The 101,865-nt window shown below is 37.7% G+C and overlaps 11 protein-coding genes and 1 pseudogene across 15 annotated transcripts in view; 7 read left to right on the top strand and 5 right to left on the bottom strand.

The window, feature by feature from the left end:
• LOC121784929 (subtilisin-like protease SBT2.6) overlaps positions 1 to 2,706 on the top strand; it is a 5,292-nt gene extending 2,586 nt beyond the window's left edge. For both annotated transcript variants that reach the window (XM_042183203.1, XM_042183204.1), the window contains 7 exons: positions 1 to 93; positions 200 to 272; positions 511 to 796; positions 886 to 1,211; positions 1,310 to 1,577; positions 1,665 to 1,946; positions 2,020 to 2,706. The exon at positions 1 to 93 is cut by the window's left edge and continues 3 nt beyond it. In XM_042183203.1, the coding sequence (XP_042039137.1) occupies positions 1 to 93; positions 200 to 272; positions 511 to 796; positions 886 to 1,211; positions 1,310 to 1,577; positions 1,665 to 1,946; positions 2,020 to 2,426 (1,735 nt within the window). In that variant the 3' untranslated portion in view covers positions 2,427 to 2,706. The remainder of the gene's footprint in view (positions 94 to 199; positions 273 to 510; positions 797 to 885; positions 1,212 to 1,309; positions 1,578 to 1,664; positions 1,947 to 2,019) is intronic.
• Positions 2,707 to 5,152: 2,446 nt separating this feature from the next.
• LOC121784912 (oxysterol-binding protein-related protein 4B-like) lies at positions 5,153 to 9,993 on the top strand. 2 transcript variants are annotated; one of them, XM_042183185.1, is made up of 7 exons: positions 5,153 to 5,267; positions 7,980 to 8,144; positions 8,230 to 8,475; positions 8,647 to 8,743; positions 8,949 to 9,240; positions 9,343 to 9,445; positions 9,674 to 9,993. In XM_042183185.1, exons 1-7 carry the CDS (start codon positions 5,265 to 5,267, stop codon positions 9,959 to 9,961), a joined length of 1,194 nt encoding a protein of 397 aa, XP_042039119.1. In that variant the 5' UTR covers positions 5,153 to 5,264; the 3' UTR covers positions 9,962 to 9,993. The 2 variants fall into 2 exon arrangements, with proteins under 2 accessions (XP_042039119.1, XP_042039118.1); XM_042183184.1 differs by lacking the exon at positions 5,153 to 5,267 and having other exon boundaries at positions 7,772 to 8,144.
• Positions 9,994 to 10,345: 352 nt separating this feature from the next.
• On the bottom strand, positions 10,346 to 16,246 carry LOC121784913 (glycosyltransferase BC10-like). Of its 2 annotated transcripts, none has more exons than XM_042183186.1 (11): positions 15,938 to 16,246; positions 14,530 to 15,060; positions 13,981 to 14,079; positions 13,333 to 13,433; positions 13,180 to 13,251; positions 12,213 to 12,303; positions 11,874 to 11,954; positions 11,420 to 11,482; positions 11,214 to 11,336; positions 10,998 to 11,036; positions 10,346 to 10,900 (listed from the first exon to the last, which is right to left on the bottom strand). In XM_042183186.1, the coding sequence occupies exons 2-11, from the start codon at positions 14,911 to 14,913 to the stop codon at positions 10,772 to 10,774; spliced, it is 1,182 nt and encodes a 393-aa protein (XP_042039120.1). In that variant the 5' UTR covers positions 14,914 to 15,060; positions 15,938 to 16,246; the 3' UTR covers positions 10,346 to 10,771. The 2 variants fall into 2 exon arrangements, with proteins under 2 accessions (XP_042039120.1, XP_042039121.1); XM_042183187.1 differs by lacking the exon at positions 15,938 to 16,246 and adding an exon at positions 15,653 to 15,675.
• A 10,922-nt stretch (positions 16,247 to 27,168) lies between these two features.
• Positions 27,169 to 27,905, bottom strand: LOC121785262. Its single transcript, XM_042183650.1, has 2 exons — positions 27,843 to 27,905; positions 27,169 to 27,696 (listed from the first exon to the last, which is right to left on the bottom strand). Exons 1-2 carry the CDS (start codon positions 27,903 to 27,905, stop codon positions 27,169 to 27,171), a joined length of 591 nt encoding a protein of 196 aa, XP_042039584.1.
• A 1,848-nt stretch (positions 27,906 to 29,753) lies between these two features.
• On the top strand, positions 29,754 to 30,987 carry LOC121785393 (ribosomal RNA-processing protein 14-like). The gene has a single exon (XM_042183807.1). It carries the CDS (start codon positions 29,834 to 29,836, stop codon positions 30,812 to 30,814), a length of 981 nt encoding a protein of 326 aa, XP_042039741.1. The 5' UTR covers positions 29,754 to 29,833; the 3' UTR covers positions 30,815 to 30,987.
• Positions 30,988 to 32,421: 1,434 nt separating this feature from the next.
• Positions 32,422 to 37,245, top strand: LOC121784733 (receptor-like protein kinase FERONIA). Its single transcript, XM_042182950.1, has 6 exons — positions 32,422 to 35,106; positions 35,349 to 35,635; positions 35,961 to 36,096; positions 36,180 to 36,316; positions 36,418 to 36,541; positions 36,641 to 37,245. The coding sequence occupies exons 1-6, from the start codon at positions 32,601 to 32,603 to the stop codon at positions 37,003 to 37,005; spliced, it is 3,555 nt and encodes a 1,184-aa protein (XP_042038884.1). The 5' UTR covers positions 32,422 to 32,600; the 3' UTR covers positions 37,006 to 37,245.
• An 878-nt stretch (positions 37,246 to 38,123) lies between these two features.
• Positions 38,124 to 40,821, bottom strand: LOC121784735 (receptor-like protein kinase FERONIA). The gene is made up of 2 exons (XM_042182953.1): positions 38,574 to 40,821; positions 38,124 to 38,428 (listed from the first exon to the last, which is right to left on the bottom strand). Exons 1-2 carry the CDS (start codon positions 40,819 to 40,821, stop codon positions 38,382 to 38,384), a joined length of 2,295 nt encoding a protein of 764 aa, XP_042038887.1. The 3' UTR covers positions 38,124 to 38,381.
• A 389-nt stretch (positions 40,822 to 41,210) lies between these two features.
• On the top strand, positions 41,211 to 45,816 carry LOC121784734 (probable receptor-like protein kinase At5g38990). The gene is made up of 7 exons (XM_042182951.1): positions 41,211 to 43,308; positions 43,405 to 43,746; positions 44,067 to 44,202; positions 44,303 to 44,439; positions 44,535 to 44,658; positions 44,728 to 44,990; positions 45,251 to 45,816. The coding sequence occupies exons 1-7, from the start codon at positions 41,338 to 41,340 to the stop codon at positions 45,548 to 45,550; spliced, it is 3,273 nt and encodes a 1,090-aa protein (XP_042038885.1). The 5' UTR covers positions 41,211 to 41,337; the 3' UTR covers positions 45,551 to 45,816.
• Positions 45,817 to 55,635: 9,819 nt separating this feature from the next.
• Positions 55,636 to 60,690, top strand: LOC121784589 (annotated as a pseudogene).
• A 938-nt stretch (positions 60,691 to 61,628) lies between these two features.
• On the bottom strand, positions 61,629 to 64,311 carry LOC121784850 (receptor-like protein kinase FERONIA). The gene is made up of 2 exons (XM_042183102.1): positions 62,034 to 64,311; positions 61,629 to 61,915 (listed from the first exon to the last, which is right to left on the bottom strand). Exons 1-2 carry the CDS (start codon positions 64,309 to 64,311, stop codon positions 61,869 to 61,871), a joined length of 2,325 nt encoding a protein of 774 aa, XP_042039036.1. The 3' UTR covers positions 61,629 to 61,868.
• Positions 64,312 to 64,460: 149 nt separating this feature from the next.
• Positions 64,461 to 68,539, top strand: LOC121784849 (receptor-like protein kinase FERONIA). 2 transcript variants are annotated; one of them, XM_042183099.1, is made up of 7 exons: positions 64,461 to 64,590; positions 64,674 to 66,722; positions 66,824 to 67,007; positions 67,108 to 67,244; positions 67,340 to 67,463; positions 67,565 to 67,827; positions 68,051 to 68,539. In XM_042183099.1, the coding sequence occupies exons 2-7, from the start codon at positions 64,689 to 64,691 to the stop codon at positions 68,282 to 68,284; spliced, it is 2,976 nt and encodes a 991-aa protein (XP_042039033.1). In that variant the 5' UTR covers positions 64,461 to 64,590; positions 64,674 to 64,688; the 3' UTR covers positions 68,285 to 68,539. The 2 variants fall into 2 exon arrangements, with proteins under 2 accessions (XP_042039033.1, XP_042039034.1); XM_042183100.1 differs by lacking the exon at positions 64,461 to 64,590 and having other exon boundaries at positions 64,685 to 66,722; positions 68,037 to 68,539.
• A 10,178-nt stretch (positions 68,540 to 78,717) lies between these two features.
• LOC121785132 (putative inactive cadmium/zinc-transporting ATPase HMA3) lies at positions 78,718 to 83,616 on the bottom strand. The gene is made up of 8 exons (XM_042183502.1): positions 83,171 to 83,616; positions 82,126 to 82,383; positions 81,878 to 81,975; positions 81,534 to 81,789; positions 81,332 to 81,469; positions 80,934 to 81,261; positions 80,645 to 80,847; positions 78,718 to 80,353 (listed from the first exon to the last, which is right to left on the bottom strand). Exons 1-8 carry the CDS (start codon positions 83,379 to 83,381, stop codon positions 78,891 to 78,893), a joined length of 2,955 nt encoding a protein of 984 aa, XP_042039436.1. The 5' UTR covers positions 83,382 to 83,616; the 3' UTR covers positions 78,718 to 78,890.
• Between the last annotated feature and the right edge of the window lie 18,249 nt (positions 83,617 to 101,865).

Raw genomic sequence — 101,865 nt, forward strand, 5'->3', positions numbered from 1 at the left:
CACAGCATCTATTGCTGCTGGTAATAATGGGATTCCGGTTCGGCTGCATGGATTTGAATTTGGAAGAGCAAGTGGGATGGCACCCCGAGCTAGGTAAGGTTCTTTACTATTGAGTTTTTGTGTGAGTCATGACACAAACCTTTCGCAGAATGTTCTCAGTTTCCAAATTCTTTTTAATAATATACTACATTTTGTGTAGAATTGCCGTTTACAAAGCCCTATATAGATTATTCGGTGGATTTGTTGCCGACGTTGTTGCTGCCATCGACCAGGTACACTCTGTCATCTGTTAATTCTGTCTGTATAGCAAGAACGAATCCGAGTCTGGTTTTCAAGTAGATATCTTTCTCAATATTACCATAAATTTGCTCAACTCTGAAATTTTAATATCAAACCAGCGAAATATAGGCTCAATAATTGAAATTTTATATCACTAGTTTCTTTTATTGAATTTCAATGACTCTTTTTGCTGTGAGTAAGCCATTGACTATTAGCTTTACGTTTTAACAGGCTGTTCACGATGGTGTGGATATCTTGAACCTCTCGGTGGGCCCCAACAGTCCTCCAGCTGCTACGAAAACCACATATTTAAACCCTTTCGACGCCACCCTTCTTTCAGCCGTCAAAGCTGGAGTTTTTGTTGTACAAGCAGCCGGAAATGGAGGTCCGTTCCCCAAAACCTTACTATCCTACAGCCCCTGGATAGCAACTGTAGCTGCTGCAGTCGATGATCGAAGATACAAGAATCATTTCACCATGGGAAACGGGAAGATTTTAGCCGGGCTTGGTTTATCTCGTAAGTCATATAAACATTCCACTATAGATTCTTTTGTACCTTTTTTTTTCAAATTGATGTGGATTTTACTGTGCCGTCTCTTTCTGCAGCTGCTACGCATGCAAATAGAACATTCACCTTGGTTGCCGCTAACGACGTTCTGCTAGATTCCTCCGTGGCCAAATATAGCCCTTCCGACTGCCAGCATCCCGAAGTCTTGAACAAGAACTTGGTGAAGGGGAACATTCTTCTTTGTGGTTATTCTTTCAATTTCGTTCTTGGCACTGCTTCAATAAAGAAAGTCTCGGAGACTGCTAAGAGCCTCGGTGCAGTTGGCTTTGTCCTAGCAGTTGAAAATGCTTCTCCAGGGACAAAATTTGATCCCGTTCCCGTTTCCATTCCTGGGATCCTCATAACAGATGTTACCAAGTCAGCGGTAACAATACTCCCCCTTTCTGCTCAATTCTTCATGTTAATAGTCGAAGAATTAGCTCATTTATTTGCATATCGTCATTGGGTGGTCTCGTCTTGCAGGATCTCATTGACTACTATAATGTGTCTACATCTAGAGACTGGACGGGGCGAGTAAAGAGCTTTAAGGCAGTAGGAAGCATCGGGGATGGTCTGAGGCCCATACTCCACAATTCAGCTCCGCAAGTAGCTCTGTTCTCTGCTCGAGGACCTAACATCAAAGATTACAGTTTTCAAGATGCCGATCTCTTGAAACCGGACATTCTAGCCCCCGGCTCTCTGATCTGGGCTGCTTGGGCCCAAAACGGAACCGATGAGTCAAATTACATAGGTGAAGTTCTCTCCCCATAGCAATACCACTTTATAGTGTTTCTTAATTAGGTGACAAATCGTAAAAGTAGCTCGTTTCTTGAAGCAGGCGAAGGCTTCGCGATGATATCTGGAACTAGCATGGCTGCCCCTCATATAGCAGGAATAGCTGCTCTTTTGAAGCAGAAGTACCCTCACTGGAGCCCTGCTGCTATCAAGTCGGCCTTAATGACCACATCGACAACCCTTGACCGGGCAGACAGGCCTCTTCAAGCCCAACAGTATTCCGGATCTGAGACCATGTCGCTCGTTCCTGCAACACCTTTCGACTATGGAAGTGGACATGTCAATCCCCGAGCAGCTCTAGATCCCGGTCTCATTTTCAATGCAGGTACGAGGCACTAACGAATTTCCTCTCCCGATGCCCATATTTGGACGATCGCGTGACTTCTCTTTGCTTGCAGGATATGAAGACTACTTGGGATTCATGTGCACGACCCCAGGGATCAATGCTCACGAGATCATGAACTACACGCACACGCCCTGCAACTACACGCTCGGCCATCCATCAAACCTGAACACACCCTCAATCGCGATCTCACACCTTGTGGGAACCCAAACAGTGACGAGAACCGTGACAAACGTGGCGGAGCAGGAGACGTACGTCATATCAGCAAGGATGTCCCCGGCCGTGGCAATCGAGACCAGCCCTCCAGCGATGACCCTAAGAACCAGTGCATCAAGAAAGATATCCATCACGCTCTCAGTCCGGTCAGTCACGGGGGGCTACAGCTTCGGCCAGGTCTTGCTCAAGGGAAGCCGGGGGCACAAGGTGAGGATCCCCGTCGTGGCCATGGGCTATAACCGATAGGGCGCGTGATGTTGGGGTGTTTTTCGTCTCCGAAAATATATAGATGGGCCATGTATAGATAAGTAGTACAAAGGGGGTAGAGACTTGTAGTCTTTGCCCTTTAGTATAAGTTTTGACATTAGTGGTATATTAAGGTGGAATGCCCATCTTCTTCTTCTTCTTCTTCACCATGTAAGAATGTGGCCTTGCTTTGGACAAAGGCTTTTGTAGGCTTGACATCCTTTTTTATGCTGTATTTTTGAGTGGATGTGTTGTAATAATACAACTATTAATTTTTGGACTTGGCAAGATGATACATATGTTGAGACCACAACTATGTTTCATAATAATTGAAAATGGATTTGTCAATGAAAATAATATAAGTCGGCAAGGCATTACATTTCACCCAAATGGATCAAAGAGAAGCATTCTAACCTTTATCTTATCAATGTGAGACGGCAAATTGAAAAAAATATTAGTAGTATTTAAATTTAAACTTTTTTATTATTTTATCCCATTTCATTATTTTTATATGAATTAATCAAATTTTTACTAGTATAATTTTTAATTATCCCATAAAACTAACTTTTAGCAATTACATGTCAACATATTTAATTACTAATTGTATAAAGTCACTATAAATTCATAGGTTTGAAATTTAAGTAAAAATGATCAGAAATCAACCAAAAATTATAGTACTCCTTCAAAACTAGTTTAATTGTACTAGTTGTACTAGTTTAATTCGTAGGTTTGGAAAAAATATTAGTACTAGTTTAAGAGCATCCACAACCGTGCTCTTGCCAGCGGCACGGTTGTGGGCCCGGGCGGTACTATTCATGCCTGCTCTCTGGCAAGAGCACAACACCCACAACTGTGCTCTTCCGCAAGGACGAGCACAATTAATATAAAATTCAATTACACAAAAATATTTCCATAATATTAAAATTCATTTAAAACCCACAATAAATATTACAAATGACAAATAAAATTAAACATTGCATAATTAAAATCCTAAAAATTAAAAATTACATAATTAAAATCCTAAAAATTAAAAATTACATAATTAAAATCCTAAAAATTAAAAATTACATAATTAAAATCCTAAAAATTAAAAATGACACTACTCGTTGCCGAATTTCGCCCACATGTGGTTGATTAGGTCTTCTTGTAGTTGATTGTGGATTCGAGTATCGCGCATTGTGTGTCTTGTCTCGATCCTCTGGCCAACCGTCGTATGCTCGCCTCGGCGTAGGGGAGACCTCGCTGTTGAGCTTCCGGCTTCGTCCTCGTCGTAGAAGCTAGCCGCCCTCGGCCCTTCGTCGGCTATAATCATGTTGTGTAATATAATACACGTGAACATGATGTCGGCGATATTATTCACGTACCACAGCCGAGCCGGGGCCTTCACAATGTTGAATCGAGGATAAGCGTTGGGCCGCCGCCTTTGTGACCGCTCAAGTGTTGCCCCCTCCAAGCAGTCGGACAATTCTTCCACCTCCAATGCATGCAGTCAATGCTGCCAAGCATTCCGGGAAAGCCATGGACTGATTCATGAAGACGAAGCAACCGTTGGCAATCATCAGTGGTGGGTGCTCGAAGGAATTCATCCCCAAAAGCAGAACGAACGACCGTCGATTTGATCTGGTTCGTTGAGGAGGAGGAGCAGGGGTATTCGCCGCGACATATGCTTCGTAAGCGGCACGATGTTGTTCGTAGTATTCTTGTTCTTCGCGTTCCGCTTCCGCCATAATATGGGTGAAATCCATTTGAGATTTTGAGTGGGTGATGAATGTGTTGATAGTTTGTATGAGAATTATGAATGAGAGATGAATGAGAGATGATTTGATGTGATAAATGGATGATGAATGTGTGTATTTATAGATGATTTTGGGGAAAAAAAATAAAAAAAAATCAAAAAAATTCAGAAAAAACGGGAAAAAAACGGCCATATTTTTGGGATTTGGAAAATATTTTTTTTTTATTTTTTAGCATTATTTATAATTAAATACCGATTTTTAAAAAAAAAATAAAAAAAAGTTTAAACACAACGGCTATGCCGTTGACGAATGAGAGCGCGCCACGTGTGCGTCCGCTGGCACGGACGTGCTCGATACATCGAGCAGCGCCGTGCCAGCGGCGCGGCTGCAGCGGCGGCGGTCCTGCGCCTTGCCAACGGCGCGGACGGCGGTGGCGTCTTTCGCCACCGCTGCGGATGCTCTAATTGATAATTTATCATGCAAAATTAAAGCCTAGCTACCTCCTTCAAAGCTAATACACTAAACTTTTTGGCTAAGATAATCAGTTTAATACTAGTCCGTCCCTTAATACTAAAAACTATTTTCATTTTGAGGCGTCCCTTAAATATAAATTTTCTTAATTTTCTACCATCCACTGACACTACTCTACTTTCACTACTTTTTTCTCTTTCTCTCTCTTAGTTTATTCTCTTTCTCTTTCTCTTTCTCTCTCTTACTTCATCAATTCTTTTATCTTACTTTACCAATTGTGCATTAAAAATCATGTCGTTTTTCTAATCTTCAAGGACGGATATAGTATTCGATACTCATATTTGCTCACATAATATTAAATTTATTCTCAACAATATAATAGAGTAATTTTTAATATTAAATTAAAAGTTCTTTTATTAATCAGTTGTTTTGGTGTATTCTATGGGCAGCTCACTAAAACTTATACGAAATGTTTTACTTTCCAATGTATCGAAAGCATCAAACAATGGTTTTAAAAAGGCACAATCCTATATTTTTCTCTTTACCATCACTCTTTACAACACAAACCTCAAATCTCTCTCTCTTTCTCTCTCTGTCCAAGTTTCATTTGCATATATCTCCTCAAGCTCAAATGGTACACATTTCTCTCTCCTCTCCTCTCCTCTCCTCTCTCTGATTTTCATGTGTTAAAATTTTACTATAATTTTAGAATCATGCAAAGAAAAAATTGACCGATATTTAGTTTCTGAATCCCATTAATATCGTAATTCTAATGTTTAGCGGTTTTCATTGAATTGCAAATAATTTACGCTAGATTTAATGCAATGGTCTAATATTTTCATAAATTTTCATGATATCTCAAATGATTTTGAGTATTTAATGAAGGAATATATATTGTATGTTTATTTATCTGTACTGGCAATATTCTTACAGATAATAAGAATTTGAATATACCTCTGTCATATCTTAAGAATAAAGTAGGTTCAACTTTGTGTATTTTCCAATCAAGAATATATTCAATTACTAATTTACTTTATAGTTTCTTGGACACTAGTACTATATAAAAACTAAATTCAACATCGAAAACTTCTACTTTAAAAAAAAAAAAAACTTCAACTGTAGCTTCTTCCACGCGTCATTATATTTAATTATTTATATTAAATAACATTTATTATATAGGTAATTTGTCAGATCATAATTTAATATATTCGTATGCATAGAATAGTCAACTTCAATACTTCATCATTAATTTATACAGATAGATATTTACATATTATGTTTACTATTATTAGTTAATTTTTTTCCATTTCCTCATAAGTCATATCAGTATAGCCCATCTATTAATTAAATATTGACTATATAAGTTTCAATTGTACAAACAATCTGATAGAAACATAAAACTGGAAACTACTTTTTAAAATATATACAATTAACTCTTAGATAGTTAATGTTGTTGCTGTGTCTATACATATATACAGTGATGGACACAGTAAGAGGGGGTGAGGGGCTTAAGCCCTCTCCAACAAGTTTTTTTTATGTTTTTTTTCTAATTTTCAAAATTTTCGAAAACTATCATAAGCCCCTGCCAAATCAATGTTGCTGAGGTCTAAATCTACAAAAATTAAATAATAGGATGGGTTGAATTGAATCTGAAACAAAAAGTTTTAGAGGAAATAAGTAATAGCTGTCGTGCAGTGTGAGAAGAAGACTCAATTTTATAAATTTAATATATTATTACTGTATTGAAACAAGAGATGAGCTGTTAAGAGATGCAACTTCCCACTTATTATTGCTTTAAATATGTGTATTTTGTGTGAAAGTTTCTTTTTAATCATAATTCATTTTCTTGATTACTTAGTTTTAGAAAATGGTTAATAAATTTTAAATTAAATAATGGTTCCTTCTTGACTAAAAATTTCTTTTTAATCATAATTCATTTTCTTCCCATATAATCGACGCAAATTTAATAACGGTTTACGAGTTTAATCTATAATTTCAATTGTTCTCTTTTATTCTTCTTTTAATTTGTCATATTTAATTAATACGTCACTATTATATTGGAAGTATGACAAAAGACATGCTATGCAATAAATTTGTAATTTAATTTGATTCAAGTACTCTCATTATTTTATAGATAATATACGAAACCATTTTGATTATGCATTAGACTAGTTTTATTTATACATATTAATGCATATCTTACACTATTTGTTATGGATGTTATTTTTCAGATAACACGGAGGTTTAAAATTTATACCGTTTAGGTTCATATGAGGGGTAATACACTATCATTTATGATTATAAACTAAAACGATCGAAAAAGTCCTCAGTATTTGGTTGTCTGATTACGCATTAATTTTTTTTATTTTTTTTGTCTCAACTCTCTATCTCTATGCATATAGTTCAACACCTACTAACAAAATTTTCTGCGTCCGCCACTGTATATATATCATAATATTTTATGTTCTTCATGATAATAGTGAATTATATAAAGATCAATAACTCACATTAGTTTCTAGTTCTCATTCTGTAGTATTTTTATACCATAAAAGTGTAAAACTATGATGAATTACTAAATATACTTATTGTTGTGAAGAGAAAAAATATAATCACAGCTAGTTATGGCTATTTGACTAAGTTTATTTAATGTTCAAAAAGCATATAAATTGTAAATTGTTTGAATAATGAAATTTATATGATATTAATGCTTTTAAAGTAAATAGGAAATGTAATAAGTAGTACTATATATAATAAATAAATGGATTTTGTAAAGCAAGACTAATTTATATTTGATACATATAGGTGAAGACATGGAAAACACAAAGCAATGGAAAACGAACAAAAATGATTCTCGTTTATATCGTATTAAAATTTTCATAAAAAACGGCCTTTTCCACTCAAATACCCTTTTTTTACGCTTAATTAATAAATTATCCTTCTTAGCTGTCATATTCATAATTAGTTATAATATATTGTCATGCTTTAAATTTATTGACAACGACAATAGTGCGCATAATTAGATCGTTTTATACAAGAAAAAATATGTGTTCCTTAATCATATTATTTATTCCATAAACAACAATTAATTACACTCATGGTCCCACTTCAACAAATACACGAAAATAACAAAGGTTTTTATAATTTCTATGCACAACCCCAACAAACTTTCTCCCTTTCCTTTTGTTCTTTTTTTACTATGATTACAAATTTATTAAACAATTTACCAAAAATAATTAATCTAGCCATTTCAATGATTTGAGTTACAGTTAATGAATTCAATATATATACATTAGTAGTATATGATATTCCTACATATTTAAAAAATAATTCATATGCTATGAAGCAGGTAAAAGAGGAGAGCTTGGAAAGAGGAGATGGAGTAGTGCTAACGGCGCCGTTATCTCTTGACGGCAACGACTCCGATTCCGACTACAAAACGCCTAACATCATCAGACGGATCCTCAGCCTTCTTTCCGCCGTTAGGCCCGGCTCTGACCTCACGCGCCTCCAGGCAACTTTTTTCTCTCCTGACTTGTTGGTTATAGAAAAAACGGACTATTATCAACTAAGTTGTGTTTCATTAAATAATACTGCAGCTGCCGCCGCAGTTCAACATTCCAAAGTCGCAGCTGCAGTTGTACGGGGAGGCGGTGTACTGCGTGAGATCCGACATGTTGAGCAAGTGCGCTGAGGAGGAGACGCCCCTCGGCAGACTTGTGGCAGTCGCAGCATGGAGCATCTCCACGCTGCGCCCGCTGCCCTTTGGCGTCGGGCCGTATAACCCGCTGCTCGGAGAGACGCACCACGTCTCGGTAGGATCGCTCAACGTGCTCGTGGAGCAGGTACGTTGAGCAAAATCAACCTTAAAATCCAATTTATAAATTCTCCATATATTAGAATTTTTTTTATATAATCTATTTAGGAAATGTTCTTAAATTTTTTTATAAAAAATCATACTAGTACATATTTTTACCCTTTAACATAATTTCTTGGCTCCGTCCCTGATCATGAAGGTGTCACATCACCCACCGGTATCTGCGCTCTGCGCTACGGATGCGAAGCACAACATAGAAATCGTATGGTGTCAATCTCCTATACCGAAATTTTGTGGTAAAGATATCAAACCTCCTAAGTACATACTACACCCTTCGTCTCAATTTACTATTTTAATTTGTCCGAATTTAGAAGGCGTAATCTGCTTTGACTATTTCGCGTAAGTAGTTTTACATTTCACCAACTTTTTCCACTCACGTAGTGGAACGTTATTCCACTGCTAAAACATTGAATTATTTCAAAAATGTGACACCTCGTGTAGGCAGTTACATTGAGACAGAAGTTGTCGGGAAACGGCAGATAAAGCTGGTCGACAAAAGCGAAACATACGTTGCCAACTCTCCAAAACTCATAATAAGATTCTTGCCCTTTTCGAGCGTAGAATGGATAGGAAATGTGACAATCCGATGCCAAGAAACTGACCTTGAAGCGCAACTTAGTTACAAAGGCAACTCATTTTGGCCACGACCCTCGGTGCATAGGTCGATTAAGGGGAAGATCGTTAGATCATCGACTTCAGAGACCATTTACGACATTGATGGTCACTGGGATAGGTAATTTCATTGAATTTACATCGCAACGATATCTGTAAATTACCGAACTTTGGTCAAATTCTTAATCTTCACACTAACTAAATATCTGTTTCAATTGTTTAGAAGCGTAATGGTGAAAGATGTTGCAAATGGGAAGCAAACAACTATCTACAATGCCAAAGAAACAATTTCAGGATTAAAAACTCCTATTGTCAAGGATCCAAAGGTAAAGTAGTTACAAGTTTAAAAAAAATCAATAATAGTTTCTCACTTACGGCCGTAAGTCTAATCTCAACTTATTAGTTGAAAGAGAAAAATAATTAGAAAGAACACTTTGTTGTATTTAAAAAAAATTTACATGCTAAAATATTCTACGGATCTTGACCTTTCAGACAGTCGGATACGATCTATAATGAAATGTTGTATTATATATAATGAAATGTTGGCTGTGTAGGCGGTTTCGACTAGTGAGTCGAGCTTAGTATGGAGTGAAGTGAGCCGAGCCATACTCGAGAAGAGATGGGACAAAGCAAGGGAATGCAAGAGTGAGATTGAGGAGAGACAAAGAGAGATTGCAAAGGAGAGAAAGTTGAAAGATGAAAAATGGATTCCAAAGCATTTTACTGTGTTCCAAAGCAAGGAATGTGGATGGGATTGTGTACCAAACAACAATGTTGTTGCCCCTGCTCCAATTGTTGTTAATGACTATAATCACTTTGTAAATAAAAAAATATATGATTAGTTAAGCAATATTTATAAAGTGTACTTTTGTTATAATTTGCCTTGACAAAAAGAATATGGTAATGAGTCAACTGTGCACTAGAATGTTAAACTTTAAAGACCAATATGTTTGTATAAATTTACTATTTCGCGATCCAGTATCGCCTCTAAAGATGAAACAACTTTGTCTCGTTGCATTGTTATGTGCAACCCCATCTAGCTCGTGCTAGCAACTTTACCTTTGCGCATACATATTAAATATGACTCGATGCTACTTAAAGGTTCGAGGACGATCAGAAGTAGTTGTGGAAATAAAATGTAAATACAAATACTAACCTAAGTTATGAATAAATATATAATTAATTATACACTACTTAAAAACATCAAACGAATTAACTCAACAATATTAATAGTTAAAATCTCTTCATTCTATATAGAAAACCTGACAAAATTTTAACAAAACAATCTATGAGATAGAGAGAGTATCTGCCAAGGCTATATTTGCAACTTGATAACCAACTTATACAAAAGGTCAGCTGGAAAGATAGTGATAGTGCCCTAAATCCCCAGAGTTTTTCAATGTATAACATAAAAATAGCCCAAATGGAGGGAAAAATTAAACAACAAATGGTTGTCCCCAGAGGCAACACCGGCCTTGTCTTCGCCTTCAGTTTCTTTTCAACGACTTCCCATCACTTTCTGCCACCTTACCCGCGCTTGCAATCCGAAAGAAGCCAGTGCTTTACCAGAGCAGAAAGTTAAAACTGAAACGGGGACGAAGGGTGTGATGCGCTTGAATCCACAAAGAATCGATACTCAAGTCATCTCTCTTTCATATAGATGTATAATTGGGGAAGAGTTGGATTAAGTTGTCAAGGGTTTCGGGCAAAAATTTCCTTGCAAACAAATAGCACGGACGCGGATTCCCGTTCCACAGGCATGGTGTGATCTGGACTTGCTTCTGCATTGTACAAGCCAATTAGTTGGACTTGATTCGATTATTTTCATAAAAAGTTGAACGTAGCATTAGCAAATTACAGTAGAATATTAAAACTAACCTTTTCTTCACTTGTAACGTGCACACTGTCTGAAATGGACTGCAACAGAAGTCAGAAATGAAGGGCATCAGTATATATACTACTTAGCTACTCATAACTTGACTGCAAAAAATATCTAAAAGAATGCTAGAGGAAAAGGCTGGAAAATCTAATTAATTGTGGACATAAAGACGAATACTTAAAATGGGAGTAAAATCTCAGAATAACATGACATACTGTTATATTTCTCATCAGGTCATACGTCACATCCAGTGCCCTGTACGACTTCGGATGCCACTTTCCTTCAGACCAGTCAACATGTGTTACTGACCAGTTGGCTATTCCGACAGGATCAAGCATCTGAAATGAGGCAGGAACTTGCTCAAACACTAAACGTAGAGGTAAAAGCAAAAGGATGGAGAAAAAAGGGCAATGGTTCTCACATAGAAAAAAGTGGGCAAATAGTGCTCATCAGAGTAGCAGTTGCGTCCCTTTTCCATGCCTGGCTGTTCAATCAAAGAAATGAACAGCAAAAGTCACTCAGTAAAATGAGCTTATATTCAAACAGTGAGACAGCTAGTAATTAATGCAAGGGATATCCCGAAGGCCAATTGCAGCTATCTATCTACGTTTAGTGAAAACAAAATGGAAATACTTTCTTCAGGAATACTTTCTTATCTCCTGAAGTTGCTCATATTAACAAATTTACAGATTTTAGAACAAACATTAATTCACAAAAGAATTTCAGATTCCGTCCATTTTGAGCATATACACAGCATGTCTAAGCCACTTATATCAGGAAATTTACATTTAAGTGTTCATCGATATCTATGGAAGTATGGAACATATAACATATTGATCAAACTTCAATGTAAACAAAGTATTAGCTTTTGTTACCCTGCAATAGTCCCTGAACTTGGAATAATATAGATTATCAGCCATAACTATAACAGCATGTTGCCGCTTCATTGTGAACCACTGCAAAGTTCGAAACAATAAATATATCAAGCATAGGCAAATCATGGATGCAATAAAACAAGCTCTCGAAAAGATAAATATGAAGCCAGATTACATAATGGACATGGGAATTTAATTATTAACAATCAGTTTCTGTTCAATTACTTTATCGTGAACATTAGGCATTTATCGAAGTTAATTTATTGGACCTATTCAGCCAGAGAACCTGATTTTGTTTTTATTAGGACTGTATTCTCTAAATTCAAAGCAGAAATTCACCTGGGCACCCTTACGGAAGTCTTGCTTCTCAACTTCAGGTAACATATTTTCACTGTATCTACCACTTCCATGTGGACCAGGATCCTCGAAGCTGCACAAAAGAAGGGTTAATAATTCTCCTTCCTCTCATATCTACTTTCATCAATGATACCATTCATTGCAACGATGGCAGTTCGATAATAAACTTTAGTCAAAAGCTTCAAGTTTAATCAATAAGGATATCAAAAGTATAAACAATACCCTCATGGTTGGTGTAAACAGCAACCTTCATATTTTTTACCGTTATTGAAGTATTGAACAAACTAACTTAATCATCTGGATTCTTTTACTGAAAGGTAACATTCTTGTAAATTTAATGATAATAATGCTTTCCAAGAAAATATAAAATATAATAAAAACATTCACTAGTCATCATGAGTATATATCCCAGATTTCGTATAAGTTCAAAAGGACAGCCTACTGTTTATAAGATTGCATCCACCTTCCAAAGTCTTGACATCTTAAAAATGATGTAATTCCTGAAATCTACACGGTCTGCCTTCTATGCCAAATTTATGAGAAGTCTTCTACAATTAAAATGTTTCTGAGAGTAATTTAGAAACCTTATCAACTCTATCTTATGTGATTGTAGAGATAATGTCAATATTGAGAAGGGGTGTCAGGAGCTTTCTAACTATCTCAAATACGTGTTGGTCATAATCATCAATCCATTGCCTCATTTCCATCTCAACAATTTTTGGTGTGTTTATATTCTTTCAAATGCACATCAATGTTTAAAAATTGTCAAAGTTCTCAAAGCTAGAAATGCATAAAACGGAACATCTAATCAGGTCATTGAACTCTAGTACCTAGCACATGATAGTTAGATCTAACAATGTAAGTAACTTATAAAACCACTAGAGAAGCTGGCCAATTAAAGAGACTAGCACAAAAAAGATGTTGGGCGAACCCAAAATAGTTAACTTACCAATCTACAAAGCTCACATTCGTGTACATGAGATAGTTGTACACAAAATCAAAATCACGAAGTGGTATGCAGCTGCATTTGAGGGAAAATATTAATCAGTAAATGAATTCCTTGAATAAGAAAAACGATTTCACAAAGTTATTTTGTGCCAACCTGTCAGAAAGCAGTACAAAATGTTGGTTCCCAGGATCTTTCAGCGCATGTCCTAAAAGCCTCCTTTCTGCATCAACCATTGATATTTTCCCCCATACTACCTACAAAAGATAGGCATAATAAGACTCTATAATGACATCTTAATATCTACAGAGTTTTAAACTTTTATCTAGACCTGAAGATTTAAGGTGACGGCTTAGCAAATATTGATTTAGTTAGTACAGCAATATAAATCTTTCAGATTGCCAGATCTTACAAAGTGCCAAAAATTCCTTTTAAGTAACCAAAGAAAATAAATAATTAGGTAGAGAGAGTATCAATTGGTATCTGGTACACATATTACTGAGAAATTAACAGTAATTCTTGATTCCACATAGTAGATCAAGCACAATGCACAGCTGGAACCATGTCCAAGAAATATACACTATTGATTACTTAGGGAATTAAAAAAATTTAAAAATATTTCACATATGAAATGGAGGTGAGAACAAGATTGACATAAAAATCTCTTAAGCCTAACCAGTACACTTCCCACCCTCATGTGTGGATAGTTGTTCTGTCCATTACAGCCTTTTTATAAAACAGAAGCCACATTTGTTAATGACCCAACAGATATGAACAAGAATCAATGAGAAACGAGGAACATACCGAGCTGCTACGAATTTCCCGGTTGATAAAGTAACGGCTAAAATGTAGAGGTTTATCCTTGGATGCATGCACATAGACAGAGAATCTACCTTCATGACCCTGAAAGGTTGGAAAAAACTTTGTTAGCATACTCAATGTCAGCTATTTGAAATTTGCTGTCGCTGAGAAAACAAAGTATAGCAGTATAATGGGTAACGATGTTCTTAAATACAAAGTAAAGCACTACAATTAGCAAAACATATTGGAGAATGTTCTTTCGTGCCCTTCACCTAAGAAGGCTAACTAGTATTGCTACAGTTCTATATAGGCAAAGACCCTTGTGAGATAACAGTAATAAAAGATCACGCTGCCATAGTATCCAACCCTCAGGTTTCCACAGATAACAACAACATAAACTCATTCATATTTTAAGTGCTCTAGCCATACAACATTTCTACAAGTGGCACTCAGAATGCAACAAGAGGTCAACAAGTGGACAATGCAAAAGCGGTGAATTATCATGGCCGAAATTCAAAATTACCATTTCAGTACAAAGCAATAATTAAATACCTGGAAGAATTTATCCCATAGCTTCTCAAATGGCAATGCACCTGGTGTGAGAAATAGGAAAGCAATTTTTGGAGTTGTTGGTATAGCAGAAGGCATGTTCAAAATATCTGTAATTACGACACGGGCAGCTATTTCCTCATCGGTAAGTTCTCTAACAGGCGAAGGCGGAAGCCAACGAGGCATTCCCTTACAACCACGAGACGAGAAAACATAGCACGCTGCTGAATTTTGAGGTGGATAGACGTATGCAAAAACCAGGAACAAACTAACTAAAGACACCAATACAATAATCCATGTCGGCTTTCTCAATGGACCACGCTGGCGAGACCCTGGCATTATTTGCATGTCTTTAATGCCTAGCCGCCATGCCGGAGACGACTTCATCTAGAAATTATGCATCGCGGGTCCACTCCCACAGATAGTTTGTGTATTCCTTCCCCTCTCTCCTCAAGGTGCAAAATGAACAGAAGTATCCTTGTCCTATCCGCCTAAAGCAGACCGCAGAACAATGGATCTGCTATCAAACTGAAGCTGCAGAGAAGACATATTAACAAATCATTTGCAGCTGCGCGGAAATCGAGAATCACTATAACTTGAAGCCTGAAGGTAAATTTAAAGTATATCTCTAGTTTCCAGTGAACTTTTATGTGGAACACTAGCTGACAGTCAACCAAAATATGTACCAAATTCAGATCATCTTAGTTGTAGATTACAGAATTTAGATCAGCTAATGCTTAATTTACATATGAAACATACCATTACCATTAAAATATGCTGCAACATATACCCCAGCTCAAGATCAGGAAACGAGAAAATAAAAAAACGGAAACCTTATCATAAAGTTCAAATCACTGAGAGTACATGTAAGAGGAATAACTCAACAATGAAAAGAAAGAGATCTACTCATTGAAGACAAGGCCAATAAAGGAAAAATCAAACAGTACTTCACATCAGTACCCACACATTGATCCCATCGTCAAAAAACTGCTAACAAGGAAATAACACCAAGTAAAGGAAGAAATCTCGTCAGATTCAAAATTCCCAAGCCGCCCAAACTTCAGATTCTATTGCCAGAACAGGGGAAGAAAAGGAGAAACTTTGCAACCAAAAAGTCAACACCAACCTAATTCGACACAAAATCGGGAATCCCCAAACATCAAAAAGGCTACCATTCCAATCCCACTCCCCCACCGACACGCGCACGCCAGCTCCTCGGATATCAAAACAATCATTGGGAAAAAAAAGGAAGCATTTATAGGCACGGGCAAGCTCAACCAACCTATCCCCTCTCCCACATTAAATGAACCCCTTCGCCTCCACTCCAATTCCACAAAAATCACAAAAACATTTCTCTAAAAACACGATTCACAAACTAGTTCCATTGCCGTGAGAAATCAACAGACAATACCTGATTGAAAGAAGCAGCTACGAGCTCGGGGAAAGGAGATCGGAGGAGTAGAGCGGGAAGATCTGTATGTACGTGTATAAATTATTGTGTGTGGGGATCTAGGGCACGTTGAATAATTGAGCCAATCAGAGAGACTGAGCGTATACTGAGACGATGAATCTAGGTATATATATATATATATATACATTAATATATGTATATAAATCCGATGAATTCAGATTGGTTCCAATTCACAATTGATGATTCTTGTGTGTGGATTTTGCAGACGGATTTGGAGTATTCGGAATTCTGGTGTGTGTAGTGTGTGTTTGTGCGCTTTTTATATATCCATTAGCCGGCTATTTTTACAATGTTAATTTTGGGTTGAATTTTCTTTTTCTTTTTTTTTTTAAATGTTTTTTATTTTGTTTTGGCAGAGGGTTGGTGGTGGGACAGATATTTACATGTTTGTTTAATTTCTTTATTTGAAAAAGCTTCAATATTTTAATTTACATAGAATGTTTCATTTTTATTAAATTGGGATATGATATTGAACATGCATGTACATTCAATTCTTCATCCTCCTTCCATAAATAAATTAGTATCTAACTTTAATTTAACATAGATTAAATAAATGTAAAACAAAATAAATGAAAAAGGTCAATAGTGAATTATGAGAGAATGCATGTCATGTGTAAACTATTCGTTTTTTATTCTAATATATAAAATTTATTATTGGCGTTGATAATAGTACAAATTACTAAAAAATCATTTATTTATAGTTAATAACAATAATGATTTTAAAGTTACTTGATGCCCATATATTAAAATACTCATGTTGCTATTTTTTTATACAATTTCAATTGTGGCAAATTTTAATTGCCATATACCAAATTTATAGTATTAAATTCGAATTAAGGAGAATGTGAATAGCGAATCGGTACGAAGATTCAAATTTTGTAGAAAATGAATTTCAATTTGTTATAAAATATTTTAATTTTTTTAAACTAAATTCTAAAAAAACCCAAGAATTTAAATTAAAGACATAATCAATGGTGTTGTTTCGGGTCGTAAATTAGTCTCATTTTTTTTGTTAAATATTTTCTTTTAATAAGTAAATTATGCTTTCACTAACAACATTTTTAGATATTTTTTATCATTCTAATACTTTATCAATTTTAGATTAAAACTCATATTATGTATTACGAACACTATAGGCGGAAATAACACATGTTAGTGTACTTGATTACTTAAATAAAATTGTAAACTAAATAATTTCGATTTATTTGAATATCGAATCGAAATTCAAATCTGAAGAAAAAAAACAATCAAATCCGAATAATCCAAATCGAAAATTTTTGTGTCGCAAAATGCAATACTAAACTATCGTTGGCGTCGTATTGTACATATCTTAAACCGCACAGTACAAACATGTTTTTCTAAGATTGGTCTTTGTTTTCTCCGTAAGTAGAATTGATTAAAATCATTAAATATTATGGCCAATCTCCGTAAATTAAATAATCAAGGATTATTATAAGACAGAATTCAATAAAAAATTTGAGTTGATTGATGTTTGAATTATGGATAGCTGCCAATAATGGCATTGAATGTTGCATATGTAGATAAGATATTGGACTAAGACATATTTGAATTTCTGTGAATTGAACAGTTCAAACTTCAAACTCTTTCCAAGATGTAATTGGTTAAACTTAGAATATTAATAATTATTTTCTGGTTTTTATATTATGGAGTAATAGTTTTCCATTGGATTTAGAATCCTGACCACAGTATATTCTTTTAAAGCAAGTACAACATTGAGTGATGCTAAATGGCCATATTATGGCCAGCCATAAAATTAAAGTAATAATAAAATTTTGATGTATTTAATGCTGATTCAATGTAATCAATTCACCTAAAAAGCATCTAATATTTTCGGTCCATTGTACCATTTATTATTAAATCTATTTTTACTTAATATACTCCATAAAATAACTGAAGATATTTATAAAAGATGTGGAAATTGGAAAGTGTGGTTTTCTTAAAGTTGTAAATTTTTTTTGTACTTTGTAATTTGTTTATAATTTTATTTATATTACACATATTATAGTTAAATGCAGTGATGACTTAAAAACTATGATAGCATATTATAACTATATGATATTATTACTATTGAATCGGGAAATAATTTGATAATAATTATTACGATGTAGAGGTATACATATATCCTAAATTCCTAATATCTATTGATAATTTAAAATTACATAAGATATCATCATTTAGATATTGAATTGCTTTTTATTACTCTTTATGTCTCAGAATATGTAATCTTTCCTTTTTAATCTGTCCTAACTAGATTAAAATTATACAATGAAATACCTATTTTTACTATTATTCAAGTAAACTTGAGTACTATAACCTTGTAATAGACGAGTAAATTTATAAATTACAGTGACATTTTGATTTATATGGCCTTTTCATTTCTTTTATTTCTATTTCTATTTTTACGTATTGTTATTTAAATTATTTAATATGTACGATTATTTTAAATTAATGTATCAATATATTTTGTGATATTTGATTCATGTTGTTAATAATAATTTGTGTTTAGTTTTACTTATTTAAAATTACTTACATTATATAACTAATTCAATTGTACTACATTTTATTGCTTGTACTAAATTTTTTTGTAGAAATAAAATATAGATCTAATACAGTGTCAGTAATCAATACTTGTCTTCTAGTTAAGAAGGAATAATATTTTAGTATTAAATTATATAAAATATATATTATTTGTAAGTGAAATATAAAATTGACAGTAAAATTTACACCATCAATTATTGGATTATATTTGATAACAAGTATAGGTAAAATCAATGACAATTCATAAATCTAAGTTGAGAAATAATATGTTACATATCTTATGTGAGCATCTTATATATATGAGCACTATCATCCTTTGTTACACATTTATCATCATTGATTTTATATATATAATTTATTTTGATTTTAACTATTAAAAAAATAATCAAAAGTAAATAAAAATTGAATCTAAATGTAAAACTAAATTAATAAATAAAAATATATTGTACTAATCTTAAAACTAAAATAGAAAAAACACCTCTTCTTAATCTAACAACGACTTCCATCTCTTATCCAAGAAAATCATCTAACACACATTATCATATTATTATAAATAATAATTTATGTTAACAGAAGTATAATTCTAATAGGTGTTCTAAAGGGGAGTTCATGTTTGAGAGGAGCTCTCAGTTGGGCTTCATCCTTAGCTGTTTTATGATGAATTATGTGTTTATTACATTCGTTAGACTTTATTGTAATCGGATATACCAAAAATCTTTTTCTACTAAAAAAATAAAAAAAAAAATCTTTTTTCATAAAATGGTCCAACTGAAAATAATGTAGTCATATTTTTTTTATTTATCTATGTTATAGTTAGTAAATACATTGACATATGAAAATAATATTACAGAAAATAAATAAATTAGTAATAAAATTTATTTATTATTCTCATATGTAATACATATTGTGATTTTTATTATAAGATCAGTTGTAACCAAGTGTTCAACTAAAACCCAAATATATCTAATCCTCCATCGTTCGATTAATAGAAAATTAATTGAATGTCAAACTGAATCTCTATGTAATTCTAGGTTCAACTAAAAAGTATAATTATTCAATTTAATCTAGAATCAATTAAAATCTGTTGTCGTTCAATTAATAACCTAATATAATTTAATACTATCAATTAAGATTCATAATAACAAAATTTGTATAGTGATAATTTTATTTTCAAATAAAAATAAATCCAAGTGAAATCTCCAAATTTTAATTGAAATGATGACCAATTGAAACTCTTAATCATTATATTAATTTCAAATTCAATTAAGACTCATAATAAGTAGTGAAAGTGAAAAATTAGTTAAATAAAAAACAAATCAGAATAATTAGTGAAAGAGAAAAGGACGTATGACTCTTGTAATTAATTAAAAGACTTAATAATGTAAAAACCAAAAACATAATATCACTAAAATAAATGATTAAGGGTAACAGAGTAAAAACATTCGAGTATTGAATGACACAATTAAATTATTAATGTTTATTTTATATATATTTACAAAAATATCCTTTTATGGCCAGCCATATTATGGCTGCATAGCTTTATCCTACAACATTAACCTACACATTTTAGACCTCAAGTACGCTTTTGAATGCGGTAAATATCGCATTCTGTTATAATGTACTATGTCACCGACAATTAATAATATCCTTCCCATAATTGCAAAAAAAGTGCTTAGAGCATCTCCAGTGGGCGGATGTCCCACTAGGACTTCCCAAAAACACCTCATGCCACGTCACTAGGACTTCTCATCCCACTGCCACGTCACTAGGACATCCCCTTCACAATCCGTCCTTCCCATTGCCCTTCCCACTAGGACTTCCCGCAATAAAAAAAAAATCACAATAATGTAATTACGTAAAAACGGAATTATAATTTTGACACGGAATACGGGAAAATTGCAAATGCTTCATTAAAAAAAATTACATAAAAAAAGAAAAAAATTACATAATAAAAAAGAAAAACTACATAATAAAATTTTTGACTCGGCTCACTCCTCGTCGTCCGTGCCGCCCTCGCCGTCGCCCGTGCCGCCCCCGTCGTCCCCGCCGCTAATCTCGGCGCCATCATCTCCAATGGGTGGCATGCCCAAATCGCGCCGACATCCATCGATGACATCCTTCAACATCCTTTTGTACACAGGATCTGTCGTGCTATGCCACCTATGCATGGTCCGGACCAAGCTAGTCGTTATCTGCGCGCGGGCGAGACGGTCGTACTCTTCTGGGGGAGCAGGGGCATCCGATTGGACCTCGAACGACCCGCTGCTGCTTCCCCTAGCATTCCGCTGCGCAGCCTTTTGCCCAATCGAGCGACGACGCCGGTGGGAGTCTGATTGAGGTAGCGGGGACACTTCCTCGGCTTCTAGGAGCTCGTGCGAACCAGCACTGCTGCTGTATTCACCGGAAGCGTTGATCTTCGTCCGCTTCTGCCAGCCCGATTCAAACCCCCACAAAACTTTTGGGAATCCTTCACCACGAGATAGGACTCCCACTGGTCGAAATCTTTGAACTTCAAAGATCTGTCGGGGTACTGCGCCAGGGCACGGTTCTTCACATCCTCCTCGGACATACTGTTGGTTGCCTGGCGGAGATTGTTTTGGTAGAGGCCGGCAAATCGACTAAGCTTAGGCCTCAACCGCTCCCACTGTTTCCGGCATTGTTCGGGAACGCGACTCTTCGCCCCAGCCGGTTTGTGTGTGAGGTAGGCTTCAGCGGCGCGATGCCACAGTCTGTCAATATGCTGGTTAGCACCCACATAGGGATCCTCGACTATTGAAACCCAAGCTTTCGAAAGCGCGACGTTTTCCCACACGCTCCAGACCGTCCTCTTTCCCGTCTCCTCATCATCCTCCTCCTCAGCCACCGTTCGCGAGGAAAAGCCCGTGGCTTTCCCCTTGCCCTTGCCCCTGCCCCTTGCCGCTGTCCCCACATCATCGGGAGTCTCCCTGATTGGAGATAGCCCCAACTCCTCAAAAGAGAAAGTTTCCACGCCGATGAACTGAGTCTCCGGAACAAAACTGGAGGGGGTATCAGTAGACAGCATATCGATAACCGGGCGATAGACATCGTCCGCTAGTGGTTCAGGGCCGCTGCCACCCCCTCCACCAGGCATGGTCTGCATCATCCCCGGCATCATCCCCGGCATCATCCCACCCATCCCATCATATTTGGGGTCATGCCCCCCATCCCCATCCCCATCCCCATCATATTTGGGGTCATGCCCCCCATCACCGCTGCCCTGGGCATCATACCACCCATCCCACCCATCCAATTGTACATACCGAAGTAAGGGGACATCATACCACCCATCCCACCCATACCACCATTGCCGGAACCATTGGCACATTTCCGCTAGGGTTTCCCTCCAGTTCGGCAGGAAACGTCGGAGTCAGCGACTCGCTCGTGCCGGGGGAGGTTCTGTCGTTCTCCATTAAGTAGAAATGAAATTTGTAGTAAAAGAAGAGAGAAACTTGTTAACACAAGTGGTGTGAATGAAATGACGGGCAACGAGCCGTATATATAGAGTTTTTTTTTAAAAAAAAATTAATACCAGACGTCCGACCCGGACGTCCGACCCACACCACAATGGCGGACGTCCGCCCGCCCGTCGCCCGCACGTCCGAGAACATCCGACTTCCTTACGGGACGTCCGTATCCTACCTTCCACGCCACAATGGCGGACATCCCGGTCGCCCGTCGCGGATGTCCGACCGGACGTCCGCCATTGGAGATGCTCTTAGCGTTTTAAAAAAATAATTGTATGCAAAAAATAACTTCCGACTCTCGAAAGATGACATGTCTCGTCGGATCACGCATGTCACGTACCAGACAAGACCTTGATGTTGAATACTCCCTCCGTCCGCCATTAGGAGTCCAATTTCTTAGCGGCACGAGTTTTAAGAAATGTTAAGAAAAGTGAGTGGAAAAAAAGTTAATGGAATATGAGTCACACTTGTATATATTAATTTTAAATGAAATGTGAGTGGAATGAGTTAGTGAAGTATGTGACCCTATTACTATTTATGGTAAAAGTGAGTCGGGACTCCTATTCGCTGATGGGCTAAAATGGTAAAATGGGACTCCTATTCGCAGACGGAGGGAGTATGATGTGAATTCTATGAATATCGGACAAGACCAAAATCACGCTTGCATTTTGAAATAGTTTTCGAGCATGGAAGATGTCATATTTCGACTGAATATGCACATACTTATTTACTACTCCACCGAGCATTTACTTTGATCATTTGTAAAGAGTTTAGTAGTTTACATATATACACTAGTTGATTTGAGAATTAGGGGATGTCAGCCAACAAAATTAAAAGCCCTCATCATCAAAGCAAATCATAAGGGCATCTCCAGTGACTTTCACCTAGCAATAGCCCAGCCACAAACTCCTCCTGCCACATCATCAGTACTAAAAATCATCTTGCCACATCATCAGGATAAGCAAATAGCCCAGCAATAGTCTAGCCACATCACCCCTAATTATATAAAACAAATAACTGATAATCACACAAAATACGAAATTAAATTTACGACACAGATACGAGAAAATCCAATTATTTTATTTAAATTTTAAAAAAAGTACATTTAAAAAAATTATATAATTAAAAAAACCCTCTTCTACACACGAATTACGGAATTACAAAATAAAAAATTACAATCACGCAAATACGGAATTAAATTTACGACACAGATACGGGAAAATGCAATAATTTTATTTAAATTAAAAAAAAGTAAATTATAAAAATATTACATAATTAAAAAAAATCTCTCTTCCACACACGAATTACGGAATTACAAAATTTAAAATTACAATCACGCAAATACAGAATTAAATTTACGACACAGATACGGAAAAATCCAATAATTTTATTTAAATTAAAAAAAGTAAATTATAAAAAATTTACATAATTAAAAAAAAATAGGCTAGCCGATTCTGGGCCTACAATGACGGCTAGCGGATCGGCTAGAGTCTGCGAATCGGCTAGAGCTCGCCGATCGGCTAGCCGGTTTGCCGCTCGCCGCCTACAATGGTTCGGCTAGCGACCGGCCAGCGCCGGGAATCGGCTAGCCGGTCCGCTACGACCATTGGAGATGCTCTAAGAACATTCTCTTTGTAATATTTTAAATACGAAATGGAGAAAATAAAATTTGTTAAAAACAAATTATGTGTGCACCTTGCAACCTTGGTCATGTTAGTGCTACATTATTCAAATCTAATTTTATCCATTAAATCTCACTTTCAAGGGTCCATTAATTTCAACAACAATATAAAAAACAAAAAAACCCTCCAAGAAATATGGAAAATAGGCATACATAGTCCAACAGCATTGTCGTATGTGATTTTGTCTACTAACAGCTTTTCAATGTGTGCATCACAGAAAGTCGAATATGCTTCCAATTAAGTTCCAACCACCAAAAAATTTCAACATAATTCTAGAATCACCTATGAGATTAGTGGTCTTTTAATTTCATGAATGTTAGACATTTTTTATTTAAAACTTGATGTTTGTCATGTGATTTCCATATGATTACTGTGATTATATTTTTCAAATTTGGTTGTCCAAAATGGGGAGGAGCTTTGGGTACAATTTAGTAATCATAGTGGAGTATTAAAATCGCAAGTACTAAATAATTAACAACCAAACAGTCTCTCTTTGGAGAATATATTCTTGGTCTCTAAAATTGGATAATTAAGCAGAATTCAATTATTAAGACATTTTTCTCTGATAAAAAATTGGGAGTTTTAGTCATTTCAAGTACGCTTTATAAATTTTTTTTTAGAATTAGAGTTGCATTTAGAGCATTAGCAGTGGCGCGGATGTCCCGGTGGACATCCCCGCGGACATCTCAAAAACACCTCCTGCCACGTCATACGGACATCCCACTCAGGATGCCACGTCATACGGACAACCCACTGCACAGTGGCGGACATCCCCAAGGACATCCCGACGGACTTCCCACAATAAAAATTCACAAATTAAACAATTTACGTAATTAAAATTTCGACACAAATACGGGGAAAATGAAACCACTTTACTTAAAAAAAACATACATAATTAAAAAAATACATAATTATTAAAAAAAACTACATTGTTAAAAAAACTGTCTTCTCACTCCTCGGATTCCCCGCCGCCAGTCCCCTCGTCATCCCCGCCGCCGCCACCCCCCTCGTCGTCACTCCCCAAAGACATGTCTCCGAACCCCAAATCGTGCCGCATACTGTTGATGATATCCTTAAGTGCCCGCTTGTAATGACGGTCGGTCGATTGGTGCCATTTGAGTTTGGGGCATCATCCCCAGCATTTGGGGCTTCGCGGCGGACATCGGCGTACTACCGCCGACGGAAAAATAAGGCGCCTGTGACTCGCTCGTGGCGGGGGAATCGCTATCGTGGTGCTCCATTGTTCTTCGAAAGAAAAGTATTTTAGAGAGAGAGACATACTCGTTAATACAAGTGGTGTGAATGAAATGAAGTTCAACGATACGTATTATAGAATTATTAAAAAAATAAATTAATGCAATAATCGGGACGTCCGTGCGGACGTCCGCACAGACGTCGCGACGGATATCCGCAGAACGCCGCAGAGCTCCGGTGTCCGCAGTGGATGTCCGTATCCGTGCCTCCCTTGCACAATGGCGGACGTCCCGCGCGGACTTCCGACACGCCGGTCGGAATTCCGCCGGGACGGGCGTCATTGCTAATGCTCTTGGATTGCTCACGGATGTACTAATTGTGATTGTATCTATGAATTTTGCTTGCCCAAAATTTTGGTGGAGTATTTATTTCATAAAACTAAAGGATTGGGTCCTATAAAAATGGGAAAAGTCGATTTTTTTTGAAGAATATATATGTGATTTTTCGCTAAAATTAGATGATAAAATATATTTTAATTAGTAAAACTATTACCCTCCAATAAAAATTTGAAAGTTCGAATATGTTAGAATTACCATTTCAAGGTAATGTTTACTTAAAACTATTAGAATTTTAAGCTTTTTTTGCCAATAAAAAATAGGACTAGTTTTATTACTCTTGTAATAAGATTTTTAATTTACTTTTTATCGCTAAATTTTATTCTTCGTACTCCCTCCGTTCCTCTATAGTTGAGTCGTTTTTTCATTTCGGGAAGTTCCTCCATAGTTGAGTCGTTTCTAAAAATGGAAAAAATCAGCATATTTAATGGTGATTTAGCTGGTTTAATTAACACCCCTTATCACAATTAATTAAGTTAATTGCACACTTTAAAAAACTATCCCCAACCCTAATTCTCCCTATCACACGCCGCATTCCCTATCTCTCTCTAAAACAAAAAAACGCTCCCCCTTCTCTTTTCTTCATCTCCTTCATCCTTAAAACCCTAGATCTAAAATCCGTCGCTGCCTCTGAAATTCGAACACCAAATCAAGGTTCCGCCCTCCTATTCTCACTCACAACGTCGATTGTACTATTCTCTCTCAACTCACGCGTCATCTATTCTCTCATTTCGCCGACCCCAAACAATGCACCGGTCGCACATCGCCAACGCAGACGATCGGAGACAGCCACGCAGGCCCCTCGCCGATGGTGACGGCTGGATTAACCCTCGCATCATTCGTATTCCAGCAACGTCGCGTGGTAAAGGGCGTATTTCGGCCGCTTCTCGGGGAAGAGGTCGTATTTCGGCCGGTTCCCGCCGTAGATCTCGAGAATCAGCCCGAGATGATGAATGGTTAATTCACCATCTATGATCGAACATCTGTCGTTCCTCCATAGGCGAGCCCGCCGGCAGCGTTGGCGACTCTCCCCCGACTGAAGGCGTAATTGGCGGTGAAGGGGGCGCCACCCCAACCAGATACATTGTTGGCGGTGAAGGCGGCGCCTCCCCGACTGGAGGCCTAGCTGGTGGTGAAGGCATTGCCACCTTAATGTCGGATGAAGAATTTAAACGGAGATATGTCGTCACCGAGGCTGGCAAGGCGTTGTGGGAGAAATGCAAGGCTAGCGATGAAGGCGATGCAACCTTAATGTCAGATGAAGAGTTTGTAAGGAGATATGTCGTCACCGAGGCTGGAAAGGCGTTGTGGGAGAAATGCATAAATCCGTAATATGGGTGAGATCTTTCTATATGCTTCATTTAACAGAATTGATTTCCAATTGTGATCTGTGATCTGTTATTACTGTAGTATGGGCTGTTAGTGTGTGTAATTGTTGATGGTGGATGTTTTGAATTTGGTTGGTGATGTTGTGCCTTTGGTTGGTGATGTTGTGAATTTGGTTGGTGATGTTGTGAATTTGGTTGGTGATGTTGTGACTTTGGTTGGTGATGTTGTGAATTTGGTGGGTGATGTTGTGAATTTCTATTTGTCAACTGTCATTGTTGCATCATTCACAACCTTAACACAAAATGCATCATTGTTGCACATTTACATCCTTTTACAAAACACAAATTGCATCATAGTTTCACATTTACATCCTTTTAAAAACACAAAATGCATCATTGTTGCATAGTGACAGTCAATTCAAAACACAAAAAACTAGCATGATATGTGCATTCATGTTCCTTCAATAAATGCATCATTCATGCACATTGACAGTCTATCCAAAAAACACAAAAGCTTCTTCTATACCTTCATAATCCTAAGGCTTGGGAAATTGTCTCCAATCCTTGGTTGCTCCCCTGGTCTCGCAGATAAGCAATTGCTTGCATAGCTAGCTCCACTGGAACTTCTAGATTCAGTGGAAGTTGATTTGTCCTCCTTAAATGTGCTTTCCCCACGTGGGGCAGCTTGTATCTGTTCTGACCCTGGACTTTCATAAATTCCATGTAACAGCCTTGAAGACTTAGGAAAACATTATCCAAAGTCTCTGGTTGTAATTCATGGAATGATTTCTCAACTGCATTGATTAAATCATCCACATTATTGCATGCAGTCTGAGTTTGTAGTGACTGTATTGCTCTGAACCAACCCAAATCATTCACATTGGTGTCAGGTGAGTTAGGTGGTTGTTGCACAATTGATATTGAGAAACCACTTTGTTGTGCAGCTTCTCTGAAAACTGGGTCATTGTCTTTGATGTGTGGTCTCGCGTTATCTTGTTGTATCTTGAGAACTTTAGTTGCCCCATCTAGCCACTTGGCTATGATGGCAGGCAATATCTGTTCTCAATAATGTGGCATGCATGAAATCATCATTTGCACAACATTACATCATTTATTAACAGTGTGTCATGAGAATGTAGGCTCACTAGTATGTAATGGCTGATGTGCATAAATTAAATGCATTAAAGAGATGCAAACATTACCTTATTGATCAAGCAATCCCTCACCACATCTGTTGTGATACTCTCTATGGGTTTTGTCTCCATAGTGCCTGCCTGTTTTTACTTGACCTCTTGGCTGCAACTTGTTTGGTAAAAGAAAAAATTCCAATTTTTCCATCAAACAACACTTCACCATGAACACCAAACAATGGCCTACAAACTGCACACATGAACATTATTTTTGATATGAACTTCTTTTTTACATGTTCTATGAGGTTCTTGCTCTCCTGGAGCAAGATAGAATCTCTGAGCTCCTTTAGTCATGTAGAACCACTTTTCATCAATATGTATAGTGTTGTGCATATTCAGGTTTTCATCAATATGTATAGTGTTGTGCATATTCCTGAACCTGATTTTGTTCAGGATTCTGTCAAGTTCTAATGATTCAACTGTGAATCTCAGTCGCAACAACTTGTTTGCCGCTGTTAGATTGGACTTAATGGCTGATGTGTGTGGTATAATCAGGCCATCCTTAACCCACATCCATACTGTTGTTTTTGAACAACCTAAACCCACTGCCACACTCAAGAGGTTGCACCTTTTGGAGAAATGCATACTGTTTAATAGATCAACATCCAGATTAGGGGTGGCAAATCGTGCGTGTCGGGTCGTTATCGTGTCGACACGATAACGACACGAACACGATAACAGCAAACACGAACACGACCCGTTAAGAAAACCTCAAACACGAACACGAACACGACACGAAATCCTCAAACACGAACACGACACGAACCCATTAACGACACGAACCAATTCGGGTCAACACGACACGATAACAACACGTACACGAGATGACACGATAACGACTCGATAACAACACGACCTGATAACGGTTAAACCTATTAAAAATGAAAATAATAAGAATTAATAATATTAAAATATTATTTGTTAACGGATAACACGAACACGTATTGTTAACGGATAACACGAACACGACACGAACACGACACGAAATTTTCGTGTCCTTAACGGGTCGACCCGATAAGGACACGAACCCAATAAGCTCTGACCCAAACCCATTATTTTCGTGCCGGTTCGTGTCGTGTTATCGTGTCGTGTCAAAAATTGCCAGCCCTAATCCAGATGCAGCCTTTTGGGGTAAGGCCTCACTTTTTTTACACTTACCAATTGAACTGATGTTCCTCGTTGTTGCTGTTTCTTTGCAGCATTCCACCACCTTGTATAGGTTTGCCGGGAGATTGTAAACTTCAGTTATGCTTCCTTAAGTGTGCCACGAGGAGGTACACCGCCCACACACCTTCCGATGATGAATTGGACCACTTGGTTCTTGAATTATGAGGAATACTCTTGGCGCCCCATTTATGAGCATTTAAAAGACTTCAACAGCCAAGGAAAGCATTTACTCCATTTGTTGGTTGAGATTTTTAATGTTTGAAGTTGGTGGATGAGTATTTATAGCAATGACTAGAATATGACGCCAGATTTCCCCCTATCAATTTTTTTTTTCAATTTCATGTACTGTTACAGCTCCTTTAGTGCAATTAATGTGAAGGGGCGCCAGTTTCAATTTAATTCCCCCTTTGTAAATTTAATGTACTGTTACAACACCAATGGATCAATAAAAAAAATTTCCTTTCTACTCTACTCTCTAGCATATGTGTACTATGCTCTCTCTTAAATTCAAAATTTAATTTTGAAGTTTTTGTTAATTAACAAAAGAATAAACAATTTATAAAATTGAATTTGTAACACAAATGATGTTTACTTTAAATAAAAATTTCAAATTAAAAATGAAATTCAAATTCAAAAAGTCCAACTACTTTTTTTACTTTATTACCTAACTACTTAATCCACTAAACATCATTTTCTTAGACTCCGTGCCCAAAAGTTCTGCCTCAACTGTACAGAACGGAGGGAGTAGCATAAAAACGCCTCTCCAAACCCTAATTTCATCATCACCACCGCAATTCGATCCAGTCTACTCAAAACCCTAATTCCACCACCGCCGGATGAAGAAGAAGAAGCAAATTTCCGCCGGCGGGCTCGACAGCGACCTCGCCTCGACGATTCATTCTCAGAGTGAGTTCTTCGATCATTTGATCGAGCTTATTCCGTCCAGATTCTACATTTCCACCGACGACGATTCGAAGCCATGGTACCAGGGACTATCCAAGGCGGCGAAGGCCTCTCTGAGGCTGAAGACGAAGGAGAATCTCAAGCTCGCGCGGCGCAACCGCTTTGACCCAGACGCGGAGCCCTCCTCAGCCGCCAAACTCCTCCAGCAGCTGGAGGACGGCGATTCTCCGTCCAAGGAGATCGATTTGGGAGATAGCGAGAAGAAATCGGTTACTTATGAAGAGCTGAGAGAAAAGCTGCGGCGGAAGATCGAGGCGCTGAAGGGGAACCGCGGAGAGAAGAGATTCGATGAGAAGAAGATGAGGAACGAGTGGAATAAGAGGAGTAGGGAGGGGGAGGGTAGTGAGAGAGAGAAGATAGATAATGTTGGTGATGGTGAGGATAATGATAATGATAATGATGATGATGGAGAGGAGATTATTGAGTATGGGAAGCTGAAATTGGGGGACGAAGGCGAGGGAAGGAATTCCAACAAGAAGAAGAAGTTGTCGAAGGCGCAGGAGCTGGAGAAGGCGAAGAAGAAGGAGGTGATGAGGGAGAATCCGAGCGTTGCGGAGAAGGAGATGTGGAAGGCTGCGGTGAGCAGGGCGATGGGGGTGAAGGTGCACGATGACGCCAGGCTAATCAAGGGGAGCATGAAGAGGGAGAAGAAGAGGAAGGAGAAGAATGCGGAGAAGTGGAAGGAGAGGGTGGGGACTGTGGAGAAGATGAAGGAGGAGAGGCAGAAGAAGAGGAGAGACAATATTGCGGGGAGGATCAATGATAAGAAGGCGAGGAAGATCGCCAAGAGGGAGAAGAAGTTGATGAGACCCGGCTTCGAGGGCAGGAAGGAGGGATTCATTACTAAGGAGTGAGATTTGTTGACTGTTTTTTATCTTTGGAACTCTGTCTTTTGATATGAAGTATCCATAGTGTTGGTTTTGAGTTTTTGAGATATTTTGCTCATTATCTTGCATTCATAGCTATGATTTTTCACATTTTAATATGAATGCATCGATTGGTTGAGAATCGATATATTATGTTCACTTGCTTCATCCTTCCCCTGTTTAAGCACTATTATATTCTAGCATTGCTGCATTTGATATTGGAGGTTTGTGTTTTTGTGGAAGTGGTGTAGGGTTCTTGATTTATCATATGCTTCCTTTAGAACTTGAATTTTTCCATATGAAGTATTCAGCATTTTAAATTTGAGCTGAGATATTTGAACTTGAATTGGCCTTGATGTTTCAAATTTGATTCTAATGACTGATAGGTCGAGTATGGATAGTGTTGGATTATTTTCAATATTTAGCTGGAAAGCTTGTGCTTGAATTTATTGGAGTGAGAGTCAGTAAGGTGCCATTTGCTTTATGTGATGCTCATTTCCTTCATCCTCCCCCTAGTTAAGCAGTGTATTTGAAGTTGTGTAGGGTTCTTCGAGGCCCGTTTAAGAGGTCTTTGTTACTAAAAACTGAAGCTTTATCATTTTAATTTTTAGTATGGTTGCAGTTGGATTAGTGTCATGGTTTAGTCAGAAAGCTTACAATTGAATAGAACTGCTTTGGCTATACTTGGTCTTTTTTGTGTGGACTGGGACTAATTGAAGTGCATTGCGTTGTGTAATGTTCGTTCCTTTCACCCTCCCTCGTACGTGAACAGTTCTTTCATATGCTTTCATTTGATATTGCTGGTCTGTGTTCATGGAACTGGGTGGGGGTTCTTGTTCTGATCAGGCCCTTAGAGATAGCCGGAGTTTCGTAGGGCCTGTTCAAAACTGCACTGATGCGAAAGAACACCGAACACTTTCTTTCTCGTCTCAGCACCAGATGTTATTGATGCAATTTGTCTTCTCATTCAGCTTATGTAGATTATCTCACTCAATTAACACATCTGAGTTTTGTGTGGGACGTGGAAGTTGATTTTGTTGGGATGAGGAAAATTGAAAATCTCGCAACCACCAAAATAGTTTGCGATTTATACAAATACTAATACTCCCTCCATCCACCATTAAGAGTCTCATTTTTTGGCGGCACGAATTTTAAAAAATATGAAGAAAAATGTGAGTGGGAAAAAATTTAGTGAAATATGAGTCTCACTTGCATATATTAACTTTAAATGAAATGTGAGTGGAATGAGTTAATGGAATATGAGTCCCTACTATCATTTATAGTAAAAGTGAATCGAGTATCCTATATATCGATGGACTAAAATAAAACAGCGAGACTCCTATTCATGGACGGGGTAACTTACAAAATTCACTCGGCTTGCACAAATAAGATTTTTTTTCAAACATTACTGTGTCGGTGCAAGATATTTTAAGGGAGTACTACACAATAATCACATAAAAAAATCAATAAAAACAAAAATTGAAACTTTTTTAAAGACATTTCAAATTACTCCAAATTCCAGTTCAACTGATAAGCTGACGTGGCTGTACAAGTGATAGAATAATTAATGCTACACTAGAAGATTCATTACGTGTTGTTACTGATGAAGCTACCATGAATATTCACATTGGTTAGGTGGTCAAAGACTCAAAAGTTATGAATGTGAGGCTGAAATCTGTTGAATTTTATTTTCACTTCGATCATTTCCACCAAAAAAAAAGATCAATCTCATCTCCGATCACATGTTTGATTCAAACTACTATTACAATTCTGAATGAGAATCGCGATTCTCTGCTTCCTCTTCACTCTCACCGGCGCCGCACACCATCCCGATCGCATTTCCATCAACTGCGGCGGCGGAGCCGCCGTCGTCAGCGGCAGAAAATGGAGCGGAGACGCTGCATCCAAAGGCTCCTCATCTGTCAAGCGAGAGCTGATCACAGCCGCCGATCCAGTTCCCTACAGCTCCGCGCGAATTTCTCGCTCCCAATTTTCCTACTCCTTTCACCTCACACCAGGTCAGAAATTCCTCCGCCTTCACTTCAATCCTATGCCGTACTTCCAAAGCTCCGACGATCTCTTCACCGTGGAAGCTGGTGCTTTCACGCTGCTAGCTAATTTCAGTGCTTCGATTACTGCTCGCGCTCTATCTCTCAGTGTTTTCTCTAAGGAATTCTGCATAATTGTACATGATAATCAGCCCTTAAGCTTAGTCTTCTCTCCCGAAACTGAGTATAACTACGCTTTCATTAATGGAATTGAGATTATATCAGTACCTCCCACTGTTGCTTACTGTCATGGTGGGGATTCCGGAGTTAATGTGCTTGGGCAAAAGTCTGTGATCTATGTCGACAACACTACTGCGCTTGAGAGGGTTTATCACCAGAATTTGAATTGGGGATGGGGCGATGTTGGCGGAATGTTTGGGGTTTGGGCATCGGATGTTGGGAAGAAGGGTGGTAATTTTAGGTGGAGAGTGAGGGTTGATGTTGGATTTAGGTATTTGATTAGGTTACATTTGTGTGAGGCTGTGATGAAGATGGATTTCACCCTTGTTATTGATGACATGGTTGCTTTGAGTGGCGCTGATTTGCTCCGGGAAGGGGGGAATCAGAGCTTGCTTTGGTATAACTATGTGGTGATGGTGGAAGGGCACAAACGTGAGGGTACGCGTGATATCTCTGTTTCTCTCGTCTCTCAACACACGCCGCTTCAAGGATTTGAAGTGTTCAAGCTAAGCAACCATGACCGAAGTCTTGCTAGCCCGAATCCTCTGCTTCCTAACCCTACAAGAGATTCGCCATCACAGATTATCCCAACTCTGGTAAATTCTCTTCTCGGTCGCACGAATGCTATTGCGACTGTTGTGTTTACTGCGATTTGCCTGCTGAATATCGTTGTCCATTTGCTGCTTAAAATGCGGGAACCTGACATGACTGAGATTGAGGAGGAAAGCAAGCCATTTTCCAGAGCAAAGCGTCTCTGCCGTACGTTTTCCCTAGCTGAGATCCAATCTGCCACGAACAACTTTAAGAGCGGATCTATCGCTGGAAAGGGTGGATTTGGTATTGTCTATAAAGGGTTTATGGATAATGGGAGAGAGATTGTGGCCATAAAGCGAGCAAAACCAGATTCCAAGCAAGGGGAGCTTCAGTTTTGGACCGAGGTGGAAACTCTTTCTGAGCTTCGACATGTGAATCTTGTTTCTCTTATCGGATACTGCAGTGAGCAAAAGGAAATGATACTTGTTTATGAGTATATGCCCAATGGGACATTGGCTGACCATCTGTACAAACTAGCCAGGAAAAACCTTGATTTTTATCCTCTGTCTTGGAAGGAACGACTTAAGATCTGCATTGGAGCCATTCGGGCGCTAGACTACCTTCACACTGGCCAGGGGATCATACATCGTGATGTGAAGGCTTCGAATATCCTGCTCGATGAGAAGTTTGTGGCTAAAGTTTCAGATTTCGGCTTAGCTAAAGCAGGAGGTTTGAGCGAGTCACAGAGCCAAGATAGCACGAATCTTAAAGGCACATTTGGATATATTGACCCGAACTTTTTTACAACTCGTAAACTAACAAAAGAAAGTGACATCTATTCTTTTGGTGTGGTGTTGCTGGAGGTATTGTGTGGAAAACCTGCAGTGGAGCCATTGAATGATGAAGATAAGCGTAGTCTAACTACGTGGGGCATAGATAACATTAGGAAGGGACGAGTTGATGATATTGTAGCTCCAAGTCTGAGAGGAGAAATATCACCGGATAGCCTGGCGACATTTTTGAAGGTTACAGAAAGATGTTTGGACGATGAACCAAAGAAACGACCAACAGCAGCGCTACTAGTGATAAAACTTGTTCGTGCACTTCAGCAGCAGGAGAAGGCAGAATCTTTAGTACAGGTAGAGAGGACTAGTGTCGAGGACGTTGTTTCGTCTGCAGATGAATCTCAGAATGAGAACATGAATTACTTGAGTCCAAAAGAGCAAGTAGATAAGGAGAATGATGAAATAAGAAGTGTTAGTGATGCATTGCCATGTATTGATAAGGATAGAACTAGCTTATCAATTGGCTCAAGACCAATGGCGCCTTCCTTTAGTGCGCAAACTTTTACATCACTCCAAAGAGAACAGAGTAACAACACAATGATGATTCGGGAAGAAAAAAATGGGAAAAAATCCATGATATCTAAGATATCACGAAAACTTTGGCCGTGGGATGCATTTCGGAAAACCAGGAAATCCTCAAACAAAGCGGACAGGGTTCACGCCTGGCAGTCAGGTATTTATATGGCTTTCATACTAAGTTATCATGGCACATGCGAAATTTCCTGCTAAAACATAAATTAAACGATGCAAACTGCATCTTACATACTTCAACAGATCAGGGTTCTATACCGAGTTGTATTCTAGTTATGGTCATTACTATGTATCTTTCATTTTATGTATCAATTATGTAATCAACTAGCTACCATTTTTCCTCACACTATTTCTTGCAATGTCTTGACGGGTATTACTTTGCAGCACCATTGTCACGTAGGACCATCAATACACCATCTGGAGGCAACACTATTACTAATAAGAAAATAGGTGGAATGAGTTCTACTCCAGCTGTAAGGATTTTCTCTTTTAAGGAACTGAAGGCTGCCACAAGAAATTTCCATGGTGATTCAGTTGTTGGAGATGGAGGTTTTGGAACAGTTTATAAAGGACGGATACATGAGAAGTCTAGTGCCAAAGAGGGAAGTGGATCCCTAGTTGCTGTCAAGAAGTTGAATCATCAAAGTATGCAGGGGTTTCAAGAGTGGCAGGTAATTTATCCACCATTCTGTTCAAGTAGTTCCAGAATTGGAAGACTTCTCTTTTGGCTTTGCATTAACATTGGAGATCTTGATAATTTTTACTACTTTCCAATGCATGAAAATTGAAATTAGGGTTGATGCCTAGGTGATATCTTTCCCCTCATATTGCTCAGAAAAATTAAATGTTTTTTGAGCCCATCAGAGACTAGTTGGTTCACACACACTCCATTTAAAGTAGCTCGTACTTCCTTTCGCTTGCCTATGAATTCCTCTTAGGTCTGAAAATAATGTTGTTTGTAATGGTATCTTTAGTTGTGTCAATTTATATTTGCAGGCTGAGGTGCAATTTCTTGGAAAACTATCTCATCCTAATCTGGTGAAGTTATTGGGATACGGATGGGATGATAACGAGCTTTTTATTGTCTATGAATTCATGGAGAAGGGAAGCTTAGATACCCATCTTTTTCAAAGTAAGAGATTACCTACTTTAAACTTATGAATTGTGTGCTAGACCTTGAGCTAGATAGCTAATTTCTTTTGTTTGCTTGGTTAGGTTCTCGTCCGCCACTTCCATGGGATATTAGGGTTAATATATTGATTGGAGCAGCTCGCGGACTGGCATTCTTGCATTCTTCGGACATCAAAATTATCTACAGGGACTTCAAGTCCTCAAATATATTGCTTGGCAATGTAACTATTCAAATTCCATTATGAAAGTTCTTTCTTAAACTGATTTTATAGCTGAAGGGACGTTCTGACGTTCCGTACTTTGTTCTGCTTCTTACTCTCAGTCGTACCATGCCAAGATATCTGACTTCGGCCTTGCAAAAACGGGTCCAGTCGCTGATAATACTCACGTGTCAACTCAGGTTATGGGAACACATGGTTATGCCGCACCTGAGTATGTGATGACAGGTATATATGCATATAGCAATTCTATGCAACTCTTTAATTGAATAAGGAAACAAAACTGTGGTTCACATTGATATCTGATGAGGCATTGATTTTGATCAGGCCACTTAACGGAAAAGAGTGACGTGTATGGATTTGGCGTGGTGTTACTAGAAGTGATGGCAGGTTTGCGAGTAATTGACAGGAGACGCAGCAGTGAGCAACAAAACTTGGTTGTCTGGATGATGCCGCGTTTGTCTGACCAGAGGAAGTTGAAGCAGATAATTGATCCGCGTATGGAGGGAAGATACGCCTCCAAGTCTGCAGCGAAAGTAGCCGAGCTCGCCCTCAGCTGTCTTGATATGAATCCTAAACGCAGACCCACAATGCAGCAAGTGGTAGAGACGCTGGAAGGTGCCGCCGAGACACCAAGTCCAAGACAGCCTAGAGTTCACTTCAGTCCTCAGCCTAGGTATTTGTCCAAATGATAGCTTCAGATGAGGATGTTTTAGCAAAGTGTAGTAAAAAGGAGGAAGAAGTATCGAGAAGATTCGAGGATGAAGGTTGAACGAAGACGACGCTTGTTAATCAGTTGGGAAGTTATAGCTGTTAGGCGGTTATGCTGACGTGGCAAACCGAATTAGTTGAAAGTCGCTACTATAGAAGAAAACGTTAGTACTACTACACGTTTTTGTGAAATAAAATTACTAAGTTGTTCTTCTCATAAACTCATTACTCACTTTTTATTAATTTTTTTTTAGTTTATGAGATGCATTATTTAAATCCTATATACTGTGTCAAAATCTAAAATCTCAACTGGGCCTGGAATTAGTGGACCACCCCAACAAATATTCAAATTTATAAATTACTTAAAAAATTGTTAGTACATTTACACTGATTAAACATATTGTATTCAATCTCAAAGTTAGTTAAATTGAAATTATGAAATAACCAAACTAGGTGAAAAGGGTGCACACCAGAACATCCAAAAATCCAAGACCAAGATTTAGTTTATTTAACTCCTTTTAATTTTTGGTGGGATAAAATTTGTTATATAAGAATATATAAACTACTATATATTTCAACTAAACTGGCACCAATCTTAAATGTGTCCATGCCACTGGATACGATCAAACGTGAACACGATCCGTTAAAAATTCACTAGACACGAACTTGAACACGAAAAAAAACATGTGATTTTGGAGCACTACCGACTATTTCTAACTTGACAAAAAAAAACCATTATGGTCGACCATTGTGAAAAGTTACTCTTCGATTGCATAAAATAAATTCCATGGTCTTTGGCTGTCGCTTCGTCGATCCTTTACATTCGACCATGATTTTAGATTGAGCTAGAGCTCTCTAACCTAAATGCTTATCGATTAACGGATTAGGACAACTTGCAAAAGGGGTTAGCCATAGGTGTGACCACCAGAGAAGTTGCCACTAAAGATGTAGGCCTAAGAGGTAGCAAATGGATGGTGGCCGTGGATGTCCGATTCAGACGACATGCGGAAAAGGGGCTAGCCGAAGATGTAACCACCGGAGATGTTGCCTTCTAACATATAGGCTCTAGAGGCAACAAATGATGGCTGCCATGGATAATAAACATCTCAAGAAACCGCAAACCACCCATTTCTTTACAACACAAACATATATGTACATAAAATTTTATACGTGGGTTTTGTGCCTTCACCAAAAAGTATCCAGCTATAACATTACAACATTAGTGATAATAGAGAAAATGTCAATATGATAACATGTATCAACTACAACACCCAATCTCCAAATTTAGCAACCACTTATTGTGTATATATATATATATATGTTGCTCTTTATTTGAGAGACTTACATTGGGCAGCAATCAAATCTGTATACCATCCCTCTCCATGCAATGCAAACTTGATGATGCTGTAGTAAATTTCAAATGAGATATGTAACGACGGTCAAACAAAAATAGAAAAGTGGGGACATTTAATGGCGGACACAAAACAATGGCAACATAAAAATTGAATCTTTGATTTAGTAAAATGTACATAGCAAAAAATTGTTATACCTGAGATGCCAACCAAGTGTGTTTTGCAGGAAGATGGCTTCCTAATCTTCCAAAAACTCTTCCAAACTGTCGAGCAAACTTTATATGGCTTTTTTCTTGAATTCATCATTATTATCTCATTACTAGCTGACAAAAACTGATCAACTCCAACACTAATCTCCTGAGTTAATGAAGACACACCATGTCCCTGCTGCTGCACAAGTGCAAGCTCAAGCTGTATGATAATCTCCGTCATCTCTGGTCGTTCCTTTGGTTCATTAGCCACACATCTCTCCGCAACTCCCACAAATGTATCCAAACTATCTGCTGATATCTCCCCTCTCAAACTCGGAGCCACAATCTCATCAACTTCCCCTTTTCCGATCCTCTCTTTAGCCCACGTCGCCACCCCATCCGCTGCAGCTCTCTCGCTCAGTACTTCCAGCAACACCACACCAAAAGAGTAGGTGTCGCTCTTCTGTGTCACTCTACGAGTACCATCATAGTTCGGGTCCAAATACCCCCGCGTCCCTTTCACTTGCGTGCTCTGCCCCTCGTTCCCACCAGTTGAAGGCTTAGCTAGCCCGAAATCTGATACTTTAGCCACGAGCATTTCATCCAAGAGGATGTTTGAGGACTTCACATCACGGTGGATGATGCCACGCCCAGTGTGGAGATAGTCTATCGCCCGGCCAACTCCAATGCATATCTTAAGGCGCTGCTCCCACGAGAGGGGATGGAACTGATTGTTCCTCTTGTAGAGATGGTCAGCCAGAGTGCCATTTGGCATGAACTCGTAAACAAGAATCATTTCACTCTTCTCCTTGCAGTATCCAATCAGGGAAACTAGATTCCCATGTCGAAGTTTATCAAGTGTCTCGATCTCTGTCAAGAACTCGCGCTCCCCTTGTTTGGAACCGGGCTTCAATCTCTTTATGGCTACCATCTCTCTCCCATTATCCACGAACCCTTTGTACACTTTCCCAAATCCACCTTTTCCCACCATATTCCCTTCGTGGAAGCTCTTTGTTGCTACTTTGATCTCAGCTAGTGAGAAGCGACGACAGAGGTGATTCGCCCTGTCAGGTGGTTTGCCGCGCTGCCGCAGATGGAAGACGACGTTTGAGAGACAAAGTAAGGCAATGGCAACAACTGTCTTAGTAACAGTGGATGGTTCACTAGCAACAACATGGTGAGGTTTTGAAGGCAGAGGAGGATTGGGACTAGCAAGACTCATGTCATGGTTGCTTAACTTAAAGACTTCAAATCCGTCAAAGGGGCTATGCTTATCCAAGAATTCATGGCGAGATTGGAGAGAAACAGAGATGTTTCTCTTCCCCTCGCGTTTCTGGCCTTCCACCTTAACCATGTAGTTGTAGGTTTTCCGGAGCAAAACCAAATCATCAGGGCTAGTGAAAGCAACCATGCCATCGATACGAAGGATGAAATCGTCGTGCATTTGGAGGCCGAGCTCGCATAAATGAAGCCTCACCATGTACCTAAACCCCACATCAACACTCACTCTCCATATCCTTGATGAGTTTTGTTGAATAGGTGATTCCCATATCCGGAACATGGTGTGATCGCATCGCCATTTTACGTTCTGGCGATGAACGATTTCAAGGGCAGTGCTGCTGTCGAGATGGACAACGTAGTTGTGCCCCACGATGCGGATTCCAGTATCCCCGGAGTGGCAGTAGGAAATGGCGGAGGGGACTGCTATGATCTCAATCCCGTTTATGAAAGCATAGGTGTATTTGGATTGGCTAGTTTCGGGGGAGAATATTATGTTGAGGAGTTGGTGTGGTTCGAGGATGACGCAGAACTCCTTAGTGAGGGTTTTGAGAGAGAGTGCACGAGCAGTTATGGAAGCGCTGAAATTGGAGAGGAGAGTGTAGGGACCTGCTTCGACAGTGAAAAAGTCGTTGAAGCTCTCGAAACCGTGGTAGGCGACGGGATTGAAATGAAGTCGAATGACTTTTTGGCCTGGAGCTAGGTCAAATGAGTAGGAAAATCGGGAGCGGGAGAGGCGCGCGCTCTTGTAAGGAACTGGATCGACGCCTGCTACCACCTCTCTCGTCGTGGCGGACGATCCATCTGCTGCTGCAGCATCTCCGAGCCATTCTCTGCCGCCGAGTGCTGTAGCCGCCGCTGCACCTCCGCCGCAGTTTATCGATGTGTGATCAGGATCCGCGGCATCGGTTATAAAACTGAAAATGAAACAGCAGATAATGATCAGACGGTGCGGTTTCATGTTCCAAAATCTCATGTGAAAATCATCGGATATGAGATTAGGTGATGATAATGCCGGAAAATTGAGGGTCAGAATCCTCTTGCTGCATTCAATTTCGACGAAATTAATCACAACGAAGCGAATGCTTCATTCAATTCCAACGAAGGTTTCATTCAATTTCATGGAAATTAACCATTCCCCCTTCCGAAGTCAAAAAGATTTGGGAAAACCAAGCATTCAATTCCAACAAAGGTTTCATTCAATTTCATGGAAATTAACCATTCCCTCCTTCCGAAGTCAAAAAGATTTGGGAAAACCAAGCATTCAATTCCAACGAAGGTTTCATTCAATTTCATGGAAATTAACCATTCCCCCTTTCCGAAGTAAAAAAGATTTGTGAAAACCGTGCTCTCTCTCTCTCAAATGTCAAAAGTTGCGGCCAAACAGTATTGCTTTTTGGAGTCTCTGAGTTGACGCTCAATTTTTCACCACTACCGGCTCTGTATTCATCTCATTTTGAGAAATTTGTACCTCGATTTGTTGCACGATCACATGATTATCTTCTTCCTTGTTATTTTCGCCGGCCACCTCGCCGCCGCAGATCCTTATCACATTTCGATCAACTGCGGCGGAGATGCACACGGCGGCAGAAACTGGCTCCGAGAAGGCTCATCAACCGTCTCAACCGGTCTCATCACAGCTCGGATTTCTCGCTCCGAGTTCTCTTATTCCCTGAAGCTGAGTTCGGGCCCGAAAATCATCCGCCTCCACTTCCAACCACCGTCCTACACTGGTTTCGAAAGATCCAACGACTTGTTCTCAGTCGTAGCTGGTAATTCATCGCTACTAGCTAATTTCAGTGCTTCCGTAGCTGGTCGTGCTCTTGCTGTCAATGTTGTTGTTAAACAATTCTGTGTAACTGTGGAAGAGAACGAAACTCTTAACCTAGTTTTCTCCCCTGATTGGGGCAATAGCTATGCTTTTGTCAATGAGATTGAGATTATCTCAATGCCTTCCACCACTCCTCCTTACTGTGGTGGTGTGGTTGCCCCAAAGCCTATCATACATGTTGACAACAGCACCGCTCTTGAAAGGGTTCATTACCAGCACGTAAAATGGGGGCCTGTTTCATCTGGGGACGACATCGCTTCCATGTTCGGGATGTGGTCTAAACAACCTAGTGTTGGAGAAGACTCAAAAATGGGTACTAATAAGACATGGAGAGTGTCTATTGACGCAAGATTCAAGTATTTGGTGAGGCTTCACTTGTGTGAGGCAGGACTCCATATGGATTTCGTGCTTCTCATTAATGGCAGGGTAGCCTTAACCAGTGCTGACATGCACCAACAGAGGAGGGGAAATAGAGAACTCTTTTGGTATAACAACTATATGGTGGTGGACGAAGAGCTCAAGCAAGGTGATATCTCTATTTCTCTGCACTCTCGCCATAAATTCTTGGATAGACACGGCCCACTTGAAGGATTTGAAGTGTTCAAGATTATCAGCCATCAAAGTGTCAGTTTTCTGACACCGCTGCGCTCTCTAGCATACAGTATATTATTCTATATATGTATAGTCTATTTGGAGCACAAAGTATCCCAATATAAGTTTACCAGGGAGGATAACAAACCATTGGCCAGGGCAAAGCAACTCAGTCATCGCTTTTCACTAGCTCGGATCCTCAGAATATGTGGATATGGTGGAGACGGAAAAGGGTTCGTGGATCATGGAAGAGAGATTGTTGTCATAAAGCCATTAAAGATGGATTCCAACCAAAGGGAGAACAAGTTCCGGAATGTGATTGAGGCACTATGGGGTCTTCGACATGTTTCCCTCATTGGTCACTGCAGGGAGCATCAGGGCGTGGCTGACCACTTCTACAAACTAGCAAGGAAAAGCAATAACTTTTTTCCTCACCCGTGGAAGCAACGACTCCAGATCTGCGGTGACGTCGCTCAGGCACTAGAATACCTTCACACTGACCCCATGGTCATACATCATGATCTGAAGCCTGCAAATATTCTGACTGACAACAAGTTTGAGGCTAGGCTTGCAGATTTTGGCGTTACTAAAACTGTGAGTTTCAGTGAGTCACAGAACCAAGATAGCACAAATCTTATAGGAACACTTGGATACATTGCCCCAGACTTTATTACTAGTGGTGAAGGAACAAAGCATAGCGACACCTATTCTTTTGGTGCACTGGTGTTGGAAGTATCGTGTGGAAGAGCTGGTAGAGAGTCACGGACTAAAGTTGAAGATGTTGATTATGATAAAATAGATTTTGGCAATCATGAAGAGGTTGAATTGGAAGTTCTCATGGACTCCTCGACCGACTCACAGAAGCAGCAGCTGCCTCCAGGCTTCGAGTTCTACCCCACAGATGCAGAGCTGGTGGTCTATGACTTGAAGAGAGCCACCAGGAATTTCAGAAGTGATTTAGTGCTGGGAGAAGGTGGTTTTGGCAGCATTTACAAGAGGTTTATGAATTGTGAAAGTGAACAATGCTTTCGTGAATGGCAGGTACCGACACTAGAACTGTTTTCACTTCTATGCTTAGCTTAGCTTGAGAATGTATGTATGAAACTGAGAGTGGATGTTGTGCGCCTTAATTTGCAGTCAGAAGTGAACTTCGTTAGAAGAGTGGTGAAACTGTTGGGCCACTGCCATGAGAAACAGCTGCTACTCCTTGGAAGGCTTTCTCATTTGAATCTGCTGAAGTTATTGGGATACGGAGGGGATGATAATGAGCTGCTTCTTTTCTACAAATGGATGCCAAATGTATACTTCGAGAACCATCTTTTTCAGAGTAGGAGAGTAGCTTGCTATGCAGATACCAAAGCGCGCTGGAGGATTCGTAATTCCTGTGGTCATTCAGTTCTTGGAGGAGGAGGATTTGGAATACCTGTCGGCGTCAAGAAATCTAATCATCAAAACGCGCAGGGGTTCCGAGAGTGGAAGGTAATTGTCCACCATTCTGTTCAATTAGTTCCGGAGTTGGAAGTCTTCTTCTCTTTTAGCTCTGCATGAACATCGATCTAATAACTTTACTTTCCCTTCATATTGCTCAGAAAAACTAAATATGTTTTGAGCCCATCACAGAATAGTTGCTTTACACGTGGTTAAAATTGTAGGTCATATTACACATTAGTTCACCCTAGATAGATAGAACATACACACACTCCATAGAAACTAACTCTTACTTTCTTTTACTTGTTTAAGTATTCTTTTATCAAGTTGTTTGTAATTGTATCTTTAGTTGAGTCAATTTGTATTTGCAGTCAGAGGTGCAATTCCTGAGAAGACTCTCTCATCCTAATCTGGTCAAGTTATTTGGATACGGATTGGATGATAACGAGCTGTTTCTTGTATATGAATACATGCCCAAAGGAAGCCTCGAGAACCATCTTTTTCAAAGTAAGAGATTAACTTGCTACGCGGATACCAGCTTTAAACTTATGAATTGTGGTACTAGTGCTAGACATAGATAGCTAATTTCTTGAATTTGCTTGGTTAGGTTATGGTCAGCCACTGCCATGGGATACAAGGATTAAAATATTGATCGGAGCATCTCGGGGGCTTCCAAACTTACACTGTTCAGACATAAATGTTATCTACAGAGACTTCAAATCTTCAAAAATACTGCTTGACAAAGTAGGCTTGACTTGCATGTTGTATCGTTTTTTTTTCTTGAACTGATTTTATGGCTGAAACGACGTTCCATACTTTGTTCTGCTTCTTATTCTCAGTCGTACAATGCCAAGATATCTGATTTTGGCCTTGCAACAATGGGTCCATTCGCTGATAAAACCCGTGTGTCAGCACGGATTATGGGAACATTTGGATACACAGCACCAGAATATATCATGACAGGTAAGTATAGCAGTCCTATAAAATTCTTCAACTGTAAACAAAATCATACTGATGAGAAGTTTTTATCAGGTCATGTAAACGTGAAGAGCGATGTGTATGGATTTGGCGTGTTGTTACTAGAAGTGCTAACAGGTTTGCAAGCAATTGACCAGAGACGTAGCGGTGATCAACAAAACTTGGTTGTTTGGATGAAGCTGCGCATATCTGACCAGAGTAATCTGATCCATACAAACAGCAGATCCACGATGATTGGAACAACTCGTGGCATGCACGCAGTTCAAGTACCAGTTATCTATAGAGATTTCAAGGCTTCAAACATTCTTCTAGATGAAGTAAGTTGTTCAATTATAGGCTTCCACTTTTAAGTCAATAATTTTTTCTTAATTACATGTATATATGTTTAAGTTTGATGATTTATCTGCAGTTGAAAGGTCTTAAAAATGACAGGTAATTCAGTTGTGAAATGGCTTTTGAGTGCTTTTGCTTGGCTTTTCATCTATTCTTCTCTTTACAAAATGTTCTATTACTCATTCAGGTCTTCAATTCTACCTTTACAATGTTTTGATTTATCTTACAAAAAAATCGTTGATAGGTTAAACTGGGAGTGCTCATGGACTCCTTGACCGGCTCACATCAGTGGCAGATTGATAGGCGCTCAATGGTTAACGAGCAACCACCCATCACAGCCGTGCCAACTCCAGCAAAGAAGCAAGTGCATCAGAGCAAGCATAACAAGGCCCACGTTCCAGCCCGAGCTCCAGCTCACAGTGATTGGTCGAAGCACAAGATGGATTTCGAATATCCTCCGACTACATTGCCTCTCCAAAAACAGGCTTGCAACCCACAGACTGGAGTGGAGGTCATCAACAGTATACTCTTATCTATCCTGTGATTGTGATTTCTAGTAATCTCTATATTCTATTGACACCAATCACTTATTGTAAAATACTTAGAAAATAAGAGTGGAAAATAAAAAAAGAGTATAGCTTTAGTTGAACCATAAACTGAAGTACATATGCCCAATGTGCGTGTGTTTGATATTATCCCTATTTCTTGATGAGAGTTCATCCTCCTCAAGAAAATCCATATGTAATTTGATATAAGAGTACATTATTGTATCATATCTTTTCTTTCTATGGAGTTTCTGTTTTATTTGTATCCACTTTCTTGTTAATAGAGACTAGTAGTTTATAAGTTTGCTCATATGATTAAAAGTCCAAAATATATGTAAAATGTTTGTATAAATGTATGATGAAATATGTTTAAGCAAAAATGGTCAAATACAAGGGTGCAGTTGAATTGAATCAAGCCGAATGTATTTGTGCTTATATATACTCCTATTTCAAATATCAATATTTTGTTTTCAAGTTAGCTAGATTATTAAAGTCACAATAACACAATACACTCATTGATTTCTTAAAACAATAAAAACATATATAGATTTATATACTTACTACAAAGTTCATTGAGCTTGCCCACAATGAGATTTTATTCTTGCATTATTGTGTCAGTGCAAGATATTTTTAGGGAATAATAAACAACACTAGAGAATTGTTGACTCAAGATGTCTAACAATTCTTGAGAGATTCCATGCTAAAGTTTTCCATTATAAAGGAAACAACTGTGAAATAGAAATCAAACTTTGATATGATGATATCAACTAAAGTAGTTTCAAACTTCACACTCATTAAACAAATACTACATAGCATTCGATCTCAAAATTAGTCTGAAATGAAACTTGAATGAACAAATAACAAGTGGAGAAACACATACATAGAATTCGATCTCAAAATTAGTCAAGTTGAAATGAAACTTGAATGATCATATAACAAGTGGAGAAGAGAAAGTGCACACGCCAATTATTAGTGGAAAAAAGTAGTGAATTCGGCTACTCACCTCCTCAAGAGCCAAATCATCACTTTTCTTTTCAAAATTTTCATCTTATCACCAAGTCTATACTATTCCCACTATCCAAATTCCCCAGTCTCTTTTTAATCATACTAGTATTAACACCCGAGCTATGCACGGGACATAAGAGTTTCAAATAATGAATATTAAATATAATAAATATATAGAAAATAAGAATTGAAAGCAATATGGAGATTTAAAAAAACAGAAATGTACTTATCTTGTCTCACTCAAAATGAAGAATTTACTACCCCCAGTGAATGAAACATTTATGCAATTTTAATTTATAATCTAAGTAAAGTAAAAATAATAAAATTAATGACAAAAATAAGATGTGTGACTAATGATCAAAAAGTATGAATTAATTAGAATAAGATATACAAATAAAGAAAATATGAGTGAGTAAAGATGTTTATTGAAAGTGTCATGCAAGTCATTAATCCAAATATAAGGTAAATTAATATATAAATTTAATAGCTTAATTTATAAAAAATTAATTTGAAAAAATATATGGAATATTAAGCATATCCACATTAAATATATGAATAATTTAAATCATATAAATTTAAAACTTCTAGAAGTCAAGTTAGAAAATTTGTATTATCTAATAATCACATTTTAGTTGACTGTTTATTTCTTTTAATTTCAGACCATAGCATAACTTGATATACATTTCCAACGGCTAAATGAATTTTTTATATTAGAAAGAATAAATTTCTTACTTCCCGCCACATATACGTATAAAAAGTAAATTACTAATGTCACTTAAAATAACGATAATATTTTATGCATCTTGTTTGTTTTGAATAATGTGAGAATTTACACTACTCTTTATATTAAGAAGTTATACTAAGTTAGATTTAATTTTAAATATATATAATGTCATCTTATTCCTTAGTTTAATCTATAAACTTAGTAGTATTGTTTAATTAGAGGCGAATTAAAATATAAGAACTAAAAACTTTAATTGAGTAAATATAGGATGGAAATTGTAAGCATTACATATATGTGTTGTCGTTTAGCTTGTGAATTAATTAGGAGAAAATGTATTGCAATAAATTATTAAATCTCAATTTTAACCTAAATAAATGGAAGGCAAACTAAACTATCTAGCACAATTCCAATTTAACTCAAATATAAGGCTAATTAATATATAAATTTAATAACTTAATTATAAAAAAAATTTAATGGTAGTGCACTATTTAAATGTGTTTTAACACTTCTTCAAGAAGTTAGCATTTTATTGGGCTATTATTTGTCCAATTGTTTTTGCCTTAAAAATTTATTTTTGAGTAGAAGACACCTCATCCTTCCATATTCCCTCCAAAAAGGGCATTAATGACTTTTAATCAAACTTGCACTTTAGATTAGTATAGATTCATATTAATATTAATATTCTTACAATAAAAGTATTTTTAAGTACATGCTCATGAATATGAGGTTGCATAGACTATTTAATATTCTCTCTGTTTTACTTTATCAGTTTTTGTATTAAAACACATGTCATCTACCGTGAAGACTATTTTTTTATGGACGGATGTAGTATGAAAAATAATAAAAGTTGGGCAAAATTTGTTTCTTTCACCAATCTAGAAAAAAATTGACGAAAAATCATGATTTTCTTTATCTAATCGTAACTGTATTACGGCTAAAAATTCAATCGTCTGTGTATAGTACACCATATTGTTTATGATGTTTTTCAAGTAATCAAACACATTGTTCTCTTTGTGAATAGATGGCGTCAGTTGATTCACTAGCACTGACGTCAACATATGATTTTTCGGCTATATTAGATACTCCCCCGTCCCATAAAAATAGGCTATATTTCCTTTTTTGTCCGTCCTATAGAAATAGTCCGTATCCATATATGGAAACCTTTTTCTCCTTTTTCCTCTATCATCTATGAGTCTCACAATCCACCCCACAATTTCAACTACTTTTTCTCCTTCTCTCTTACTTTACCAATCACACATTTAACCCGCGCCGATCCTAAATGGCCTATTTCTATGGGACGAAGAGAGTACGATTTTATCAAAATTTTTTGCCACGTGTGAGTAATTATGAAAAAAATCCAATACTTTATGGTTTTTTTCGACTGACTTTTAAAATTGTATGACGAACCACAATTTGGCCCAATTTCATGAGTTTTCCAACGATTTTAATTGACAAAACAGATTTAGGGATCTTTATACTAATAATACATTTTTTATAAGGTTACTCTACAAATTTTTGTTTCATTACATCTTTGTACGGTTGTACCAACACATTTTATGTCATTAATTTCTTTTATAATTTTTTTATTTTATTAAATTCTTATACTAATGCCTTTTCTATAATTGAATTTGCAATGACGACATCACTTTCAAAGATACAGTTGTTGCAAGTGGTCGCAATTGGGACATAATACGTGTTTCAATTACGCTCGCAATTTCAGTTGACGTTGTTATTGCTTCATCAAAATGAGTAGCAATCATATGTCACAAAAGAATTACAATTAATTAATTAGTGTTAATAAAATAAGATAACAAAAGATAAAAAGTAAGGGGGAAGTTGAAATGTTTCTAATGTATTTTGATGGATCCGCGAATTTTTGATGTTAGCAAATGCTGGTAGAGAATGAAAATACAGACACAAAGAATTTACGTGGTTCGATTTACTGAAGTAAATCTACGTCCACGGGAAAAAGGGAGGGCAAGATTGTATTGCTTGATCTGTTTTCTACAGCTTACAAATACAAACTTGCTATTTGCTATATGGTGTTTTATCTCTAGAGAGCTTAACCCCCTCATATCAGATCTAAGTTCCATTTATATCTTGGACTAAGATCGTGGCTTGCATCACCACCCTAAGTCGTGGATGTCGTGTAGGTCATGGCCTAAGATCGTGGATGTAGCGTAGGTCATGGCCTACGATCGTGGCCTGAGTTGACACCACGTGGTAGTGGGTGTGTTGGACATCCTGTATGGGTCCACTAACTCCTTGTTCGGTCGAATACTGAGACCGAACTGCTTTGGTTGCCGATCTGAGAGTAGAGCTTGATGCCGACCTGAGAGCAGAGCTTGATTGGTTGGCTTTTACCGAGCTGTAGGCTGAGGCCGAACTCTTTGGTAATGCCGAACTCATACTCCTGCTTTGGTTGCCGATCTGAGAGTAGAGCTTGATGCCGACCTGAGAGCAGAGCTTGATAGGTTGGCTTTTACCGAGCTGTAGGCTGAGGCCGAACTCTTTGGTAATGCCGAACTCATACTCTTCCTTGGGCTTTGGGCTGATGGGCCGTCATTGCTGTTGGGCTTGTTTAGTACGCACCCCATCACTACCCCCCCGAAAAGCGAAGTGAATCACTTCGGCGAAGCGAGTCACTTCGGCATTCTGGAATACGGGGGGAGGCTGAAGTCGGGGGACGTGCCCTGCGCGTGACTGCATTAAATGCGGCATTAAATGCGACAGTAAAATCTGGCCGTCGAATCCTGAAAAGGTGGGATATGAAACGGTGCGATGATTTGAAATCTTTTCCAAATCTGATAAATACCGCCTTTCTTCATCATTTGAACACCTTTGCTATTGGCTTCTTCTGCACTCTCTATCTTTTGCGTGAAAAATTTCCTTCCGCTTTCAAAAATTTCCTCAGGATTTCTTCAAACTTTCAAAGAGTAAGAACCATGTCTGCTTCTTCTTCGTCTGAGTCTGGTAGCGGTAGAAAAGGGGGTAAGGGGTCTTCTAGCCGGAAAGAATCCGGGGAGAAGACCGTAGAGTATTTTCACAGTATCTTGAGTAAGGATACTGTGATATCCCTTTACGAAAAATACTCTTTTCCTGGGGGGAAGGCGGTGGTTCCCGACGATGATCATAGGGCTAACGATCCGCCGGAGGGTTATGCCACCGTTTACGAAGCCTGCTTAGAATGCGGGCTTCGTTTCCCTCTTCCCCCACCTTTTGTAGAGTTTCTTGATTTTTTTCAACTCCCTTTAGGTCAGGTGACTCCGAATTCTTGGAGGCACTTGTCGGCTTTTGCTGCCGAACTCCGTAGGTTAGATAAGGATCTGTCTCTGCGGGCAATCCTTAATTTTTTCCAATTTAAAAGGAAGGGATCTTGGTTTTACTTGATCCCCTTACAGCCTTTTAGGGCATTCTGCAAAACCAAGTGGCCGAAATGGCAAAAACGCTTCTTTTTTTATAATAGGACAGCGGCTCCGGGCTTCCCCTGGAGAGGGCCGAAGTCCGTGATTCCTCACCCTCGGTTAGAACCATTGGCCGAGCTCGATGACGAGCTCAACAAGATTCCCATAGTTAGGAAACAATACACGGAGTCTGAGAGTGCAGACGGCGCCAGTGATGGATCCGCGAATTTTTGATGTTAGCAAATGCTGGTAGAGAATGAAAATACAGACACAAAGAATTTACGTGGTTCGATTTACTGAAGTAAATCTACGTCCACGGGAAAAAGGGAGGGCAAGATTGTATTGCTTGATCTGTTTTCTACAGCTTACAAATACAAACTTGCTATTTGCTATATGGTGTTTTATCTCTAGAGAGCTTAACCCCCTCATATCAGATCTAAGTTCCATTTATATCTTGGACTAAGATCGTGGCTTGCATCACCACCCTAAGTCGTGGATGTCGTGTAGGTCATGGCCTAAGATCGTGGATGTAGCGTAGGTCATGGCCTACGATCGTGGCCTGAGTTGACACCACGTGGTAGTGGGTGTGTTGGACATCCTGTATGGGTCCACTAACTCCTTGTTCGGTCGAATACTGAGACCGAACTGCTTTGGTTGCCGATCTGAGAGTAGAGCTTGATGCCGACCTGAGAGCAGAGCTTGATTGGTTGGCTTTTACCGAGCTGTAGGCTGAGGCCGAACTCTTTGGTAATGCCGAACTCATACTCCTGCTTTGGTTGCCGATCTGAGAGTAGAGCTTGATGCCGACCTGAGAGCAGAGCTTGATAGGTTGGCTTTTACCGAGCTGTAGGCTGAGGCCGAACTCTTTGGTAATGCCGAACTCATACTCTTCCTTGGGCTTTGGGCTGATGGGCCGTCATTGCTGTTGGGCTTGTTTAGTACGCACCCCATCACTACCCCCCCCGAAAAGCGAAGTGAATCACTTCGGCGAAGCGAGTCACTTCGGCATTCTGGAATACGGGGGGAGGCTGAAGTCGGGGGACGTGCCCTGCGCGTGACTGCATTAAATGCGGCATTAAATGCGACAGTAAAATCTGGCCGTCGAATCCTGAAAAGGTGGGATATGAAACGGTGCGATGATTTGAAATCTTTTCCAAATCTGATAAATACCGCCTTTCTTCATCATTTGAACACCTTTGCTATTGGCTTCTTCTGCACTCTCTATCTTTTGCGTGAAAAATTTCCTTCCGCTTTCAAAAATTTCATTCTCTACCAGCATTTGCTAACATCAAAAATTCGCGGATCCATCACTGGCGCCGTCTGTGGGAATTTTTGAAAAATTTCCTTCCGCTTTCCCACAGACGGCGCCAGTGATGGATCCGCGAATTTTTGATGTTAGCAAATGCTGGTAGAGAATGAAAATACAGACACAAAGAATTTACGTGGTTCGATTTACTGAAGTAAATCTACGTCCACGGGAAAAAGGGAGGGCAAGATTGTATTGCTTGATCTGTTTTCTACAGCTTACAAATACAAACTTGCTATTTGCTATATGGTGTTTTATCTCTAGAGAGCTTAACCCCCTCATATCAGATCTAAGTTCCATTTATATCTTGGACTAAGATCGTGGCTTGCATCACCACCCTAAGTCGTGGATGTCGTGTAGGTCATGGCCTAAGATCGTGGATGTAGCGTAGGTCATGGCCTACGATCGTGGCCTGAGTTGACACCACGTGGTAGTGGGTGTGTTGGACATCCTGTATGGGTCCACTAACTCCTTGTTCGGTCGAATACTGAGACCGAACTGCTTTGGTTGCCGATCTGAGAGTAGAGCTTGATGCCGACCTGAGAGCAGAGCTTGATTGGTTGGCTTTTACCGAGCTGTAGGCTGAGGCCGAACTCTTTGGTAATGCCGAACTCATACTCCTGCTTTGGTTGCCGATCTGAGAGTAGAGCTTGATGCCGACCTGAGAGCAGAGCTTGATAGGTTGGCTTTTACCGAGCTGTAGGCTGAGGCCGAACTCTTTGGTAATGCCGAACTCATACTCTTCCTTGGGCTTTGGGCTGATGGGCCGTCATTGCTGTTGGGCTTGTTTAGTACGCACCCCATCATATTTTATGATAGCATTATATGCAGTCAATTTTAATTTTATAAACACGATTCATATCAATATAATCTACGTTTAACACTGTAATTATGATGGAGTGTGAACCGAACCTAACGGTGGCTGCCTTGGTTTCACAGCTCGAGCGTTTGACTGCTATTGGAGTCTCAGATGGATTCACGTGAACGTTGCCTAGGCGGTCCACACGCCGTGACACGACCTCTACCAGACCCTACAACCAGCGTCATGTACACGGAGCCGGTATCGTGTCCCCTACCACAGATGACCGCCGCCGTGATACGATCCTCTATATCTTAGGAAATCACAATTATTTAGTATCTTTTATTCCCCAAATCTTTTCCATATCTTTGTTTTCTTATTCAATAAGTTAGGTTAGTAGTATTCTAGTATTATAAATAGGAGAGCTTGTTATCATTTTATGAAATCAATGAATGAAAATATTACTTTTGCCCACAAACCAACGTGAATTACTCTAACCCTAGTTTCATCGCTGCCCGACGGAGGAGTTCCGCGCACAGCCAGAAACTAGAATCTCAGCCGATCCTATCTCAGGACGCTGAAAGTTTGTATTGATCGCCGAGCAACCCGCCGCCGATCACCGTTAAGGAATTGAGTCCTTAACACGCCGCCCCAGCTGATCTCCATCACGATCCATCTAGAACTCGCTGCCTGTTGTCGTTGCTATCCCGCCTCCACCAGCCACGATATCTCTGTCGTGCGACTCCAACTTCGGGTATGACTCAATGGAATTAATTGCCGTTGATAATGATGAAGCAGTGAAATCTTGTCCAAATACTACAATTGATCGACTACCTAACTGTGATCAAGTTGGAGTGGAGGGGTTTTGTTAGACTTTGAAGAGACGAATGGATTTCTAAAAGCTTCATCACGGGGTATGACTATTCAGGAGTTTTGTTTCCGAGCTCGACGTGAAGCGCTAGAGGACATTCCGGTGGGATTGGATTTCTGTGAGACATTCTGCAGTTATGGCGTTAAGGCAATGGTGATTTATTGGCCACGACGACCGAGAATGCATGTGATCTTAGGTATTCACGAAGTTGATGAAGGTGCTATCAATGCTTTAGTGGTGCATCGTCATATTTGGATTGATATTGGGTTTATTGAATGCCGAAAGGTGGGCGAGACTTCCCTAGGAATTATTACTTCGCTTTCTCCTAGTCGAGTAAGTGCAAAGCAACGGTCGTGTACGTTTGATCCAGTAGGGAGTATTTCGCAACACTAAGCTCGTGATTGGAAAAAGATTGAAGCATTCGTTGGCTGGAAAACAGCAACAATTCAGATGTGTCATTTTAATTTTTAGTATGGTTGCAGTTGGATTAGTGTCATGGTTTAGTCAGAAAGCTTACAATTGAATAGAACTGCTTTGGCTATACTTGGTCTTTTTTTGTGTGGACTGGGACTAATTGAAGTGCATTGCGTTGTGTAATGTTCGTTCCTTTCACCCTCCCTCGTACGTGAGCAGTTCTTTCATATGCTTTCATTTGATATTGCTGGTCTGTGTTCATGGAACTGGGTGGGGGTTCTTGTTCTGATCAGGCCCTTAGAGATAGCCGGAGTTTCGTAGGGCCTGTTCAAAACTGCACTGATGCGAAAGAACACCGAACATTTTCTTGGCGGCACGAATTTTAAAAAATGTGAAGAAAAATGTGAGTAGAAAAAAACTAGTGAAATATGAGTCCCATTTGCATATATTAGCTTTAAATGAGATGTGAGTGGAATGAGTTAGTGGAATGTGAGACCCTATTACCATTTATAGTAAAAGCGAACTGGGTATCCTATACACTGACAGACTAAAATGGAACAACGAGACTCCTATTCGTGGATGGGGGAGTAACTTACAAAATCCACTCTTCTTGCCCAAATAAGATTTTTTTCAAACATTACTGTATCTAGGGATGTCAACTTAGCCCGCAACCCGTGGGTTGGCCCGAATAGCCCGCCAAATTTATAGGGTTAGGGCTGAAAATTTCCAGCCCGATTAGGCCGCACCCGATTAACCCGCAACCCGTTAGGGCCAGACCCGAAAACCCGATGGGCAGGCCCGGAAACCCGATAAAATTTCTATTGTTCTATTTGTTTGACTCTAATTCGACACTTCATTGATTATTTTATAATATAGATTACTGAAAAAATAACTTTCTATTTTATATATTAAATATATAAATTATATATTAAGTTTTTATTAATATAATAATAGATAAATGAATTAGAAACTTCAAATTCACTAAAAAATATATTTAAATTTCTAAACATGCTTTAAAATTTCTTGATGTTTATGTTTTATTTTGCATAAATCTTAAATATTAGTATTTGATTATGTTTATGTTTGAGTTTAAGCATATATCTCAAATTTATCATAATTAAATATTTTACATTTTATAAATATAACTAATTTTCACCATTATTTATTGGATTGATCGCATGTTAATTTTTTCGTTAACAACCCGATTAACCCTATGGGCTAGCCCGAAACTCGAGCTTTTAGTGTTAGGGCTGAACTCTTATAACCCGAAAAAATCACAACCCGATTAGCCCGCACCCGATTGACCCGCAACCTGAATAGGGTTGGCCCGAAACCCGGTGGGCTGACCCGATTGACATCTCTAACTGTGTCGGTGCAAGATATTTTAAGGGAGTACTACACAATAATCACATAAAAAAAATCAATAAAAACAAAAATTGAAACTTTTTTAAAGACATTTCAAATTACTCCAAATTCCAAAAATCTTCACGTTCAACTGATAAGCTGACGTGGCTAAGTCGTTTAAAACCAACTTGACTGAACGCGCTTCTGTTTGAACTTCCCTCACCATTTTTTCTTCTGTTGTTTTGCTTCATTTATGCAGCAAATCATCTCCCGATCGTCTACCAACTTGAGTCAACGTTCATTTTTTTTTCTTTTTTCTTTGAGATGGGGAAATTAGTACAAGTGGTAGAATAATTAATGCTAAACTAGAAGATTCATTACGCGTTGTTACTGATGAAGCTACCATGAATATTCACATTGGTTAAGTGGTCAAAGACTCAAAGTTATGAATGTGAGGCTGAAATCTGTTGAATATTATGATCACTTCGATCATTTCCACCAAAAAAAGATCAATCTCATCTCCGATCACATGTTTGATTCAAACTACTATTACAATTCTGAATGACAATCGTGATTCTCTGCTTCCTCTTCACTCTCACCGGCGCCGCACACGATCCCGATCGCATTTCCATCAACTGCGGCGGCAGATCCGCCTTAGTCAGCGGCAGAAAATGGAGCCGAGACGCTGCATCCAAAGGCTCCTCATCTGTCAAGCGAGAGCTTATCACCGCCGCCGATCCAGTTCCCTACAGCTCCGCGCGAATTTCTCGCTCCCAATTTTCCTACTCCTTTCACCTCACACCAGGTCAGAAATTCCTCCGCCTTCACTTCAATCCTATGCCATACTTCCAAAGCTCCGACGATCTCTTCACCGTGGAAGCTGGTGCTTTCACGCTGCTAGCTAATTTCAGCGCTTCGATTACTGCTCGCGCTCTATCTCTCAGTGTTTTCGCTAAGGAATTCTGCATAATTGTACATGATAATCAGCCCTTAAGCTTAGTCTTCTCTCCCGAAACTGAGTATAACTACGCTTTCATTAATGGAATTGAGATTATATCAGTACCTCCCACTGTTGCTTACTGTCATGGTGGGGATTCCGGAGTTAATGTGCTTGGGCAAAAGTCTGTGATCTATGTCGACAACACTACCGTGCTAGAGAGGGTTTATCACCAGAATTTGAATTGGGGATGGGGCGATGTTGGCGGAATGTTTGGGGTTTGGGCATCGGATGTTGGGAAGAAGGGTGGTAAATTTAGGTGGAGAGTGAGGGTTGATGTTGGATTTAGGTATTTGATTAGGTTTCATTTGTGTGAGGCTGTGATGAAGATGGATTTCACCCTTGTTATTGATGACATGGTTGCTTTGAGTGGCGCTGATTTGCTCCGGGAAGGGGGGAATCAGAGCTTGCTTTGGTATAACTATGTGGTGATGGTGGAAGGGCACAAACGTGAGGGTACGCGTGATGTCTCTGTTTCTCTCGTCTCTCAACACATGCCGCTTCAAGGATTTGAAGTGTTCAAGCTAAGCAACCATGACCGAAGTCTTGCTAGCCCGAATCCTCTGCTTCCTAACCCTACAAGAGATTCGCCATCACAGATTATCCCAACTCTGGTAAATTCTCTTCTCGGTCGCACGAATGCTATTGCGACTGTTGTGTTTACTGCGATTTGCCTGCTGAATATCGTTGTCCATTTGCTGCTTAAAATGCGGGAACCTGACATGACTGAGATTGAGGAGGAAAGCAAGCCATTTTCCAGAGCAAAGCGTCTCTGCCGTACGTTTTCCCTAGCTGAGATCCAATCTGCCACGAACAACTTTAAGAGCGGATCTATCGCTGGAAAGGGTGGATTTGGTATTGTCTATAAAGGGTTTATGGATAATGGGAGAGAGATTGTGGCCATAAAGCGAGCAAAACCAGATTCCAAGCAAGGGGAGCTTCAGTTTTGGACCGAGGTGGAAACTCTTTCTGAGCTTCGACATGTGAATCTTGTTTCTCTTATCGGATACTGCAGTGAGCAAAAGGAAATGATACTTGTTTATGAGTATATGCCCAATGGGACATTGGCTGACCATCTGTACAAACTAGCCAGGAAAAACCTTGATTTTTATCCTCTGTCTTGGAAGGAACGACTTAAGATCTGCATTGGAGCCATTCGGGCGCTAGACTACCTTCACACTGGCCAGGGGATCATACATCGTGATGTGAAGGCTTCGAATATCCTGCTCGATGAGAAGTTTGTGGCTAAAGTTTCAGATTTCGGCTTAGCTAAAGCAGGAGGTTTGAGCGAGTCACAGAGCCAAGATAGTACGAATCTTAAAGGCACATTTGGATATATTGACCCGAACTTTTTTACAACTCGTAAACTAACAAAAGAAAGTGACATCTATTCTTTTGGTGTGGTGTTGCTGGAGGTATTGTGTGGAAGACCTGCAGTGGAGCCATTGAATGACGAAGATAAGCGTAGTCTAACTACGTGGGGCATAGATAACATTAGGAAGGGACGAGTTGATGATATTGTAGCTCCAAGTCTGAGAGGGGAAATATCACCGGATAGCCTGGCGACATTTTTGAAGGTTACAGAAAGATGTTTGGACGATGAACCAAAGAAACGACCAACCGCAGCGCTACTAGTGATAAAACTTGTTCGTGCACTTCAGCAGCAGGAGAAGGCAGAATCTTTAGTACAGGAAGAGAGGACTAGTGTCGAGGACGTTGTTTCGTCTGCAGATGAATCTCAGAATGAGAACATGAATTACTTGAGTCCAAAAGAGCAAGTAGATAAGGAGAATGATGAAATAAGAAGTGTTAGTGATGCATTGCCATGTATTGATAAGGATAGAACTAGCTTATCAATTGGCTCAAGACCAATGGCGCCTTCCTTTAGTGCGCAAACTTTTACATCACTCCAAAGAGAACAGAGTAACAACACAATGATGATCCGGGAAGAAAAAAATGGGAAAAAATCCATGATATCTAAGATATCACGAAAACTTTGGCCGTGGGATGCATTTCGGAAAACCAGGAAATCCTCAAACAAAGCGGACAGGGTTCACGCCTGGCAGTCAGGTATTTATATGGCTTTCATACTAAGTTATCATGGCACATGCGAAATTTCCTGCTAAAACATAAATTAAACGATGCAAACTGCATCTTACATACTTCAACAGATCAGGGTTCTATACCGAGTTGTATTCTAGTTATGGTCATTACTATGTATCTTTCATTTTATGTATCAATTATGTAATCAACTAGCTACCATTTTTCCTCGCACAATTTCTTGCAATGTCTTGACGGGTATTACTTTGCAGCACCATTGTCACGTAGGACCATCAATACACCATCTGGAGGCAACACTATTACTAATAAGAAAATAGGTGGAATGAGTTCTACTCCAGCTGTAAGGATTTTCTCTTTTAAGGAACTGAAGGCTGCCACAAGAAATTTCCATGGTGATTCAGTTGTTGGATATGGAGGTTTTGGAACAGTTTATAAAGGACGGATACATGAGAAGTCCAGTGCCAAAGAGGGAAGTGGATCCCTAGTTGCTGTCAAGAAGTTGAATCATCAAAGTATGCAGGGGTTTCAAGAGTGGCAGGTAATTTATCCACCATTCTGTTCAAGTAGTTCCAGAATTGGAAGACTTCTCTTTTAGCTTTGCATTAACATTGGAGATCTTGATAATTTTTACTACTTTCCAATGCATGAAAATTGAAATTAGGGTTGATGCCTAGGTGATATCTTTCCCCTCATATTGCTCAGAAAAATTAAATGTTTTTTGAGCCCATCAGAGACTAGTTGGTTCACACACACTCCATTTAAAGTAGCTCGTACTTCCTTTCGCTTGCCTATGAATTCCTCTTAGGTCTGAAAATAATGTTGTTTGTAATGGTATCTTTAGTTGTGTCAATTTATATTTGCAGGCTGAGGTGCAATTTCTTGGAAAACTATCTCATCCTAATCTGGTGAAGTTATTGGGATACGGATGGGATGATAACGAGCTTTTTATTGTCTATGAATTCATGGAGAAGGGAAGCTTAGATACCCATCTTTTTCAAAGTAAGAGATTACCTACTTTAAACTTATGAATTGTGTGCTAGACCTTGAGCTAGATAGCTAATTTCTTTTGTTTGCTTGGTTAGGTTCTCGTCCGCCACTTCCATGGGATATTAGGGTTAATATATTGATTGGAGCAGCTCGCGGACTGGCATTCTTGCATTCTTCGGACATCAAAATTATCTACAGGGACTTCAAGTCCTCAAACATATTGCTTGGCAATGTAACTATTCAAATTCCATTATGAAAGTTCTTTCTTAAACTGATTTTATAGCTGAAGGGACGTTCTGACGTTCCGTACTTTGTTCTGCTTCTTACTCTCAGTCGTACCATGCCAAGATATCTGACTTCGGCCTTGCAAAAACGGGTCCAGTCGCTGATAATACTCACGTGTCAACTCAGGTTATGGGAACACATGGTTATGCTGCACCTGAGTATGTGATGACAGGTATATATGCATATAGCAATTCTATGCAACTCTTTAATTGAATAAGGAAACAAAACTGTGGTTCACATTGATATCTGATGAGGCATTGATTTTGATCAGGCCACTTAACGGAGAAGAGTGACGTGTATGGATTTGGCGTGGTGTTACTAGAAGTGATGGCAGGTTTGCGAGTAATTGACAGGAGACGCAGCAGTGAGCAACAAAACTTGGTTGTCTGGATGATGCCGCGTTTGTCTGACCAGAAGAAGTTGAAGCAGATAATTGATCCGCGTATGGAGGGAAGATACGCCTCCAAGTCTGCAGCGAAAGTAGCCGAGCTCGCCCTCAGCTGTCTTGATATGAATCCTAAACGCAGACCCACAATGCAGCAAGTGGTAGAGACTAGAGACGCTGGAAGGTGCCGCCGAGACACCAAGTCCAAGACAGCCTAGAGTTCACTTCAGTCCTCAGCCTAGGTATTTGTCCAAATGATAGCTTCAGATAAGGATGTTTTAGCAAAGTGTAGTAAAAAGGAGGAAGAAGTATCGAGAAGATTCGAGGATGAAGGTTGAACGAAGACGACGCTTGTTAATCAGTTGGGAAGTTATAGCTGTTAGGCGGTTATGCTGACGTGGCAAACCGAATTAGTCGAAAGTCGCTACTATAGAAGAAAACGTTAGTACTACTACACGTTTTGTGAAATAAAATTACTAAGTTGTTCTTCTCATAAACTCATTACTCACTTTTTATTAATTTTTTTTTAGTTTATGAGATGCATTATTTAAATCCTATATACTGTGTCAAAATCTAAAATCTCAACTGGGCCTGGAATTAGTGGACCATTTTAAGTTTTCTAGGAGTGGTTAATTGTCAATTGCAGCAGATTAATGAGGCTCAACTAAAGAGATATGACCAATTTAATCACTTCATTGAAGCCCATGAGCTTATTCTTGACCCCAACAAATATTCAAATTTATAAATTACTTAAAAAATTGTTAGTACATTTACACTGATTAAACATATTGTATTCAATCTCAAAGTTAGTTAAATTGAAATTATGAAATAACGAAACTAGGTGAAAAGGGTGCACACCAGAACATCCAAAAATCCAAGACCAAGATTTAGTTTATTTAACTCCTTTTAATTTTTGGTGGGATAAAATTTGTTATATAAGAATATATAAACTACTATATAATTTAACTAAACTGGCACCAATCTTAAATGTGTCCATGCCACTTACGATCAAACGTGAACACGATCCGTTAAAAATTCACTAGACACGAACTTGAACACGAAAAAAAACATGTGATTTTGGAGCACTACCGACTATTTCAAACTTGACAAAAAAACCCATTATGGTCGACCATTGTGAAAAGTTACTCTTCGATTGCATAAAATAAATTCCATGGCCTTTTGCTGTCGCTTCGTCGATCCTTTACATTCGACCATGATTTTAGATTGAGCTAGAGCTATGTAACCTAAATGCTTATCAATTAACGGATTAGGACAACTTGCAAAAGGGGTTAGCCATAGGTGTGACCACCAGAGAAGTTGCCACTAAAGATGTAGGCCTAAGAGGTAGCAAATGGATGGTGGCCGTGGGTGTCCGATTCAGACGACATGCGGAAAGGGGCTAGCCGAAGATGTAACCACCGGAGATGTTGCCTTCGACGATATAGGCCCTAGAGGCAACAAATGATGGCTGCCATGGTTATTCAACATCTCAAGAAACCGCAAACCACCCATTTCTTTACAACACAGACAAATATATATGTACATAAAATTTTATATTTGGGTTTTGTACCTTCACCAAAAAGTATCCAGCTATAACATAACAGCATTAAAGATAATAGAGAAAATGTCAATATGATACATGTATCAACTACAACACCCAATCTCCAAATTTAGCAACCACTTATTGTATATATATATGTTGCTCTTTATTTGAGAGACTTACATTGGGCAGCAATCAAATCTGTATACCATCCCTCTCCATGCAATGCAAACTTGATGATGCTGTAGTAAATTTCAAATGAGACATGTAACGACGGACGAATAAAAACAGAAACAATGGCAACATAAAAATTGAATCTTTGATTTAGTAAACTATATACATAGCAAAGAATTAGTATACCTGAGATGCCAACCAAGTGTGTTTTGCAGGAAGATGGCTTCCTAATCTTCCAAAAACTCTTCCAAACTGTCCACCAAACTTTATATGGCTTTTTTCTTGAATTCATCATTATCATCTCATTACTAGCTGACAACAACTGATCAACTCCAACACTAATCTCCTGAGTTAATGAAGACACACCATCTCCCTGCTGCTGCACAAGTGCAAGCTCAAGCTGTATGATGATCTCCGTCATCTCCGGCCGTTCCTTTGGTTCATCAGCCACACATCTCTCCGCAACTCCCACAAATGTATCCAAACTATCTGCTGATATCTCCCCTCTCAAACTCGGAGCCACAATCTCATCAACTTCCCCTTTTCCGATCCTCTCTTTAGCCCACGTCGCCACCCCATCCGCTGCAGCTCTCTCGCTCAGTACTTCCAGCAACACCACACCAAAAGAGTAGGTGTCACTCTTCTGTGTCACTCTATGAGTGCCACCGTATTTCGGGTCCAGATATCCCCGCGTGCCTTTCACTAGCGTGCTCTGCCCCTGGCTCCCGCCCGTTGCAGGCTTAGCTAGCCCGAAATCTGACACTTTAGCCACAAGCATTTCATCCAAGAGGATGTTTGAGGACTTCACATCGCGGTGTATGATGCCTCGCCCAGTGTGGAGATAGTCTATCCCCCGGCCTACTCCAATGCATATCTTAAGGCGCTGCTCCCACGAGAGGGGCTGTAAGCGATTGTTCTTCTTGTAGAGATGGTCAGCCAGAGTGCCATTTGGCATGAATTCGTAAACAAGAATCATTTCATTTTTCTCCTTGCAGTATCCAATCAGGGAAACTAGATTCCCATGTCGAAGTTTATCAAGTGTCTCGATCTCTGTCAAGAACTCACGCTCCCCTTGATTTGAGCCCGGCTTTAATCTCTTCACGGCTACCATCTCTCTCCCATTATCCATGAACCCTCTGTACACGAAACCAAATCCACCTCTTCCCACCACATTCCCTTCGTGGAAGCTCTTCGTTGCTACTTTGATCTCAGCTAGTGAGAAGCAACGACAGAACTGATTCGCCCTGTCCGGTGGTTTGCCACCCTGCAGCAGATGGAAGACGACGTTTGAGAGACAAAGTAAGACGACGACAACAACTGTCTTAGTAACACTGGATGGCACACTAGCAACAGCATGGTGAGGTTTTGAAGGGATAGGAGGATTGGGACTAGCAAGACTCATGTCATGGTTGCTTAACTTGAAGACTTCAAATCCTTCAAAGGGGCTATGCTTATCCAAGAATTCATGGCGAGAGTGGAGAGAAACGGAGATGTTTCTCTTCCCCTCGCGTTTCTGACCTTCCACCATCACCATATAGTTGTAGCTATGATGGAGCAAAACTATATCATCAGGACTAGTGAAAGCAACCACGCCATCGATACAAAGGATGAAATCGTCGTGCATTTTGAGGCCGAGCTCGCACAAATGAAGCCTCATCATGTACCTAAACCCCACATCAACACTCACTCTCCATATCCTTGATGGCTTTCGCCGTAGAGATGATTCCAATATCCTGAACATGCCATCATCGGATCCCCATTTTACGTTCTGGCGATGAACGATCTCAAGGGCAGTGTTGTTGTCGAGATGCACGATATAATTCTGCCCCACGACGCGGATTCCTCTGTCCCCGCCGTGGCAGTAGGCAATGGCGGAGGGGACTGATATGATCTCAATCCCATTGACGAAAGCGTAGTTGTATTTGGATTGGCTAGTTTCAGGAGAGAAAAGGATGTTGAGGTGTTGGTGTTGCTGCAGGATGATGCAGAACTCCTTAGTGAGAATAGTGAGAGAGAGAGCAAGAGCGGTTATTGAAGCACTGAAATTGGAGAGGAGAGTGTAGGGCCCAGCTTCGACGGTGAAAAGGTCGCCGAAGCTAGGGAAACCGTCGTAGTCGGCGGGATTGAAGTGGAGACGGATGATTTTCTGGCCGGGAGTTAGGGCTAATGAGTAGGAAAATGGGGAGCGGGAGAGGCGCGCGGTCTTGTACGGAACTGGATCCAATCCAGCTAGCGCGGCGGAAGATCTCGACGATCCTTCTACTGCGGCGTCTTCGAGCCATTCTCTGCCGCCGAGTGCTGTCGCCGCCGCCGCACCTCCGCCGCAGTTGATCGATATGTGATCAGGATCCGTGACAGCCGCGATTTCAACGAAGGGAGCACTGAAAAGGAAGAAGAAGAAGAAGAAGCAGATGATGATTATACGGTGAGGTTCCCATGTTCCAAAATCCCATGTTAAAATCATCGGAAATGAGATTAGATGATGATAATGCCGGAAAATTGAGAGTTAACTTCTGATGAAGATTAATCCTCTTGCTGCATCAATTTCAACGAAATTAACAGTAGGCTTCATTCAATTCAACGAAATTTACACTAGGCTTCATTCAACTTCAAGGAAATTAACCATCAGCTTCATTCAATTTCAACGAAATTTACAGTAGGCTTCATTCCTCCCTCCCGAAGTCAAAAGATTGGGGAAAACCGTGTGCTCTCTCTCTCAAATGTCAAAAGTAGCGGCAAAACAGTAATGTTTTTGAAGTCTCTGAGTTGACGCTCAATTTCACCATTACCGGCTCTATATTCATCTCATTTTTGAGAAATTTGCAGGAGCATTACCTCGATATGTTTCACGATCACAAAATCATCTTCTTACTCGTGATCACCATTACCGCCGCTGCCGCAGATCCTTATCACATTTCGATCAACTGCGGTGGAGATGCACACGGCGGCAGACACTGGCTCCAAGAAGGCTCATCAATCGTCTCAACCACCAAGGGAGGCCTCATCACAGCCCGAATTTCTGGCTCTCGGTTCTCCTATTCCTTGAAGCTGAGTCCAGGTCAGAAAATCCTCCGTCTCCACTTCCATCCATCGTCCTACAATGGTTTCGAGAGCTCCAACGACTTGTTCTCAGTCGAAGCTGGTAATTCGTCGTTACTAGCTAATTTCAGTGCTTCCGTAACTGCTCGTGCTCTTACTGTCAATGTTATTGTTAAACAATTCTGTGTAACTGTGGAAGAAAATGAGACTCTTAACATAGCTTTCTCCCCTGATTTGGGCAATAGCTATGCTTTTGTCAATGAGATTGAGATTATCTCAATACCTTCCACCAATCCTCTTTACTCTGATGGTGAGGTTGCCCCAAATCCTATCATCCATGTTGACAACAGCACCGTTCTTGAAAGGGTTCATTATCAGCACATAAAATGGGGGCCTGTTTCGTCCGGGGATGATATCACTTCCATGTTCGGGATGTGGTCTAAACAACCACGTGTTGGAGAAGACGCGGAAATAGGTACTAATAAGACATGGAGAGTGTCTGTTGACGCGGGGTTCAGATTCAAGTACTTGGTGAGGCTTCACTTGTGTGAGGCAGGACTCCACATGGATTTTGTGCTTCTCATCAATGGCAGGGTAGCCTTAACCAGTGCTGACATGCTCCAACAGGGGAGGGGAAATAGAGAACTCTTTTGGTATAACAACTATGTGGTGATGGATGAACAGCTCAAGCAAGGTGATATCTCTATTTCTCTGCACTCTCTCCATGAATTCTTGGATCGACACGGCCCACTTGAAGGATTTGAAGTGTTCAAGATGAGCAGTCATCAAAGTGACTATGTTCTGATGCAGATACCAGATTCATCATTACTGACACTGCTGCACTCTCTAGTATACAGTATCTTGTTCCTTATATGTTGCATAGTCTTTTTAGTCTATTTGGAGCACAAATTATCCCATATAAAGTTTACCAGGGAGGATAATAAACCATTGTCCAGGGAAAATCAACTCAGTAATCGCTTTTCACTAGCTCGGATCCTAGGAATATGTGGATATGGTGGAGACGGAAAAGGGTTGGTGGATTATGGAAGAGAGATTGTTGTCATAAAGCCATTAAAGATGGATTCCAACCAAAGGGAGAACAAGTTCCGGAATGTGATTGAGGCACTATGGGGTCTTCGACACGTTTCCCTTATTGGTCACTGCAGGGAGCAGCAGGCGGTGGCTGACCACCTCTACAAACTAGCAAGGAAAAGCAATAACATTTTTCCTAAATCTTGTAAGCAACGACTCCAGATCTGCGTTGAAGTCAGTCAGGCACTAGAGTACCTTCACACTGGCCCCATGGTGCATCGAAATCTGAAGCCTGCAAATATTCTGCTTGATGACAAGTTTGTGGTTAGACTTGCAGATTTTGGCGTTGCTAAAACTGTGAGTATCAGCGAGTCACAGAGCCAAGATAGCACAAAGCTTATAGGAACACATGGATACATTGCCCCGGACTTTATTACTAGTGGTGAAGGAACAAAACATAGCGACATCTATTCTTTTGGTGTAGTGGTGTTGGAAGTATTGTGTGGAAGAGCTGGTAGAGAGCCACGGACTAAAGTCGAAGATGTTGATTATGATAAAATAGATTTTGGCAATCATGAAGAGGTTGAATTGGAAGTTCTCATGGACTCCTCGACCGACTCACAGCAGCAGCAGTTGCCTCCAGGGTTCGAGTTCTACCCCACAGATGCAGAGCTGGTGGTCTATGCCATGAAGAGAGCCACCAGGAATTTCAGAAGTGATTTAGTGCTGGGAGAAGGAGGTTTTGGCAGCGTTTACAAGAGGTTTATGAATTGTGAAAGTGACCAATGCTTTCGTGAATGGCAGGTACCAACACTAGAATTGTTTTCACTTCTATGCTTAGCTTAGCTTAGCTTGAGAATATATGTATGAAACTGAGAGTGGATGTTGTGCGCCTTAATTTGCAGTCAGAAGTGAACTTTGTTAGAAGAGTGGTGAAGCTGTTGGGCTACTGCCATGATAATAAGCAGCTTCTCCTTGGAAGGCTTTCTCATTTGAATCTGTTGAAGTTATTTGGATACAGAAGGGATGATAACGAGCTGCTTCTTGTGTATGAATTCAAGAAAAAAGGAAGCTTCGAAAACCACCCTTGTAAGAGATTATCTTTCTATGAGGATACCAACTCTAAACCTATGAATTGTGGTGCCATTGCTAGACAAAGGTAGCTAATTTCTTGAATTTTCTTGGTTAGGTTATGGTCAGCCACTGCTAGGACCTACGTGGAGGAAAATATGGATCGGAGCATCTCAGGGGCTTCAAAACTTACACAGTTCAGACATAAAAGTTATCTACAGGGACTTCAAATCTTCAAAAATACTGCTTGACAAAGTAGGCTTGACTTGCATGTTGTATCGTTATTTTTTCTTGAACTGATTTTATGGCTGAAACGACGTTCCATACTTTGTTCTGCTTCTTATTCTCAGTCGTACAATGCCAAGATATCTGATTTTGGCCTTGCAACAACGGGTCCATTCGCTGATAAAACCCCTGTGTCAGCACGGATTATGGGAACATTTGGATACACAGCACCAGAATATATCACGACAGGTATGTATAGCAACCCTATATAATTGTTTTCAATTGTAAGAAAAATCGTATCCTAACAAAACCGTGGTTTACGTTAACATATGATGGGAACTTTTGATCAGGTCATGTAAATGTGAAGAGCGATGTGTACGGATTTGGCGTGTTGTTACTAGAAATGCTAACAGGCTTGCAAGCAATTGACCAGAGACGTAGCGGTGAACAACAAAACTTGGTTGTTTGGATGAAGCCGCGCTTATCTGACCAGAGGAAACTGATCCATACAAACAGCAGATCCACGATGATTGGAACAACTCGTGGCATGCACGCAGTAGAAGTACCAGTTATCTATAGAGATTTCAAGGCATCAAACATTCTTTTAGACGACGTAAGTTGTTCAACTATAGGCTTCCACTTTTAAGTCAATAATTTTTTCTTAATTACATGTATATTTGTTTAAGTTTGATGAGTTATCTGCAGCTGAAAGGTCTTAAAAATGACAGGTAATTCAGTTGTGGAATGGCTTTTGAGTTCTTGCTTTGCTTTTCATCCATTCTTCTCTTTACAAAATGTTCTGTTATTCACTCAGCTCTCTAGTTCTACCTATACAGTGTTTTGATTTATCGACGGATACAGCGCTTATCGAGCAACCGTCCATCACAGCCGCGCCAACTCCAGCTAAAAAACAAGTTCAACAAATTCAACAGCCTGAGCATAACAAGGCACACGTTCCAGCCCAAGCTCCGGCTCACAGTGATTGGTCGAAACAGAAGCGAGATGTTGAGTTTGAAGTAGAATGGAGTGGAGTGGAGATCATCAACAATATACTCTTATCTATCGTGTGATTGTGATTTTAGTAATCTAATCTCTATACTCTATTGATACCAGTCATTGTAACATGTTACTAGTAAATAAAATGGAAAATAAAAATAAGTATAGAGTTAGTTGAAGCATAAACTGAAGTACTTATGCTCAATGTGTGTGTGTTTGATATCATCCCTATTTCTTGATGAGAGTTCATCCTCTTCAAGAAAATCTACATGTAATTTGATACATTATTGTATCCATATCTTTTCTTTCTATGGAGTTTCTGTTTTATATGTGTCCATTTTCTTGTTAATAGAGACTAATTAAAAGTTCCAAACAAAAATGTGATTGTTGATAAAAAAGAGATGTTTGTTTAGAAAATAATAAAGACCAACTAAAAAGAGATATGAAGTATATATTTTTCAAGCAAAAATGATCAAATACAAGGGTGGAATTGAATTGAATTGAGCCGACTGTTTTTTTGCTTAAGCAAAATTCAGATATATATACTCCTATTTAAAATATCAATTATTTTAGAGGGAACATCTTTTTAGGTCCACGGACTTTGCCAAAGTATAATTTTAAGTCCGTGAACTTTGAAAATATCATTTTAGATCCATCAACTACAAGTTAATACCATTTGAGGTATTTTGAACTTTTTCCAGACGAAAATGCCCTTAAGGTCTTCAAAGGGCAATTTGGACAATTCTTTCGCCACTCATCTTGCGTCAAAGACCTAGAATCCAACAATTTTTTTACTACTATTTAATTCAATTACCATCCAAATTGAATTTAAATATAATTAAAATTTGCCATAAAAAATGTGTTAATTTTTCAATTATTAGATGACCAATTATTTAGGGATGGGGAGTTGGGGCGTCAAAGACCTAGAGTACAATAATTTTTTTTACTACTACTTAATTCAATTACCATCCAAATTGAATTTAAATATAATTAAAATTTTTCGTAAAAGTTATGTGTTATGACCAATTATTTAGGGATAGTGAATTGAGACTTGATACTTTATTTTATTTTTTCAATCTAAACTGCATTTTTAGAACTTACTATTGGTGATTTGTGAATTATATTTAGTTTATTTGTTTTGAAATTAGATAGATATTAATTTGGATTGTCATTCGGTATTATTTATATGAATTTCAGAATGGAGATCAATTGCATCCAAATTGAATTTAAATATAAAAATTTGTCGTTAAAAATTGTTGGACTCTAGTGGCGAAAGAATTGCCCAAATTGACCTTTGAATGTCATAAGGGCATTTTCGTCCCGGAAAAAGTTCAAAATACCTCAAATAATATTAACCTGTAGTTGATGGACCTAAAATAATATTTTCAAAGTTCACGGATCTAAAATGATACTTTAACAAATTTCGTGGACATAAAAAGATGTTCCCTCGTTATTTTATTTTCAAGTTAGATTATTATATTCACAATAACACTACTAATTACAAATTTCATTGATCTTGCCCAAATTGAGATTTTATTCTTGCATGATTGTGTTAGTGCAAGATATTTCTAGGGAATAACATGCTTAATAACTACAAAAAGTTATAAACAACACAAGAGAATTGTTGACTCAATATGTGTAACGATTCCTGAGAGATTCCAAGCTAAAGTTTTTCATTATAATTTCCAAAAATCAAACTTTGATATCAAATACTACTCCCTCCGTCCCAAGATAGATGTCACGCTTGGGAGATGACACGGAATTTTAGGAGATGTTATTTTATGTGTTAAATGGTGAGAGAAAATATAATTTTATAATTGATGTGAGAGGAAACTTTTTTCAAAAGAAGAAATGTGACATCTTTTGTGTGACAAACTAAAAAGGAAAGTGTGACATCTTCTATGGAACGGAGGGAGTACTAGTTTAAAACTTCACACTCTAAGACACATTAAACAAATACTCCCTCCGTCCCGGACTACTTGCACTTATTTCCTTTCTGGGCGTCCCAAGTTATTTGCACTCTTTCCATTTTTAGTAAAAATTATCACCTACAGCCGCAATTGTTGACTTTGCTATACACTCATTCCTTAATCTCCGTGCCGAAAAGGAAATGTGCGAGTAGTCCGAGACGGAGGGAGTACTACATAGCATTCGATCTCAAAATTAGTCTAAAAACTTGAAATGAAACTTGAATGAACAAATAACAAGTGGAGAAACACATACATAGAATTCGATCTCAAAATTGGTCAAGTTGAAATGAAACTTGAATGATCATATAACAAGTGGAGAAAGTGCACACACCAATTATTAGGGGAAAAGGTAGTGAATTCGGCTACTCACCTCCTCAAGAGCCAAATTATCACTTCTCTTTTAAAAAATTTCATCTTATCACCAAGTGTATACTATTCCCACTATCCAAATTCCCCAGTCTCATTTTTATAATATTTAATATTAATATTCTTACAGTAAAAGTATTTTTAAATACAAGCTCATGAAATTGAGGTTGCATAGAAACTTATTCATTACAATTAGTTAATTACGTTATTCCGATCGATAAATAATACTCCCTCCGTCCCAGTTTAGTAGTGCAATTTAGTTCGGGCACGAGTTTTAAAAAATTATTGGAGTGTGTAATAATTGAAGTGAGATAGTGGAAAGTGAGACCCTTTTGACTTTTTGTATGTTTAGGATTTTGTTTTGTTTTATTTTTATGAAAGTAATGACATTTCAGTGTAAATTTCATTAACAATGAGATTATATTTTATGTCTAAATATGATAAATTCTAAATGAGACTCTTAAACTGAGACGGAGGGAGTATTATGACCGTACACGTGGAAAGTCGGTCGGTCGATACTCGTTATCTTCTCCACATGATATACCAGTGACGGAGCTAGGACTCCAATCCAAAAAGGGAAATAATGAGAGTTTTTATATAAAATCTATAGATTCTGTTACATTGTTGAAAGAGTAAAATTGATAGGAAAAATGAAATCTAGATGAGCTATAGACAAACACTATAAGATCATCCACAATAGTTCGTGGACAAGCAATAGCCCAGCCATAGCCCAGTCACAAACTCCTCTGCCACATCAGCAGCACTAAATTCCTCATGCCACATCAACAGGACAAGCAACTGGACAAGCAATAGCCCAGCCATAGCCCAGCCACATCATCAGCACTAAAAACAAATAATTAAACAATCACACAAAATACGGAATTAAATTTACGACACATATAAGGGAAAATTCGAAAATAAAAAAAAAATAAAATTGCGCTCGCCGATCGCGAGGCTGCAATAGGGGCGAGCCGATCGGCGAGCGCCCGAGAATCGGCGTGCGCTCGCCGGCTGCAATAGTTCGGCGAGCGGATCGGCGAGCGCCAAAAATCGACGAGCCGGTGCGCTCGCCTCTATTGCGATGCTTTGCGATGCTCTAACATTCAATAAACTAAAAAGCTATCAAAATAGAGAGAGGGGGGAAGGAAGAGCAAAACAACGATTGGATGAAATTCTCTCGGGAAAAACCGAAAAAGCACATAAAGATAGAAATTGACAAAAATCTAAGACAAAGATTTAGCTTTAACTTTTGATTGAAAATCTAGATATTCTTTAATTTATTTAGATTTAAGAATATACATAAAATATTAATTAATCATAGAATTAAAGCTCAAACGTGGAACAAATCTGTTATTCTCAAATGTAACAATAGTATTTTATTTAAAATTTTAACATGCACTCCTAACTATAAAAAAATTAAAAGACCTCTAAATTATTTCAAAATTGTGACCCTACCCCACCATGTATCTCTAAATTATGCATAGTAGATCTACTAAGACATGTGTCGAACGACTGATAATTTCTTGGTATATATTTGCCCAACTCTATAAATAAATATATGGCTAGAGAAGGAGTATTCATTTTTCATTAGTAAACCAAGGAAGTTTTTGCTATGATTCAATCTTATTTTTATATTTAGTTTTATCCAATTAATTTTATTTTCATTGCAAAGATTAGATTGAAAGGGAAAGTAGCACAAACAACTTTATAGATAGGAAAATGATTTTAGGAATGACGGAAATTGAAAGCGAAATAATGTGGTGCTATAATTGCGGCTGTGTGTGGCTGCTGATTCAAGCAGTACATATTTCTTCGGACAATATCAATTTAAAGAGAAACATATTTGCCCCATCTTCATTATTGCATCTGTCTCTATATTATATATATACACTTGTCATGCAAATATTGCGACTTGTTACTAAGTTTGTTCATTACCTAAAATCACAAACTTTATAATTCATAAATATTTTAGATACATCATCAATATTAATTATGAAGTTATGGAGGTGATCGGTTTGCAAGATTGTGTCCCGGAGTAAATATATAGTGTGTTTGGTTCATGAGATTCAATTCTACAATTCAATCCTAGATGGATAATTATGAGATAATTAGTCATAGCTAACCCCCTATGACTAAAATAATCTTACAATTCAATCATAGATTGTATTTTGATATTATTTTATCTAGGAAACCGATCACCACCTATTTAAAAAAAATCGAATTGGAAGCGAAGTTAAACTACTAATTCAAACCAGAACTAGAACTGATTCGACGATTCCTAATCAAGATCAGGAAATTGGCTGTCAATTCGGTTACGATTTTCCTTCTCTAGTCGTCATAAGCATGATGTTTCAGACCGAAATCGTCAATTATTGAATCGACATAATTCCTATACACCTGCTCTCTTTTTGGCGGACGTTGATATCTCAGGCTAGCTTTGCTGTCCAATATGTCCTTTTTGAACTATTTAGCCAATGCAATGTCAGCCGTTGGAATCGTCTTTATCAAAATTAAGCTTATGATTATTTCATAATTAGCACACATGCAATGTAGCATGATATATACAACTATATTATATATTGTGGCATGGGACAAATATATATTTTCTGATCCAACTGGACGGAGAAAAAAATATTAATCCCTCTATTTGTCATTAGGAGTCACTATTTACTATTTTAGTCCATCCCTGATTAGAAGTCTCAGTTCACTTTTATTATAAATGGTAGGTAAACCACAAATTCCATTAACTCAACACTCACATTTTATTATAAAATGAATTTTATATTTACTACTTTTTCTACTCACTTTCTTTTATTATTTCTTAAAATTTGTATCAAACTTAAATAAGACTCCTAATGTCGGACAAATAAAGTAATACTCCATTTCTGCAAAATGTTGTTCATATTTGACTCGGCGCGGGGTTTTTAAGAAATGTGAAGAAAAAATGAGTGAAAAAGTTAGTGAAATGTAGGCCCTTATTAATTTTATAATAGAATGTGAGTGTAATGAGTTGGTGGAAAGTAAGGTCCTTTTACCAAAAATGGAAAAAAAAAGTTAAGTGGACAATATTTTATGGACGGACCGAAATGGCAAAAGTGGACAACATTTCATGGACAGGGGGAGTACCATATATTATGTTTTTCTAAATTTATTTGAGAATATAATATTTGTATAGATCAGAACTTTAATATAAACTTTTCATATAACAATTCATATAAAATTTAGATAAATTAAAAAAATACTTCCTCCGTTCTTCTGTAACTGAGTCGCATTCCTTTTTTTATTGTCCCACTGTAGCTAAGTCATTTCATTTTTTAGAAAAAAACAACAACTTTTTTCCTCTCTTGCTTTACTCTCTCTTACTTTAGTCTCTCTTCATCGCTGTACCTTTTTCCATTCCTACTTATTATTCATTTACTTAACTCATTTAACACAACTTTTCTTAAATCTCGTGTCGAAAAGAACGTTCTACTACAGAGGGACGGAGGGATTATATACTAGAGACTTAGAGCACCCACAACCGTGCCCTTGCCAACGAGCACGGTTGTGGGCCCGGTGCCACTATTTCTGTCTGTTCTTAGGCAAGAGCACAACACCCACAGCTGTGCTCTTCCGCAAGGACGAGCACAAGGGTCCCACCATTCTATTATTCAATTTAAATAAAAACATTTCCATAATATTAAAATTCATTAAAATAACCGAAATAATATTACAAATTACAAATAAAATAAAATAAAGATATAATTAAAATCCTAAAAAATAAAAATTACATAATTAAAATCCTAAAAATTAAAAATTACATAATTAAAATACTAAAAATTAAAAATTACATAATTAAAGCTAAAAATATCCCCGTGGAAGACTATTTATCCGGCGGCACTACCCCCAATTATTTTTGGAGGCCCAATATCATGGCCTCGTGCGATCGAAGTTACGAGGGGGTCATGGTTGACCTATCAGCCATATTGAGTTGGGCCAAAATTGCCCACAACGAGTTGGTGGGGGGTGGAGGTGGCGCATAGGGCAAGGGAACGGGAACGGGAACAGGAGCGGGTTCGGGAGCATCGCCGGATGAAGTCGCGGCGCGACGGCGGTTGGCCGCCGCCTTCTTCCTTCCTTGCGGTCGGTGTTGGGAACCGCCCGGGCAGGCGTCGGGGCTACCCAAGTTAGCTCCGGCGAGTTGGCTAACCACGTCTTCGGAGCCGGCGTCGGATAGGGATACCGACCTTGAACGTTTGAAGGAGCCGCTAGAGGAGGATATTACGCCTCCCCTATACTTCAGATGCGACCGCGTCTCCTGCCAAATGTTGAGGTACTTGAACGCCTTGTAGTTCATGAATTGGTAGGTCGACATGACGGAACTGATGATGTCGACCTCGCTCCGACCGCTCCCCGCCGACCGCTCTTCCTGGAGGTAATACCCCTGGAACTTTTGGATTTCTTCGTTGGCTCTGTAGATGGCCTTGCGCACCATACTCTCGTTGCGCTCGATTGTTCCCTCCGGCCGGTTTTCATTGTACCGGCGACAAATGCACCACCAAAAGTGATCGCCGGATTGGTTCGTGGCAACCTCCGGATCTTCGGAGATTGACAAGAACACCTTGAACAATTGCTCCATCTCAGCCGGAGTGTACGGTGTGCGGACACCGCGGGTAGGAGGGGGCGGTCGACCTCGCTCTAGGTACGGGTGTCCACCCGTATAGCCCTTCGGGGGCATCTTGGTCGTTGATCGGGTAAGGCCGGTAGCCACCTGAAACGCCCGAACTTTGGGTTTGAGGAGGGGCCGAATATTCCGTTTCCGGACTAGGAAACGGTTGTGAACCGAACCAATCGAGGTTCCAACCGTGGGAGCCCGGAGGGTGATCGCCTTGGTCGGACATTGTTATGTTGTATGAGTGGAAGAAAGATTGAGAATGGAGATGAGAGAATGTAGATGAGAATGGAAATGAAAGAATGTAGATGAGAATTGTGTAGTGTGGTGTGAATTTTTTGGTGTGAAAGTGGGGGTATTTATAGATGAAAATATGTATTTTTGGGGGAAAAATTTAAAAAAAAATTAAAAGTGGGTAGAAAACGGTAGAAAACGAATATATTTTTTTTGGAAAGTGGGAAAATATTTTTTTTATTTTTAATCGGATTTTTTAATTAAAAATCGATTTAAAAAAAATTCAAATGCAACCGCTATGCCGTTGCCCAATCACGTCCGGCCACGTCACCTGCTTGCTGGCACGGACGTGCTCGATGCATCGAGCAGCGGCGTGCCAGCGGCGCTAGCGCAACGATGGACGACGTCTTCCGTGCCGCTGGCACGGACGGTCGGACGTCGTTCGTCGACCGTTGCAGATGCTCTTAATAAGCTCTTTGGCCACTCCTTTTTGTGTCCGTCGATGGCGGCACCGAATTCATCTGTATATAGCAAGTAGGGCCCACGCCATCCATCTTTGTGTCAACAAAGTGACACCACAACCACACACCTTTCCCTTGATTAAAGATAAATTTGATTTTTCATTTATTTTTTGCTGCATTATTTTTCAAATTGCTTGAATTCCATCATTCTGTCGACAGAATATTTAGACCAAAAATCAGCATAATTTGGAATTGGAATAACAAATATATAAGGAATATATCTCCACTTGCAAAATATTTATCCACTATTCACCAAAATTTAGTTAATATATATAGATCCACATTTCTTCCACATTTCATGCAATATCGTCTCTAATCCAAGAGACTTCCATGGATAAAGTAGAGAGTGGTGGATTGCAGCCAAGGATGACTTGCCGGCCGGCCGGTATCGCGTGCTACCGGAAAAAGGGTTGCCGGCAAGTTGTCCTTCGCTACATTTCTCCCTCTGCTTTTCATGCAAGTCTCCGGCGATCCATTTTTATGTGATTATAAATATTTACATTTTCTTAAAAAGGTTGTTTGCATTTCTAAATTTCTTCCTAATTGGTTTGAACTAGTAATGAAGTTTTAAAAATAGTAATAATGCAATGAAATGAAGGTTTAGCAAAAGATAAAGTTAATGTTACCTTCATCTCGTCTTTCGGGTGGAGCTTTCTGTTTATCGAAAAAATGTTACTTTCACCTCGTCTTTGTTGCAATAGGTGCATCGGTATTATTGCTAATACATGAAAAATAAACAATATTTTTCATCGATATAAACTGTGAACTGAAACTACTATATAAGTTTCATGGGTTAGTGATGTTAACCCATATGATTTTAAGAAGGAACTCTATGACTATCAATTTTCATTATTGAAAGTGCCATATGTATAAATGTATAATGAAATAGTGAGAAAAACAAATAGAATAATGAATATATCTCACCATGGTTGGTTGCTATTACAGGAGTAGGCGGCGCCGCTGCAGCAGCCGCGGCGCAAGTCATCGTAATAATGTGAAGGATATGATATAGAGGTAGCAATCGCCATCAACAATCTATTTTTGGGGCCATGTTTTAAAGCTCGTTATCCCATGTTTGCATTTCGTTTGCCCTATAAAGAGCTTTGTGGTCCACGGGTGATAAAAGTGTATAATAATGAGCAATTTATAAACAAAATAATCATCAATCTATAATTGAATGCTAATGTCTACGAAAATATTCTTGTTTTTCATTATAAGTCCCATCAGAAAAACTATTTATCTTTCTCTCTATTTTACTTTATCATTTTTTTATTAAAACACATGTCATCTACTATCAAGACTATTTTTTATGGACGGAGGTAGTATGAAAAATAATAAAAGTTGGGCAAAATTTGTTTCGTTCACAAATTTAGAAAAAAATTGCCGAAAAAATTATGATTTTTTTTATCTAATCGTAACTGTATTACGGCTAAAAATTCAATCGTTTGTGCATAGTACAGCATATTGTTGATGATTTTCAAGTAATCAAACACATTGTTCTCTTTGTGAATATATGGTGTCAATTGATTCACTAGCACTGGCGTCAACATATGATTTTACGGCTATATTAGATACTCCCCCGTCCCATAAAAATAGGTCATATTTCCTTTTTTGTCCGCCCTACAGAAATAGTCTATATCCATTTATGGAAACTTTTTTCTCTTTCTTTTTCCTTTATCATCTATGAGTCTCACAATCCACTCCACAATTTCAACTACTTTTTCTCCTTCTCTTTTACTTTTCCAATCACACATTAAAACCCGTGCCGATCCTAAATGGCCTATTTCTATGGGACGAAGGGAGTATGATTTTATCAAAATTTTCTGACACGTGTGAGTAACTATGAAAAAAATCCAACACGTTATGGTTTTTTTCGACTGACTTTTAAAATTGTATGACGAACCACAATTTGGCCCAATTTCATGAGTTTTCCAATAATTTTTAATTGACAAAACACATATAGGGATCTTTATACTAATAATACATTTTTTATAAGGTTATTCTACAAATTTTTGTTTCATTACATCTTTGTACGGTTGTACCAACACATTTTATGTCATTAATTTATTTTATAATTTTTTTATTTTATTAAATTCTTATACTAATGCCTTTTCTATAATTGAATTTGCAATGACGACATCACTTTCAAAGATACAGTTGTTGCAAGTGGTCGCAATTGGGACATAATACGTGTTTCAATTACGCTCGCAATTTCAGTTGACGTTGTTATTGCTTCATCAAAATGCTCTCTAATGATATGAGGCATCTTCAAAATGAGTAGCAATCATATGTCACAAAAAGAATTACAATTAATTAATTAGTGTTAATAAAATAAGATAACAAAAGATAAAAAGTAAGGGGGAAGTTGAAATGTTTCTAATGTATTTTATGATAGCATTATATGTAGTCAATTTTAATTTTATAAACACGATTCATATCAATATAATCTACGTTTAACAATATATTTATTTCAACATACAAGGCCCTTTCCAAAAACAAGGACCTTATATATGCTAAATACAATTTTAGTTGACTCTATTTCTAAAAGTAAATACTTTGCATATATACAATATCTAAACATGTCATCATCAATTGGAATGAATATTCCTTGTCCATTAGTCAAAGAATGCAATGCTTCAACGGGCAATTGTCAAATATAAGACCAAAAAGTTCAATTATTTCATCACAAATAAAATATTTGAAATATACATTCTGGTTTGCTCAAACATTTAAACATAAGTTAGAAACACAAGAATTGAATACCATTAAGCTAAAAAATTTGTGGGTGAATATACTGAAAACTTAACCAATATTGCACATTAATATGGATGATTAGTTCTTGAAGATCATTCATGTGAACACAAAGTCATATTCTTGCTATATACCAACCCAATCTACGTGCTTAACAATATTGCACCAAACACAAAATCATTAAGCACTATTCAATCACTATTTCTGATAACCCTCCTCTCAAGTTGCCCTCAAAATGGCCTCTTCTTCTTATGCAGCATTCTCTCCTGAAGCTTTCGCAGCATCCTCGGTGCACCGTCTTCGAGCCCCCGTTGCACCCCGTGTCACCACCCTCACACCCCCCGGCCCCAACGCCATAGCCTCCCTCCTTGCAATGCCCTCCCCTGCCTTGATCATGATCATGTTTGATGTCTTCATGATCTCCGTGGCAGTGCTTGTGTTCATGATCATGTTTGATGTCTTCACCACAACGCGTATTGTGGGCGTGCTCTTTGACCGAGCTAGAGCATTTCTCGCTCCCACAAGAGCTTCCATGGCTATGTGGCTTCGGATCATGATCATGATCATGATGAGTATGCGCATTGTGGTCGTGCTCTTTGGTGGAGCTCGAGCATTTCTTCGTTCCACAAGAATCTCCGTGCTTGTGGTGATTATGTGATTCCAAATCATGATGATCCATTACGTCTCTATGTCCGTTGCATGAATGAGTTCGTGCATTGTGGTCGTGCTCTTTGGTTGAGCCTGAGCACTTCTTCGTTCCATGCTCCAAATCATGTGGATCAACTTTTGCACAACACTCTTCATCCTTGCTTTTGCCTCCGTTGCAAGAATGGCCACTATGTGCACTGTGCTCGTGCCCTTTGGTGGAGCTCGAGCATTTCTTGTTTCCACAAGAATCGCCATGCTTATGCTGATGGTGTGATTCCAAATCATGTTTTCCGTGATCATGCTCTCTAGAAGAATTCTCATCGCAGCAAGAGGACATCGCCCGTTTCGTATGAACATGGGCGCGAGACTTATCAACGGGCGTCCCTCTAAGCAACAACATGCTGTTAAAAATAACCAACAAACACGTCCCAACATCCGCGAGCACGGCCGCCCAAACGAGAGGATGGCCAGCAACAGCCAGCCCTATTATAGCAGCCTTTGTGGAAATGGAAAGTATCACATTTTCAATAATCTTACGCTTCACCCTCCTCGCGATACGCAAGGCCTTAGGCACGCGCTGGATGTCGTTCGTCATTAGCACAACGTCCCCGGACTCTGTTGCAAGAGCAGAGCCTGATATCCCCATGGATATCCCTATATCCGCTGTGGCTAAAGCAGGCGCGTCGTTGAGGCCGTCCCCAATCATCGCTGTGGGCCCCTCCTTCTGGAGCCCCTTGACTATGCTGGCCTTGTCCTCCGGTAGAAGCTCGGCCCGTATCACATCCAGGCCTCCCCCTAACTGCTCTTGTGCGAGCCGGGCGGCGCCTTGGCAGTCCCCGGTTAGCATGACGGTTTTGATGCCTAGCGACTTGAGCTCCTCGACCGCTTCCTTGGCCCCGGTTCGACACACATCGGACAGGAAGAAGACAGCAACAGGAGATGATCCCATGAAGACATAGCCAACAGACTTTCCTTGTGTATCATAGCCTTCTAATTTGGGAACTGTATGCATGCCAAAAAAACAGTGTTACTTACTTTTATGCTAAAATGCTACATTTAGTTAGGAAGTGAGGCGGTTAGCATTCGGTTTTCGGTTCAAATATTGCAAATAAATTCGGCTTTTGGTTTATTTCAGTTTTTTATATACCCGAACTAAACTAACCGAAAAACCAAATTTTTCTAAAAATAAAAGAGAACGAACCAAAGTTGAAAATCGATTTGGTTCGGTTCAGATATTTGGCTTTCATATTTTTTGAACACTCCTACTTTTAGTATCAAAGATGTATGTATTACCTTCACTACATCCTGCTCTTGAAGCAATTTTTTTGTTCCCAACGTATAGCTCGTTGTCTTCGATTTTCCCGGAGATCCCTTCACCGGGGAAGTTCTGGAAATGCTCGACTCTATCTGGCCTTGGCTCAACAGAACGTGTTCTAGCAAACTCAACCAAAGCATCAGCCATTGGATGGCTTGATTTGCTCTCAATGCTTGATATCCTACACATCAAAACATGAAACAATCAGTTTCATTTTCATGAAATTGTGACTAGTTTTCTCAAACAATCTGTTTATTTTATTTTTACCAGTATAGCAGCGCGTCCAAGCTGAGATCGGGTTGCAGGGACTTGAAATCCACCACCCGAAACTCTCCCCTAGTGATCGTCCCTGTCTTGTCGAAGGCCATGATTTTTATCTGAGCAAGCGTCTCCAAATGCTGCGCCCCTTTGAACAGAACGCCTAGCGTTGCTGCCTTTGACAACGCGCAGAACATGGCAACGGGCGTGGAGAGGAGAAGCGCGCATGGACAACCGCTCACTAACACGACGAGAGCCAAGTGGAACCATTCTCTCCTATTGTGGAAATGGAATGCAAGAGGCACTATGGCTAATGAAGCAGATACCACAACTATGGCTGCAATTAGGTAAAATTTAATCAAATTAGTCACAATCTAATGGCCTTAAAAATCAACATTTTTTCTCACCTGGAGTGTAGTACTTAGCACACTTGTCTAAGAACCTTTGTGTGCCCGATTTCTTGTTCTGCGCCTCTTCCACGATCTTCGCCATTCTAGCAACGACACAGTCCTCAGCCACGGTTGTCGTTTTGATGCTTATATAGCCTGAAAACAAGCTTATCAGAAGTTATGTTTCGGGTGACTAGAGCGAGGATCAAGGCATTTTTACCGTTTAGGTTGATCGTGCTGGCCCAGACGGTGGAGTCCTTCTGCTTCGTGACAGGGATGGATTCTCCGGTCATAATCTTTTCGTCCACTTCACAGCTGCCTTCTACTACAACACCATCGATAGGTATGACTTGGCCGGCCTTCACTGCTAGAACGGTTCCCATCTTGACTTCATCCGCGTTGATCTCTTCACCCGTCTCAGCTATGACCGCCTTCTGAGGCACCACGCTGACCAAAGACGACATAACAGCAGTCGCCTACACGAAACACGATCAGATAGTATCCGACTACATCCACAATAAATGAGATTAGTCACACAATCAAGATTTTGCCATTAGTACTGACCTTATGGCTAGCCCTTGATTCGAGCCATTCAGATATTGTAAAGAGGAACACGATCGTTGCAGCCTCCCAATAATCGCGGAGAGCAACTGATCCAGCAACTGCAACACAACACATTGTAACAGAAAAAGATAAATCAAATCACACAGTTTGAATCAATCTCAATCAGATGTATAGTCACTATCAAGAACTCGATCATGGTTCGTACGAAGAAGGAATAGCACGAAGCACGTGATTAGGTATCTATCTACCTGTGATCAACACAAGGATGTTGATATCAAGCCTGAAGTTTCTCACTGCTGTAAAGGCCTTGAGTACGACTGGTGGGATGCCAACGACAATGGCCACAACGGCCAGCCATCTCAACGGGGTATACATGTACTTCAAGAACGAAAGAGCAAGCAATATCCCGCAAACAACAGCGTAGGGGCTCGGCCATTTGTTCTTGTAGCTGCCATGGCCGTACACTCTCACCCCGGCTTCCATCCCCGAGTCATTCAGCGCCTTAACTGCCACAGACAACACGAATTCTAGCCATCTCAAAAGCAGGGGAAGGCTAAAACAGAGCAAGTAGAACAGATGGTGCAGTTGAAAAAACTACCAACTTGTGACATGAATTTTTTTATTTGATTATTATTTGAAATTAACTTACCTAATATCGTGACTACGACCAATAAAAAATTGGGAAATAGGAGAAACTAACTAACAGAAAATGAAACTAAATTAGGCTAACAATTAAAGCAATCCAACTAGAATATCTTCTTTTGTCACATTGATTAATTCTTCTCCAACACACACACACACACACACACACACAAAATATTAGTATTATAAATCGCTAAATAATCAGAAATAAATCATTGAAAATCCGTGTTCCACAAAACTCCAACCCTAAATTTGAAAAATACAGCTCCTATAAAAAATGTCTTCTAAAAACCTCGAATTCGAAATTAAAAAAAAAACACTCATATAACAAAAAGTTGTCTTTAAGCACCTAACCAACCGAAAATGAAACTAAATTAGGCTAATAATTAAAGCAATCCAACTAGGATACCAAGAAAATTAGCCCTTCTTTTGTCACATTAATTCTTCTGCAATACACACACACACACACAATATTAGGAGTATTATAAAAAGTGTTTTCTAAAAACCTCGAATTCGAAATTAAAAAAATACACCCATATAAAAAAAAGTTGTCTTTAAGCATCTGGAACTCGAATTTTTGAAAAAAAAACAGACCCAAATAAAAAAGATTGTTTTTTTAAATAAACACACAAACATAGATTGTTATGTTACCTATTTCAATCTGGGAAATGAGGAGAGAGTCATGGACCACAATCAATGTCTTGGTTGGGACAACAACAGAGAAGCCTTTGATCCCATCAAGTGAATTCATGATCTTCTCAATCAATGGCACCTCAGAGGAGCAGCAAAGCCCCAACACATCAAAATAACTCTTCTGAAACTTCCTCTTCCCCTCCCCATTCTTGTCATTCCCTTCTTCCATCTCTCTGTTTTTCCCTCTGCAAAAAATAAAAAAGCAAAGACTAGTGTTGAGAGAGAGAGGGAGGAGAAGGGGGACTGTGTGTGTATATATATATAGGAGCAATGCCGCCAAACATTGCCAATGGAAGAAATAGCGTCTACGTTTGTGGTGCTTTGGAATGGGACATTAATAGTTAAGAATCGGTTAATGAAAAGGGAAAGGGAGTGTTGGATTGGATTCCACTAAATATCACACTCATTTTGGCACTTGCATTTTGTTGTGTTTCTATGCTCTGGCATGAGATTTTTGAACCTCCTTTTTGCTTTTGGAAGGTGGTTTGGAATCCATGTGTTTTTTTTTTATTGTTTGATGTTGTTTTTACTATCCAATGGGTACAATCATGTGATTTTATTTATATACATACAATATATCCAATATTTAATTATTTATTATTGCATCTCGTTTTTCAAATGTGATTTATCTCTATTTTGTAATAGGTTGTGACTATAAGAAGAATATTTACATAATTAATGGGTTGTTGGAACATGCCGGTGAAAGGATATTTACTGAATTAATAGGTTTTTACACCATTTAAAAGGCTGTCACGTGTCCATTTATTGTCTACTTGCTATATGTAGTTATTGGTTGTCTGGTTTGAAAAGATTGTGTTGCTTTTTGTGCTAGCGTTGTTTAGATATGTTGTGTGCTGTAAGATCGATGCTTATTGTAAAGGAAATGGGTTTTACATTGTTGCGTGTTGTTATTTTTCGTTTGTTAAATTTTGTGTTGCTCTTTTGGCGCGTCTTTAATGCCGTGTTAGTTTTGAGTTTTGTTGCACATTGAATTGTCACCGTTCTTGATAAACACTACTCACGAGTTCATGGCTTCAAGCATTTTTGCATTCATAAAAAGATTAATACCACAATTGGACTATATAGCAAAATTAGATCATTACCATATAAACCAGTATATCAATTGGAGTATATTTCCTCTTTATTCATCTTAAAGTAAAAATGCTTAATCATTTATTCTCGATCTCTCACGCTTTACTAATTTTGCTTTAAACACTATATTTCACTATCAAGGCTATTAAATTTCACGTTCCACATATATAAGAGTAGTATTATGGTTAGTGGTATAAGCAAGATTCAAATTTAATTTATTTCAAAATATTGTTTTATTGTTGTTTTAAGTTGTGCGACTGTGGTCATTGTTTCTAAAAAAATTCTTCATTTGTATAGTCATTTATAGTGGACAGTTATGATACTTTTTTTTGTATAATAATAGACGAATTCAAATGAGTTTTGGATGGTTTAGGTTGTAAGCTCATAAAATAGTAAAGATGCCAATAATGACTTAACTAAAAATTAATAAATCTCTAATTCTAGCTAATCTATATGTATCAAAATTCCACTATAGTATGATTCTAGAGGTATGGGAGATCCATATCCTATATATATGGAATCTTTCGAATCTTTTTTATTTTATTTTAAACATAAAGCACATATAATTAAATGTATATGTAATTAAGGGTTACTTAGTTGTACACGTTATTTCTAATTCCAATTAAAGTGTACAACTAGCCATAAGATTTTCCTTTTATATTATTATATGCTAAATATGTTAAATATATTAGAGTGAACTATATAAACCATCCCTCACGTTTTTATTTGTTTCATTCTCTGACCCCTGACTAAAAAAAATATCGCCACAAGTCTCTGGCTTTAACATAATCACATATCATATTTTTTTGGACTAAAAGACCCTTCAGCCCTAAAAGGGCATTATGGGCATATCACACGGACTTCTGCAGTGGCGGCCTGCGACCTGATGCGATTTGACGGTTGTGCGTCAGTCGTCAGTCATGATGGCTGTGCGTCAGCGGCTGTCAGTGTACCGATACACCACATATGCGTGCCACATATACCAAACTCCATTTGTGATTTAACAAATACATTTCAAAATTTTCACTTTGCAGCCGTGTCCCATCTTCTTTTTATTTATAACATTGTATTTTAATTAATTAAAATAAATATGGTTTATAATTAAAACAACATACTCCTAGAAAATATGGTCAATACATATAAGAATTATCCAATGTAGTTTTTGAAGTATGAGGTAGTTTTAATATCACCAATTAATTTGGATATATTCTTCAATATTTAAAAAAGGACATGGGTATGGTTTTTATAGTCCAGGTACGTAACAATCCATTTATAGTGATTTTTAATGGTTTCCCCACAAATTAATGAACATTTACTTACTGTTTAAATGACCGACCAATTTGGTGCAGGCAGTCACATTTAATATCGTTTGCCTTTTTTTATTTTCTTTATCCCATTTAATTAATAAAGTGCTTAGTCACCTATAATCAATGAGATAATATGAGATAAAAACTATTTGAAAATATAAAGCGTAAATTTGTAAATTTGTAAAATTGAATGATAACAATAATAATGAAAAATTAATGGAATTAATAGACCACTACATGATTTAGTTGATGAATACTAAAGTACACAGTGTATGTATACTCCTATTATACATTTCTACTTCAGAATTAATGCACAAGCAAGTACTGATTTCACATTAAATTTTAAAAAAATCTCTTCCATGTTCAAATCAAAGATTAAAATTACAGATCTGAGTACTGATATTAACACATCGGACTGAACTAAATATCGGGATAACCATTTGTATTACCTCAATTCACAGTAAATTCCTCTACCTAATGTGAAAATTGCCAAAAACAGTAGAACTGAGGCAGCGCTTATCGCGGAGCTGAGCTTCATCATCGATGATCTGATTTTTCCTCTCTCTCAATCTCGCTAAAATTCATATATATTTATGATTCAATTATTAGATAACAGACTGATTTGACAAAAGTGCCGAATAGGCCTGCTAAATGTATGCAAAAGTGCAGAGTAGGCCTGCAAGTGTTGGTAATATGACTGAAATGCCCTAAGGCATTTGGACATTTTGGTCTGCCTACAAATATACGATATGTGATTATGTTAAAGGTCAGAGACTTGTGGCGATATTTTTTTTTGTCAAGGGTCTGAAGTGAAACAAATGGAAACGTCAGAGATGATCTATGTAGTTCCCTCGATATATTAAATGAGGCCGAAAAGACGAATGGTCAAAATATATTTTTCTTTTCATGAGTTACTAAAAGTGTATTTATTTAATATAAACGAATGTACCCTACAAATTTATTTTGTTATCATTATGATTCCTTGCCACGATGATTGGTCCAACTTCCTATAATTTGTGTGCAATTATCTTATTTGCTGACTCGGAATTCCTAGACAGTGTGGTCCCACACAATAGAACTACGATTCCTTGATTTTTTTTGTTTTTTTTGTTTGCCTGATTAGAAGTATTTAGTTTTTATTTAGATTTATTTTCTTGCTAACAGATAATCACGTTTTTTTCAAAAAAATTAGTTACATTCTATTTTAAGTAGACTACTTAAGTGGACCGTCTCCACTCATAATACTTCAAGTCTCATTTTTTATATCACTCTCACATAATTAATTTTGCATGAAAATTAGTATTGTCCATTACTTAAATTATTGATAGCTGACAGATAAAATGTTAAATTTACTCAATTTATACTATTTAGAAAGGAAATTAATTCGTTTATTTTTTCAATCTTTTGTTTCGATTACTTATACAGTATTCATAACTTTTGCGTCATTTTTTTTGTTTCTATCAGTTTTTTACAACTTATGATATCTTGATTAATTTCATAGAACACGCCCTTTTCATATTCTTAAAATTTGTAAAAATAAGTTATAAAATGATTAAACATGTTAATTTGTGTTTCCAAATACATCAAGTAGGACTTAAAAAATTTTCTCACTCTGGCTCAACTAAAACTAAGAAACGCAAATAAAAGGGAGTAAAATAAAAATGAAAAAAAAAGACTTTATTCCATAGAACCTGGTTCATAGGAGATTATCCCAACACATTCATTTAGATAAATTCTTAATTCTATCCTATGCTAGTAATATTCCTTAAAGTGGATAACACATATGAAAGTTTTAATAATAGAAAGAGCATAATAATCTTATTATAGTTCTGGTTGGTATAAAAAAGAAGTCACTGCAGATATTTTAGATGATCCTAAATTTCTCAGTAATGAGCCCATAAATCTTGTTAGATGATTAGTTCCTTTCGAATAATGAATATGTTTGTTACCTCTCAGTGATAAAAGTAGGTTAATTATCGATCATTAATTATATCTTAATCCTTAAAGTGGATAACACATATGAAAATTTTAATAATAGAAAGAGCATAATAATCTTATTATAGTTCTGGTTGGTATAAAAAAGAAGTCACTGAAGATATTTTAGATGGTCCTAAATTTCTCAGTAATGAGCCCATAAATCTTGTTAGATGATTAGTTCCTTTCGAATAATGAATATGTTTGTTACCTCTCAGTGATAAAAGTAGGTTAATTATCGATCATTAATTATATCTTAATCGTAATAATAGTATTGAGGAAGTGTTACTGAGTCGTCCTTCATGGTGTATTTGAATAGGGATGGAAATTCATTGGCTGATTAGAATAGTTCACTAAATTAGAAAGTTATTGTTGAAAATTTATAGCCCGATAAAATTTTAAATTTAATTAATTCAGAATTTGAGTAGGATTGACCCAGTATCTGATGGATGAGTGTCACTGAAATTGTATTCAAATGAGTATCGATGAATAAATGTGGTCCTCGTCCACTATATTTTCCCAGTTGAAAAAATAAAAAATGGCCAATGAAATACTTCACAACATTTTGTCAACATTCGCAAATTTTAACTAATAAAAAATCATCATGAATTCATTTTAATATCCACTCTATATTACTACATTAACTTACTTTTCTTAGCATTGCACTAGTATTCGTAGGCACATATTCCAATGAAGTGAAAAAGGACTCTAAATCCACGTGCGACTGAATATGTGTCGAACCCCTTTGTTGAAAAACGAAAATAAAATATGTATTTTTTTTATTTAAACTATAATATTAAATTATAGTATGCTCTATAATAATATCAATAATGTAGCATATCATCATTGCTCTTGCACGCCCAAATATCATGATACAATTAGGGGAGCAAGAATCGAGGGATATTCCGGAGCCAAAATCAATGATTCCATCATAACTTAATATACTTCTTCTCTAAAGATTAATTTATTTCACTATTTTAGTACCATTCATAAAAATTAGTCCATTTCAGGTTATAAATGACTTTACCATCTTAATCACTCCTAATATATTTATAATTTATTATTGGCACAATTCCAAAACATGACAAGCATTTTCTATATTCATAGTAATATTTTTGAAATTTGCATTTTAAAATCATATTATTATATCTTCATTTATTTATTATATTATCTTCATATATAATTTTCATGGCAAAATAAAATACATCACCTAAATCAATATGAATGAACTATTATGCTAATTAAACAACCAAAATCAATATGAATGGGTCCGAATATAATTGGCTGGATTTCAGAAAGTGATAATTGGGAATAAAAGATTTGTAAATGATTAAAAAAAATAAATATTATGATTTTTTATCACATGGTGAAATCTCATCACCAACCAAGCTAGAGATCTGTTCTAAAAGTTGTTGACTATTAAATTATTGGTTATTTGGATATGGGAGTGAAAATGTTGAGAGGGAGGAATCTACTAGAACGTGAAACTTCTCCATAAAAAAAAGACAAACATATATTTTCTGCATAAAGAAATATACTGTACATAAAAGGCACAACTTTCTGTTAGTAAAGATAAAGTAGTAATCCACTATAGAATTAATTTAATTAAGCAATGCAACATTGTTCACGACGGCACCATGCTTTGTAAAATTTGCATTTCTATATATAAAACGGTGTCTTTTTCAGAGTAAAATTTTAAAATTAATAGTAGTAATAATTGAAACTAATAATAGTAATAATTGATTAAAGACTAATGAAAGGCCCATTTTGACCTAACCAAAGTTTATTCAACACATTTATAGGAGTGTTAAATCATGAAGATAAAATAATGTATAATTGTGTCAATCTATATTCCTAGCATGCCTGAATTGTCTTCTTTATTTATTTTTTCATTTCCACAATAATATGTGAAAGCAATTAAAATCGAAGTTTGGTAGTATCTTTGTAATCAAATCGTGATGGTTACATAAAGGTGCATGGCATGCACCATGCCCTAATTAAACTTGAATATCTATATACTCCCTCCGTCCCGGATAATTCGTCTCACTTTGATCGGACACGGGTTTTAAGAAATGTAATGAAAAGTGAGTTGAAAAAGTTAGTGGAATGTGAGTCCTACTTTTATATATTAGTTTTATAATAAAATGTGAGTAGGAATGAGTTAGTGGAATATGAGGTCCACTAACGAAAATGGTAAAAGTAAAATAAGACAAATTATGTGGAACGGACCGAAATAGAAAAATGAGACAAATTATGTGGGACGGAGGGAGGGAGGGAGTATATTTTTATAGGTATCTTGACTCCAAAGTCTTTCAATATCCCTCTCAATTTTAAGTTTGAATTCTTTATTGCTAAAAGCATAATGATGTTGCGTACGTAGAATAAGTACAAATGCCAACATTTATTCACATTTTTTATAGGCACTTTGTGCTATATATTTTGAGATACACAACGGAGAATTTTGTCTTTGTCAATAATATATTGTAAATATCGCAAAATAAGGGAAAATTGCCTGCTTTTGAGCAAGAAAAAGGGAGTGGAAAAATATGTAGGATGATTGCTGATTTGTTGTTAAAAAAAAGGCAATTTCACAATGTTGGATTTGGTTTGTTGCAATGGGCTATTAGGGGGGTGAGCAAAAAAACCGAAAACCGAATATCCGAACCGAACTAAACTGAAATTTTGAAATTCGGTTCGGTTTTTCGGTTTGGTTCGGTTTTGAAAATACAAAAATTTCAGTTTTTCGGTTCGGTTCGGTTCGGGTGAAGAAAAAAACCGAAAAACCGAATAACCGAATTATATATATTTTATTAATTTAATATATTATATTATATATAATATATAGTATATTCTTTTAATAAATTCTACTATATTACATATATTATATGTATTATTAATTTTATATTATATATAAATATTCTATTACTATATATAAAATAAAATAAATTACACACACATATATATATTAATATTATATTTATTTTTTCGGGTTTTTCGGTTTTGTTCGGTTTTTTTCAGTTTTTAAGTTCGGTTTTTGGTTTTTCGGTTTCGGTTTTTCGGGTTCGGTTCGGTTTGGATTTTGACCTAAATTCGGTTTTTCGATTTTGGTTCGATTTTGACAAAAAACCGAACCGAAACCCGAATGCACACCCCTATGGACTATGTGCTATGATACCTTTGTTGTTACGGCAACTATTTTCATAGATACAAAACACAAGAAAATACTATAAGCAAACTAATGGAAAAAAGTTGAGGATTTTGCATAACATTTTAGGGCGAGCAGAAGATCTATGTACAAAAAAACATATTTGCAAGACGACGAAGAGACGTGCTTTCAAAGGTTTTACATTTCTTCGTCGATTTGGGGTTTAGGATTTAGGTGCATGTCATGCACCTTTTCGTATCAAATATGTTTCAATTAGTGATGGTGATACGAGACATATCTCTCATATCTCGCATATATTAGTAATTAATATCTTTACAGTATATTTTGCTTAGTTGGTTAAGATTAAATTAGATTTATTTATTTGAGGATTCCACATTATAAATATGTGGGAATATTTTATAATTGGGGATCAATCAAGAAATAAGATAATTTACGCATTTTACTTTCTTCTTCTCAAAAACCCTAATTCTTATCGTGTGCGATCGACGGGCGAACGATTCCCGCAACCTCACAGAGGAGTTTATCAACGGTTAAGGAGATTATCCTTAACAGATGGATCCAGGATTTTGACGTTTAGAAAGCGATGAAGAAAAGTATTGGCTCCACGAGTTAACAATTGTGGGTATCTCTCGGTGTTGTTGTTGTTGTCGGAAGTAGTTCTTATGAGGAGACCCCTTATGTTTTGCCTTATTATATTTCATCATATAGAAGATCTTAAAAGCAAGGGGTGTTTTCGGTTATATGGAAATTAGGAACAAAGGACATAATCAAGATTCACATCAAAAAATTAATACTACGCCATATCAAATTATTTGTGATAATTAAACTGATAATCTTGGAAACAAGCCTATAGTATTTACATGTAGCAAAATAATGAAATTAAGTTATTTAATAAGTCAAACGAAAAACGTTTTATTGTACCTAGCTAATATAAAAGTCTGTTAAAATATTAGTAAAAACACTATTTCAAACTATAATCTTTAAAGTCAAAATGTAATAATGTTACAAATTAATAGAATACATTGTTATATATAGTGTATACACCAATATTTAAAAATCATTGGGTAAATATATACAGATCTTTGAAATCATTGAGTAAATAAAATCTCAATTTTGATATTCACAAAGTAAATATATATGTTCTATTTAATCACATCGAAATATTAACTAGCCCTCATAATATATACAGTAATACACGCAAATATTTTCCTATAAATGTATTTAATTATATTGTTTGTGTATCTTTGGATATAATTATTGAATGTACTTAATCACATTTAAATTTTTTTCCTATGAATGTACTTAATCATATTGTTTTTATATCTTTGGCATAAGTATTTAATGTACTTAATCATATTTTTTTTTGTTTTATTAATGTTAAGTGGATGATTAAGTGGATGTTTCAATAGATTCCACCATGAGTGGAAGAAACCATTCGGGAGAGAGAAGTGGGGAGGGAAAGTGAACGTGCATCTTATATTTGATTCTTTTTAATTTTTTGTTTTTGTAAATTTCAATATTTTTTTGTTATAAGTTGTGACGAACGATACATGATGTACTATACATTAATAGTCTGAAAATGATTGTGGAGAAACCACTTTGAAATGCCGGATTTAATTTGCACAAAGATTTGGACTTATCATTACCACAAGAAGGTGAGACAAACTATATAATGATCCATCTACATACCACACATTAATACTAACATGTTACTCCAATATAAATTGGCTCTCATTATTATGAAACTATAGTAACGATATTTTCTTGGAAGCTTGATAGGATGCAAAATAATTGAACTTGGTGTCCTTATCAAGAACTTCAAAATTGAGGGGCAGAATCAGTGGCGGACCCATGAATTCTACACTGGATCCAAATCACATAACAAAAGATGAATGAGAAATACTCCACTATCCCTGAAAATTTATCACTTATTTCTATTTTGGTCCGTCTCTAAAAGTTTGTCACCTTTCACTTTTACCATTTTTGGTAGTGGACCCCACGTTCTACTAACTCATTCTCATTCATATTTTATTATAAAACCAATATAAAAAAGTAGGGCCCACGCTACCACTAACTTCAACCCACTTTCTATTATATTTCTTAAAACTCATACCGCGTCAAATGGTGACGAATTATTAGGGACGAATGGAGTAGTATAAAATAAATAGGTCAAGAAATGTGAAAAATCGAATATTGCAAGTGTCAGGTTTCATACTCAGCTCTCAAGAATATGAGGTTTCTAAGACCAACGACTCCACAACCATTTAAACTGACTAGATTATAAAATTTTATAGCATAAAGGTTAAAATTTTTGGGGTTCCATTGCCCCCATCATCTTCAGGTTCAGTAAATTTTATCCCACTATGTTGACCCATGAGTTCGAGAGTTCTGTTGGCAATTGAAACTAAAAATATAACATATAACTGTCTCACATCGGTGTCAAGATAAAACTGAAACTAGTATATAAGTCTCATGGGCCCCACGGATTTCTAACATGGTATCAGTTGGATCTATTGAAGGAGCAGTTGGCTCGAACTTGTTAGAAATCCATGGGTTCCATCCTAAAACCAATTGGTGATAGGAGGAGGGGCCCATGAGACTTATATACTAGTTTCAGTTTTATCTTGACACCGATGTGAGACAGTTATATGTTATATTTTTAGTTTCAATTGCCAACACCCTCCCTCAAACCCTTCAAGGTGAACCTTGGAGGGGTTGGACTTTTTTTCTAATCGATTGGACAATCGGTCCAATTTTTTTTCGATCGGTTGGGACCACTTGGCCCAAATTTTCAGCCCAGTTATACTGCTGGGTCAGTCATTTTTTTCGGTTTCAGCCCAGACATACTGTTGGGTCAGTTAAATATGACCCACAATCGGCGACCCACTCTGATACCATGATAGAAATCCGTGGGTTCCATCCTAAAACCAATTGGTGATAGGAGGAGGGGCCCATGAGACTTATATACTAGTTTCAGTTTTCTCTTGACACCGATGTGTGACAGTTATATATTATATTTTTAGTTTCAATTGCCAACACCCTCCCTCAAACCCTTCAAGGTTTGCCAACACCCTCCCTCAAACCCTTCAAGGTGAACCTTGGAGGGGTTGGACTTTTTTTCTAATCGATTGGACAATCGGTCCAATTTTTTTTCGATCGGTTGGGACCACTTGGCCCAAATTTTCAGCCCAGTTATACTGCTGGGTCAGTCATTTTTTTTCGGTTTCAGCCCAGACACACTGTTGGGTCAGTTAAATATGACCCACAATCGGCGACCCGCTCTGATACCATGATAGAAATCCGTGGGTTCCATCCTAAAACCAATTGGTGATAGGAGGAGGGGCCCATGAGACTTATATACTAGTTTCAGTTTTCTCTTGACACCGATGTGGGACAGTTATATATTATATTTTTAGTTTCAATTGCCAACATGAAGCACGTTATAACTTGTATGTAATTTATGGAAAAAAGGGAGATGATCATTAAATTATTGGTGTTTATCCACTTTATCCCACAATCCGTTGATTTGAGCTTTTTCACTTTTCTAAGTTGTGAGATCTCAATCTATTTATGCTATTGAAAAACCAAATTAAAATTGAACTTCAAATCAGAACCAACCATAGTTAAACAGCATTGGTACGTTTAAGTCTTCAAGATTTACTAAAAGCAAACTTATATTATTTTTCTTCTAAAAGTTTTCAATCTGGTTAATGAAAATGATGTTTATTTTGAGATAAGAGCTGAATGAAAATATATGATTGTATATGGTAAAAAGGTTGTTTAATACTATAATAAATTCATTTTACGTAACTAATTTAGGATATAAAAATGATTAAAGGTATAAATAATAATATTAATAAAGTTAGGATGCGTTTAGTTCCACGCCTCTTGACGGTTTGTGTGGGATGACTCGTCTGCCACACAAAAAGGAGAAAAGCTCTTAAAATATTAAATTAGTTCAATGAATAATTACAATATTAAATTGATAACATTCGCAAATAATATTAACTATTAACTTTTTCAGTGGAGAATAAATAATAAATAAAATAATCTTTAATTTTTTTTTTCTCAAGATATGTCTCATTTTCTATTAACAACACTTCAACTGCTATTATTTTTTCATATCTATTTCTTATTTTATCAATATTGTATTAAAATTCGTGTCTTCCACTATCAAGACTATTTTTCTTGAACATATTCGTACTGCTTACTATACAATTAAATTGATATTCACTCCTCCATTCACATACCATGCTATCAACCATTTTATTAAAAATCATTTTGCTGAAAAAAACTCCTTTAAACTAAAAATAAAGTAAAACAAAATCAAAATTAGGAGAACGCAAGGCTCATTCAGAGGGCTGAGTTTGAGGCCCAACTTTGAGCCCAAATAATCCTAGATTTCTTTTTTTTGGTTACAATAATCCTAGATTTTGCAAACCAGTGAACCAATACATTAGAAATTGAGAATCAATCCTCAAGTTACATGACTAAAATTCTACCCTAGCAAATGGATGCTACTAGTAATGTTAAATGTTGAGTATAAACCCATCCCACATCGGGCATCTGAGGGAAGTTGGAAGGTATATATAATTAATATCCAACCCCAATTAGTTTAAGGTATTTTGGGAGGGACCCAAAAACAAATCCGTGTGGGCTTATTCCAAAGCAGATAATATCAAACTACTATTGCAATCGACAATCCGAACAATTTAAAATAGAGTCTTGCAATCCTGTTAATACTCCCGTGGAGATTGGTCAAGAATTAAGAAAGCATTGATGGTGAAGTTAAGGTGGATCCAACTTATTTCAAAAGTTTAGTTGGAAGTCTACAATATCTAACTTGCACCTAGGTCTGATATTCTCTATGAAGTACACAGAAACACCGTCACAGTCTCATTTGAATGCTGTAAAGAGAATTTTGCGCTATATTAAAGGTATACTAAATGAAGGTATACTTTATCCCTCTAATCAAGAAGTTAAAGTTCATTGGTTATTCGCATAGCCATTAGGGAGAGACTTAGATAAAAGAAAAGGCACTACCACCTACTGTTTTTATATTGGAAATGTTGTCTTTACTTGGTCGTCAAAGAAGCAAGTTACAGTAACACTCTCAACATGTGAAATTAGTATGTTGCAGCAAATTCAACGGTGTGTCATTCCATTTGGTTGAAAAACTTACTCAATTTTCTAGGATTTGCGCAAAAAGGGCAAAAAAGGCTGGGGAGATATATTTTGATAATAAGTCTGCCATACCACTTGCGAAGAAGTCGGTGTTCCATGATAGAAGTAAGCATATTGATACTCACTATCATTTTATTCGGGAACACGTGAACAAGAGTGATGTGGAGTTGGTATATTGCAAATCACAGGATCAAGTTGCAGATATATTTACGATGCCACTGAAGCATGATGCTTTTGGAAGATTGAAGTTCATGATCGGATTAGGGATATGTTGGCGGAATGTTTGGCTGTGTTGATATTGTGTTAACATTTTTTGTTGCTATTATTTTGTCATCTGTTGATATTTTTTAACGGTTCGAATCATAATTTGAAGTTTGTAAAATATTTAGAGTTTGCGTTTGATCACATCCCAGTGAACATATCCCAATGAACATATCATATATGTGGTGAATGAGCATCAATGTTGTCTATACTACTCTGAAGTAGTAATCGACTGAAAAAATATTGATATGCTGATTCACTTTCCAATTTTAGATGAATATAATTTTGAGGTACAACCTGTCAAACTTTATCTTATCACGCAATTTATTTTTTGATGTTTCGTCTTCTATGTAATAGTAAGATAATTGACGTAATGAAACATATTATAACTTGTATGAATTTATGAAAAAAAGTGAGATAATCATTATTAAATTATCGGTGTTTATCCACTTTATCCCACAATCCGTTGATATGAGCTTTTTCACTTTTCTAAGTTGTGAGATCTCAATCTATTTATGCAATTGAAAAACCAAATTAAAATTGAGCTTCAAATCAGAACCAACCATAGTTAAACTGCATTGGTAAGTTCAAGTCTTCAAGATTTACTAAAAGCAAACTTAATATACTTCCTCTATCCCATAAAAGTTGAGTCACTTCTTCTGTGCACTAATTTTGAAAAAATCGTAATAAATAGTTAAAGTGGATAAATAGTAAATTAAATTTAAAAATAATGTAGAGAAGACTTTTATCTACGTTATTCTCGATTTTACTTTACTATTTATCCATCCTAACTATTTATTACATTTTTTTTAAAACGAGTGCAAAAATGAAGTGAGTCAACTTTTATGGGATAGAGAGAGTATTATTTTCTAATAAAAGTTTTCAATCCGGTGAATGAAAATGATGTTTATTTTGAGATAAGAACTGAATGAAAATATATGATTGTATATGGTAAAAAGGTAGCTTAATACTATAATAAATTCATTTTACGTGACTAATTTAGGATATAAAAATGATTAAAAGTATAAATAATAATAATATTAATAAAGTTAGGATGCGTTTAGTTCCACGCCTCTTGACGTTTAGTGTGGGATGACTCGTCTGCCACACAAAAAGGAGAAAAGCTCTTAAAATATTAAGTTAGTTCAATGAATAATTACAATATTAAATCGATAACATTCGCAAATAATATTAAACTTTTTTCGAATAAACAACAAATAAAATAGTCTTTACTTTTTTCTCTCAGAATATGTCTCATCTTCTAATAACAATACTTCAACTACTATTATTTTTCCTATCTATTTCTTATTTTATCAATATTACATTAAAATTTGTGTCTTCCACTATTTTTCTTGGACTTATTCACACTGCTTACGATGCAATTAAATTGAGATCTTCACTCCTCAATTCACATACCATGCTATCAATCATTTTATTAAAAACCACTTTGCTGAAAAAAAACTCATTTAAACTAAAAACAAAATAACACAAAATCAAAATTAGGAGAACGTAAGGCTCATTGAGAGGGCTGAGTTTGAGGCCCAACTTTGAGCCCAAATAATCCTAGATTTTGAAAATCAATCATTTAATTCCAATTGGAGAAAGAATCTAGCACTAAAATTAGTCTTAAAATTGTGGGTCGTATTGTAAGAAACTAAGAATGATAACAAGACAGAAAGCTAAGCCACTTTAAAATCAGGCATACACTAAAGCAGTTCTGTTCAATTTCTAATGTATAGTGAAAATCATCCATACTCAACACAAATCAATCATTTTGAATTAAATTTGAAACACTAAAGCCATGCGATCTCAGATCGAAATTAAATTGTTGAATACTAGTATTTCATATGAAAAAAAGCTAAAAGTCTAAAGGAACATACATCTTAAACCTTCGGTCACTACAAAAAACTCGCTATTTAGTGACGGAATTATCCTTCACTAATCAGTGAAATTTCTTCACCTAACAGGTTAATGACATAGTAAGTTTCGGCAAATCCGTCATTAAAAAACTTGTCAATAAAAAATATTAGTGACGGAAAAATCCGTCACTACAGCTATTAATCCACCAAATGACGAAAAACATAGGCGACTGCTTCGCTTTAGTGACGGAACATTCTCATTATTTAGTGACTAGCGCTTTTAAGATCAACAAAAACCCCATCCCAATGCTTCCCATAACTGTATTCCCCCCATCGCGTCTCAACATACATCGTTCCGTCGCTCTTGAATTCTCATAATGAACTGCAACTTGCCAAAGCTTAGGCTCTTTGCAGGTTTGCTCTTATAGCCCTATTCAGAGCATCTCAGCCAGTCGACAAAATTAATGTCATCCACATAGAAATGTGATGCGCACAATGCTGCACCTCCCGGCGATACGCTTGAAGGTGTCGTGATAATATTAAATCTATGTCACACATTAGAATGGATTCACACCGAAACTCAAAATCCGCCCACAGCTTCCAAAACTCGCCATATGTAGGAAATCGCGCAAGCCATTCATCAAGCAACTACTTCGCCCTTCCCCTGCATCAAGTTTCATGACTAACATTTCAATCATGACAGACTTGATCCACACTTTCTCTATTCCTACCTTCTATCGTGCCTTTGCAAGAAGCTCCCTCTTGCTTTCTTTTGTACCTTTATAGTACTCCAGTTGTGCAGCAGCAAGCCAAATCACCTCAGAGTGAGAAACTGCATCACATGCCTTTTTTAAATATTGCTCGAGCTGCACACATATTACCATGTCTCTCCTCAAGCCGAGCAGCCTTCACCCAAGTTCGAATACACCTCCCTCTAATCTCCCACCCATGGCAACATTCCCATTAGCCTCTTCCAGTTCAGTAGCGGTGATCCATATGACAGGCTCATTCGGAAGCTTATCCGTGGCTTTTCTCATAACTTTCTTAGCACTGTAATAATTTTCTTGTTGAGCAAGACTAAGCCATAGCTCCACGTTCAATGAGCAGCATTCCACAGCCTTACTCAAATAAATCTTCGCGTCTTCCTCATTCTCACTAGGGAAACAGCATTCCAAAGCCTATCCGAGCTTGGTACATGCTTAAGCCCTTTCTGCAACACTCTACGCTTCTTTTTATGATCTAGCTCAAGATTTGTAGCTTAAATCCATTAATTGACCGAGTGTGGAAGCATCCTCAAACCCCTAGCTATCACAGTTTTGGCATCTGCGGGGCACGCCAAGGGATGTCCCTCCATCCACATATCCTCACTATAAGGGCATAGTCCCTGTTGGAATATTAAAATATAAACTTGATTTTATAAATATCTAGATATTATCCAAAAAATTATCTAAAAATATCTAGATTTTTTTAGAGAAAAATCTAGATATTTAGAATATAAAAGAATTAAGTAGAGAATTCTAAAATATCTAAGGAGTGTCTATAAATAGGAGTAAATTGTAACATTTTGTATAAGTTGAGAAAGTTTGAGAAATAAAAGAGCACCAACATCTCCTAAACCATTTTTCATATATTCCACTCATTATCCTCTTAAATATTTCCTCCAAACTAAATTACTCCTCCAACATATATCTTATACTCCCTCCGTCCCCGAATAAGAGTGGCTAATTTCCATTTTGGGCCGTCTCCCATTAAGAGTCACTCTTCATTTTTACCATAAATGGTAGTAGGCCCCACATTCCACTAACTCACTCCACTCACATTTTATTATAAAACCAATATAAAAATGTAGGTCCCACATTCCACTAACTTTTTCAACCAACTTTTCTCTACATTTCTTAAAACTCGTGCCCGGTCAAAGAGCGACTCCTATTAGGGGACGGAGGGAGTATATTCCAACAAGTTCACACCCTTTATTGGTCAGCTCCCGAGCAACCTGAAGCTTTCGTAATAGCTCTTTATAAATAGCCGATTCAATCCAACCTTGAGGGTTCTTTGGATTTTTGTTCCTAATTAATTTCATCTCAAGAGTTCTTGATACGGTCTAGTTCAGCCAAATACGACATTTGATCAACTCTAGTCAATTGAGAGAATGACAAATCAACATTATTATCAAGCTTGAACAACAAATCAGTCTTCCGATCCATCATCTCCAATCCAGCGTTCGAGAGGGTGCGCCATCCACAAGTCCACGGACAATGGAATCCACCTCAAACCTCTATCAATCACGCCCTTGGCATCAGAAGAGGTGCCAAACGATGTGCCTCCAACTACATATCCTCACTTTCAAGGACACTCTTCACACCCTTTCATGCTCATACCGAGCAGCCGAAGAGGACAGAAGATTTTGACCTAATTCAATCACAATTTTTCGTGACCACTTTCACCGGTGGAGTAGAAGCTTCAACCATCAACATCCAAGATTTTGAAGATTACTGATTTTTTTTTGTGTCCTCTCACTTTTTACTGATTAGTGTGAATTGACGTGAATTGACGTGTCGATGGTGACTACTTATCATAATTAATTAAAAGTATGGTGCATATGTATTGAATAGAAACTTCTTCTTAAAAAAAAGAAATGTAGATTGTAACAAAAGGACATGTTACGCTTTACCCAACAAACTCTTCCCTCTCAAATTCCCTCGTCTACTTTTCTCTGACCTAAATTGATTATCATCCTCTCTTTCTCTTACTTCTAAACCTGACCCTCACCATCCTTGGAGTGGAAGGAGTGGATCCTATTGTATTGGAAAATATATGAACATGAGTAATTAACACTACAACAAAAAAATCCGTTATGGATGTTTTTTAATGCATTTAAAAAGACGTCAATTTATATTTCTAAATATACCACCAATGTTTCAAAAGTGTCCTTATTGTTGGTGTCCCAACTAAAATTAGAGGACGTAAAAAAATTAAAATAAAATTAGAGGATGCAAAAAAATCAAAAGATTAAGTTAATTTATCATTAATTTAAGGACTATTTCGTTTGCATCCTTAATTGTTGTTATTTTTTTAAACCATTAATGATAGTTTAATAATGAATTATTAATATAATATCATTAAAATGAAATATATCATATTGGAAATTATACTTGTCCAATAATAATTTATCGCATTTTGAATGACACGAAGTAAATGATTGATAATATATACTACTACGGCTGGGGAAAAATACCGAAATGCCGAAATACCGACCTTATCGTATCGAAAAAATATCAAAAATACCGATTTTTCGGTATACCGCGATTTTTGGTACGGTATGATACATTATTGAAATATTTCGGTAAGGTAAAGGTATGCATTTTTATATACCGCGGCATACTGAAATTCGGTATATACCGTAATTTAAGGTATATACCGTAAAATATGAATATAATAATATATAAAGTATTTTATATATTTTTAAATTATAAAATTTATTGTGAAATACTAATATAATATGAATAAAATATACTAGTATTTAATACCCCGTATATTATTAAAATTACTATAAAATATAAATAGTATTCTAAAAACTCAAATATTCAATTTTCATTGATATTGAAAGTAAGGTATACCGAACTTTGGTACGGCATACCGAAAATGAGGTACGATATCGGTATGAAAATTCTCCATTCTGAAAATAAGGTATACTGAAAATTTTGGTAAGATAAATGTATGATTTTTTCGCATACCGAATTTACGGTAAGGTATATACGGTATGGTGGTTTCAGTAAGGTATACCGTACCTACCCACCCCTATAAACTACT

This window comes from Salvia splendens, chromosome 21, assembly GCF_004379255.2.
Source record: "Salvia splendens isolate huo1 chromosome 21, SspV2, whole genome shotgun sequence".
Lineage (NCBI taxonomy): Eukaryota > Viridiplantae > Streptophyta > Magnoliopsida > Lamiales > Lamiaceae > Salvia > Salvia splendens.

Bases quoted from the DNA above. Each gene is read 5' to 3' on its own strand.
- LOC121785393 (XM_042183807.1), top strand. From the start codon at position 29,834: ATGAAGAAGAAGAAGCAAATTTCCGCCGGCGGGCTCGACAGCGACCTC.
- LOC121784912 (XM_042183184.1), top strand. From the start codon at position 7,971: ATGAAGCAGGTAAAAGAGGAGAGCTTGGAAAGAGGAGATGGAGTAGTG. The intron at 8,145-8,229 runs GCAACTTTTTTC...ATAATACTGCAG, and splicing joins CTGACCTCACGCGCCTCCAG to CTGCCGCCGCAGTTCAACAT. The intron at 9,446-9,673 runs GTAAAGTAGTTA...TTGGCTGTGTAG, and splicing joins CTATTGTCAAGGATCCAAAG to GCGGTTTCGACTAGTGAGTC.
- LOC121785132 (XM_042183502.1), bottom strand. From the start codon at position 83,381: ATGGAAGAAGGGAATGACAAGAATGGGGAGGGGAAGAGGAAGTTTCAG. The intron at 81,470-81,533 runs GTAAAAATGCCT...GCTTGTTTTCAG, and splicing joins CAGCACGATCAACCTAAACG to GCTATATAAGCATCAAAACG. The intron at 80,848-80,933 runs GTAAAAATAAAA...TTTGATGTGTAG, and splicing joins TTGGACGCGCTGCTATACTG to GATATCAAGCATTGAGAGCA.
- LOC121784734 (XM_042182951.1), top strand. From the start codon at position 41,338: ATGATTATCTTCTTCCTTGTTATTTTCGCCGGCCACCTCGCCGCCGCA. The intron at 44,440-44,534 runs GTAGGCTTGACT...TCTTATTCTCAG, and splicing joins CAAAAATACTGCTTGACAAA to TCGTACAATGCCAAGATATC. The intron at 44,659-44,727 runs GTAAGTATAGCA...AGTTTTTATCAG, and splicing joins ACCAGAATATATCATGACAG to GTCATGTAAACGTGAAGAGC.
- LOC121784733 (XM_042182950.1), top strand. From the start codon at position 32,601: ATGAGAATCGCGATTCTCTGCTTCCTCTTCACTCTCACCGGCGCCGCA. The intron at 35,636-35,960 runs GTAATTTATCCA...TTATATTTGCAG, and splicing joins AGGGGTTTCAAGAGTGGCAG to GCTGAGGTGCAATTTCTTGG. The intron at 36,542-36,640 runs GTATATATGCAT...GATTTTGATCAG, and splicing joins ACCTGAGTATGTGATGACAG to GCCACTTAACGGAAAAGAGT.
- LOC121784735 (XM_042182953.1), bottom strand. From the start codon at position 40,821: ATGAGATTTTGGAACATGAAACCGCACCGTCTGATCATTATCTGCTGT. The intron at 38,429-38,573 runs GTATAACAATTT...AATTTACTACAG, and splicing joins ACACTTGGTTGGCATCTCAG to CATCATCAAGTTTGCATTGC.
- LOC121784849 (XM_042183099.1), top strand. From the start codon at position 64,689: ATGTTTCACGATCACAAAATCATCTTCTTACTCGTGATCACCATTACC. The intron at 67,008-67,107 runs GTAAGAGATTAT...TTTCTTGGTTAG, and splicing joins AAGCTTCGAAAACCACCCTT to GTTATGGTCAGCCACTGCTA. The intron at 67,464-67,564 runs GTATGTATAGCA...ACTTTTGATCAG, and splicing joins ACCAGAATATATCACGACAG to GTCATGTAAATGTGAAGAGC.
- LOC121784850 (XM_042183102.1), bottom strand. From the start codon at position 64,311: ATGATTTTAACATGGGATTTTGGAACATGGGAACCTCACCGTATAATC. The intron at 61,916-62,033 runs GTATACTAATTC...AATTTACTACAG, and splicing joins ACACTTGGTTGGCATCTCAG to CATCATCAAGTTTGCATTGC.
- LOC121784913 (XM_042183186.1), bottom strand. From the start codon at position 14,913: ATGAAGTCGTCTCCGGCATGGCGGCTAGGCATTAAAGACATGCAAATA. The intron at 11,955-12,212 runs GTGAATTTCTGC...CGAACTTTGCAG, and splicing joins ACTTCCGTAAGGGTGCCCAG to TGGTTCACAATGAAGCGGCA. The intron at 10,901-10,997 runs GTTAGTTTTAAT...TGTACAATGCAG, and splicing joins ACGTTACAAGTGAAGAAAAG to AAGCAAGTCCAGATCACACC.
- LOC121785262 (XM_042183650.1), bottom strand. From the start codon at position 27,905: ATGGAGACAAAACCCATAGAGAGTATCACAACAGATGTGGTGAGGGAT. The intron at 27,697-27,842 runs GTAATGTTTGCA...TATTGAGAACAG, and splicing joins GGGATTGCTTGATCAATAAG to ATATTGCCTGCCATCATAGC.